At 41.1% G+C, this 140,986-nt stretch overlaps 10 protein-coding genes and 1 long non-coding RNA gene across 17 annotated transcripts in view; 5 read left to right on the top strand and 6 right to left on the bottom strand.

Annotated features, from left to right (window-relative positions):
- Positions 1 to 8,889: 8,889 nt before the first annotated feature.
- LOC115593323 (calsenilin-like) lies at positions 8,890 to 25,787 on the bottom strand. Of its 4 annotated transcripts, XM_030436833.1 has the most exons (12): positions 25,656 to 25,787; positions 25,451 to 25,539; positions 20,832 to 21,006; positions 15,167 to 15,169; positions 14,386 to 14,388; positions 14,064 to 14,188; positions 10,796 to 10,865; positions 10,582 to 10,652; positions 10,351 to 10,458; positions 9,703 to 9,807; positions 9,562 to 9,624; positions 8,890 to 9,477 (listed from the first exon to the last, which is right to left on the bottom strand). In XM_030436833.1, the coding sequence occupies exons 2-12, from the start codon at positions 25,454 to 25,456 to the stop codon at positions 9,430 to 9,432; spliced, it is 777 nt and encodes a 258-aa protein (XP_030292693.1). In that variant the 5' UTR covers positions 25,457 to 25,539; positions 25,656 to 25,787; the 3' UTR covers positions 8,890 to 9,429. The 4 variants fall into 4 exon arrangements, with proteins under 4 accessions (XP_030292693.1, XP_030292694.1, XP_030292695.1 ...); XM_030436834.1 differs by lacking the exons at positions 14,386 to 14,388; positions 15,167 to 15,169 and adding an exon at positions 19,369 to 19,371; XM_030436835.1 differs by lacking the exons at positions 14,386 to 14,388; positions 15,167 to 15,169.
- A 5,720-nt stretch (positions 25,788 to 31,507) lies between these two features.
- trim69 (tripartite motif containing 69) lies at positions 31,508 to 36,689 on the top strand. Its single transcript, XM_030436511.1, has 6 exons — positions 31,508 to 32,301; positions 32,793 to 32,888; positions 33,436 to 33,669; positions 34,320 to 34,342; positions 34,434 to 34,549; positions 34,690 to 36,689. The coding sequence occupies exons 1-6, from the start codon at positions 31,660 to 31,662 to the stop codon at positions 35,232 to 35,234; spliced, it is 1,656 nt and encodes a 551-aa protein (XP_030292371.1). The 5' UTR covers positions 31,508 to 31,659; the 3' UTR covers positions 35,235 to 36,689.
- On the bottom strand, positions 36,130 to 52,857 carry LOC115593131 (bone morphogenetic protein 1-like). 3 transcript variants are annotated; one of them, XM_030436508.1, is made up of 21 exons: positions 52,812 to 52,857; positions 51,203 to 51,639; positions 48,042 to 48,131; positions 47,801 to 47,950; positions 47,577 to 47,694; positions 45,630 to 45,808; positions 45,390 to 45,495; positions 44,171 to 44,295; positions 43,886 to 44,001; positions 43,058 to 43,160; positions 42,788 to 42,904; positions 42,548 to 42,693; positions 42,186 to 42,432; positions 41,972 to 42,097; positions 40,986 to 41,149; positions 40,703 to 40,883; positions 39,942 to 40,067; positions 39,473 to 39,600; positions 39,183 to 39,396; positions 38,746 to 38,996; positions 36,130 to 38,653 (listed from the first exon to the last, which is right to left on the bottom strand). In XM_030436508.1, exons 2-21 carry the CDS (start codon positions 51,336 to 51,338, stop codon positions 38,519 to 38,521), a joined length of 2,958 nt encoding a protein of 985 aa, XP_030292368.1. In that variant the 5' UTR covers positions 51,339 to 51,639; positions 52,812 to 52,857; the 3' UTR covers positions 36,130 to 38,518. The 3 variants fall into 3 exon arrangements, with proteins under 3 accessions (XP_030292368.1, XP_030292370.1, XP_030292369.1); XM_030436510.1 differs by having other exon boundaries at positions 40,986 to 41,146; positions 42,186 to 42,381; positions 52,812 to 52,854; XM_030436509.1 differs by having other exon boundaries at positions 42,186 to 42,381; positions 52,812 to 52,853.
- A 2,021-nt stretch (positions 52,858 to 54,878) lies between these two features.
- Positions 54,879 to 67,461, top strand: antxr1b (ANTXR cell adhesion molecule 1b). Its single transcript, XM_030434808.1, has 18 exons — positions 54,879 to 55,233; positions 57,179 to 57,250; positions 57,349 to 57,420; positions 57,520 to 57,601; positions 57,726 to 57,759; positions 57,997 to 58,076; positions 59,204 to 59,272; positions 59,364 to 59,444; positions 59,562 to 59,622; positions 59,730 to 59,828; positions 61,380 to 61,449; positions 61,816 to 61,894; positions 62,497 to 62,592; positions 62,695 to 62,736; positions 62,882 to 62,974; positions 64,653 to 64,811; positions 65,539 to 65,619; positions 66,507 to 67,461. The coding sequence occupies exons 1-18, from the start codon at positions 55,076 to 55,078 to the stop codon at positions 66,885 to 66,887; spliced, it is 1,809 nt and encodes a 602-aa protein (XP_030290668.1). The 5' UTR covers positions 54,879 to 55,075; the 3' UTR covers positions 66,888 to 67,461.
- Positions 67,425 to 71,119, bottom strand: LOC115592247 (uncharacterized). The gene is made up of 5 exons (XM_030434809.1): positions 71,045 to 71,119; positions 69,567 to 69,890; positions 69,212 to 69,451; positions 69,009 to 69,125; positions 67,425 to 68,849 (listed from the first exon to the last, which is right to left on the bottom strand). The coding sequence occupies exons 1-5, from the start codon at positions 71,091 to 71,093 to the stop codon at positions 68,662 to 68,664; spliced, it is 918 nt and encodes a 305-aa protein (XP_030290669.1). The 5' UTR covers positions 71,094 to 71,119; the 3' UTR covers positions 67,425 to 68,661.
- Positions 71,120 to 73,020: 1,901 nt separating this feature from the next.
- LOC115593193 (uncharacterized) lies at positions 73,021 to 73,914 on the top strand. Its single transcript, XR_003986266.1, has 2 exons — positions 73,021 to 73,233; positions 73,534 to 73,914. It is a non-coding gene; the product is annotated as an uncharacterized LOC115593193 (long non-coding RNA).
- Positions 73,915 to 75,018: 1,104 nt separating this feature from the next.
- Positions 75,019 to 97,869, bottom strand: LOC115593297 (AP2-associated protein kinase 1-like). Of its 2 annotated transcripts, none has more exons than XM_030436803.1 (20): positions 96,763 to 97,869; positions 95,513 to 95,631; positions 93,322 to 93,430; positions 93,041 to 93,183; positions 92,197 to 92,318; positions 91,811 to 91,892; positions 91,426 to 91,558; positions 91,217 to 91,320; positions 90,814 to 90,896; positions 90,490 to 90,650; positions 89,901 to 90,022; positions 89,420 to 89,767; positions 88,676 to 88,821; positions 88,369 to 88,577; positions 88,199 to 88,288; positions 86,702 to 86,785; positions 86,480 to 86,587; positions 86,127 to 86,297; positions 84,967 to 85,074; positions 75,019 to 77,248 (listed from the first exon to the last, which is right to left on the bottom strand). In XM_030436803.1, exons 1-20 carry the CDS (start codon positions 96,923 to 96,925, stop codon positions 76,542 to 76,544), a joined length of 3,312 nt encoding a protein of 1,103 aa, XP_030292663.1. In that variant the 5' UTR covers positions 96,926 to 97,869; the 3' UTR covers positions 75,019 to 76,541. The 2 variants fall into 2 exon arrangements, with proteins under 2 accessions (XP_030292663.1, XP_030292664.1); XM_030436804.1 differs by lacking the exon at positions 75,019 to 77,248 and adding an exon at positions 79,306 to 84,267.
- Positions 97,870 to 98,957: 1,088 nt separating this feature from the next.
- anxa4 (annexin A4) lies at positions 98,958 to 107,870 on the top strand. The gene is made up of 13 exons (XM_030436805.1): positions 98,958 to 99,099; positions 100,543 to 100,593; positions 101,418 to 101,505; positions 103,005 to 103,099; positions 103,954 to 104,067; positions 104,638 to 104,728; positions 105,489 to 105,568; positions 105,908 to 105,964; positions 106,055 to 106,148; positions 106,334 to 106,429; positions 107,071 to 107,129; positions 107,263 to 107,385; positions 107,621 to 107,870. Exons 2-13 carry the CDS (start codon positions 100,585 to 100,587, stop codon positions 107,675 to 107,677), a joined length of 963 nt encoding a protein of 320 aa, XP_030292665.1. The 5' UTR covers positions 98,958 to 99,099; positions 100,543 to 100,584; the 3' UTR covers positions 107,678 to 107,870.
- Positions 107,871 to 122,794: 14,924 nt separating this feature from the next.
- On the top strand, positions 122,795 to 130,580 carry LOC115592375 (prolactin-releasing peptide receptor-like). The gene is made up of 3 exons (XM_030435016.1): positions 122,795 to 122,901; positions 125,855 to 126,301; positions 127,763 to 130,580. The coding sequence occupies exons 2-3, from the start codon at positions 125,874 to 125,876 to the stop codon at positions 128,394 to 128,396; spliced, it is 1,062 nt and encodes a 353-aa protein (XP_030290876.1). The 5' UTR covers positions 122,795 to 122,901; positions 125,855 to 125,873; the 3' UTR covers positions 128,397 to 130,580.
- Positions 130,581 to 131,653: 1,073 nt separating this feature from the next.
- On the bottom strand, positions 131,654 to 136,168 carry brf2 (BRF2 general transcription factor IIIB subunit). Its single transcript, XM_030434744.1, has 4 exons — positions 135,861 to 136,168; positions 134,253 to 134,312; positions 133,822 to 134,143; positions 131,654 to 132,840 (listed from the first exon to the last, which is right to left on the bottom strand). The coding sequence occupies exons 1-4, from the start codon at positions 136,006 to 136,008 to the stop codon at positions 132,021 to 132,023; spliced, it is 1,350 nt and encodes a 449-aa protein (XP_030290604.1). The 5' UTR covers positions 136,009 to 136,168; the 3' UTR covers positions 131,654 to 132,020.
- Positions 136,169 to 137,115: 947 nt separating this feature from the next.
- The window catches only part of rab11fip1b (RAB11 family interacting protein 1 (class I) b), a 15,745-nt gene continuing 11,874 nt past the window's right edge, over positions 137,116 to 140,986 (bottom strand). Inside the window, exons 4-6 of the mRNA XM_030436493.1 lie at positions 139,042 to 139,800; positions 138,523 to 138,637; positions 137,116 to 137,947 (exon numbers count right to left, since the gene is read on the bottom strand). Of these exons, the coding sequence (XP_030292353.1) occupies positions 137,741 to 137,947; positions 138,523 to 138,637; positions 139,042 to 139,800 (1,081 nt within the window). The 3' untranslated portion in view covers positions 137,116 to 137,740. The remainder of the gene's footprint in view (positions 137,948 to 138,522; positions 138,638 to 139,041; positions 139,801 to 140,986) is intronic.

The raw sequence follows: 140,986 nt of genomic DNA on the forward strand, positions 1-140,986 counted from the left end.
GCATATGCATTCTATGAGACACAAATTCTTAAATATTGCTCATAAGAAATAGGGTCCAGCATCCCGGGAAAAACTGCTAACTGTAGCTACCATTAGCTAGCTAGCGCAGTTAGCCATGTATGGTCTATAAAATGATAATATATATATATTGATTAGTGCTCCACAAGGCGCAAATTGTTGTTTTATTGTAGAATCTATTCTCCTCTGAGGTTGATAAATTACCCTGAAGTCCCAGAAAAAATTACAGAGGATGTGACCTCCTGTTGTCACATGTAAGTGGTAATATGACCATTTTAAAGAGAAATAATAAACAATAAAGGACATGAGGATGATTTGTTCAAAGGAGGTTTTATTTCATTTGTTTTGATGATCTTTTCCCCAGTGATCAGATATCAAATGTCTCTTATCCAGACTGCTATGAGGAAAGACACCACATGTCCCAGTGTGAGAAAGATGTTAGTCAGGGGTGCAGGGGCAGCTGCCTTAACAAAGGCTCTCCATTGAGACTGGTTGCGAAACTCTTGACGTTCATTGTAGTAAAGCCGCTGCTCTTGCTCATGGGAGGATGTCTTATGGCTGTGATGACCCCCAGATCTGTGCTTTTGCTTACCAAGGAACCCTAGCCCGTACCCGGTGCCTGTGCCTCCCAGCATCCCTGCTGCCGCTGCTCCAGCCCACTTCAGGCCCTGCTTGGAGAGGCCTCGGTTCTGCGAAGGAGGCCCTTTGTCTCCATCACCTTTTCCTCGACCCTTAAAGATGCCTCCGCGCTTAGCGTATGCGTACTGTGCACCTGGGCATAGAGCTGCCATGAGCAACAGCCAAACCCACAGTGAGAGAAGCTTCTGCTGGCCAGTCATTACTGCAGATCTGAACCCTGCAAAAACACACCTACATGTGTAAACAAGAGTGACAGGTGAAGACTGAGTTGAATAAATAACTGATGATATTAGAATGATATCACGCTGTCTATGTATTTTGGTATGGTATATTTTAGAGACAAAGAGAGAGGAGTCTGTAAAGTCTGTTGGCTGCTGTTCAAACAGGAATTAAAGCTTTTGATTTTGCTCACTGAACATCTGAAGTCACATGCTCACCAGCACAAACACAACAGACATCCAGAATGATCCACATGCTCTGTCAACACTGGGATTAGCTGGTCATTATGTGTCTGATGCATATTTCAACCTTTCAGGATTGCATTTGTTTTCATCGGCTCTGATAAGCAGCAGATGTCCCCCCATATATTCACATAGTTTGTCAGAGTTTGGAGATAATGAACAAAACTTCAAATCAAACAGGTCAAACATGTTGATACCAGGGATGCACAATATTGGATTTGTTGCTGATATCTGAAATGCTGATGTTTCTAAACTCAGTTTGGCTGATGCCGATATGTGCACATATTTTTTCCGCTTAATTGCAGAGAACATCAACTTTCTCCTATAGTGGAATGACAATGTTATTACGCCCACTTTATTGCTGGATGCAGACATGAATTCATTTTCAAAATGTACAAATTCACAGAAATCAGCAAAACCTCTATCAATCATTACAAAACCAATATTATCGTGCATCCCTGGTTGATACCATCTATTTTGCAATGAACAACATAAAGATGTAATGAATATTAGTTAACAGTTGTCTTTACCTTTCTGATCGGTCACACTGAGAGGTCGTGATCCTGGAGCAGCTGTCCTTTCCCAAACCGCAACACATTCAGCAGAGCAGCATTTTGGTACCTGCATCATTTCTACACCAACATCCACTCAACAGCAAGCAAACACAGCTCCTCCCCAAAACAAACCCTGCTCTGCCATTGGTTGAAGGTCAATAATACAGTACAGGTTGAATGAGTTTAGCTGATGGTGGCATTTCACATACAGTTTCCTCTCATTATTCACTAACTGCAAAGGCTAGAGCAGCTGCCATCTGTATGTTTGTACTTACTTTTGTTCATTAAAAGCTTACATGTTGGTGCCTGCAGTGTTGGGAAAGTTCACTTTCTACATGAACTAGTTCAAAGTTCAGTTCACAAACTTTAAAATGAACTAGTTCAGTTCATAGTTCATAATTCAACATTTTGAACTAAGTTCACAGGTCCAGATATGAACTAGTTCATAGTTTTTTTTTTTCAATATGTTGATGCAAGCTATTATTTTTAAAAATTATTGCCACAGCCCACATAGAACCACAGACAGCTATTATTTTATCAGTTTTAACACTGAAACTGCAGCTCTCCCACAATATTCTGCAAAACCAGGTTGTCCAGCTGCGGCTGGGAGATGAAGACAGTGGAGCCGCTACTGTTAGCCGTTAATGTGATTTGGGTGGTAGAGGATCTGTTTTGGCTCGCCGTTGCCGTGTCTTTTGATTTTTTATTCACTTGCACATACCTTGAAAGGCTCGCCGGGTGCTTTAGTTCAATGTGCCGTTTCAGGTTTGTGGTACAGGATAGAGTACAAATAAAAAAATAGAAAATTAAATAAGTAAATAAATAATTTTAAAAAAAGAAGAAAAAAGGGAAAAATAAAATAATAAATAAATAGATAGTTCAGACAGTGGCTTCAGGGAAAAACTTTTTATAATGACTCAGTAAGGTATTACTTTTTTGTTATTTAACAAAATCAGAGATTTAAGCAAAGAGCTCAGTTCCAGCAGAAAAGGAGCAAATTATCTTCTGGGATAACAGCAAATAACATGTTTAAGGGTAAGAGAATGGACAGAGTTAGCAGCATCAAAAAAATGAGATTCGACAACATCACTCCAAAACTTTTTAGATATATCACAATAAAAAAACAGATGCAAAGCCTTCATTTGTTTTTGCCTCCATGCTTAGCACATTGATGACGCATGCGGCGGTGCGACTCTGTGGTGGCTGGTGTTGCCAGTGTTCTGTCCGTTCAGGACGAATTAATCTGTGTTCGTTTGGTATGCAGCTGTTTCTGTCTGAAATAATTAAGTTTCATTTTGATCGAAAGTAAAGCGAGTTGCACAAACCTCTCGTCCAGCGTCCTTCATATACACAACAGCCAGATTGGGTGTTTTTCTGCTGCACGGCCTGTTCACGGGGTGTTTTAGCCGGTTTTCGCCTGGAAGGCTCGATGGAAATCTGGCACTGTCTTGAATGAAGTTAAACTGTGACAACGCGCCGTTCACAAACGCCAGAATGAACACGCGCTCCCAATAACGTTCATCAGGCAGAATACAGTACGTTTAGTTCACGTTCGCCCAAAATATGAACGAGTTCATGAACGATCGTTTATTGAACGAGTTCAGGCACAACACTGGGTGCCTGTATGATTCTAATGTTAAGCAGTGTTTAGGGAAAACTTTAAACTGGGACCTTTTTTTTTTATTACTTAATATGTAATATGTAAGATTTTTGGTTGAAAACAATAAAAACTTACATTATCAACAGAATGTGAACAAGGAACAGTTTTGACATTAATCACCTTCCTATATTGTGCTGCAGAGCAACATGCTTTTTGTATGCTAACCAGCTAGCCCGGCCTAAAGCTCTGGTTCTGGCAGTGCTCCTAGATCCCAGTCTCCAAGCTGCACCGCTAACTGAGTCAACTAAACTACCTAGCTAATGAATTTAACAGGTGGGTAATTCTTACACATTACACCTTTAATTTGCATGGTTGCTTTTTTTTATGCCTAAATTAAGCATAATATGTCAAATTAGGCTCTGCTGTTTTCTGGTCTTAAAAACTACCACCCAAATCCCCCTAAACAACCCATCCCTCTAGCTGGCGAGTAACCGCCAACTGCTGTTAGCTGTAGCTCCAGTTAGCCAGCTAGTTCAGAAATGCAGCTAGCAGTCTGGACTTGGAGCACAGGGAACTAAGGTGTTTAAACCGCCAGCACAGGAGCTTTGGATCAGGATGGGCCGGGGCTAGCTGGTTAGCTTGCTAAACATGCTTTGCAACAGATTATAGATTATAGCGTCAAAACTGGTATAGCTACACATTCTGTTGATAATGTTATATTACTGTAAATTTTTGAATGTTTTCAACCAAAATTCTTATATATAGCACCTTTAATCAGTAGATGAATAACATAGCAGCATATGAGCTAAGGTGTTGTACCTCTGCATTCCAATAACATTTTAATTTATTGTACCTGAAATCCAGAACATAAAACCAACTATGAATTTTAGATGTTTTTTCTTTTTTACTCTCTAAGAGGGACTATTAGAGATGTTTGAGACCATCTCATCATGAAGAACCCAATTTTGCTTATGAATGGTTGCAGTCATCTTGCAGAGCAAGAATGGAGTCAACTGTATCAAGCTGGCTTTGTGAATTTGACCCTGACCGTCTGAAATATTAAGATCAAAAGTCAAGAGGATGTTGAACAAGACAGACGATTGTTCATAAAGACTGGTGAGGCTGGTAAAAATTCCAAAAATACAAATGATTGGGGAGGATTTCTTTGGGCCAAATCATAGTTCTTTGATTTGTGTCATGGGTACAGAAGCTCCCCTTGTTCACTATCACTTTAACAATGGCTGAATTTTCTGTGTAGCTGGAAGCATGCAAGTTGCACAGAACTCAAACTTCTGGTCAGGGGAGGCGACACAATGCAGAAACTTAGCCAGAGGGAAGCTTTTTGGATTCAAAGACTGGATGTGTTAAAGATTTGGCATGTTTTGAGACTGCCACAGACATAGAGGCATGCTGTTGCACTTGGAAGAATAAAGAATCCTATCTTCCAGCAAAAATCAAAGTTTATGTTGACCTTGACTGACAACTAACTGTGCATCGTTACTCTGCATACAACCTACATTGTTATATTACTCAGAAAAATAAAGCTTGACAATATTTATAGTTATTGCTTGTTTTTGATAAGCATATTTGCTTTTGAGACATGCATACCTAGACCCAGACATAGTGATTCTAATTTCTTATACTAAAGGTTAGTTTTTTAAACTAGTCCGAAGGGTATTTCAAGAAAATAATGTAAAGTGCTATGTCTGTTTTTATTCAGAATTCTTTATTAATCCCCAGGGGGAAATTATTTAAATACATTTAAGCAATTAGAAACAAATCACTTTAGAAAGAAACTTTATTAGATAAATAATGAAATCACATATATTTTGATATGTACATTTTAAACAATACAAAAAAAGAAAAATCTATGTACAGTATTGCACAACACTCAAAAATGCAAACGCACATCTCAGGCTGTTGGTCGCAGCATTTCTTCTCCACAACCGTGGGCATTTCCCCTGCATCTCTGGGCTGGAGTTGGACAGGAGGTGCTGTTGGAGGAGCAGCAGGGGCTGAGTGGCTGAGGACATCACAGATGAGGCTGGGGTCCCATGCCTCCAATATCTTGCGTGCCTGATGTACATCCAAGCGTTGAATTTGCACCTAGTAATTACAAGATAACATATATACTAGTAAAAATGTTTAGTGAGGCTCATAACATCCACAGCTAAACAGCTAACAACTATTACCTTAGATACAATGATAATAGATAATTGTTTGTGTTAAGAAACAGACTATTACTACTGACACTACTTACACATTCAAATGCAATCCTCTGCAATCTCAAATGTTCGACTCGAGCAATGTCATCTGCACGGAGGTCATCGGTAAGGTAAAGCCATGTGAAAGTCACTGTAAAGCGTTTTATATCTAGCTGTGTGGAGTGTAGCTCACGTTATTACCGATTCACGTGCATGTCGTTTACCTGGGCTCTTTAATCGCGTGCAGGTCGTGTGCGTCGCGTGCACTCATGATAACCATTTACCTAATCGAAAAACAATTCCGACACCAAGCAACAAAATGAGCTTTCCACATCGGTTTTTAACTATTTAGATATAGGTTTTTTTTTCTTGTGTTTTCTTGCCATTTTCTCCCACACACCGCCACAAGAAATAATGGCAGACAGAATTAACAACAAGTACGCAATTTCGGAGACACTGGACATTTTCCATAATGACATATCTCCATTGATGAAAGGATGGTGGCATCCAAGGCCCGCATCAGCATGAAACAGTATATGAAAGACAAGCCAACAAAGTGGGGGTACAAACTGTTTGTGCTTGCAGGCTCCGAAACAGCCTATACCCGGAACTTTTTTGTGTTCTCTGGTAAGAGTGCGTTCACAACAGGCCAGGGTCTGAGCTACTCATCAGTGATGGACCCTCTGACATTTCCTCTGCTTGGTGGGGGCTACACACTGTATGTGGACAATTTCTACACTAGCCCTGCCCTCTTGCGGGATTTGTCCAAAAAAAACATTGGCTGTTGTGGGACCATAAGGAAGAATTATGTTGGTTTTCCACAGATTGAGGATAATGACTTACCCAAAAAGGCTGAGAGGGGAGATCTGTGGTGGATTAGGAACGACAAACTCCTGTTTGTGAAGTGGATGGACACCCGGGAAATGAGCATGTGCTCTACAGTGCATGAAGCCTTCAGTGGACGGACGGTGAAACGGAAAGTGAAAGAGGCTGGTGTGTGGCAGACCAAGGCCATACCTGTTCCAGACGCTGTAGTTGATTACAATGAAAACATGGGCGGTGTGGATTTGTCCGATGCTTTGATTGGATACTACAGTGTCCACCACAAAACCATGAAGTGGTACAAAACTTTCTTTTACCATTTTGTGGACATTGCCGTGGTGAACAGTTTCCTTCTCCACAAGGAGCTGTTCAAGATCAGGAATGAGCCCACCATGATTAAGCCACACACCCAGAAGACTTTCAGGGAGCAGCTTGCTGCAGAGATGGTGGAGTTTGCTGAAGGCTCAGCACCACCACCACCACCAAAACTCACCTGCATGCCTATGTACTATGGGAGCAATGCCACACAGTCCAGGAGGTACTGCAGGTTGTGCCAGGATGCTGGCTTGCCAAGGGTGATGACACCTGTTTACTGCAGTCAATGCCAGGTCCCTCTGTGCTTCACATAAAGGAGAACTGTTTCTAGTAGTGGCATGACGCACATTAGTGTCAATATATTTGATGTTCGAAGTTCTTGCCAGTGTGTTTTTCTAGAAGTGATTCCTATTTTATTAGTGTAAATATAGTTGATGTTCAAAATTCTTGCCAGTGTGTTTTTCTAGAAGTGATTCTTGTTTTTACTTGTGTTTTTACAGTTTGGTTTCATTGTTCTTTATTGTTCTATATATCTATATCTATATCTATATCTATCTATATCTCTCTATATATATATATTAGGGCTGTCAAAGTTAGCGCGTTAATCGCACGTTAACGCAACATCCTCTTAACGCCGTTTTTTTAATTTTTTTAACGCGCGATTAACGCTCGGTATTAAAAAAAAAAAAAGGAACGCGCATTGTTTGATTTACGGCCGTCAATGGCACCTGTAGTCTTGATCCAGAGGGTGGCAGAAGAATAAGAAAGGGAATCAGAAGGGGAAGAAGCAGGGTTGGCGTTCGGGAAAAACACGGTGGACTGAAAAGCGAAAGTGAAAGTAAATGGAGAAAGGACTTATGATCGGCAAATTCACTTTCAAAACACTGCCAGATGGTTCGGTCCATAGGACAAACGTTATCTGCACGTACTGTCGACATGAAATGAGTTACCATTGAAGTACGTCGTCCAGTCTCAGATATCATTTGCAAGTCAAAAACACTGCAGATGCAGAGAGCCCCCCCCCCCAAAAAGCAGACATCACCATGTTTTGATCCCATTTAGGGTGACGGGATGTTTTTTGAGCCTTTTATTTTCCTGAATGATTTGAAGTGTTGAATAAACATTTTCATAAAGCAAGCATATTTGCCCTTTCTTATGTTGTTAAAAGTATTAAGAACATGAACAAAATACATTAAGGTACATTTAGAACAGAAAAAATGTGCCAAAAAATTGTGATTAATTTGCGATTAATCGCGAGTTAACTATGGACAAAATAGGATCAATCGCGATTAAAAAAATTAATCGTTTGACAGCCCTAATATATATATATATATATATATATATATATATATATATATATATATATAATATTATATTATTAAATCTGCTCCAGTTGGAGTCAAACCTCAGTTCCTTTGTATGGTTTTCTCTGAATGGGAAAATGTTTTGGGCTGCAACTGCATGATTCAAAGGGGATATTCACTCTAAAAGTGTACGGTTTTGTTGGGTGGAAATGAAATCATTCATTCATTTATGCTGTGTTCCATCTTCATTTACTCTGATCCAGTTACATCTATACAAATGCTTACACCTTTTCAGAAATCTCACAAGTGTTACCTTTATTATGATACAAGATTATTCATGTAGACCATGTAGTTGCAGAGATATACCCTATTCATTATGGGCATGTCATTTTTGAGCAGAGGCCTGAGCCAGAGGCCTAGGGCCTAACAGGTTAATGATGTAGCCTCTTTAATAAAGGCTTTGGAGTTGCCTTGGTTGCCTCTGGTTTTTGCATAGAACCATGTTTCATTGCTCTTTTGCAGCTTTGCAGTTACATGACCCAAAATATAATGAAACACATTTGATGTTATCCTTTGCTACGTGTTAAAATTTGTAATTGGGCATCCAGTTACCGTCACAGATCCCTGCTTCATGTTTTGGTCGTGTGAAAACTGGTACAAGATACAAACAAGATAAAAACTGGATGAGGAAAGGATTTAGATCATCTGTAGGCCGATAACACAGATAGAAAAACTTCATAGTTCCTTGATTTCGCCTGGAGAAATGTTCCCATGTTTACTATTTTGACCAGTCTCTACGGAACAAGATGGCTCTTGTTCTATATCCTCTGGACTCATCACATCACAGTCTTGGTATTTCATGTGAAAGGCTTCTGGTTGCTGTCATTAACTCTATTCTTGTTCTGTATGAGGAATACATCCACTACCACTTTTAGGGAAGACACTCTATAAAAAAGAAGCCATTCAGTAGAGTTATCATTATGTGAAGGTAAATGTTTATTCCAGCAGGTTTTGGGACAACATGACAACATACACGACTGGGTATCACGTTTACACAAAACTCTGAAGAACTTAGAAACATAATTATTCTCTTTACATTATAATACAGTAACAAAGTATTGTCATTCTTTCCAAAGTGTTCAGTGATAAACCCCTCTTGTCTGTGCTCAATGTGCTTTGCACCACATGCTGTTAAATGTTGGTCAAGCACTCATGCTCATCCGACAAAGGTATTTCTTCACATTTTCCTTCATGTGCAAAAATTAAAACTCATGCAGAGAAACGTTTCTTCTTCAAGTGATTTGGTGAATTTTCTGCACATTTATATTTTTCTGCATAGAACAGCTCGACACGAAAAATAAAAGTGTTCGCCACTCTGTATTAAAATGTGCCAAATGTGTTGCATGACCCAGTTTTTTCCTTTTTCCAGCGATGACTGAAGTTGTTTCAGGCCCAGAAGCTTGCAGCTGGAAGCACTGTGCAGCATTCCTGATCTGAGCCCGTCTACGGAATCTAGATGACGTTCTCAAAGAGCTGCATGGAAGCCATTATATTTTCATCCTGTTGAGAAAGGAAAACACAAGGCTGCATTAACTCTGACCTCTCACCATGTGGTAGAACTTGTCGGTGTGATGATGCCTTTACCTTTTGGCAGGTTTCTATGAATTCATCGATTGTCACCACTCCATCTCTGTTCCGATCCATTTTCTAGAAAATGTCAGAAATGCAATAATATATATTCAGATGCCAAAGGATTAGTCTTTGTGCTTTGCAGAGATAGCATACCTGGAAGAATCTCTCCACATGCTCGTAGGGGGATTCATCTCGCACACTGGGTAAGGTGTACCGGCCCATCATGTCATAAATGGAGGTCATTATTGCCATCATCTCCTGCAGGAAACCAGAAACACATACAGCACTTGCACATCTCAGTGTCCAGAATATAATGATAGCACTTATATGTATATGTTATATGATATGTCCAAGTTTGTAAGTGTCATACGCCATGTGCCGTATTGACACGTCAGGTTCAAATCATGTGTTTATTACCTGACTTTCACATGGGGAGTTATGTAAAGAACACAAATTTTAAAGCCTGTCACCACTGGATATTTTTAAGGAAACTGTGGGACATTTCCAGCCGTGTTTGTGGTGACCAAAACCTTTTATTTTTCACGGAAGTTGGGTCATCTACATACACGTTTGTGGTGACAGAATCAGGTGTTTTTAGGAACACCTCCAGAGATTACCAACTGTTTGTGGCCACCAAAACAAATACTTTGGGCCTAAACCTAACCAGAGAATAATCTCAGCGTTATGACAAGACAGGAATAGAAAACTAAAGCGAAACATAACACTTTAACCTGTCTGTGGTTTTGCAGAAATGTACTGAGCTTACATTTTTTTCCAGTGCGACTGGGTCGCGTCACGTACCTCTTTAGTGATGTAGCCGTCTTTGTTGATGTCATACAGGTTGAATGCCCATCGCAGTTTCTCTGGAACAGAGCCTCTGAGCAGCACAGACAATCCAATCACAAAGTCCTGTAACAGCAGGAGGAGGTTTAATAATTAGCTTCGTTTAAGCACAAATCATTGTGGTTAAAACTAAAACCCAGCCACCCATGTTACGTAACGACACAAACACGCAGTCTCCGGTGGACTCACTTCAAACCGAATGGAGCCACTTCGGTCCATGTCAAATGCGTTGAACAAGAAATGTGCGTACATGGTTGCGTCTGGGAACATACAGGGAAAATCCAGGGCATATCAACAGAAATCAACTTGTCAAATTAAGCATGCTGTTCCAAACGTCAGTGAGATTTACTGAGTCAGTGAAGGCAGCCTTGTACAGTCTTGTATAATAACAGTTTTCCTGTACCTCCTTGTGGGAAGAACTGTGAGTAAATGCTCTTAAAGGTTTCCTCATCGACGAGCCCACTGGGACACTCCTGTTGGAAGAAAAAACATCAACATCTTTTCAGTTACCTAGATATATACTGCCAGTCAGGGTATTTGTACCAGCAACCTCCTTGTCTCTAACTTTTAGGCCACCACTGCCCTTTGTTTAAAATTGTGTCCAGGATTAAATTGGTTGAAATCAGCTTCACGTTCTACTCAGCCAGCATGCTGCCATCAGCATATACAGTAAATGTTTACATCTTATTCCAAAGAGAGAAGTTTGTATAAGCATAGAAGGATCTTGTGTCTAAATGGGCATGTAATACCTAATAAACATATTACAGGGTCTGTAAATCAATCAGTCACAAATGGCCAAAACAACAGCACAACAAAGTGTTTGAAAAGAAAGAAAGAAAGAAAGAAAGAAAGAAAGAAAGAAAGAAAGAAAGCTTCATAGAGGTTTATTTTTTTTCTGTTAAACTATAACTCATCACATTCTCTGCTTAATAACAGAATTCCAGAGTTCATCAGCCATTGACAATATCATGCTGTGTTGATACAGTCCCTGCATGCAGTGCGGAATGTGGCCACTAGAGGATATCCAAAGCTTCATTACAATAGGATCCTACAGTAAGTGAAGCCTTCTGTGCTTTTTATTAATTTTAATAAATGTTTTACTAATCCTCATAATGCAGCGGCCTCAGATAACTACACTAATGGAAACCTTGATGGCACACGTGTACAAGCTAGTGTGAAAAGTTCTAACAACTTGTTGAGATGGGGATCGAGGAAAATACAAGTGATGCGAAGATAATTAGACAGTTCAGTAACAGCGCACAACAAGAACAGATAGAATAAGCAAGGAAGGGGAAAATTTGATTTTGAGGACTGAAATCAATTAAAATGGCATGTTTTTCAACAAATGTCACCTAGCAGAGGAGTCTGCCACCAGTGGGCAGAGCAGTGGGAACATTTCTAATATCACAGGCCAAACAGGTGAGTCACATGTAATAATGTCATCTTTCAGGCTTTAGGTGTTGCCAGCTCATTGTAAACATAAATTTTTATTACATAAAAAAACCACTTAGAACTAAAACAAGCTGCTAAATAAACCTTTTTCATCACAGACATTTTGACTTGTGATGGCAGGAACGCGTAGGTCAGAGTCATGATATTAGTGGTTAAGATATGTTCTATTATAAAACACACCGCATACAGAGTTCATTACAGTTTTGCTTACACTGAACACTTGTCCCCACAACTCATCATGGGAATCATTAAGGCCTGCAGGAACCTCATAAAACATTTGTAGGCCTTTAAAAGCTGACTTTGTTTACATCAGCTTACTCCTGTTCTTCTTCCATCCTCCTCTTTAATGACTCTTTGCTACTATTAAAGGCACATTACACTCACTATCTGTCGATATGCATGCACCTCTGCAGAACAATTAATCACGTCACTCCCATGCCCGGGGTTATGCATACTTGTGCATGTTTTGGTACCACTGTGGTGTGATAGGCAAGTACTTGCGTGTTTGTGACTTATTTGTGCTGTGAGTGCATGTTTAGATGGCGGTTGGGAGTAGCTCAGGGACAAAGCTGTGTTGGATGATGGGTCCAACTAATAATTCCCAAAGAAAACCAGGCTTTATATTCTAACTGAAGTCAATGATCAATATGAACATTTAGACAAAGCTGACCTATTTTCCTCAGAATCGTCTTTTACACTTTATAGACACTTACACTTACACTTATGGTTTAGGGCAACAACTTTTCTTGCTACATCTGGTAATATTAAAACATTACTTTACAGCACCACCGATGGTCAAAACCTTCACAAAGTACCTTCAATCGCAGCATGTCAAACTAAAATGTTCATGTTGTACACATATTTACACATCTTTTTGGTTCTATTCTCCTGACAACCAGTAGTTCAAATTTGTCCTCTGTGGAGTACATTTTTAAACCTGAACATCTCCCACCCACTGCATACTACTAAATTAACTCCCTTTGCTATCTACAGAGGACAATTAGGGCTTTTCAATGATACCAATGTGGAGGGGTTTGGCTTTGGTACCTTTCTCTTCCTCATTTAGGAAAATGGCGTCGATCAGTGCAAGCACATTTTATGGGAAGACTGCATTATACTTTTTATTGAGCAAATTTTGGCTTGAAATGTTGTTGGCATATTTTATAAAAGTCTCTTAACAACACATTGAAACACTGTCTGAATTATTTTAACTGTACTTTAGCATAGTATTTAAGTGTTCATCCGTAGTGGACATTTGTAGTTATTTCCTCCATTTCGTTCTGTTTTTTTCAAATGAAAAGAAAGGGAGTCATTCTCAGAAGCACCTTGGTTGCCATCAAGGTTCAGTTTCACATGTATGGTGATCCGATGTCCACTGTAGTGGACTGTTACAAGAGGGACGTAACATGATCAGATGATATCTTAAAACCAAAAACTTAAAAAAAAAAAAATAAATACAATTCAGTAATCTAATTACCTTACAAAGATTGGGGAATTGAAAAAAAAATGTGATTGGACAATATTTTTTTCCCTGTTAGTCAGGAGGCTATTGAACACCTCATGCAATAAAACTAGTTTTCTGGCTTTATAAATGTGGATAATTAATGCCAAATTGTGTGTTATTCATTGTTTTGTCTAGAACCCCTGGTTCTGAATAATGTCACTCATAAAGTGGCTCTATGTAACAATCTGTAGTAATTTATAGCTATAAATCACTTCTTACCAACCATATGTGAGCGGGTTGTCATGTGACATGAAAAGTGAGACCTTCCTCATCTCTTAGGTTTCCTATACAAGCCTGCGGGCTATTTGTTTAAGCTGTTTAATGCAGCTGGAATATGGATTTTTTTGTGTAGGATGTGACTTTAAGCTCTGTCTCTGCGACACAAACAGCGAGCAATGATAGCTTACGTTACTTTAGAAATGGAGTCCGCCGACAGAAAGTAACCAACTGCTTCCAACACGACAGAAGCTCCACTTTAATTTTACAACATTAATTGAAATTTTGGACCAACACTTTCTAACCTTTGTGTTGAGACTGCCCATGGGCTAACAACCACCACTGATAGTATCAAAACCGCAACAAGTTGTTGTGCAGTCATGTCAAAGGATATGTGCAAACATGCAAGCTCATCTTTTCAAATTAGAACCCCTTGACAATTTATTCAGACGATCAACCACTCCTGACTGTGCAGGGTGAGGGCTAGGGGTTTTCATACATTTTTGAAGCCCCTGTAAAGCGACTGAAGCTCCTTCCTGGTGAACTTTGTCTGGGCTTGGAGCTGGTCGAGGCCCTCAGGTTGGTGACGCACCATGGAGAGTTCAAGGTCGCCGTCACAGCTGTCTGTCAGCAGAAAAAAACAGGGGGGTGGGGGAGCAGTGGGAAAGAAGGGGAGGGAGAAAGGAGGGAGGAAAGAGCGGTAAGACATAAAGAAAGAAAAAAGGAAGGGGAGGGAGGGCAGGAGGTGAAAATATTGGAAAATCAAAATAGATGGGAGACGGGAAACTTAAAAACGACTGCACATAACTCAAAATGCTCACCATCTTTACACACACACACACAAAGAAATTAAGTTTGAAAACAGAGATTGGAGAGGTTTAAGAAGGAAAGGTGAGAAGAGGAAGGAAATGGGCAGGAGATAAAATGGGTTAAAAGTACAGCACTGAATCAAAATGATGAGACAGAGAAAGATGGAGGGCATTCTTTTTGACAGAGAAGTTTAAATAAACATGAGGATTAAGCAACTTGGAGCTTGGAGAAATAACTTTGGGAAGAAATGAGACTGATTAGAGGAAATATACAGTTCAGGATAACAAGCGGGTAAGTTAGAGCAGTTTTTTAAGTAAAAAAAAACCTTGTGGACAATTTGACTGTGTCCGAAACAACTCCCTCGTCCCCTGTCCTCTACGTAATATATACACAATGGAAGATGAGATTTCTGACACTCGAATAGAACGAGGATGAGAAAATAAGGATAGCAGTTAGGGAGATGTTAGAGACACAGCCGTCAACTTGCCGTAAAATCACAGCTGTCACTAAATCAAATGAACAAAGTTTCCATTCACATGTGCCGGTGAGCCGCCATGCACAACAGCACACCTCCAGCAGCTATAATGAATTTTATTACTAACACCTGTGTTTGACAAGTCTACATGTCCACTGTCAGAAAGGGGTTATTACTATTAAATCAGCCAAAAGGGACAAAACTGACACGTTCAGCTTGAGAAAAAAACTAAAGGGGTTGTTGTTTTTTTTTTAGATGGCAGGGATGAAACTAAACTCAATAATAATGTGCAGAGGAACACCACCTGAGTTACTCACCGTCTGTACAAGAACGAAACACACAGTGGGAAGGTGGAAAGGGATGGAGGTGAGGTGATGGAGAAATGAGAGGGGAGGAAAAGTTGAAGAACCGTTAAAATACTTGACCCGTTTTCTGCGGGTCAGCAACATTTACCAACATACTGTAGACGGCACACTATTACAGGATGGATTCACTTTTTGGGGGGGCCTTTTCATTTCTTTATCTGATGGGAAAGGTGAAAAGAGAGAGGGGAGGACATAGAGCAAAGGACCACAGGTTGGAGCATCTGTACATGGGACACAAGATCCAGATCCACATTTTTGTATTTAATATCCTTTATGTTTTTATATATTTCATTTATCTTTTATATATTGTTTTACATATTTATATATTGTTTATTGGATTTGTCTGTTCACTGCCGGTATGAACAGGAGGAAAGGTAACAGTGACCACAGACTCTTTCTATGTACGTGAGGGTTATTTTCTAAATCATTCGGAGAAGAATTGTGGAAAAAATGTGCACCTGTCTTTAAAATATTTTACAGCTGGCTCTTGGGACTGCCATTCCTCATCATGTTAACAGTACTATTACAGTCAGAATAAATGAAATAAACTTGGAGCAAGATCATTGCTCTAATGCTATGCAACACAAAGTTTTAACATGCAAACATCCCGATTTAACTTCTTCAAACTGGCCCTCTTACCTTCCAGTGACAGGGGCTCCCAAATGCCAAATTGTTTGAGCACGACAACAAACAGTCCAATGACAACAAGGATGGCAATTACTTCCATGCCATCTATTTCCATTGTTGCCTTGCATTAGATATCGCCCGTGAAAAAAGCCCTTTTGAAAAACTTAATGAACACGTTTGGAATACTTATTCTGAACCCGATCAGCTCGTATCCAGAAACCTTATCTGCTGCCAATCATCTCCTTTCCCTTGGCCACATCCTTTTTTTTCACCAGTGTTTTTGTGCGAGCATCAGCTATTGCATTCACTTAAAAGCAACCCCCAACTTAAACCACTGACCAGTGCAAAAAAAAGCTAATAGGTGGACTGCTGCACATCCTCCTTTAAGTGGGCAAGTCCATCACGTGATCTTCACAAAGAAATATCGAATTCATAGAGCGTTGAATCCCCCAAAAATATCCACTTGCAAACGTCCAATATCCGTCATGACCTGCCGGCATTTCACGTCCCCATCAACTCCGGGGCTCCACCCCCCGCTCACTCCATCTGCTCTCGCTCCGTCCTGTGCTGTGTGTGGTGAGGCTGAGGGAGGGGTGTTTTTGCTGAAGGAATTTCTTTACTAATAGTCCCTGATTGACAGTCCACGCTGTCTTTATTTGCTCAGTCATTACAGGGATGTATAGCTGTAAAAACCAAGCATTGATCCACATTCGCTGATGGCTGGGATATGAACAGCACTTAGAATAAAGAAGCCTGCCCTGCCCTGTGTGGCGCTGCTTGTGTCTACTAGGTCGTTTAGCCATACGCACGGTCAATAATGAGGATTCACTCAAAGCTGAAAAACACTGAGACTGTAAAAACATTGTAGTTAAGAATAGTGAAGTTGAAGTGAATTGCCTGTGCTGCAAAGGCCGTCCCTCACACCTCCAAAATCAATTCAATTCTCCACGCGCTGTGAGTGTATTGGTGGTCCAAAAGTCTTGTTGTTGTAAAAACGTGAGTGAGTCTTTGTCTGTTTGATTGTGCTGTGATGAGAGTAAAGAAGAATCTGAGTTCACGAGTGATGACTCTGCACAACATAATGGACTCGGTGTAAGGAGGGTGGAAAGAAAATCAATTGTTAAGGGGTAAACAGGTAGGGAAATAGGAAGGCCAGAAGTGCATTTGGGTCGCCCTGGAGAGTAAATGGACTTTATGTCTGAGTTAAACAGCTTCTATTGAACTGGAATAGTGTCACTACCAGAACATCGCCGTGGCAAAAGATACAGAAGTATCCACTGTCGTACCACCAGACAGGGACACACTTGAAATCAAAAGTGAATTTTTATGGTCAACATTTGACGTAATTAACATTTTTGTAATTAGTATTAAGGGACTATAACTATCACCTTGTTGTACAATTGTGATTTTATGATGATAAATAAAATAATTCCTAAATTTTGAATGATGCTATTGATGAGCAGCATGATGGCTTCATGTCCACATTTGACATTTACACAGAATTTGTTCTATGAGATGTTGTGGTTTCAGAGGGAGATTGGATGACATATTATTTGTTTGTATTCTTGTGATTATAACATGTAAAGATACTTATTCTCTATAAAAAAGAAGAAGAATGCCAATCTTGCACAGCTTTGAGGAAAGGCTTGTTTCCCAAAATGTGTCAGAATATGAAACTAATATTACATTTTCTGTTTTGTTTTGTTTTTTTTGGGGGGGGGGGGGGGGCGTAACATGGTTGTGTTATGAGTCTGCAGTGTGTAAACTGTGAGATCAGAGGTGATGAGTCGTCCAATAGAATGATGTCACTATAGTTACCCTCTGCATGTGAGTGTGTATTTGTGCGGTGTTCTTAATCTGTGACCTAATCCTGCCTCACCAGACAGACACACTCCATTACAACAACATGCAAGATGTATGAGCTCATGTGGAAACTCGTCCACCATAAAAATAATACAGCATTATACTGTTTAATGCACTCTAAGTGCTGAGCTATCCCCGTTCTTCTATTAAATACAGACAAGAGTGAGGTGGCTTAAGCATGCTGAGCTGCAGACAGTGCAGCCATCAGCCTCACCGTCAGGTTTTAATGACTGCAGAGAGAGCAGCATTACAGCTCAGAGCCTCGGGCCATCAATCAGAAAACCGTCACACAAGTTCTCCTCATCACACAATTAAACACCCTTAACTCTGCTCCCTCTCAGCCCCTCTTCTAAGTGCATCCTTAAAGCGCTTTCATTGGTTTAAGGCCTTTTATTTTGATGGCATGAAGTTGCCTCTGTGAAGAACTCTTTTTGAATATCCACAGATCTTCTTTTACAGCTGACATGTTGATGAAGGTTCTCAGTCATCCAGGTCAGGGTAATTCTAATGCTATATCGTAGACAACTGGACTTGTTGAAACAACTGATATGATTGGACAAAAAAACCTGGGTAACACTTTATAATTAAGTCCTTGTAATAAGCATCAGTTATTGTCTAAGGCCCTAAGATTCTTATTGACAATATTAGGAATATAGATTTGTTAATAGAAGCAAGATAAACATATTTATTTTCAGATTATAGGACATTTATAAGGAACTTGTTAACACTTTGTAGCTGCTTGAGAATGTTAAAAGAAAATAATTCATAAATAATAATAGAATAAAAGTCCCCCACACTTATTACCTTATTACAAGACCGGTTACAAGAGGACATTCATACAGAGCCTTTGGTCCTGATGACTTTAATTTACAAGAACATATGTGTCACTTCTATTACTGTGGTGTGGGAGCCGATCATGACTGTACTGTAACAGAGCACCAGTGGGTTTGCCAGTGTTTAGTTTTGAGTAAACTCAGCGTTCTCTGCTGGTAACAAACTTGGATTTTATTTACAGTATGAGGTGGAAGAACTCCCAGGCAGAGTGACATTTTATAGTAAGTGGCACCTGTAGTTAAACCAGTACATTGTTGTTACAGCCAGAGAGACATTTAAAAACATTTCCAGATTTTTACACAAAATAAAATCGCAAGTGTGTTATTCTCACCTTCATAACGTCTAAACAAAGCAGCAATTCCACCTCTTCTGGCATGATTTTTTTTAAAAAAAATAGTTTTTTAGGCTGTTTTGCATGATATACACCTGTAGGGGAGTGAGTTAAGATCACCCTCTATTGTAAAGACCAGACCTAAACCAGATTAAGTCATGACCAAGACCAAGACAAATGTGAGTCCCACAATGCATGACATACAAACCATGCAAACCATAAGAACTCCTAAAGTTGATCTGATCCACATTTGCATTAAACCCCACAGAATGCAAATGAGAGCTCCTCTGCATTCACCTCTTTTACTGCCATATCTATCTATCTATCTATCTATCTATCTATCTATCTATCTATCTATCTATCTATCTATCTATCTATCTATCTATCTGTGTGTATATATACATATATATATATATATTTAAACATTTAACATGTGTTAATTTTATGTGTTCACTTACTACAACAGATAAAAACAGGAAAGAGCAGAAATCACTGTAACCATCTTTAGTCAACACTGCTTTTCTATGTTTTACCCTCCAACAAACCCAATACAGTTGGAAATGGTGATATATTGATATAGTTGCGGTCATGGCTGGTCTTGAGAATCCAGAGTCCTCGTTGAAGCTGAGAAATGACGGAGTAGTACTGCGGTTGACTCTGAGAGGAGAGCTTTAAAAAGTGGTGTTGAGACCAAGATCGAACTCGAGTACCACAACACTAATAGAGATGGTGGTGCAGGAGACATTCAGGTGCTATAATGTCTACAGACCACTAGATGGTGATCAGGTTGAGGAAATATGCTTAAACCCTGACAAATATGTCCATTTTAATGCCCAAGCAGCAGTAAGTGAGAGTAATGATGATGTATCTGAGCTTGTGGAGTGCAGTGCTGACAAAATAGTGATTCATTTCCAAATTGTTTCTAAATTAGGGATGCAGTGCATTTCATTCTATAATGTACGTGCTTTACATACAAAATACATCAGAGCACTTGTTCCTATTTATGTGACTGTTTTCATCTTTGTGATGTCTGAGTCACATGGCCATCTGTCTGCTGGCAGAGAGAGAAGTCGAGCAGTTGATTTGTGGAAACCGCAGAGAGATTTTTGTCTGTTCACCACTGCGCATGTTACCCAGACTGATCAGTGGGCAAGATAATCTAACACATCAGAGGCACAGACAGATCGTTTACACATTTGTTGAAATGAGGGAATTATGTGGCGATGCTTTGACAGATTGAAGACTGGTCGGTCCTGCTTGTGAGGCGCATACGCACACAGCTGATGATCTGTGCTGTCTGCAAGCACAGAAGGACAATGTCAATAATTTAGGCAAACCAAAAGGAAACGGGGGCGCGTGGGGGCAGTCAGCGGAAGACACTGCGCTCTTCATCTTAAAGATGTACCACTTTTGTGACACATGAATATGATGAAAAGATGTCCAAAGCTGTGAATTTTTCCATGTTCCTTAGGAAATTGAAAGTAGACTTTAAGATTAAATCCGTCCTCATAATTTCTCAAAAAAGAGCAGCTCTATGTGTGTGTGGGTGACAGAGAGAGAGAGGAGGGAGGGAGGGAGAGCACTAACAGCGGAGGGAGATGTGCACTGGATCAAACTTAATTCTGTGAAGGAGAATCAGAGGTGAAGGCGAAAGCGGCAGCGGCCCATTCACTGACTGATTACACGACGGAATGAAGTGGCGTTTGGTGAAGAGAGAGCTCTTTGCTGTAAACGCTCAAAACAGGGAAAAGACGGGCGAGAATGTATATACTATTGATGGGGCAGGTGCTTTAAAATTCATGTATTCTGTAGTGCTGGAGACTGAAGGCCTGCCCTCCTGCTGTACCTCCCTGCTGCTTTGCTCTGCTTCCCCTGCTGTCACACACAATCATGCAGATATTCACTATGCTGTATTGTTGTTACGGGGTGTTGGCCTGCCGGTGCATCTCTATGTGCCTGTACCTGGCCCCTGTTGCGTGGTACTGGCGATGATCCACTTGACGAGACAGCACTTCATCAGAGATTTACGGGTAAGCCGTGGTTTCTGCCACTTGGAGCCCTCCGTCTGTCCGCCGGGGTTTGGGTCTTTCCCGTTGGCGTCAGGCAGCAGACCGCCATCCACTGCCTTCTCGTTCGCCTGAGGGAGACAGGAAAAGAAAGCGTCCTCTGAGAAGAGAAAAGACACAAGACATCCGCAGGAAGGGAGAAGAAAGCAGGAGCCCCTCCTGTAACTTCTTCCATGTTTTAGCAGAGGATTCGCTCACCAGATGGCCAATAGCCTCCAACAGTTCATCAGAAGTGTGTTAATTCTTGGCAACAAATGATTAAATGGATTAAAATAACATTCGGTACAGATAATGAATCATCACAACTTTAGCGATCCACTGACTTTTCCTCAAGCGGCACTGTTAGGTTCTCATCTATGGTTTTCAGGGAACAGTCTCAAGAAAAACCTGGTACAGTAATTCAGGCCTCCATCCGGATGAAGTGTGACAACTTCAAGGATCCCTTCACTTTTCATTGAGCTCCATTTTCTGGTCAAAATTTCTGTACAACTCTTTGGTTTGCTGAATTCATGCAAAACTAATGACAATCCCCACAAGCATCAGCTGTACTTTTATATTTATTTAGTGCTCCCACACTTAGAATGTGAACATATTCCTGATGAGTGTAAGCATGCCAGCTAGCAAGCATTTGCACTGCCATGTGAGCATCTTAGGCCGGAGTGAACTGAGTGTGCACAACTGATGCTTCAAACGGATGCAGGATACAAGAGGTAGCCATCATGCGTACGTGAAATTGTTCTTAAAAGCAGGTTTATCTTCAGTCTTGGCTGTCGTCTGTGGACTCTTTTTGTTGGTATGTTTCATTTAAAAAACAGTGACCACACATGCAGGTATTCCAAGAAAAAACGTTTTGTGGTGCTCTGATGACCGAGGGGTTTATGATACTGATCTGAGTTTGGTTGGGGCCATTTAGTGTTACACATCCCCCCCTCTGCCTCTCAGCTCATGTCCACTCAGCTCTCTGCTGCATGCTGTCTGGAAATGCCCCTTAAGTACTTTAAGAAAGAAAATGTCTCTGCATTGCATCCTGGTTTCCTGCCTCACAAGGCTCATGGGTCTCTCAAGCCAAAAAAACTAGAAAAGTTACAGAGAGCAGAAAGTTTTTACAGACATATTGGATGTCTCACACAGAACCCAATTTAAGCACATTTTCCTTCTAACTTCCTGTAACCTTTCTTTAAGGAAAGACAAGTTATGTATTGATAAAGGTTTTTATGACATGACAGTTGCTCTGGCACTGGCGGTCTAGCTCTGCTTTCATAGCTTTATATAGCAGCTGGACCGGCAGCAGGAGTTACACTCAGACATCCAGACAGCTGGTGAGTACAAATGAACAGATCAATACCTCAGTAATCAATACTTCAATACTCAAAACGCTGCTCATTTGACATTAAAAAGTCTTTTTTACCAAGATATTTATATCCTTATGAGGCTGCACGGCTTTTGGAGACACTATCAAGTTCTTTGAAACCACATGTAACACTGCAGCTCGGAGGGGATGTATTTTTTTGTTTTTTTACATATTACACAGATTAACACATATTAAGACGTTTTTATGCTGTTATTTCCAGGAAAAAGACAGAGAAAATCTAATACTCTGTTAACTAGGCACTTATGAGAATAGGGACCTGCATGCGCTCTCGTTTCCAGTTATTTGCACCATCACATAGCATCTTCTCATCTCACACCGGATGAACACGGATTTCCACATTCGGATGAATATTTCAGCGATAATAAAGCTCTACATATCTGAGTTGCTGGATTTACATAGCACGGTCCATCTAGCATGATAACTGCGATGCATTGGGATGCTTTTTTTGTATGATTCTCATCCCGGTGTGAATATTTAGTTGCGGGAGTCTCCTGCAGGCCCCTTCAGTGTTATTGTAAAGTATCCTGTTTTAACTGCACCGCTACATGCTCTTCTTCCCTCTCTCGATTTTTTTCTTTTTCGCTTCTTTTGTTTTCTGGATCTTCACAGGCAGTTTTCTTCTCAATGCTCTTGTCTCCTTTTGCTTTGTCTCCGCAAAGTCTTTCCTCTCGCTTTATAAATAAAACAGCTTTCTTTAAGAGGTTGGTGCGAAAGCAACGTAAAGAGTTTGCAGAGAAAAAAATAGCCGGAGCTTCTATCTGGGGAGCTCCTCTGTGTCCCCCTGGTCCTCTATTTGAATACGAAGGGATGCCAGAGCACACACAGCTTCGAGAACGTCGCTCAATAATTCACACTCCTTAAAACCGCATCAATAAAAGATCAGAGCTGGCTGCCATGTTGAGGTGAATGATGACTATGAGTAACACACAAGGACTGATACTTAATGGATCATCCAAGAGCCACATACTCTACACATACATTCATGCACACTCATACACAATCGCACAATAAAAACAAAACAAAAAAAAGTCAAGCCTACAACCTTATGGAGCATACGAAGGGTTAACAAGATAATAAATCAATTAAATTACACGATATATAAAGTGTAATAAATCACCCGTGAGCCATTTTCCAATTTCTGTGACTTCACGCTGAGAAACTCTAAGATCTGAGGAGGAGCTGATTTGGGAGTTTTAACATTCACAGCGCTGCATTATTAAAAGCCCCGAAGCCATGTGTGCTGAGCAGCGAGACGCTCCCTCTGATCATCTGTGTCGTCGTGAACACCGTGGGCGACCGCCCTCCGCTGATCATCACATATGTTACCTTTGCAAGCGCACACACACATGCACACACACACACACGCTGCTTAAACAAAGAGACATCACAATATCTGCCAGGATTGTTTCTTTCTTCCAGCCCACTTGAAAAAGGACACAGCTGCTGTCGGTGGAGATTTCAGCAAGACGACAGACCCTGTGCTCGCATGTTTCGTGTCTTTACAAAGCCTGCACAGCCCAACACGACTCTCTACCACATGTGAAGCTCCCGACTGCCTTTTATATCCTGTTTCCCATGCATTTAAGATGTGTTGGCCTGAACTCATTACACACAAACAATCTCATGTTGTATTTGTATCCACACTGAGATTAACATAACATAAATGTGCCTTATGATTCTCTCTCTCTATATCTCTCTTTGCAATCATGATTAAAGAAAATGTATTAATAGTCATGTCACTTTGATCATGAAGGAGACACTACTAAGTAAATAGGCTACAACACAGAATAGAAATGAGTATAGTAGTTTTGAGAATGTTATAGATCCATGACGAGACTGACAAAAAGGGCAGAGCTGAAACGTAAGATTCAATTACAAATCTGTTTTCTACTTCAGCATTGCAGACAGCACCGTGGATTTATCAACACTTCAACGACAGATATGTCAGAGCCGTGATCAGGGCCATACATTCTTGCTTTGACCAGCCTCAGTCAGATGAAGTGATCAATGAGTCAGACGGATTAGACTAAGACTGAGACACCTCTGCCCCCCACGCTCTGTCTGCTACCAGAGGATGGGGAGAGGGGCTGCCAGGTTAAAGTGCCAGGTAGTGATTCTGCTTACGACGGATGCCCCCCCCCCCCCCAATCGCCTGTGAAAATCCATTTGTATTTGATTGAGTACTTCAATTTTATGCTATATTATACTTCCATAATATTACATTTCAGAGGGAAATAGTGTACTTCATAGTAGTAATAGTGTATTTCAATTTGCCTCATTCTTTGATAGCAGTGCTGTTGTGTTTTTTTCTGGTAATGACAATAACTGTGATATAAAATAATGACATTGTGTTGGGTTAGGGTTAGGCATCTGGTTGCCTTTTCACAATGTGTAATGGCTCTTTTTGCACCTTTTTCTTTTTTAATTTTTTTTTTTTTAACATTTATGGTTACAGTCTATTGTTACAACAGTGTACTTCATTTGCCAAAAACACACAAACAGCAGACAAAGATAAAGACACATTCGACTAATTTTTTATGGACATTGTGAATTCCTTTGCCCACAATAATAATGTGAGTTTGCAGGTCCAGACTTTAGATTCAACACATATGATCAATGAATAAACTATAATGCTTTCTGAGAGATTAAACTTCCCAACAGTATAATGATATAAAGTAGCCAAACCTAGTTCTACATCTAACAAGCTATGGCATTAAAATGCTTCTCACGTGTTAATGCAAGGACGACAACAACAACAACAACAACAACAACAACAACAATAATAATAATAATAATAATAACATCCAAATGAAATACTGCATGCTCCATAAAACACTCCTTGATGCCTTAAATATATTTTGCTGATACTTGTAACGGAGTTTTTACATTCAAGTTACTATACATGCCAATAATCCAAGTACTTCTTCCACCACTGGAAATCACAATGCACGCCTCACTAAAACGTTGCTTTTACTTAGTTTCCAGACTTTTTGCTGGAGATGAATTATGTATTTTGGTCACATGAAGTTCGGAACACGGAACCACAGGTAGGCTGATGAAGGGATATCAACACAACTGATCGCTTTGCGTGCCAGTCCACTCAATCAATAACCCAATTAACGCATAATAAATGTATCTCGTACCTGCATTGCGTCTAGATTTGAGTCGCTGTCTGTGCAGAAAATATCGCAGCAATCCTCCTCTGGCTCTCCTCCCGCGACCCTTCAGTGATCTGCAGCAGAGACAAGACAGAGGAGAGCTGTGAGGAGGAGGAGGAGGAGGAGGAGGAGCAGAGCTGCCCACAGTCCTCAACTGGAATCATCACAGCCACAGATGAACAGATCAGACCTGAGGAGTCAGGAGTCAGCAGCAGGGGAGTCGTGATCCTCAGCGGACGGCAGTCAGAGCACCAGCCCTGCTATAAAGCTGGTCTCAACAAGTGAGGAGGAGGCAAACAATTTATAGAGCGAGGTGTGGATGAGGCGCTCACATCGTGACAAACAGTATTATTAGAAGTGCCAGACACAATATAACCAGCAGAGACGCGTCCGAACTCAGACAGAAGTGCGATTCTCTGAGGAAATTAACTCCGCATCCTTCCTCTGTGCTTTGCTTTTTCCTTTATAATCCTGCTCGGATATAATAAAAACAAGAAGTTTATTATATTATTAGATTTACAGCTCTCTCTCTCCATCAGTCCTGCAGGCTGCTTGTGAAGGTGTCTCACTTTGGCTCAGCCACAAACTTTGATGTGTCACTTTTAAAAAAACATTTTGCAGAATCAAAATGAAAACATCAGCATGCAAAACTGTCATTTGATGTGTTTGTTATGGAGGGGGAAACAATCATAATGTGTCATGTAGGTTTTTCTTTTATTTATATTGCATTGCTTAAAGGTGCAATGTGTAAGAATTAACTTCAAAACATTTAAAAATTAATGAAGATTAGAGAGTGAATTTTCTTGTTTTGAAATCGTTGACGTGTCTGTATGGTGTTGCAGAGACAACTGAGGTTAGCGTGCTAACCAGCTAGCTCCATAAGACCAAGGCTGCTGTGCCAGTGGAGTTAACACCAACACTTCCCCATTGCTCAAGCCAGCTAATACGACCACTATCTACACCGCTAACTGAGCTAACAGAGGCTACAGTTAGCGGTTACAGCTGGCCAATTATTACATACTGCACCTTTAAAAGATAGTACATCTATTCATTGTGTGGTGGTTCCCTCATACATGAGGGTGAATTTAGGGTGGTTTGTGGTTCAATCTGATCTTGCCAAACCAGAGAAAACTATAAAAAACATTTAATAGGCAGGCTGCACGTCGGTCTATAATGTGCTGTAACCGCAGTGTCAAAATTCGACTTTGAATTTGACATTACGAGGCAGTGTTCACTCTGTACTGTGCACCTGTTCTATTCACGGTTTCACATTAACTTGAAAGGTAAATTAATATGAGCGCAGGAAGCTGCCTCCTATGCCCAAAATATGCTCTGACATTGCATCAGTGCCTCTTCTCAAATTCTATGAAAGTCATGAGGAGGACTTCTTTTATTATTGCCTAGAGGAATCTGGAAAAAACAACAACAAAAAGAACATGGATGGAGACCAGCTGTGATGGAGGGAAAGGAAGAGGGGTTTTAAGCGACACATGGAGAGAAGTAAATGTATATTTTACTTGTGTGCATACTAATAGACTATGAATCAGCTTAAGAAATTGTGCCAACTAGTATTTTTCTTATAAAGAAAATACAAACTAATGGTGGCTGGTTGTTCCTAAAGTATTCGATGAACCGTAATAATATCATTGGCATCATGAAAACTGAAGAAATCCAATATTCCTGCACTGTGCGTCCTTGTGGCTCTTATCTTCCTACAGGTCTGTCTCACTCCTGCAGACACCGAGGTTATTTTTAGCTTCACAAGTTCCAGAGAGCCTCCAGTTTCCCTGGTGCCTTACACATCAGCTACGGGTTTAATTGAGGGTGTGTGTCCGGTGCAGATGTGCCTTTTGAGCGTGTGTTAGTGTGTGTCTGTGTGAAATGGAGTTTCTTTTATTTTCCCTCCCTTCTCATAAATGTTGCATTTTTTTTCAGAATTTGCCACAAACACTCACACGCATGGCTGCACGCATTTGAGCGCATATTCAGACTTTGTCTCCAGCTGCGCCACAAATATCCACCACTTCTCATCCTTATGTACGATGGCTGACATTAAAATAACCTTCTGTTATAATGTAAAACCTCCATATGAGTTACTGACATGTTTGTGTAATGGGTGGAGATGAAGATAAACAGCTTCATAGCATACTTGTACTATACTCTGTGTTTGTAACTCTTTACCCAAAGGTTCAAACACCAAACACAAGGCAGAAATATAGCAACCAAAATTTAAATCTCCAAAACTTTCCCAATAAACAAGACAATACAATAAACACTGTGTTTCTATCTGACCTTGGTGAAAGATATTTCTAAGAAACAATGCACAAATAAGAGTCCACAGCCACGCTAGCCATGCCTTGCCTTGAGCTTAATGCTAATGTTAGCATGCCAACACGCTCATATGAGGGGTTACCATGCTGATGATAAGCAGGCATAATGTTAACCATGTTCACCATCTTCGTTTAGCATATGATGCTAACATTTGCAAAGAAGCACTAAGTGGAAAGTAGTTTTGCAGGTCTTAAACCAAAGTTTCGGTCAAATTTGACCTGATGATAGAATAGATGCAATGTTGGAGGATCATTAAACTTTATACACTCTATCCAGAAGGGACCGTAAATTAATTCATCAAGTAGTTGTTAAGATGTCAGTCCAGGACTTTGGTCCAGACTGGAATATCTCAACAACTACTTGATGAATTATTCAAAAAGAAATGTTTTCCTTAGTGGAGAATTTTTTCGGATGATTCGAGGTACATGTTTAAGACAGAAGAGCATTTTAGTAATATTCACCCATCTACTTGCTCCACCTCTCTGCACTGCTGCTATGAATCTCTCTCCACCAATTTGACTTAAAGCCGAGTGAAACCTGGAGACTGCAGTATGTACTTTTGGGGGAAAATTAGAAAGACTTTTAGGCTCCCAGTTTAGTTTTTTCTGTTGAAGATATGGTGGAATATAACCACTTCATTTACCCCCTGCTGCACCATGCTCAATCTTTTCCCGACCCACCAGGCCCATAGGAATCATAATGCTAAAGAATTTCAACAGTTTAATTAACTCACCAATCCTAATCTGCCCCGTGTGTTAATTATGTGTGCGCAGCTCTGAAGATATGGGGAGGGTCGTTTTTATTATGACCCACTGAAGGTTACAAGTTAATTACACGATGTGCCGCCACTTAATTTCCACGTAGACCTCTGTTAATGTGGAATAAAGCAGATAAAAATGTCATATTACCTTTCTTCTTGCTTATATTTTCAGGTAGCTGCACTTCACAAGTAACGCACCACATACACTACATTATATACTAATGGAAAGCTGATTGGATTGAATGACACTATATAGAGCAGGTGTGACATGTCTTTATGCACTAATATGTTCACCTCATGTAAGATTTCACATGCTAGTATGTACTGACAATAAAGAAGTGACATTTTCCTTTTTTTCACATATTGTTGTTATGTTATTGTCCAACTTTGTTGACGCTATATTTTTTTTGGACTTTGGACTTCATTTGCTAGTTAAAAGTTGACATCTTTGAAGACACATTCTTGAGTAGCTATTTATTTAATTGTTCAATTGCACATTAAAATAATAACCATTATTATAAGAATAGCCATTATTATTTCAGATACACATAAAACGAGTGCAGGAGAAGTAAGAGGCTGTGAGGTCTCTATGAAATAATCAGTGACAGATAAACAGAATTAAATTAAATAGAAATAGTAATGGTGGAGGACTTTGTCTTGGTTTTGTAAAACTATGAACCTTTAAAACATTTTCTGATTGTGTGACACTTCAGTCGCTTCCAAACTTTTCTTGTTTACTTCCTCTAGTGTCTTAAAGTCAGGGGGCAAGTGTGGGTAACTTACCTTTTTATAATTTCTGAATTTCTCCAGTTAAATGTTGTTCAAATAGATGGGTTTGTTTAAAAAGTGTGTCTAAAGTAATTCTTAGTCAACAGCTTGATTAATATATAACAAAAAATCAGAGGAATAGCTATTTCTGCACCTAGCACCTAGCTAGCTTGGTAGCTAGTTCCCTTTAACTTAACCTAGCTAGCCTAACTCAGTTATTAGCTCTGCCTATGAGCAACTTTCAAGAATGACTGCCACCCCACCAGGTCCCGTCTGACACGCTGGTTAGTTTATTTAGCAAATAGTTTAACTCTAATATTGCTGTTGAAGGATGACATTAAGTATCTAAAACAGTTGTGATCATTTATGACGTCTGAAAGTTAACATTCACAGTTTGGGGAAACAAGCAAAAAGTCACAACATGGCTGCTTGTCATCACCTCCACAGACATGTCCAGCACTGCAGACAGCTCCACTAGCAGATCCACAGCACCACGGAGAGCAACTGAGTTCAGAGTTCATGTGATTACACTTCTTCTGCACCTGAGGCACATCTGCACATAGCATCTGCAGACCACCTGCAATCATCCTCTTGGTTCAGTCCAGCCCACAGGTGGAGGGGGGCAGAGGTGAGCTCGACTACTGGAGCCATTATAGCCGTCTCTACCGCTCTTCTTACCTACCTGCTTCCTCACACTCTCCTGCTTTTATCAGCTTCTCATCCCTCTGTCTCTCGGCTCACACTCTGTGCCCTCACCTGTAGGTCTGTGTGAGGGTTTGGGGACGGTCACACTGATGGAGGATGACAGTGAAGTGCTTTCTGAGCCCCAGGGCTTGTGTGCTACATTTTGACTAATAGATATATCCATGAAACATCCCCTGTTGATGACTTACATTAAGACCATAACTATTTTACAAGTTTTCTGATATTTTATATCCATTTGAATGTCCTAAACAGCCATTTAAACTAGAATAAACACCTAAATGTGTGTATTTTCTTTCCAGTAGTAAAGCAAAATAACCCCCAAACTCTGAATTGACTGGCGCATGAAAAGAAAAGAAATGGTTCTTTCCTTTTTCTTGAATGTATTTGCACCTTTGACTTAAACTTCACTGCATTTCCAAAATGGCTTCCTTTAACCATCTAAACACCAGTTACTTGTAGACTCTCTTCTCACTCTCAAATGTATTATTCTGCACCATCAGTCATCTTAATATCATTTTCAGTTCGGACACCAGATGTCACTACTGTTCTGTCAAGCGTACCAATTCTCTCTGCAACAAGGAACTCAAACCAAAGCTGTAAGCCCCAGAGTTACCAGTGGCTTAGTTTGATTTCTAGAACTTTTAATTGGGTTTTAGTCACTCGGCAATGTCTGAATACACTCCACACACCAGACAGGATGTTAAATGTGCTCTCTCTCTCTCTGTGTATCTCTCTCACACACACACATTCATTTTTAAATCAACATAATCCTGGTTGTACTCTCCTGACCTGTGATTATGTTCCAGTGCATAATCACAGGGTATCTGTGTTGAGTTTACTGCGATACAGTGTGATTAGCCTGATGTAACACCCTGTAATATTTATATTAGACTCCACAGTTATAGGGGATTTCCTCGGTAGTAATCCACATGAAACCTCTCGACTACTGTGATGAAAGAAGCTCTAGTTAGCTGGACAGATGTTTCAGCCCTCGGGGAAATGAGCTGTAAATATCTGTTATAATAACCGGAGGGGGAGAAAGAAACTTCACAGGATGCCTGCGGAGTGTGTATTTGCCCATAGAGCTTTCTTCCTGCAGGACGTTTTCTTTCTTTGTGTAAATCTCTTAATGGTTTTGTTTACTCTTCAGCCATAATGATTACTTACTGGGCAGTGAGCCTTTGCCATAAAAAGAAGCAGGAAATATGTTACTGATCACAGGCATCTTGTCAAACACACTGCACTCCAAGTCACATAAAATGGATTTACATTTTTCTGTAGTTACTCTCCAGAAGATTAGGATTAAGTTTAGTGGAGCAGGACTTTTCTTGCAGTTACCAGCCAGACTTCACTAAACAAACATGCTAAGGATAAAATATCCACGGTCCGCCTCCGTTTCCTGACTAAGATGTGACGTCAGTCTAGAGGGAAAAGGGGGGCCCACTGAGATCCCCTCACTATCTGCTGAGGATGTGAGAGGCTGTGGCTGCTTCTGCACCACCCACTTTATTTCCCCACAATCAACAGGAAGACTGGAGGCCAAAGAGAGCGGCCACACTCTGCAGGAGAGGAAGGACGTAGACGTCCAGCTGTACAGTCCGAACAAAGGGAAAACAATCAAGGCAAAGGAATGAGCAAGAATCAGAAAGAAGTGAAGAAAATCAGTTCAGTTTATCTGCAGAACTTGGAGAGACTAAACCAGGGGATAAAGCCAGACAAGAAAGGTTGGAAACCAAAGGAAGGAGAGTTTGCTGTGCAAACAGTGATGGAAAAGCTGCGGCAGCCGCCCATAGCTGGAAAAGTGACCAAAAGCTCAGCACACACACACAGAATCAGCAGAGATCTCACCTGCTCCATCTGCTTGGATCTTTTCAAGCAGCCGGTGTCTTTGCCCTGCGATCACACCTTCTGCCAGGCGTGCATTGAGGGTTACTGGAGCGGTCCCCGGGGCCCCGGGCAGGGAGGCACAGGCTCTTGCCCTCAGTGCCGGAAGGTTTACCCCGGACAAAGCTACAGGCCCAACCGCATCGTCGCCAACATAGTGGAGAGCTACTGTCAGGGTCTGGAGGAGAGTGGGACTGCACCCTGCCCGCCAGATGTTGGGGCGACAGAGAGGGCGCCTGCTCCGGTGCCACGCTGCAGCAGACACAGAGAGGAGCTGAAGCTTTACTGCGAGGAGGACCAGGAGCTGGTGTGTCTGGTGTGTGGTCTGTCCCAGGAGCACAGAAATCACACCATGGTGTGTGTCCAGGAGGCTGAGCAGAAGTACAGGGTGAGTTAAGCTTTAAGTTATGTCTCTGTCTGTGTAGTGCAAAAGAATCTGCAGAATGTTAAGATCTTACAGTTTATCTGTTGATAAATCAAGTTTTCAGGATTTCTGGTTATTCTCCAAAATTCTGCATATAAGGATGCATCTCAGGAAGAATGCATATTCTACCTTTGCATAGTAGTCTGTACTGCCTGTAATAGTAACAATTTACTTTTATTACATCCTTTTTAAGATGTTAGTGAGATTTTTTTTTCTTCTCTTAAGATAGTCTTTAATACATTTATATAAAAACCCCTTTATGTGGATGCATCATCCATTCTATGTTAATCACTGCTGCGTGCAGTTAAGTTAAAGGAAATGTCAGCGATAATTACCGCGTCTATTTTTCATGTATAAGGAGTTTTCCATGTGTCTTTTTAATGTTTTTGCTTCAGACCAGCCAATAAAAGTACATGTGACATTGTGTTTGACGTGTTGTGTCTCTCTCCGTTCAGGCGTCTCTGAACAGCTCCATGGATTCCCTGAAAGCTGAGCTCAACACAGCGCTGCAGTACGACAGGGAGGCAGAGGACGAGGTTAAAAAGCTGAAGGTGAGAGGAAACGCTTTCACGACGAGGTTTTAAGATACATGTCACGGTGCACACATCACACCCAGTAACTCTGCAGTTTGACCCGTTTAATGTCTTCAAATCAGATAAGACGAGAAAAAAATGTATACATTTGAAAAAAAAAAAGAAATTTGTTATAAACATTTCTTTCTATGAAAAAAAGAAAGAGTAAAACATCACATGCATTTTATGCATCCATCTTGTTGTCATGTTGTCATGTCACTTAGAGCGGGGAGGGGTGGCCTTAAAATAGCAGTGCAATATTTTTAGGCTTTATCGTGGCACAGTTGTCCAGACACCTCACAAAACTACATAAATTACCTGTAATGCAGCCTAAAATCAGGAAAAGGCATCATGATATAATGATCTCCAAAATCTAAGACGATATATAGCCCCATATCACAATAAAGATATAATATTGATATATTGCCCAGCCCTGATGCGACTCCTGCAATTCTTGAAATGAGTGGTTGCATGAATGAATGTTGCGTGATTCTTCTCAGTTGACGTCAGCTTCCATTTCACTCAGGAGCACACTGCTGACCTCAAGCAGCGCATCGAGGCCCAGTTCAGCGACCTGCACCAGTTCCTGTACCAGGAGGAGAAGCTGCTGCAGGTGAAGCTGAAGACGGAGGAGCGCAGAGAGCTGATCCGCCTGGACGAGCATAAGGCCCTGCTGTGCGTGGAGATCTCCCGTCTGCAGAGAGCCGTCCACGAGATAGAGGACAAGCTGAAGGAGCAGGACCCGTTCACTCTGCTGCGGGTGAGTTAGGTTCATATGAACTTCGCACACGATGATCTGGGTCCATCTGGAAGTTATTAAGAGCATGATGAGTCAGCTCTGGGGATGATTAAGTCGAGAAATGTTGAGCTTGTGATTTTTAAAGCTATTGGTTTCCTAAAAGTATTTATATCACATTGAAGCATGGAGTGAAAAAGTAAAACTTGGAATGAGGGATAGCTTTTTCTGTGCCAAAATGGTAAACAGGCTCCAGTATCAACATCCAAGGTCCAACTGAGCAGGGTGTGGCCCAGTTTGTACCCTGTTCTTAAAAGCCATAAACATGTTGATCATGTCGGTTTGCGTGCATTTCGAAGAGCAAACTCCGACATACTGGCAAAAATGTTGCTGCTTTTCTAATAACAAAAGCCTTGAGTGGAGACAGGATGTAGGCCAGTGATCTCACCCGCTGATCTGGGGGATAAGGAGTTTAGCTCAGGCACAGGGCCATACTCAGGCCACGGCTGCGGGACTTTCCCCCAGCCACAGGGAGATCCCACAGGGTGGGATAGCGTGAGCTCAGACATTGATGTAATGTGGAAAAAAGCATTCTCTCCTTTCAGATACGACAAATACTAATCATCACTCTCCATCTCTCTTTTCCTGTGTTTATTCTTGCGCCTCGTTTACAGAGCATCAAAGTCCTCCTCCAGAGGTGAGTGTGGGAAAGTCTTTTTGTCATTCGATCGTGCTGAGGTTATTGTTTTTAGCCCCAATCCTTGTTCTGACTTTGCTTCTGTTGGCAGGCCTTCGCTGAAGTTTGAGAAACCCGCGTTCACACCGCCCAGTCTGTGCGAGGGTCGGTTTGCGGGGCCCCTGCAGTACAGAGTGTGGAAATCCATGAAAGGAAGCATTTATCCAGGTACTTGAGGTGACACTTTGCCCAAACAACTGACAAGCATTGAATTACACCTAGCACCGACATTTTTCATCTAAGCATTAAGATGTGTTTTCAAAGAATCTCTCAAATCTATTGTTGCTTTACCTTTTCCTTGTTTGTAGTTCCAGCAGCCATCACGTTTAACTCCAGCACTGCCAACCCATGGCTCAGCCTGACCTCCTCCCTCACCTGTGTTCGCTACCAGACCTTTAACCACACCGTGCAGGACAACCCTTACAGGTTCAACGCTGCCCTGTCACTGCTGGGGAGCCAGGGCTTCACTCATGGACGCCACTACTGGGAGATTGAAGTCTACAGCAGCACAGTGTGGACTGTGGGAGTGGCGCGAGAGTCGGTGCCCAGAAAGGGAGTCATCAAAGCCCTCCCAGCCAACGGCTTCTGGACTCTCTCCCTCTCTTATGGGATACAGTATATGGCTGGCACGTCACCCCCAAAGGTCCTGTCCCTGGAGGAGCCGCTGGCTCGGATCGGTGTGTACCTGGACTACAAGAGGGGCCTGGTGTCCTTTTACAATGCAGAGAGCATGACACACCTCTACACCTTCAGGGAGACCTTCAGGGAGACACTGTACCCTTACTTTAACTTGGGCTTTCTAGATAAAGTGCATGAGAATGAGCCTCTCAAAGTTTTCTTACCTAAGATTTAAAAACTGTGACAACAAAAGAAAAAGGGAACAAAAGAAACACGTTTTTTGGTAAATAGTCACCGGAAAACATGAAACTACTTTCTATAGTACACAAATAGATTCAACAGTGGATTTGTAATTGTGAAACATTAAATATTGAGATTATCTGTCCATAAGAAACAGATGTATCTTGAAGGGGCCCTGTGGAGTTCTCTTGTAAACAAACAAAAGTTGTGTTTATATTCAGTGTGAGTCATCAAAACACATCGCGTGCAGCTCGCAGTCTTCGTCTTCTCTGCCTTTGCTGTCATTGCAGCATATCTTGGCATGTAACCACCATCCAGAACCATAATAATGCACGTTCCCCCCCAAATATTCAAATATGCTGCAAATTTCCCTTTAGTATATTGATATATAAAATATATTTAAAACACTGCCATGCTGTGGGTCGACACAATCAATGTCAAACACTGTCCCTTTGTTTCATTACTCATTTCTAATTATTGAAAAGTAGAAAACAGAAAGTATTATCGTTAAGTAGACTATGTCACTCAGTATGATAGAGAGCCTAGGAAACCAAAGGGTGAGTGGAGAGGAGATTTGGGGAGGAGATGAGAGAACGGCAGAGGAAACAAAAGAGAAAAAAAAATGGCTGGACATGGCAGCCGAGCACGGGACAACATAGGACCAGAAGAGAGGAGAAAATGACCAGAAAGGAGAGCAGAGCTTGTTTCCTTGTAAATATCTGAACTTATCTTCATATGACAATGCATAGATTTCTGTACAGCCTCGCCACTCCCTGTTGATCAGTGGAATAGTGCCAGACCATATTTAGGACTGTGTATTCACCCAAAACAGGGACCCACTCATACAACAACAGCTCCGTTGCACAGTTAGAAATCAAAACTTCACGGGGAACCTTTAAGTAATATTTTTATTCAACACATAATTCAGTTTGTAGACTGGATCTACTGCCACACATTTCACTTCAGAGAAGCTGAGCTTCAGTGAAGAATGTGAAACTGTCTGGTCACCTGACTGCAATGTGCTTTATGTACTTTGTTTTTTTTAAATCAATTATCTTTCTTGTGCATGATACACTTGATACATTCAATATCTTCATCGCTATATACTGTAATGTTTTAGACATGTTGAAAATTACGCAAAAATGTGCTGTTAAGAATTTAACAAGTTGATTTCATGGTGCCGTATCATACTAATCATGTATTTGGTGCATTCAAGGATCTTGGGAGATGTCGGCTCTTTGATTTGAGCTGGTGACAGAACAGTTATACGACAACTTTGGTTTAATAGTCTCTTTTATGTGAACAGACGGTTATAATTTTGGACTTGCGGTGCTACATGACAGTACCAACTGTCTACCCTGGTTGATCTAAGGGCTGATGCATGTTAAGTGGCACCCAGTGTCACACAGAATTATACGATCGACATTTTAATAAATGCAATTTTTTGAAACTGTTTTTCCCGAAAGTGTGCTTATTCCAACATTAAGAATAAACAGAAACGTCCTCGCCATCAAGCAAGATGTTAAAACACTATTTTTCGTCGTTTAAGAATATCGGCCAGACAGTGTCTTCAAAGAGTCACATGATCACACCTGAGGCAGGTCGAACAACGCGAGCACTCCTCTTCAGGTGCAATCACTTCACCTTGACGAGAGTCTTTTAAATGATGCCTTCCTCCCTCTCTTTTGTCTTTGACCCCGGTCATGCTGTGTGTGTGCTGTAAGGGAATTTTCTCATTTAACACCAGGCTGAAAAGTCATGTTTGACTGCACCTGTGACCCCGCCCCCTGGTGATGTCACAGTGCACTGGCAACCTCCAGAGTACTCTTCTACATGTGAGCAGGTAAAGAAAGAAAATAAGTTGACAGGTGAGCAAAATCAAGATATTCGGCTGGTGTTTAGTCACTCTTTAAAGGGACAGTTCACCCCAAAATTGAAGAGACATATATCTTTTTTGACTGAACTACACCCACCAACTGTGTGTAAGCGTCCATCTACTCATGAACAAGAGCAGGGTTGTGTTAAATTAATAGATTACACTAGGCAGACTATTGTTTGGGGCCCACACATGCCCATTTTAGAAATTCAAAAAACAAACAAAATGACATAAATGCTTAACTGTGCTTTACTTATATTTTAGTTTCCGGGTATATATTTCAGTATTAATATGCAATTATAAGAAAAGCAAAGCTAATGTTATGTTTGTTTATACTCAGCATTATTTGTTGTAGGCAATTGATGTTCTTTTCCCCTCTATCTGGCCCTCAGACTGTGCCAAGAATGCCTGCCAAGACGGGAAGTGCGTGCTCATGACAGAACAGGATGTTAACATTAATGGTGTCCTCTTTAGCTGAGTTGAAGCTGGCCTAGCCACCGCCATCAAAGGTCCATTAGTATATGCAAGGTTCCTTCTGCATGGTGATAAGGTTGGCGAGTGTAGTATGGCAGAAAGAACTGCTCCCAAAAAGGTCCTTCACCTCAAGCCAAGTGCTAATCAAGTTGGATTGTAATCAAGAGAAGGCTGATATCTATATAAAACTCGGCAACTTGCACTAAAAACAATCTAAATGGAAGAATAGCACTACAGATATTTTGGGGTGAACTACCCCTTTAATTCCATCCATTATCCTGCTGTCATTTTGTATGTTCATAGAGAGCACACATAAACACCAGTCAGAGGTCAAAACTGTCACAAGGGAACTCAAATGTACTGTGATTGTTAATGTAAGGAAACTCAAAAATTGAAGTAAATCAAAGAAAAGGGCCGAATAAAAATGTCAACAGATCTGGTCTGAACAATTGAGCTTTCAGCGTTTTGTTCATCCTTCTCACTCATTTTGTCCATTTCTCCAGAAACGTAACACAACAAAGTGCATCACATTCATTCAATGTGATCAAACTTCAGCCTCAGACAGTAAAATGTGCCATAGTTGATATTATGATTAAAAAATAAACAAGTCAAACCATAGCACAATATGTACACTTTATATCTCAACACAGTGCTACGACGTAATCAGCTCATTACAAGCGGCGCGACCGAATTTACTCGAAATAATCACTGCAAACTAGTCCTTGTTTTTATCATCCTACACAGCTACAGTATATGATGAGGAAGAGTAAAGCGTGGCTTCGCCCTCGCTAACAGATGTAAAGTATGTGGGCCGGTGTTTGTGGTGTCAAGTCCATGCATTCACTCCTCGTCTGGAAACGGGTGTGTCCCACCAAATGTTAGGGGTGAAGTCTCCATTTGGGTTTTTGGGGGGAGGTTTTTCAAGAGAGTCACTTGCTTGCGTGTAACGTGTCCTGGAACTTTGTGCTCGTGTAGCGTACATGAAAGCCCTTTTTATTGATGCTGTCATCCGAGTGAAACTTTAAAAGTATGGAGTCTCCAGCCGAGAAGACCTCCTCTGGGGCCTGAGGGAGAGAGAAGAAAGTGCAGACGAGAGAAGAAGTTTTACGAAGATTCATTTAGTTTACCATCACAAGGGCGATATTTTTAGCCTTACCCCAGATCCGCAATATCGTCCCAGCCTCGGAGACTTGATGTCAGCGCCGTCGTACAGCTCCACGTAATCATACCCGCAGTCTGCCTCCTCCTCGATCTCAAACACTTGGAAGATGATCTCCACTCCGTAACCCTTCTCAGCAGAGACCACCCACAGACAGTCGGAGCCTCCGGGGTAGTTGTTATCTCCGAACTGGGCATGAGAGTAGAGATCTTTTGTCTTGACCTCGGCTTTCAGGCTCCCTCCACATTCTGGGAATCGGCGACCACAAAATTAGAGGGGTCAAAAAAGAGGAACTCGTAAAAGTGTGGAAAGAATGCAGCCTTCTAAACACGGCAGAAAACAAACCCACGGTCGAAATGACACATTTTTGGGTGTTCTATTCTCATTTTACTCATTTTCCAGGGGTTAAAAAAAGCGACTTTACTGTTGCCCACCTGCTCCATAAGTGGCCTCGAAGCCTCTCTTCTGCACTGAGTTGTCTGAGAAAAAACGCAGGAACATCTTGTTGCCGCTGGAGACGACCGGAGAGGGTTTTTTGGTGCCACAGAAGCGTCCGAGAGTTGGGACGCGCACGTCTCGCCCGTCGTAGATCTCCAGATGGTCGTAAGCACACTCCAGATGGGCCTCCATGTCGATCTCGTTGAAAACCTGAGAGAAATTTGAATGAACCCCTGACAGTTATATCATGAAATAATGTTTCACTGGGGGGAAAAGAAGGACATACGAGTTTGATACGATGGCCCGGTGTGGTGGACAGAATCCAGGTGCAGGCCTTCTTGCTGGGGTATCTATCAGGCCAGTTGGGGCTGCTTATTGTCCCTGAGACGCTGTTGACAACGTGATCACAGCCCGCTGAAAAACACAACAGCAGAGCAGAACAATGACGGCTGCATCACTGAGGGGTCACATCATTTCCTCTTCCTCACAATGCAAGTGCCCTCTGGGGAAATTTCCTTTAAATAGGCATCCATCAAGAGTGAATAGAACGACAGCAAAACAAATCGCTCCATTTCTTCAACACACTGGAGATATCTGAACACTAAGGCTTCCTGTCCCCTCATGGCTTCATGCACAGCCCTAAATGACTCCCAGCAAGTGATCAACTCATAAAGAACTAGAGAATTTCATCCAGACTTTTTCTTTTGTAATTTGGGTGGACTGACCCTTTAAATCCGGTAGAGAGCAGACCGTACCTTCCTTGCAGTCGTGCTTGTTATCGTGCAGCATGAAGCCGCTGCGGCACTGACAGCTGTAGCTTCCGAAGGTGTTCACACACTCGTGCTGGCAGCCTCCGTTTTCTTTGGAGCACTCGTCTATGTCTGTGGCAATGTTGGAACAACTTTAATTAAAAATCTTTTCACAGTACGCTGCAGAAACAAATGAAAACTTACTGAGTTAAGCTTTTTAGGCCCAAAAGTGTGTGTGACTGCAGGTGCAAAGGTTATTTGTTTGGCTTTTTCACATGTGAATTTAATAGAATAAATGTAACTTGATTTTTTTTGTCACATTTACAATTTCCACCTGTGGAATCAAAACACGGCACATGAGGGCGGCTGTGGCTCAGGGGCAGAGCCGGCGTCTTGTTATTGTAAGGTCGCTGGTTTCGAGTGTCCTTGGGTAAGATGCTGAACCCTAAACTGCTCTGGACAAAAGCATCTGATAAATGCCCTAAATGGAAACGTGAAGTCACATGAGATTTGCTTCTTGCCTGTAAATTCCACATTTTCACACATGTGATTGGCTTTTTCCCCCATGTAGATCCATTTTCCAGCTTTTAATGGTAGAAAAAAACATGAATGTTCATATGTACATTTTTGGATGGGCTGTAAACATTGTTGTTGTTATCTATCTGTGATTTGACTGAGCAGAACACATGTTGAATCTATTTAAGCCTGCATGGTATTAAAAACTCTTCATATATGTATAGTTTGATTGATCACCCTTCCCGACTTACCAGAGAAGAAGTGAGCCTTGAAGCCCCTCTTGGCGACTGTGTTGTCAGACTTGAACTCAATCCTCATGTTGTTGTGCTGGGAGGTGATGACCTCGGGCTTCTCGGCGCCACAGAACTTCCCGTGAAGCTTTGAGTCCGAGCTCAACCCGCTGCGCACCTCCACATAATCATATTTACACACCTGATGGTAAACACTGGACAATTTTACTTACTACAAAGACGACGGCGAAAGACGATGCTGTGTTACCTACGGACAGATAAAACATCTCCTTCGCCAACTCACATCGTTTCCTTCGGTCTCGAACACGTCGAACACCAGAGTGATGCGGTATTGGATGGGCGCCACCAGCTGCCACACGCAGTTCTTGTTGGGAGGGTATTCTTTGGGCCAGCCGGGGGTGGTGAGGGAGCCATTCAGCTTGGTGATGAACCCGCCACAGGCAGCTGCTGGTGGAAGAGAGCACTGATGTTAGTGGTGGAAGTTTGAGAGAAAACACTTGCATTACATAAATTAAATATTCCATTTGTAGGAATTTGTGCGTCTCTTATTCTTTACTTTAATTCTTTAACTGAAGGTGATGATGGCCTCTTAATGCACAGGCTGCTGATGACAAAGAAATTAAGTGATTTCCAAGTACATTTAGTATCTAGGATCAGGAATTAAGGGTACTAGAACAAATCTGCAATCAGAATATAATTCTTCATCTAATGCTATGACCAATGTAGTGGAGTAAAAGGTGAAATATTTGTCCCTGAGATGTAGTGGAGTAGAAGAAGAAAGTTCCATAAAATGTAAGAGTGAAACACAAGCAAATTAGTCAATCAGTGCTGTTGTGGACTGTCAAGGCTCAAAAATAAGCTGAAGCAAGGACGCACTGCCCTCTTGTGGTTGAATAGAAAACCACCAGGCCAAATAACAGAATGGAATAACACAACGGCTGGAAACAAGTGCTGATAGGTGGATTTTAATACACCAGGACATAGCCATGCTAGCTGTTTCCCTCTTGTTCTAGTCTTTAAGCTAAGCTACGCTAACTGGTCGCAGGCTGTAGACTTACGTTAATGGAAATATATGAGAAAGTGGTATTGATCTTATGATACAGTCTTCCCCACAAAGCAGCATACTACTAGCTTCACCACGAGCTTTCCTGCGTCATTGGGGTCAGTATTGTGTGTGTGTGTGTGTGTGTGTGTGTGTGTGTGTGTGTGTGTGTGTGTGTGTGTGTGTGTGTGTGTGTGTGTGTGTGTGTTTCAGTGCTCTACACTCACTCTCACAGCTGCGTCTGTCAGCTGCCAGCTCATATCCAGGATCACAGGCACATCTGTAGCTGCCCAGCGTGTTCATGCAGCGCTGCTCGCACTGACCGTTGTCAGGTCGGGAGCACTCGTCCATCTCTGCCAAGTGTAAAAATGGGCAGAATTAGTTCCAAACTAAATGCTCTTTTTATTGCAAGGCAGTTTGTACCTGAATGGACTCTCTGACCTTTAAAGAAGTTGGCTGCGAACCCGGCTTTGTTGACCGATCCATCGGATACGAACTTGAGCCAGAGCCGGTTGGAGCTGCTTTTGATGTCGTCTGGTTTGTCGTAGCCGCAGAACCTGCCGAGCAGCGGGCTGCTCTCCGAACCGCCATCCCTCACCTCCACGTAGTCGTAGGTACAGCTGTCATGTCTCTCAATCTGCAGTAGGAGCAAGGACAGTTGAGTTTGCCAAGAGATGCTTTTCGTGGTCTGCATAAAATAAAACGAAAGGTTCAAAGTGCCGAAGGGAATATGAATGTTTTTCCTGGAGATTTTTTCTTGTTTTTTCTTAATATGTAACCAATAGCAATACAAGTGCTTTTACCTCAAATGACTGGAAGGAGAGGCCAACATTAAAACCCTCTGCGACTGTGATTTTCCACACACACACTTTGTTGGATTGGTAGTCGTCGGGGTAATTGGGGGACTGGATCTGTCCGCTGTCTCGCTTCACCTCTCCTCCACAGATGGCTGCACAGGAGGTGAGAAAAGAGATTCTGCTTTCCGTTTTCTACACAGCGCAGTGAAAAGAAACGCATATTAAAACATATCGTCAGTATTATACCTTCGTAGACTGCTGAAAAGCCTTTGCCCACCCAGCTGCTGCTGCTTCTGAACTCAATCCACAGCTGGCTGTCAGTTGAGATCATTGGATCTGGAAGTGTGTCTCCGCAGAAACGGCCTGCCAAAGCACGTGAAAAACAAAAACCAAACTATCTGTCAGTAACAACCCCGCAGTGCTCAGCGCTGAGAACACAACACAGCAGGTATGACAGGTTTCTGGATGACACTCAGAGGAGAGAGAGGAGGTGTGCTGTGAATCACAGCTGAAGACCTTTCAGAGGAGCTTTTCTCCAGAACCCGTCTCGGACCTCCACGTGGTCGTACCAGCACAGGTGACTCCTGAAGAGGTCCATCGAGGTGAAGTTCAGAACAATCTAAGAGACAGAAGACAAAGATGGAGGGCAGATCGTTATGAGAAAAAAAGCTCTATTCGGATTTAAAACATCTAGATTAATGAGTCTCAGACTTTTTACAGGAGACTGAAAATGTGCAAACACAAATGACACCAACACAGTGTTGTATGACATTTTACAAACTGATACTGAACTACAATAATAACCCTTTATTGTCTAGGGAAAGAAAAATCAGTTTTAGTCGGCTGCAAGTTATTTATGATAACATATTAAGATAGATTATCATTATTGTCATGGAGGACTAAAACAAGGTTGGGTCAGAGTGTTTTGACTTTAAATCACTCAATTGTTGACTTAAAAAGTTTGTGATAGTCGCAACAAATCAAATGAATTGACTTTCTCGTTCTTGCTCTACTTTGATTAAACTGTTTTAATATAACACCATAGATGTGGTATACAAAACGGATTCATTCACCTGCAGATTGACTTGACGTGACTAAAATCTTCAGTTTATTGTGATACTTACGATGTATCTTTTTGTAATTCAGCTCACTGCTGATATGTTTGCGATAAATGAATGCAGAACTTGTTGTGGGCTGACTGGTTGGTTGTTTGGACTGGGACGCTTCAGTGAATAAAAACTGTGGTCGTAGTAAACACTGACATTGATTAAGTCAGTAACTTTGATCATTTTGACTCAACTGTCGGATTGAACTAATGCCTTCACTCATTTAGTCATCACTCGCCTTCTCTCCAGGGGTGACAGAAATCTTCCAGACACAGTGAGCGTACGCTGAGTAGCCGTTGGGAAAACCAGGAGAGGAGAAGTTTCCAGCACTCTCCTGCAGGCTGTCCCCACATCCTGTAACAACCACACACCACGACAACACATGTTACACTACAACAGACCAGAGGGACAACATTGTGAAGAACAGAGGACATTCTAAACTCTCATCTATCTTTACTTCTCATTAGCTTCAGTTAGTGCACGCACTTATTTTCTCTACATATTTTAGTACAATGCATCTTACTTGCACACTTGTAGAGTTTGCGGGCTTGTGCAATGTCCCCTTTGCTGAGCCTGGTCCTCTGTCCGATAGGTGGCCTGACTCCGTTGACATCGTAACGGGGCAAGATGGTGTCTAAGAAGACGCCTCTGTTTCAGGCGGACCACAACATGAGCCATTTATTCTCAAAGAGGGTCGAAGCATGTAATGATGACAAGATAATTACAGCACAAGAAGCCTGATGAGGAAATATCTAACCTCCTAACTGACGTGCAGGATAATGTCATTTATCACGGAAAGATTAGATTGCAGGATTTTTTTCTCAATAGATCCGACTCCTGACCAACAACTTGATACTTTATTGATTCTGATAATCTCTCACTGGGTTTGGAGCTCACTCTCGCACAGTTCCCATGGTGATGCGCCCATGAATGACAGGCATGTGCAAACAGAGTGCTCTGAATGGGGCCTTTCGACGGTGCCAGCCGGCTCAGTGGAGCCCGCTCCTGAATGCCAGAGAAAAAGGCCACTCCAGCCCAAATTGTTCAACAAAGCCTGAACTGCCAGGCCTTTATTTAGCTTGGCTTGCCTCCATGACCCAGACCAGCAAAGCGGCGATGGAGGTAAAAAACCAGAGCACAGAGAAAAGCAACGGGGCAACAACATGCACGAGACAGAAATGAAAAGGAGACCGGTGTGAAACCATTTCTGTCACAATACGGGATCAAATCCCCTGAGGTTTCCTGTGGAGCCTGTTTAGCAGAGCGGAACAAAGGGACAAACAGCAGGTCGGCTGATAATGCAGCATGATATTAGCGGCAGTGAGGGAGGTTTTGATCAAACAGAAACTCTCAACAGCTCAATATTTGGTCATTTAAAACCCCAATTTTCAGATATTTGAAGGAGTTTAGTCACCGATTGAGGTCAGAAGTGAGGTGGTGGTGATGATGGCTTGGTTAGAAAATCCGGCTGGTGCGCTGAATGTTGCCAAATTAAATATACAGGCAGGGTGGACAGAGTGAATAACCAAATGCTCAACAAGTCAGCTCTTAAGCAGGACATTGAACCAGTAACTGTCCCAGTGGAGCTGTGTAATGGCCTGTTAATGTGAACCAGGGTAGAGCTGAAAACAAAGTCAGCACGCTCAGGAACACTGAAGGGATGAAATCCTTGCAAACCCTTTAACGCAAAACTAACTCTAGGAAAGAAAAGCAAGAAGCAAAAAGAGTCATCGCACGCCAACCTGGAGAACGTGTTCCTGGCGTAATGCATGATGCTGCCAAAGTCGTACACTTCCCCGAGCGAGTCGACCTCGCCTGGCTCCATCTTCAGGAAGTTATACTCCTGTCCTAGTCATACACAGATGGTCTAAACGCAGGGAGAAACATCTGGAGCACACACACACACACGCTTTCCTTCTTTCTTTCTTTTTTCTTTTTTCTTCTACACTTATTCATGTCGGAACAGCTGAAGTTAACAGTACCTGGTTGGATGTTGTCTCTGATGATGCTTACATGCTCATCGCGGTCTGGACGCGTGTGTTCATGCCAGAAGCCGATCACGTGGCCCAGCTCGTGGACCACAATGCCAAACTTATCGCAGTTCTTTCCTATGGAGATAGCCTGAGGGCCGCTGCCTCTCCTCCCCACGTAGGAGCAACACCTGCAGGGGGGGTTGACACTGGTTAGATCCTGGAGCGCCTGCAGAACAAACACTGAGTCTGCTTTTGAACATTGAAGGAGCATGCCAGTGTCTGCAACTAATCTATACTTTTCAGTCTTGACCTTTTTAGAGTGCAGGTTTGACAGTTTATAGTTTCCTGGATGCCATTTTCCTTGATTTCATAAAGATGAATACCACTTTTTTCCTACAAGGCGTGTGCTGCCGTCACTTTCAGCGCATGTCCAAGGGTGTGGAAAATGTGGAAGAAAATCAAAATGGGTTCTGGAGCTGTGGATAATGAGGAAAGAAGTCCAATAATTCATAAAGATTTCTCTGTTGCATTAGTGGAAGTCGTGGAAGAAACTCCTCTGTTCAGGACTCAACTTATATACACGGGTTAAACATCTGGAATACACCGACGTTTGACCCCAAACACGAAGAAAGGGTAGAAAACTCCTCAACATAAACGTAAACTAATGATACATCGAACCCAACTTCGATAACTTTGTGAGTCAAAAAACACAACAGCGTCGGCAAGTCTCAGACCCATGTTCATCATTTTTGAAGAGCACCGAGCTCCTGGGGGCCACCGTAATGGGCTTCCATTTATGTCTGTACGAGGTGATAGTTAATTAGCCGACTCTTGGATCTTGCTGGAGTTCTGTAATCTGTCACATTGAATATAAAATATGCACTAACGTGAGAAAACAGCTGCTTATTTAAACATCAAACAGACACAAGCAACATCATGGTTTTGGTTTTTGGTTAGTTTTATTTCTCGTGTCTTGTTTCTACTTCCTGCTCACCTGTGTTCCCGGTGTTCTGTTTGCCTCCTGTGTTCCTCCCCGGTCTGATTCTGCGCCACACCTGTCTCACATCAGCATTGTCCGTGTCTCTCCACTTGCGCCTCACCCCCTGGTTAATTTAGTTTGATATTTTAAGACTGTGTTGTTTCCTCACTCTCTGTTGGTTTGTCTGTTTTCATCCTGTGTCTGCTGTGTCTGCTGTGCCTGTTCCTTTGTCCTTGTGTGCTCCCTGCGTTCCTGATTAGTTACCTTTTGGTTTTCTGGTTTGTCCTCAGTTTTGTATTTCTCTTGATTTTTCTTTCCCTTGGACTTTCCATTGCCTGTCTTTTGTTGCTTCCTTTTGGTTTTTTGGGACTTTGGAAATTCACATTGGACAACAGCTCATTAAAGCTTGGTTTTTGTTTTCAGCCTGCCTGCCTCAACGTGTCTGCATTTTGTGTAACTGTGACAATCGGTATTCATTCAGATTCGTGTTTCTGGCAACCCGATGAATGTGGGTCCAATATTCTCTCTCTTTGAACTCTGACTTTGTCTCTACTAACCCCTGAGGAAAACATCTGACTTCCACTATGTTCACCAGCTAGTTGCACAGCATATATTGGGTTTTTAGAGCGCTTTAAAAAACAGTTGCCAGCTGTGGCTGTAAATAACGATGAAGAGTACACTGAGAGTGAACCAAAACAATGAACTGCAAGGAGATAAAATGCTCCGCGAAGCTCTGTGGGTTCATCATCAAGCAAGCTTATATACGGAGTCCGCCAGTTGACTTTCACATCATATGAAAATGAATGGAAGTCAATGGACCGGTGAATCGAAGAAATTTTAAAAATACTAAAGCAGGACATTGGTTGGTTGTGATGTGCCAGACAATCTTTATAGGATGAGGCATTATCTATGCGCAAATCCGTTCATCAATCGATAAATAATGGTAATTAAAAGTAGTTAGTGTGCACCCAACTCACCCACAGGGTCGGTATGTGAAAACAATGTAGCTTTCTTCAGTCGTCCTCTCTGTGAACGTTACGCAAGTGTGTTTCTCCCAGTGACGCATCGCCTGACGGAAAATGGCTCGCTGACTGCCTGAAAGGAATTAAAGTAAACCACACATGGCAAGGAGCTCATTGTGGCAGTATGAAGCACACTGTAGGAACAGTCGAAAGACTCATTGTTTTCATTCAGAACTCACCAGTGAAATTCCCACTGATCACATACGGGATGATGCCGTCCGGCCACACTCGCTCGGGTCTGGAGGTGGCAGCTCTCCTCCAGCGACGGAGCGTCTGTCTGTCTGCTGCTCTCGTCCTCCTGACACTCTCGGTGGAAGAGGAGCCATTAACTGCGATAAGTATATTAAAAAAAACATTTATTTATCTGAACTCACAGTCAGAGTTATTCATAGATTGGTACATTAATGCCTTCTTTGCTACCTGAGTCTGTGTAGTTGACAGGGCTGCTGTGGACATTTTTGAACATGCGGAGGTCGTCTTCATCGAGGGCAATGTCTCCCAAGAAGGCAGCTGGGGAGAACAGATGAACACACTGATCAATAAAACATACATAAAGCTGAAACTGAGTTTAAAAATAAACTAAAGAAAATCTATAATGAGAGTACACGCAGTTATATTCTGCTATTGACACATTTATATTTGGCTGAAACGCTTCTAGTATGAGCGATCTCAAAGTGTTTCATGAAAAAAAGAAGCTTAAAAAGGCATTTAGGATCTTTCTTCTCATAGATAAGTAGATGACCACACTCAAAACTGTTTCTGAACTATGTATGAAGCTGCTTCCTTTGCTTCCAGTCTTCTTGCTAAGCTAACCAAGCTAAAACCAACTGCCTGCTTTACTCTACTGTAGGTGCACATCTCTGTCCTGAAGAGAGGCCTCCATGTGTCTGTTTGATTAGCAAACACACCTCCTGAAGACAGTCCGCACTGCACACACACTGAAACATATTGGAGAGCTGTCAGGCTGCCGCGTCACTTTAAAGAATAAAGATGTGAACTGAATACGTTACAGGATTGCGGTCTTACTGCGCTGGACTCTGCAACAATAGTCTTTTTTTTAAAAATGTTTATACCAAACAAGTATTACAGGAGATGTATATGTAAGACATTTAGATATCGTCTGCACATTTGGGATTATACCAAATTCACAAACACATCTATTTTAGTAAAGTGGTCTTGATCATCCATCTAGATTGTGGGAATGCATTTTTTTTTTTCAGTAATCTTTCAGGATCTTCATCGGTATCATTAACACCACAGCGTAGAACAAAAGCAGCATTAAAGGACTACGGATGGAGCGATTATCTGGGTGATATAACTGGTGATATTTTAAATGAGCCTTATCAATTGGTGAAGAAAAACCTTTCTTTTTTTCTCCGTCATCTAAAATGCAGAGTAATTACTTTGGTTCATAGGGGGCCTCCAGCTGGTTGGGGTCCCTTTCTAACTTGTGACTTCTGAAAACTTCCAAAACACACCGTTCCTCTTCTCCGGGGCAGTTGCCTGGAGACATTTGAGGTCATTGAGGCCGTGCCAGCGCCGCCCTCCGCTGGACGCCGGTGAAATCCCTCTGGCTTCGGGGCATGGGGTGCACGCCGCAGGGGTGACAGTCATTTACAGTCACCCTTTGCATGAGTGAATTCACTTCAAAGGCTGACTCAGGGCCCGCGATGTCTTTTCATTTGGACTTTCAAAGGTTGTTACATCACACGGCTAAATGAGCTATTTAATGGGAAAGACTGTAGTGAGCTGTTCTGCTTGACTAGTTGATTTATACAGGAGGTACGCTCATAATAAAGTGTTAATTGCATTGGGAAGGGAAACATGGAGGAAAAGTGATGTGTGATGTCAAATACAACTTTCAGAGAGGATGTTGTGAAGCCTGGATTAGGGATACCACTCAGTGTCATCCGACTAGAGAGAGAAATTCCTGATTTGGGCATCAGGATGAAGCCGGGGCGTCATTCATGCGGACACAGTTCATGATATAGAATAGGTGTTTCAAGGAAGTGTTTCCACTCAGTCTGTTGAAGCCAACAACCCAACTGCAGTCCAGTTTTCTCTCACAGCCGATCCTGTTATGGTTTCCGATGGTTGTCCTAATTTTTCTTGAAATCTTCAGCTGCTTAAAAACAGTTTCTGTGTTGACTATGTAAGATGATGCGTTGCTGTAGATGAAACTTCCTGATAACAGAAATGATCTCCACCTCAGCTAAATCATTAGAAAGACAGAATGCACCTTTAATACATTATGAATGATGATCTAATGACATAATTTCATAAAAGAGGCCATTCATTTTTCTACTCTCGATTCTTGAGCTGCATTGTTGCTATTCCTTCTGTACTTCTGCTCACATAAAATGATAAATGAAGCACTTTTACTTGTTTTTATCTATTTTTATGATGTAGTCTTGTCCACAATGGGAACATTACACGAGAGCTGTTGAAAAAAAGGGGGATTTTTCCAAACCATCACTATAATATGCTCGTTTCACTGCGCTCGCAAACCAAGATTCCTCACACGGAAAGAAAAGACCACGTTAGTATATCTATATATATAAAGTTAAATAGTCAGCTTTATTTACTACCCTTTTTTAAGTTACTTTTGTACAAAACAAAAACAACCATCATTTCAACAATATACAGTCAAACAACAAAGTGCTTCACATTATGACCAACAAAAAATATGGTGTAACCCTGTGTCTCTGTCCTGATGGCAACAACTCATACTCACATGGCTGTGATGCCTTACCTGCAACTCAGGTATCACAAAGCAGTGAGTTACTGTGTTGCTGCTTAACACACTGACAATCTTAGTTTGTTATTTGTTAGCTACAGACAGTCAGTCCTCACTCAAATCCAAGGACAGGGGATGTTGTTCACTGTACAGATTGTAAAGCCCACTGAGGCGATGTGATTGTGATTTTGGGCTGTATAAATGAAGCTGGTTTGTTTTGATTTGAAGAACACCAGGCTGTTAAAAGAAGTCTGGATGAAAGTTAAAATGCTTTCTTTACCAATGAATGATAACAGATATTTGTGAAGAAACTATAGACCACTTGTGCATTGCTGAGGTCTTTCCATTGTGTTTATTTACATTTTTAGTTAACAGCTTCTTTGAAGATCTGATTTTCCAGACAAAAAACATGATGTGCTATAAAATATGATGTGTTACTTTGTATTAATAAACCTATTAATACAGGACCTGCACTGGAGTGTTTTTTCACAGTGTTGTAAAAGATCTCAACAGGCCTACTTCTTGCTCTCTACATTAGCAAGCAGATTTAAATGAATTTACTTTTACTTTCTTTTCTTTTTTTAAAGTTGATTGTTGCTTTATTTATCAATTAGATAAAAATATGGAGATTTGTTTTCCTTTGCATTTGTTTTGCGTGTAAGCATTGTCATTCACCCACATCTGCTGCCTTTACATCCTCAGCTACATTAAGTTCTCAGACTAGCTCACAGTGATCAGGGCCTGTGGGCACTGGCCAAAACACATTAGCCTATATATAAACCAACGGGAAGAGCAAAAAGATCAATACAACTGGTTGGAGGAGATAGAAAAAAATGCACTGTACCAGCTTTACAGGGATCCTTGTAGTCGATTACATCATCGAGGTAGGTGAAATTAGTGTCCACAAACTCCCAATCAGCCGCCAGAGAGCCGAGCAGACAGACGCACAGCAGGGACAAACATGCAGGAGCGACTTCCATGACTTCTAATCAAATATCCACCGGAGCTGCGGCTAATGAGCCGCCGAGGGGACCGTGGTCGGTGTGTGAAGGCAGGTAGAAGAAAAAAAAAAAATTCAAGCGTGGAGAAAAGTTGCTTAGGATCGTCGGTGTGATTTTCTGACACACAGCGCTGTTTTCTCACGTCTCCATTCTGCTGCAGTGATCTGCTGACGGACAGGAGCGGAGCGGCGCGCACAGCTCGCAGCCACACACAGACATGACGGGCATCTGAAGCAGAGAGGTGCCTCACCTGCACACACCGTCACAACACGGAGCAGCGCTGTGAGTCACAGGAAGGGTACCGTGTCAGAGAACCACTTTGGTAAAAGCAAAGGAATGGCGCTTGAGTAAATGTCCTAAAATATCTGATATAACTGAACTTAGATATCAAAAGTACAAGTAAAAGTAAACCATAAACATACATACATGTAGTGGAGTAAAAGCACTATGTTTGCTTCCAAATTGTAGTGGAGTTGCAGTATAAAGTAGTGGACAATGGAGATACTTCAGGAAAGTAGCTCAAAATTGTGCTGAAGTGCAGGACTTGAGTAAATCTACTTAGTTACATTTCATTACTGAAAGTGCCCAAAAAGTCTTACTTGAGTAAGAGTAAAGAAAACATGTTAAAATATTACTTTGATAAAAGTGAAAGTCACCCATATAAATTGTGCTTGAGTAAAAGTCTTACATTATCTGATATTAAATGTACTTAAATATCAAAAGTACAAGTAAAATCAAACCATAAATATATTAACGAGTATATAACTAGCTGACTGATTATTGAGTCGGAATCTTTTAAAATTAAATTGCTGATAGAATAAATAAATTTTTTAAAAATGCACTTCATTGGCTCTGATATAGGTCGTAGTCTGAGAAGGTGTTAGTAACTAAAGTAATCAAATACATGTAGTGGAGTAAAAGTACAATATTTGTCTCCAGACACAGTGGGGTTACCTCAGAATTGCACAGTACTTGAGTAAATGTACTCACTTACTTTCCATCACTGTGTGTTTACAGTTACACAGGGCATTTAGTAGAAGCTTTTGTCCAAAACGACTTACAGTAATTAATACACATTCATACACTGATGGCTGTGGCTTGCATGCAAGGTCCCAACCAGCACATCAGGAGCAGTTTGGGGTTCAGTTTCTTGCACCTCGACATGCAGACCAGGGGAATCAAACCAACAACCTTCCAATAACAAGAAGCTGGCTCTACCCTTGAGCCACATTCCAGTATTTCTCTCTGATATAACTTGAGTTGTGATGGACCACAGAGGAGAATTTCAGAGCTCAAACATCAATAGCGCTTTACACAGTGAAACAATTTAAGTAGTACAATTTAAGAAGTAACTCAAACCAGTGCTCTCTGTTGAAAATCCTGCCTCAGACACATTCTCATTGCAGAACAGAGCTAAAGAGCAGTTTGAGAGAGGAACTAGGATTCACTTACTGAGTGCGATGAGTTTATTGTCCTCAGCTTTCCCGAGTTTATCCATGGGTGCCACGTTTAATTTGAAGTGTTCCTAAATATAAAGTGTTGCATTTTAAACCTAAACTGAGCAAAAGCGTCACCTTTTACAGGAGATAAATCCCATTTTCTGCTCCTCATCTGAGCTTCTTTACTGTTACACAGCTGCCATTCAATGATGGTATGAGAAGCTTCGGTGTCCTCTATGAACTGTTGTTTTATGCTGGCACAGACAGAAACACTGCGACCATGATTATTTCTTTCTTTTCTTTTTTGTGTGAAAGGCCCAAACACTGTCACTTCAGTTTAGATGGTTTGGTATCAGAGGATGTCTCTATTGAAGCAGTCCCTGTTGCTTTGAGGTTATCAAAAGACCTTAAAGACTTTGGTGCTGGATCCTTAAAGGAAAAGTTCACCCACAAATGGAAATTCAGTCAACAAGTCTCCATCTACTTCAGTTATTTAGGAACATGCTGCAAAACTGTTTTGCTGTGAAGCTCCAGAAATGTTTTGTGGACTTCGAAACTTCAACTTGAGTAGATCATGACAGAATCTTTCATTTTTGGGCTAACCTTTCCTTTAATGTAGCTAATGTGAAAAAAGAAAGATCACTCCAATTTTTAATTCTTAAAATTGCTACAGGGTATTTCGGGCAAGTTGCCCTTCTTCAATGTGTGTTCCGGCAATTTCACAGTCAGTACACATCAACCAGCACATGTACATCCCAACAGGGGGCGCCAAAACATTTTCCAAGATGCTCATGATGGAGAGAGATGAGCTTCACATCAGCAGAAGCCAATGAAATCTCCTCGTTCATCCGATTGGGGAGAGGAAGGGTAAGCAATATGATGGGATTTTAACTGTGGTATGTGCTTAATGTAAACGGCCAATTGAATATGAGTTAGTGACGCTGACAGATCAGTCAGTCTCTTGTGTAAACAGGATGAACACCACACGGCAGCTTGGCAACATGTAACTATAAATCTGGCAAATTGAAACACAAAGTCTTCATGCACGCTGAAAGTGGTCGTGGACGAGGAGCAGCTGCAGGACAGTCTGTCGGGGATGAGAGCTGATGAGCCACAGGTGTGAAGATCAAGTTAATTAAATAAAGAAAGTCTCTCAATTAATTTGGATTCATTCTCAATATACAATATGACCCGGCTATTGTCCTTCTCCTATTTACCTGAAAGGTTAAATATGCATTCCTAATTCTTTTTTTTTCTTTTCTCTGATGCTTAACCAACCCTGAAATTCAACATAAATAAATAAGTAATTATTTTGTAATACTAAGTCATTATTGTAATATACCAAGTCATTATTTTAGGTTATAAACTAATTATCTTTTAACACTAAGTCATTATTTGACATATAAAGTCATTATTTAGGGATTATTTGTCATTATTATGAGAAAGTAAGTCATTATTTTCAACTAAAAGTCATTATTTTTTAATTAAAAGTCATTATTTTAAGATTCAAAGTCATTATTTTTGGACGGCTTCTCATTGTATTGATTAACAGGATCTTTTTTTATTCCATCAAAGTGACAGAAATGGGCTTCCTTAATAATAAACTGTCAGGCATTTCCTTTCTTTTGCGAATCGCTCAAGACGTGACCTGTGTTTGATATTAGAAGGTAAACTTGTACCAGCTGTCCCAACAGGTGTGCTGCGTTACTTTAGAAGAGAAAAGTCACTATTCCAGTCCTCACTGTGGTTAAGTTTTTAGTTTCAAATGCAGAGAATCTGAATGACCACTTCATGTTCACAGTGAGTCCCAGTGAGCTGCATGGTGCATGTGTTTACCACTGAGTGGCACTGATGGGCAGGCTGTGGAACTGAGTAAACCTCAAAGAAAAGTGAAAGAACAAAAACAAACAAGTTAAAACAAGAACAAATGTCTGATGAAAGCCGCAGGGTCATACAGACTGCACACTAAATCAACCTCTAGGACTTTTTAAAAATGATTTTACTGATGTGACTTCATGGTACTGTGTATTAAAGTGGCTCACCGTGGAGAGAGAGGGGGGAGAAAGACCATCAACTTCACTCCTCCTCTGCCAGCACACATCTGCTGCTGAGGAGATGGGACTCTGATCCAGAGAGGAGCGCTCAAAGCCTTGGAGATCGCTCTGCGCAGCATGGCTGACCGCATGCTCAGTGTGCTGTGAGAGGGGACAGGAGAGTTCTTATGTTGACCTTCTCTCTGATTGATTGAGCCGGTGCTTTTTTCTTTAACCTGGGGTGATGACCCAGTGCTGGTGCGGCAGGCAGGTCCTGCTTGGTGTGGAGCTGGGCATGCTGGTGGCGGTCCTGGTGGCCGGCGGTGCCGGACAGATACATGACAGAAGGGAGGCAGGGTCGTCCTGCTACGGAGGATTTGACCTATATTTTGTTTTGGACAAGTGAGTGCTACTACTTTCACACTTTCACAGAGGAAGGCATTTATTTTTCAGTGCATGAGTCATCTCAAGACACAGGTGCAAACGTTCAAGTTGATCTCTAGAGATATCAAAGGGCTATTTGCATGAAAAATATGTGCTACTGTGTAAAAACCAGCAGCTTTGAGCCTGTTGATGGATGAATCTAACGAGGACAGATTTCTGGCTTTGTAAAGACAAAAACAATCATGTGAGTTCTTAGAGTCATAACTGCCAAACAAAAGCACATGTGTGTTTATTTTGAAATGTCACCTGTCCAGTTCTTTCTGTATTCATGTGGCATGTTTGACTTGTTTGCTGAAGGTTAACTTGGGGAAAAAAAACAAAAAAAATCAGAGCTGAGGATTTTTTGTGGTGTGTGTCTCCCACAACATTTTACAACTCCATTGTTTTCCAATTGCTGCAACAGAGCTGTAAACCAACAACCTGCATTGCAAATCAATGTAATTCTGCCTTGCATCAAAACAGGGCTGAAACTGATGATTGTATTCCTCATCGATTGTCATGCTGGTTATTTTGAATCGATCAGTGGTTACCTACGGAAGAGGATTAGGATCATTGGGGATTTTTTTCATCAAACAATTCTTAGTTTAAAGTAAGTTGTATCAGTTTAGATTTAGAATTCTGAGTCTAAAGTCATAATTCTGAGTTTGATGACAGAATTTGGGGAAAACAACAAAACATTCTGTGAACAAAAAAGTCACAACTAATTTTTGCATTTTTTTGTTGTTGTTGCAGTGGCATTGATTGTCTTCCTTAGGTGTTTCAATCTATAGAAAGAAAAGGAAAGAAAAAAAAGTTTTGTCTCAAAAGCGACAAATCTTCACATGGGAGAACAGAAAAAATAGTTAGAAAATGACTTAAATGATTGATCGTCTTCCACTTTAGTAAACCAGGCAAAAGCAGCAGATTTTATGGGGACTTGAATGTCCTGTGTGAGCGCAGCCATAAGGCTTAAATTAGACTGTCCATTAACCTGTCATGAAGCTGATGTGTTCTCCTGAGCAGGTCATGTCAAGTCATGCGCTGTTGTTTTCTAGGCCAGGACTCAGTAAACATCCAGGAAGAATAACTTATAAGACAGACGGAAAGTGTGTTTACACTGTGGTGAATCATTTGCACAGCGCTTATTCAGTCACATCAGTGAGAAGGTGCACTGCGGGGACTCCTGTTGTCAGGCTGCGGCCACATTTCACTGACAGGAGCCCACGTCGAGTCGCAGCCTCAGCTCCCTCCGCTTCAGTCGACAGAACCCTTTCTCCATTAGAGCCAGATGTTCCAGAGAAGTTTCTTGGCTGTCCATGCACTGGGACTCACATCACAGGATAAATGAAAACATAAGGGAGCGAGGGAAGAGAAGCGGTGCAGCTTGAGGAGGGGCTGCAGAGATTTTGCATACTTTTCCTCACAATTCAGCTTAATTGCTGACTTTTTTTTTGCTCCGAAACCTGCATTCTTCTTTTGATTGCTTTGTTGAGCCGGCACCTGTTTTCAAGATCAGGGCCCACGACACAAAGCACGAGTTCATAAGAGAAGAAACTGACGTGGCACTCCGTTTTTTTTGTTTGGCATTTAAGAATGAGCCGTGAAGCCACATGAGAAACAGTGGAAAGATTAAGCATCAGCATTCAAAAGGAAATACAAAGGCTGCAGCTCGCTGGCCTCTTTTATGAAGTTGCACAGTGTTGAATGCACAGACACTCATTTAGTATGTATAAACAATCATGGTGCAAAACCAACTTTGAAGCACTTTTGTGCCTTATCACCACATGAGTCACGAAACTTACTCTACCAATATTAGTGCATGGCAGAAAGATAGAAACTGGAGGGCTTTTCTGGGACTGCCACATTCATCTTGTTGTCATGAAACAGGAAAATCATTCATCTGCCTTGAATTCTTCCTCTTCAGGTCTGGCAGTGTGCAGCACTACTGGAACGAGATCTATTACTTTGTTGACCATCTGGCTCACAAGTTTATCAGGTAAGTCCGCACAGAAACATCAGATTCAGAGAGAATAAAGAGTGAAAAAAGTGTTTTGCTTCACGTTTTGTGTGACAGTCGTCTCTTCTTGTTTTCAGTCCTCAGCTGCGGATGTCTTTTATTGTGTTTTCAACAGAAGGAAGGACTCTCATGGCACTAACAGAAGACAGGTACAAATATACACAACTCACTCAAACGTCTTGCTTTGAATATTCTTACATTTATTTAAAAATAGTTAATATACATTTTTATTCTCTGTAATTGATCAGAGAGCAGATCCGGGCCGGGCTGGAGGAGCTGAGCATGGTGCAGCCAGGCGGAGACACCTTCATGCACAGAGGTTTCCAAAGAGTAAGCCATCTGTTAATTCAATGGGAATCCAATCCTGCTTACCCACCAGTATGGCATTTACCTTTTTTTAAAGTGAGGGCCATTTCAATTTATGGCCACTGACGCCTCAAAACTTCTCCCTCAGGCAAGCGAGCAAATCTACTACGGAACTGGAGATGGTGAGTAGACGTTTTCCTTTTTAACACTTAATCATTTTCTTCTACTCGTGGAGTCGTTATCCCTTCACCAGAGCTCAGTTCCATCAGATGGAGGAGTCATCATATGAAGAAAGACATAACAACAAAAAAACCCTCCTGCCCTTTCACATGATGATTGTGTTCCAAATGTGTTTTTCCCAATAGGCCGATTGTTTTTGTAAACAGCTCATTTTCCTCCAATCTGGGTCTGACTTTCAGGTTACCGGACAGCCAGTGTGATCATCGCCCTGACGGACGGTGAACTGAGAGAGAATCAGTTTGATCTGGCACAGAGAGAGGTGATAATGAAATGAAGGGTGCTAGCATACAATGAACACACCATGAATGCACTTTTAATTAAACAGTCTTCGATAGCAACCCAATCGGCAGAATAAATGTCTGGGATGTGTGCTTCTGCAAACCACGGATGTGTTGCAACTTTACATTTAATGTACAGAAACCTTACATCGAGTTGTTGAAACTTGACGTCTCTTTAGGCTCAATTTTCAGTGTTATGTTTAGACTGCACTGTGCTCATGGCCTGGTGAGGTTTAGGCACAAAAACCTTGAGGCTTAAGATTGGAAAAGATCATGTTTCGGTTCACTTGGCCCAGTCGCCACGGGCACATCTGGAAATTCTCCAGATCTATTGTTAAGGACACATGACTTTCGGCTGCAAAGTTTCTTGATTTATTGTCAGAAATATCCACTTTTGTAGACCTCTCATTAACAATATCCAGAAGTTAAGCACTTACAAATGTTGAAACCTAATTTCAAACAGTGGCCTCTCGCACTGCTGGACTCCATGGAGTACCCTCATGTTCAAAAGAAGGACTGTAAAGTGCCCTCTTGGATGCTCTTATGGTAGATAAAACATGATAAAGTGCCCTTCCAGTGGATAAAACTTGTCCCCTCTGTTAACTATGAATATAACTCCACTTTCCTCACATACACGTGATGCCTTTTTTTTAATTCTCTGAGCCCCTGCCCCTCAAATATTCTCAGTCTCTCGTTTGGCAGCGGTTTCAGCGGTCTGAAACAGATAACGTTTGTATAATACTAATGAAACATTCAAATGTAACTTATCGCTGGTTTGCAGAAATGTACAACACCAACATTTTATTTTGGCAACTCAGCTGTTTATATCTTCATGTACCTACTCTTTACCTGAAGGTAAAATGTTGTAATAATAATGCATAATTTAACTTTACCATGATCACCTACTATGTTGAGGATGTTGTTGTGTTGCCCTCTTCAGGTGAAAAGCTTCCTTGCTTGTTGTTCTTGTGGCCACGCCCCTCTCAGACAGATGTGTCCAGCAGCTGTCAATAGCAAAACATGTGTGGAGAAGTTTTGGCCCATGAAGCCCCCCCATCATTTTACTGCAGCTCATTTGTTGTTTGTTTGTTTGTTTTTCTCACATCAGGCAGGCAGAGCGCGCCAGTTGGGCGCCACAGTGTACTGTGTGGGAGTCAAAGACTTTAATGAGACGCAGGTACATCAATCTGTGCAACCAATACACAAGCAAACCTGCAGAGGAATTCATTAATCATCTGAACAATAAAACATGTCAAATATCTTGACAGCTTTCGACGATAGCTGACAGTAAGGACCACGTCTTCCCCGTCAATGATGGATTTCAGGCGCTACAAGGGGTCATTGACTCGGTACGAAAGCACATGACACTACAATATTACTGAAATATTAACATTAGTGATTATATACCTGATCACTAATTTAATCCACTTTATTCAGCTTTGTATATTTTTATTTTCCCTTTTCAGATCCTGAAGAGGTCCTGCATTGAGATCCTGGCTGTAGAGCCCTCCAGCATCTGTGAAGGAGGTAAAGATGCACAGACACAGAAGAGCACGACATTTATAACATTATCAGATTACATGACTCTGCCCAAGTTTCTTCAAAAATACTTATTGCATAACCTGCTACCTCAGAATCTTTCCAGGTGGTAGTCAAAGGAAACGGTTTCCTTCACGCCCGAGACGTGCAGAAAGTTCTCTGCAGCTTTCGAATCAATGACACCGTCACTTTGAGTAAGTATGAGCTCCGAGGTTGTCGTTCACAAACTGAAAGAAAAGTAAGAACAGTCGATTGTTGAGTCGCATCCCCAACTTTTCAAATTCAGACACTGGGATTGTCGAAGTGTCAGTATGTGGCAAATTGGGAATTGTAGCGCCTGTTTCGGTTTCACAGCTTGCAGTGCTACTTGCCCAGCGCCAACCATCAGATAGTCAAGGTTAGCAACCGTCTGGGAAACAAAGTGGAGCATTTGGCAGCTAAAAAGCCAGATTCTTTTCTCAGGAGCTCCTGGGGACCAAAACAGAGCTAATAGGGAAGCGAATGTTAGACCAAAGATTCAGCAGGCCATCAATTCTGAACGCGAGGACTCGTTGTTGACATTAAACCCCACAGCAACATTTCTTTATTGCGATTCACTTTATAATCACTCTAAGCCAAATAGCAGTAAACTCCTGTAGACTTTGATAAATAACGAAATTTGTTCTAAAGGCTTATGAGTTGTTGATACAGTAAAAACTTCAAAATTCATGGAACTGACGGGTGTAAATGTACTTAAAGGAACAGTCAGTCTTTTTGTGAAGTGAATATATAGCTTTCTTGCCAACTGATGAGAAAATACACTCCTGTCTGTGCTAATTAATATATATATACACAGACAGCAGTGAGTTAGCTGAGTCAGCATAAAAAACTGCAAACAGAGGGGAAACAGCCCATCTGGCTCTGTCCAGAGGTAACATATGGTTTATTTGAAGACGATAGGGCTATTTTGATGGTGAGCAAAAGACAAAAGAACAGTCAGAGGAAGAACCTGTTGAAGTCATCCATAGTAAATATTACGCAATTCTGAAGGCAAGACATCGTAGATACAGAGAGGTACAGTCAGAAACATGTAATTATGTGCGTAAATGAGTTCAGAAAAATCCTCGTCCTCTGCTGTTCGCATTACATTGTGAAGTGATCGACAGGGGAGGACAGCATCGTAGGTGTGTGAACTCAAACGTCGCGTTGAAAGGTCCAAATCCAACTATTAATAGGCAGAATAGAAAAGCAGCAGTTTTTGGTATTCCACTCAGCAGCCATTTACATGACTGCGCCACGTTTGTTTTGGCCAGCGCAGACGGGGGATGGGTGGGGGCGAGCAGCACTTTGCGGCTCACAATGATTTAAGTCCCCGTCCCCCACAAAAACCATCAGCCCCATCTCTCTCTCCGCTCCGACTCGGCCGGTTTAACGCTCAACGCTTCTCAGATGTCTGAGAGGGAATGTGGATCTCATCAGCGACGAGCACTGTCTTAACACACACTAGACACTCACTCAGCCAGGGTAAATACACCGCAAGCCTCCCTCATTTGCTTCGTTTTCCATAAGGACAGGAAGTCCAGGAATTTAATAACAAAAAGAATATTTTCAGGCTTGAATTGACTGAAGTTTTGAGGACTGCTAGAGCAAAGTCAAGCAAACCTTTTCCCTTCTTATTTTTCACCAAAGACCCTGACTTGTCTCGGTATTTACTTTTATTACAGGATATCTTGGTACAAAGTCTCATGTTTATTCTATTTCCTCAGTGAAAAGGCCTTTGGTGGTGAGAGATATTTACCTTTTGTGCCCAGCTCCTGTTCTGGAGAAAGAGGGAACGTAAGTGATCACTGTGAATGACCACACACAAGCACTGATGGAATGTAACCAAGTACGTTTACTCGAAAACTGTACTGATGTAGAATTTTGAGGTACTCGTACTTCACTTGAGCATTTCCATTTTCTGCTACTTTATACTTCTACTCCATTACAATTTGGAGGCAAATAGTGTCCTTTTGACTGTATACATTTCAATATATCGTTAATTTGTTTACTTGTACTTTTGTACATTGATTGCCAATAAACTACTTTTGATAGTTTGTTCCACATACTTAAAGGTTGTCACTAAATAGTATTCATATGGGTGACCAACAAAATAAAGCAAATTATCATCATCTTTCATTCACTTTCCTACCTTTCCTCCAGGTCTGCCACTCTCCACGTCAGCATGAATAATGGCCTGAGCTTCATATCGAGCTCTGTCACTATTACTGCAGTCACCTGTGTAAGTACAATGCAGAACAAACACCAAACTAACTCATCAGCTGAAGTCTTTAGGTACTCTATGAGCTTCAGCATACACTTTGACTTTGTCTAAAGGACGCTGAATGTTTCCTATTTCCAGCGCAGCAGGTTTACATATTATTGTGTTGCTGGTCATTATGAATTATGGAATCAAAAAAAACAATTTTGTTCCTGTTTGCATCAGCTGCTTCTTCCACTTTGTCTTTAAAAAAACATCCAAGTCTCCCTCTGTCACGCACATGTCTGCAGCCTCGGTTTTATTAGCCTTAGTGCTCACAAGATGCAGTCATAACGTCCTCTAAACATCAGTGAAAAGACTGCAAGGGGGCAATTTATGTCTGCATCTCATTTTACTTAGAAGTGAAAGTTGTTGTATCAATAAGATTCACATATAAAACATCATAAAGAGTGAAATTTCTATATGTTTTGCTACAACGAGCTGTATGCAGGTTTGATGGGGTACTGCATGTGTTGCATTTACCGCTAGGATTTCTGTTTCACGTGGTGCCATTTTATCCAGCAATCACACGTCCTATAGGAATCTTACCCTGTTCGTGTCCTTGTATCTGTGTTCCCCTGCAGTCTGATGGGACCTTTGTGGCCATAGCTCTGCTCATCCTGATGTTCCTGCTCACCATCGCTCTGCTGTGGTGGTTCTGGCCTCTCTGCTGCACCGTGGTACGACTTGGATCCTCTCCGACGGAAGAATATGCAAAATGTGTTTACGACACACCAGCCGTCCTTAGAGGCTTATAATACGCATTCCATTTTTTTTTGCAGGTCATTCATGAGCCGCCTCCTCCAGTAATCGAAGACATCTCTGTGAGTTTTTATTATTTCTTCACCTCGTAATAAGGAAAAAAATTGGTACCCATTTTAATTATTTACAACACATCTGCTCTTCAGCTATGGTCCCATCAGTTTGATTTACTCTTGTAAACATGAAGACTGTTTGCTTTCTTTTCAGGATGACGAGGATGGTTTCCCCAAGAAGAGGTGGCCCACAGTGGATGCCTCGTACTACGGAGGGCGCGGAGTCGGAGGCATCAAGAGAATGGAGGTAAAAACAGATTTGAAACAAATAAATATGTAATAACTATGGTAAGGACACACTAAAATGGAAATCAGATCTAATCTCAGATATTTGTAGCATGTATCTTCAAAATATAGGGTAAGTTTGAAACTACTGTACATCTGTATCCATCAGCCGGCTTCAGGTTCCTAGACGAAACACGTGGCAGTCTTAAATCTCGCAGTCAGATTGGAACTGTTGGAAGACGGGAGTGAGATCAAACACAAATACAAAGCAGGAATACAAAAGGAAACAGGAAGCGACTCATTCCTTAAAAGAGATGACTGTGCAACTCCATACTGGAATAGACTGAGTCAGTTTGTTGTTGTGGCTAGTTTGGAGCGCTACCGAAACTTGAGATGATGCCATCTGGCCGGTAAACTGCAAGTACAACACATCTAGGCAAAGATTTAGACAGTTTTTATGGTCTGGGGGCGAGGATGTGCTGTATATTAATCATGCAAGCCGGCATGATTCGTTTGTGGTTGTGTTTGGTCTTTGGCAGCCTGCTCAGGACAGATGAAGGTGCCTGTCAGTGAGATATTTTTGCAAATGCTAGAGAAAATAATAAAAAAAATGTCAGTTTCTGTGAGGAAAAGAAGGAAAAGGTATAAGCAGTGGAAAGAAAAGTTCAGAGTCATGACGTCAAGTGATTTCTGATTCGGTTCGACATCTGAGCCAAGATACCCGAGAGCAGCCGTCAGTCGAGTATGAGGTAACATCCACAGGTCAGGAGGGACCAGATGTGTCTGTGGTCTAAGAGGAAGAATGTCGAGGAGACAGAAGTCTACGTCTTAGTGTGAAGTGCTTTACAGACTGGCAGTGCAGTTTGAGGTGTCTGTGATGTGAACTTGAAGCGGCACCGCTTCCAAACAAAGCAGCGGAAAATATGCACGACTCCATTTAAGTGCCACGGTTAAAGACTTCACGGCTTCTCTGTGGCAGCAGCAGGGGAGTTAATCTGAGTAATGAACTTCCAGGGTTGCTTTGACGGTTGCTTTGACGGTAGTTTTCACTCGTGATCTGATGCATTTTTGAGCTGCCAGGTAAAAAAAAACCATCTTGAAACAAAGCTTTCAGTGAAATGGTCCTTTACCTGTGGCAGTGGGTGACTTGTTTAATTTGAGGTTTTTAAAAACAGGCTCAGAAATATTTGACAAAATCCCCAAAACTCTGGAAAATAAACTGATGAAGAAAAACTTTGAGGCAAGGGAGCCAACGTGTTTTCTTGTGGATTTTAGAGGACTGACTTTAATCAAATTCAGCACAGACATGTTTATGACATACAAGCATCTGCCAGCATGAGTGAGGAAAAGTAAATTTGTAACAATAATCCAGCGAGTTGTTGCAGAGATTGACATAATTTACGTCAGTTTCAGTTGTTGCATTCACACAAAGAGGCCTTGGTAGAATATTACCAGGTCAAATCAGATCACAGCATCATGCTGTCAAGATAAGATTGTCTTCTTATCCCAAAAAAAACCAAAACATTTAGGATCCTTTATATTTAATCAGCAGTTTTAGCTCACAGTGAAACAACCAAAATAGTCTGAAGGGCCAAATCGAACCCTGTGTCGGGCCGCCTTCGGACGGCCTTGTGCTGAATGAAAGTCTAATTTCTGTGACTGATTGCAGCGCTGTGCTGATAGCTTCTGCTTCTGTTCAGGTCCGATGGGGAGACAAAGGCTCGACCGAAGAAGGAGCCAAACTGGAAAAAGCTAAAAACGCTCGAGTTGTGATGCCCCCGGAAGAGTTCGACCCACCGCAGTCTTACTACACTGTGCACAAAACCATCCGCCCCCAGAAGTGGTACTCTCCCATCAAGGTGCTCTGGTCATTTACTTTTATCATAAGTCATTCATCAATTCACTATTCTGATTTAAGAAAAAAAAATCTAAGTTCTGGGTTTACTTAGCAGCCTTTAACAGAGCTTTCAATCACATCTCATGGCGCTCCTCAGTTTGCTCAGCTGTCACAGAGATGCGGAACTGTTACCAAATGTATTGCTAACATATGTAATACACAGATTGGTGCCTATTCCAGATGTTGCAACACTAGGCTTGACATTAAAAACCTCTTCCTTATGATGGCATCCATCCCCCATAACCTAAAAATATTTCATTTTTAATGTTTCTGGGACTGATGTGTTCGCAGGAAATAGTTAATAGAATTAGTTTCCTGACATATTAGTCAGCTGGAAGGAGGGTAATAAGAACCAGACATGAACTCAGCTCACCCCTGAATATGGAATCTGTTGAGCTGGTGTTATTCCTGACAGAATGCATTCTTTGTTTATATGTCTCTATGGCATAAAATAACCATCCTAAGAATCAAAGAGAGACATCTGGAGCAGATACTGTCCATCAGAGTCATAAATAAACACTTTAGCTCTGCTGCTTGTCTGTTAACTCTGACTTTTAAATTGTTGTTTTTGCCGCACTGCTGCCCAAAGCACACAAACTGTGTTAAAATTCTGGTTGCTATCAGAGATTATTTGGTGTAACATACGATTTTTTTTATTTCCCCCGACGTCTGCGATCCTCTTTCTGCAGGGCAAACTGGATGCTCTGTGCGTATTCCTGAGAAGAGGCTACGACAGAGTGTCTGTGATGAGACCTCATCCTGGAGACAAGGTGAGACGAGCCAGAGGTAACAGAATAATAGAAAGTTGCGCAATGATTTTCCTCTGATGAAAAAACAGCATTGGCTCTTTGCAGCTGTGAGATATGCACACATTCATTCAAAACAAAGCAATTAATAGGATTGTGAACCCACTACGTTGACTTTTGGCAGGCAGATGCTTAGGAATTTGCCAAAGCTTAAATTCTCGACTTTTTGGAAATGATGGATAAGGAGGGTTTGGATTTGAAATCTGTCTAAGTTGAAATCATATCTGCCTGATATAAACCACAGTTATTCCATGCAGTAGATGTTTTTTTTTATAAAAGGCAGAATAGTGACTTCATGGAGACCCTCACGTAGCATAGTGAGTATACAAAGGTGTTATTTGCTGCAGCATTGTCTGCAGGAATTCTCCAGTCTGCAGAAGAGATCAGGAGTACAGGCAGCCGGGCTCCTTCAGCTCCCAGCGTCAGCGCGGCTTGGCTGGCAGGAATGCTGTTTTCTTCAATGGCACTCGCTCACGGAAGAATTTCCTCTTTCCATCTGTCGAAAGCTGCTGCAAACCTGCCGATCGCTGTGCCACAGTAGATTTCTGATTACACTTAACGTGAGACACAATCACAGTAACATCTCAGGGAGAGACAGGGACTTGTTGCATTGGCATTTTCATTCACAAGCTGTACGGAACCTCTTTTTATGTTTTGTTCAAGAGGATAATGCGATGTTGTTTTGCTGCAATAATCCAGAAATGTTTTTAGGACTTTGTACTGAGTACATAAAGACTGCATTTACAGTTTTAGGTGAACTGTTCCTTAAAGTACATGACCAAAACAAACCTCTAAAACAACCTGCCATTACTTTATGTGCTTACCGAACCCACTTGCTTTCTGTTTTAAAGGGCAAGTGCATAAACTTCACCCGAAGCAAATCCTACCCTACTCCTCGCTATCCCATCTACAACCACCCCTCCACGCCTGTCTACACGTTGCCTCACAGTTACCGCTGCCGTCCGTCAGACGACGACAACCTCTCCAATTTGCCCCCGTCGCCAACTTCAACTCTCCCCCCTCTCCCGACCACTCCTCCCCCGTCCTCCACCACCCCTCCCATGTACTACACACCGCCTCCAAACAGAGCCCTGCCCCCGACCAACATGAGCCCGGTCTCAGCACCGCCGTCACCAACTGTCTCCCTGCCGCCTCCACCTCAGGGTCCACCTCCGTGTAGAGCGCCTCCTCCGTCACGCCCTCCTCCACGCCCCAATCATGAGAACCACTGATGATGATGATGATGATGATGATAATGATGAAGAACCAAAGAGATGAAGAGGAGGATTCAAGCTCAGGATGGAAACATGAAAAGACCTTCTCACTGTGCCTCTGTTTAATTACAGAGTGAGAATGTGACTGTATAATGCAATTCAGCACCTGCACAGTAAAAACTTTGGACACCTACGTCTGTTTTCCTCAACAAGTGGCTCATGCATGATGTGCCATGAACTAAGTTTTCTTGTCTTTTTTTAAGTCTAGAAGATGCTATTTAGTGTAGCAAGCACAGCTTCGGAGCTTAGCTTACTCATTTCTTCCGAACATTTCTTCCTAATAGCAAATCAGACAAATTGGTGAAGTATTGCACTGTGCTTAGGACTGGTATAAACTTGCATTTTAGCCTTCGCCTGGTCTAAATCTTTTGACCTTAAACTAATCTTTCACTGCTTTGCACAGTGAAAAAGTCATGAGTTTAAGCAGCAGAAAATCCAGCGGCTCAGCAACAGCGTCATGTGTTTTATACATGCAGGTCTGTATATTTTGTGAATGAATATTCAATAAATCACAGAAATATATGTGTATACATTTTATAGCATTTGATTAATTTTTAAAAATTTTTTATTTTTGTGTGTGTTAAAAGTAGGACTTATTCGCTTTCTTGGCAACAGTGAAATAAGAAGATGAGTACAACTGTCATGTCTTAATGGTCTCTTTGTAGTCCTCATCAGAGAGACAAGAAAGGAGGACGAGCCAAATAAATGCCAGGAAAGACTTGACAATAAGGGTCGTAATATTGTGTGTAGTTACCAAGAAACAAGTGAGGAACGAATTAACAACTACTGGCTAGTTATTTAGTTAGTAACTCCTAATACAGTTTTATTAAATAGCTAATGATTAGTTAACAATTAGTTAATCGGCAAACAACTAAGGAACGACTTGATCAGTGATGACTCATCAATAAGTACTTCACTAATAATTCCTAACGGAGGACAAGGCCTACATGAGGAGTCACTAGAGACCAGACTGGGAGATCCTGTATTAATGAATGATAAGGTAGATTACTTCATGTGTATCTGTGAATCCATCACATGGCACAATCATGCTTTAATAATTACTGAAACATTAGGTCCACTTTTTGTGCACCCCAAGTACTGTCACAGAGTACTGAGTAGTTATTAAGTAGATTCTCATTACCTATTATCATTATCCTGTGATTACTTACAGCAAAGGGCCACACCCCCATACATTTTACTTTTATACTAATAAAAATGAAAACGGGTAACGAAATGCAAAAAGAATAACAAAAAACAAGTACAACATTTATGGAAAAAAACATACTTAAAGGGAACTTCTAGTGACTTGAAAATCATATCTGAAGCCAGAAACAGAGCTAGCGAGGTTTCACTGAGGTGTTGGCTCAGAAATTTAAAGGAGCAGTATGTAGAAAAATTTGAAAGAAATTGTAATCAGAAGAGAAAGATCTTCATTGACTGATTTTTTTTCATGCCTAAACAAACCAAATAAACAAATTCTCTTTTGTTTTCATGACTGATGAACTGACCTTAAAGGACAACATAACTTCACACTGTTTTACTTACATGGTGACGGACCCGGCCACCTTTCTAGCATCAGACAGCGTTCTGGGGACCTTATTTTCCTCTGAGAACATCTTGGTTATTCAATTATGGAAAAAATAAATATATCTGAGTTTGTGTTACCTCATTGATATTGTAAATGTTAAAATTCTGAGTTTGAATTTCTTTTTTAAAACAGCATAGGGCTCCTTTAAAGTTCAGATGCAGAGCTTCTCATTTCCACCATCACAACAGAGTTCTCTTGGTCCATCCCTCCGGGGGCGGCAGAGCCTTCAGCTGTCTCGTATTTCTTCTTCCTCCAGACATAACAGGCGGCAATCCCAGTTAATATCAGAGTCACCACTGCTGCTCGCAAACCACATATGAGCAGGGAGTGATCTGTTTAGATAAAGAGACACAAAAATCACATATCAAGTTATCGCTGTGGCAGCAGAATTAGTCGTCACTTACTTGAGTAGCATTGGATAATTTCTGCTGGATTAGTGTGCGTGATGTGAGTGGAGAGTTTAATGGGCACTTTGCTGCTACTCTCCTTACCCACAGAGGACGCCACTGTGTCCGCTGTTGGCTTAGTACACCAGGATTCACTGGATACAAGCAATCTCTGTGATAAGTGCGTCCCGTTGAATAAGCTGCAGTCCGTCAATCTGAAGCCTATGGAAAAGAAACAGATCGATAAGTGATGTCAGCTAATCTTCAGCGTCGTATCTATCAAACTGTGCTCCACTCTTCTCACTCACCGCAGGTGGACATCCTACTGATGTGATTGCTGACTGAGCAGTCCAGCTGTCCTGAGACGTCTTGTCTCAGAGTGATGTTGTTGCTGTCTTTATTTCCGGAGAGGAGCTGAGCTTCTGTCAGTGTGTGTCCATCCAAAGTCCAGCTGTACTGAGGACCGTCTGCTCCCTCAGAGGAGCAGGACACCCGCATCCCCCCCTGGGACAGACACTCAGAGACCAGCAGGACAGAGGACACAGGAGCTGTAAGAAACACACTCACATGACTGTTGATATATCACAATCTTGGTCAATTTCTAATACAGAACAGACATAGATACAGAAATAGGTAGAATATGAGATCTATGTAGCTGTGTACCTTGAATGGTCAGCTGTAGACTTCGAAGCTCTAATTTCTGTCCTCTTAAATCAAAGCTATGAAGAGTGTATTCACCAGCATCAGTCCTGCTCAGGTTATCGATCCTGAATATTCCATCACTGGGACTAAACGAGGAGCTGTTTTCCATCAGGTTAGACATGACGTGATTCTTTCTCCCATTTAGTATAATTGTATGGTTTTTGAACCACTGGTATCTGCTTAATTTTGAGGCGTCGTCCATCAGCCGGAGAGCCACAGATTCTCCCAGAGGTCTGAAACACTGAGCTCCGTCCTGTCGGCCATCACAGAATGAGGTTTCCACACCTGGACGTTTTGAAACAGAAGTTGAAATAAAGTTAACAATTTTGATCCTTCAGTTTTAACAAAATAAATGCCAATGAAACGTGCAGTAGACAAACCAGCAGAAACAGTGTGTTAGATGCAGCTGTGTCTCCGGCACAGACCTGTCACCAGTGGTGGGATGGCACTGAAGTACCCTAATAGAGTAGTTTTGAGGTACTTGTACTCTGCTTGAATATTTCATTTTAATGCCACTTTATATTTCTCTTCTGCGACATTCATTTTACAGCTATACTAAGAAGACATTTGTTCAGATGATTCTTCATTACTCTTCACTGAAAAGACAATTAAATCAGCTCAAACTTGCCAGCATTGAAATTCTCCACACGACATTGCATCAGTAATAAATAACTATCAAATAACTATATTATACAATACAAATATTTATTATATATGATAGTATGTAGCAGCCTATGTAACAGCCATCAGACTGTTTAACTCAAGCACTACCTGATTAATCTCTTTACACTCACTTGTTTGTTTTTGTAAATATTGTGTGTTTTCTATGTATTTATGCAAGTTCTTCTTATTCTTTTTCCTGTACTGTTGCATCTCAAGCTGTTGCAACAAGTGAATTTCCTCATTGTGGGATAACCCAGCTGATCTTGGTTGTCCCTAGGTCAAAGCTGAAGCACAGGGGAAACCATGCTTTTGCAACTGTGGCCCCCAAACTCTGGAATGAGCTGCCTCTAGATGTTAGGCTGGCCCCCACACTGCCTGTTTTTTTCTGTCTTAACTGGTCTTTACCGTCCTAGACATTTTCAGTTTTAATTTTCATTGTACAGCACAGGAAAACAATCGTGCAAACTCCACTTGGAATGACTTTCATACATTATGTAAATAGTAGTTGTACACAGGCCTTCTTTTAGAATTACACACAGGAAGCTCCTGTGCTGTTTCAGTATTGCAGCTCTACGGAAGCCAATCAAAGATCAAAGCTGATAAAAACATATCAAGTTATATTTAATTCATCAATGTGTAACATGGGTCAATGTCTGAGCTGAAAATGATATCTGTAACTATATCTGGTCGTAATTTCTGCAGATTTTAACTGTGATTTTTGAATATATCTGATACCTGCATTAAATGTGTTGGATTGAAATAGTTCACCAGCTCACCGTGAGAGACTCCAAGCAACATCAGCAACAGTCCAAACACAGCTTCCATGTCTCCTCAGCGGTCAGCCTCTGTTTTATCCAGACAGCGGCTTTTAGGCAGACCTCTCTACTTTATTAATAGCAAACGTGCAACAACATGCTTAAACTGGGCCCCCTGCAATGTCCTCTCATATTGATGAAGAGGCGATAAAATGTGTGAAAACTGTTGTTAGAATAGCATAGCTGAGAAAAAAACAGGAAGCAGGGTAAATGTGATCAGTACGTCTCAACGTGAGAAGTCTGAGAAGAAACACGTCATCTGCTTGACAAGTTGATATCTTATCATGTGAGGATCAGGACTGAGAAACAGTACCCTAGCAGCAATAAACTCAATTTCTTTTAATAAGATATCTTTCAAAAAAATCTTTAATGAAAGTACATCTGTCTGATCTAGAGCTTTTCTCTTGACAATGATCAACAATAAATCCCAAAGCTAGATAACTGTGAGACTTTAACCTGTAAAACTGTCTGCATGAAGCTCTTAAAACACAAGAGTTACATCTTTGGCGGCGTGCGAGGCAGACTGTCAGGAGCTACTGAAGTAATGCAGCACCGACCAAACAGACCTCTGGAAGATTACCATGAGACTGACTTGGCCGCCAGAATGGCAGACTGAAGGCTTGTGAAAGGATGTGTTCCTGCCATAGGTGAGTGATAGAAGCTGATTTTATATTGTTTGCTCCACTCGTTGCCATGAATTCTCACTGGCAGAGGCTTTATCTGCATTCTGATGGATGTACTGACCATGGCACAAAGGATGTTTCCCAACACTGAGCTCAATCACAGATGCTGGTTAGTGATGAGTTTATGACTTTAACTTGAAGGTTAAAAATGGTGTATGTATTTCATTCCTACATTACAAACACAACAGGAGGGTTAATGTGTGTGAACAGTGTATCGAACTGCTGAATGCAGCAACATAGTAACTTTGGAATTTAGGACCCTGGGAACATAACGCTATGGGAGCAGAGGACCTTTGGATTTTAGGACCTTGGGAACTTAGTCCTATAGTCTTATTAGAGCTATAGGAACCTAGGCCATTGGGGACCTAGGACCTTTAAAATATAGGGCCTTGAGAACATACTGACAAGGGCACACAGGACTTTGGGAACATATGATATTGGGAACTTAAAACCTTAGCAACATTGAACCACGGAAACATAGAAACGTGAACATGTGACCCGGGAAACAAGAGCTATGGGAACAAAGGACATTTGGAACATAAGATTTGTGGAAATTAGAACAGTGGGGAACATAGATACAAACCTAAAGTAACACTGTCAGTTAAGCTGTCACAGTTTGAAAACAGTACCACAAGTGTTTTCTAGATCACAGATCACAAAACTGACACCACTGCTGGTGTTTTCACTTTGGCTGATTACGCTGGGCCTTGTTTCAGGGCTCCCTGGGTGTGTGCAAATTGTGACATCACCCTGACTTCCCTCTTAATTTTGTGGGCTTATTAGTGCTTTAGGACAACCTAAAGTAGAATCATGTATTTGTCCCAAACCACTCCCTCATTCACTCATTCGTAAAAAGCAAAATGAATAATCATTTAGCTGTCAAAGCCTCCGCGGCCCTGGCACTGCTCTACTGTCACACTGTCATGAATAACAGCAACACGCAATTCAAATGTTGCTATCGTTAAGTGAAAATGTCTGCTGCAAGAATTTGTGAGGGCGCTATATAGTGCATGCATTTTACACTCAGAAGTCAGACACTCATATAAATGCAGGGTGGTGGTTACAGAGCGCTGTATGGTAAAAAGGGAGGGATTTCAGACGGAGCCCAGGGACTTTTATTGCTGCATAAAGTTTGTTGACATCATGTAAATCTCGGTGTAGCTCCGCCCATTTTGAGCCTGAGTAGAGGTCAAATCAACAAGAACTGGAAACACCTGTGTGTGTGTGTGTGTGTGTGTGTGTGTGTGTGTGTGTGCAGGGCCTCTCAAAAATAACTTATGGGCCTTGTCCTAACGTTGGAGGCAGGGATGGTACAGTGTGTAAAGGCCTGGTTATAAATCAGCCTCCTGATTATGACCACACATGTTAATGGTCATTTAAATACAGCTGGATGTATGGATTCACTTATTGTTGAGAGGAGTTGAGGTGGTTGCTCTACCTGATGAAGACGGCCCCACGTGTCTCCATGTGAGTATACTTTGGGCACCACTACAAACATATGGAAAAGCTGGAGGAATTGGCACGAGAAGCACATCTGGGATGCTTTGCTTTCCTGGCTGGCACTGCAGGAAATGAGCATACAGCTAGAATGTGAATGCATTAACGGGGGGACAAATAAAGATATGTAACCCATAGACTCCATCTACATACAAACTGTAACTTGATATCTGGGATTATGCAACAAGCCAAGGAGCAGCCAGTCAGCTGACTCTTACTCAGATCTACAAAAATAAACCACATTATATCTTTTCCATGTGTATTCCTCAGTTGCAGAAGTGCTTTCACAGGCGCGTTCAGTCGGACTTGCAGTCCTGTGGGAAGTGAGCTAATGGAGGCGTGTCTGAGAAAAACTGCCAGACGCAGAGGCAGACAATAAAATCAAAATCCAACTATGATGCCATGGAGATCTGGAAGAGGAATTTACACAGCTCAACACTTGACCGAGTTCATCAGAGAGCAGCGAAAAGACGGTTTACAAAATGCTTCTTAAATCTTCCTGTTGAAAAGCAACTGAGGATTTAAGACTGGCTTTGGGGACCATTTATAAAAGTCTATTTCTGACCCTGTTTGTTTCCAGCTTTCTGTTGGCAGAGAGTTTATTTTCCGTTTTCCATAATGAACATGTAACACAATAAATGTAATTAAATTCTGTTATTTTCCAAATTGACCACTCTGCAAAAATCCCTTAGCACAAGAGCGAGCATTGTTCGTGCAATGTGCATGAGACAACCAGTGTGTTTCATTTGTCGGTTCCCTTTTCTGGAAAAAAAAATAAAAAATGCATTAGAAAATAACCAAATAATGACAAATATGTTTAACTCAAAGGGGCAGGCTGTATATGTGCTCATCAGTGGCCTCAACTTGACCAGTGCTCAGTCTACCTTGGCTGCACAAACAATGGCAATCACTGACGTCACACCGCTCATCAGCCGCACTGTCGCAGAGATTTGTCTACTTTGCACACAGCCTTGAACTAATTCCTAGGAATGCCTCAGCCCTATCTCTTTCCATTCATCCTGACATGTTTACTGTGATGGAATCAGCTCACGACCCGGCTCCCTCCCCTCTTTTTTCCATGCGGTCTTCTTGTCCTAAGTTGATCGACCTCTTACCGAATCTGAGATCAGGTTACATTTTACATTTCTGAATAAAAAGTGTCTCATTTTCCACGTAAACTTAACATACCCCCGTTTCTTCCTGGACTGGGAGTTTCAAACTGTAACTCACATGTTTTCATGCTTGTTTATTGGAGTTTCAGCCCGCCATGAAATAGCAAGCACTTGTGTTTATAGAGTTTTCTGGATCAATCAATTTTTTTTTTTTTTTTTCAATTCTTCTCTGCATTCTTTTATTGACATGATCTGGTATGACTAACAACATCTGCTGCGGCCAAGATACAGACGAATAGGGACTCATAATCCTCATTAAATACCTATTAGAAAGCCTCCTCAAGTCCCTGTTGTCTTTAAAACATCTTTTGAACTGGCTCAGATTTTAACATTTGTTGTCATGAACCATGATAGGCACGGCATGAAAGCCTGGACCCTGATTTGTCAGATGACACCACAGTGTAAGTCAACATCCGCATATTGTCGGTCAGAAAAAGGCCTGAAATGATAGCTCTATTATCATTCTAATCTATTAATCTACTGATCATTGCAGCTAATCATTGCAACGGGTGTCACCTGGACCAGTATCAGCCTGAAGCATATTGATGTGGTGTGCCCCTTAGAGGAAATAAAAAGGAATCCATTATGTTTACAAACCTTTAATAAAATACAGTTCAATGTTTTATCTTCACTGACAACCCTTCCTAATGTCCAGTATTAATAGCCAGATGATATAGAAACATACGAATACTGTTAGCAAAGGCAGCATGGTTTACAATAAGTCCTTATCTGTGCCAAAGCAAAATTAGAAGCATTATTTAAAATCTTATCACTTTTCTTTCAACACATTTTCTTGAGAATGCATTCGGACTGATTCCGATACACACACACATGATATGCATCATTTCAAACACCAAGGCCAAAGACAAACATTATCAGGTCATAAAAAATCCTTTCAAGAGAACTACAATGGTGCAGTTTGTGGGAAAGTTGCAGCAGCAACCTGCAAACAGTTATTAAGCATCTTGAGCTTGAAATCTTGTGATACGGGTTCCAGTATAAAGGTCTGTAGTGACCTGCCCTTTAGGATTCTGGGTCACTCGCATCTCTTTTCTGAAAGTATTTCGAAAAACATTTTAATGTGAAAGTAAAGTTCTGTCCTGTCCTTCAAACTGTTTGGGAACATGTTTCACACCATTACACTTCATTTCCACTGGTTTCTTTGGCTTGCAGCAAAATGTTTGGTATCTTCTGCAGCACTGACGCTGAGGCCTGCAATGACACCAAGGCACAATCCGTAATCTACAGTAAATGTGTACGAAAAAAGTGAAGGGCTTCAGAGATTTAAAGGTGTGCGGTGCAGGATTTTTCCGGTTGCTGTTTGTAAACACACCATACAAAGTTGGTTGCTCCAGGCTGGCGAGCCATCAACCAAAATCGTCTGTTATTTGAAGAACCTGAAATGAGACTCAACACCAACCATCTTTCTACAGGATTTCGGACACCCAGAAACATCCCGGGCGCAGCTAAATAATAATGAAAAAAACAAACAAAATACAGCCAGAGGGCGGGGTCTCTAAAGAAACAGACTGGCCGCACACACTAGTCGATCATAAGTGCTGATGTGGGAGCATTTTTGCGCTCTTTTATGAAAGTTCTGCCTAATATACCTTTAAAACAGAACCTGCAACCACTGCTCAACTGACTTGATGACTATGAAAACTATCTCTAGTTATAGTGTTAAATATTTGGATACAAAACTAATGTTTGTAAAGGTCTGAGTCAAAAAGACACACTTTCGATTATGATAAATTGAGAGACACTAATACTTTTATCATGATTTGAATAAAACTGTTATTCATACATAAAAACGAACTACAGATTGGGCTCTTCAGAACCCTTTATGATATCTTCAATTGAGTCGAGGATCGATCCTTCAGGTCCATTTTAAGAACTCAGTCTTAGTTCAGACTAAAGTGCTGAAATGATGCACTCACATGACTGAGGTAGAACTTAAACAAGTATATAGTTGGTTAAAGGATAATTTACTTGTCTTAATACTGCAGCAATAATGACAAGAGTATAACTACACAAGGAATTTGCATAATACTGCGACTCAACTGTACTTTGGCTGAAAGACCTCTGACTTTTTTTTTTTTTTTTAAATCAAGGTTTCCCCTGAGAGCATCTAGGATGAAAAGGTGCGGCAGTGAACGGGTCTTCCAGCGCCCGTCCCCCGATGGTCCAGGCGTGCAGAGGCCCCACAGCGACCGAACCTATGGCGGCTTGCTGACCGATCCTGGAGACGACACGGTGCACCGCCACTGGCTGCTGGAGCAGAGGCGCCTCTGTGTGCACATGAGGGGCCCGAGCACTGAGAGACTGAGGAGCAGGAGGAGATGATACTGGGACCAGGTGACACTGTTTGACGGGCCGGATCTGCTGTGCAGCAGACTTAAGTATGTGAGTGTTACCAGAAACAGCTTTGGTGGTTTCCTGCCTCTTTCCAAACGGTGCCTGGAGGAAAACATCAGACACCTCAGCAGGTCTGTGAGACGCAGAAACGGAGGAGCTGCTGAGTGCCATCCGACTTTCTTTTGCTGGCGTTTTAAAAGGGGCCAGCTGGAAGACATCAGAGGTGACTGGGCTGTCTGGGGACTGGAACTGGGATACTTGGTTGCCAGGTATGCAACGCAGGCTGGTGGACGTAACTGGTATCGTAGTGTGTGGTACGCTTCTCTCGTCTGATGCCAACATGTGTTTATTTTGGACACATGCAGCAGTGCGCTGCTGGATCCTCTGCCTCTTATTCTCCTCAGAAGCTGCAGTGTGACTGGCTGGCAGCACATTACTGCTGAGCTCCCTCTGCAGGTCTGTATGCGAGAAAAAATGAGGAAGGTAAGACACCTCTGAAGCTTTTACACTATTTTGTTATTTTGTTCAGAATCAGTATCAGTATTTTAGCCAAATTTGACCCTTTTTTTCATTGCTCTTAATGAACTTAAACAGGAACAGACATACAGAAACACTGAAGAACAAGGACAACAAAGCTGGATAAATAAAGACAAAGAACAGACAGGATGGTTATGTCCACAGGTATGTGAAAAAAAATAAGTAAAACTACAAATATCTGACCTATACTCAAGCTCATTCTCCACTCTGGTGAACATTTTTCTTGCACTCTGGAGTTGAGTAAGACTAAATGATTCGAACATATTCCTGCGTTCTTAAAATGGAACATCCTACACATGATGTGCATCAGTAAGCTCAATTGTGAGATATGAAAAATCGCCCAACAAGATTTCTGAGGCCAACAGATATTTTAGAGTTTTATAAAAATCCAATACTGACCTAATATGTGTATGTAGTACAAGACAAGCACCTTTGATATCGTTGTTGTGTTGAGTTGTGGCGGTTGAAAATTAAAGTAGTCCAAGTATATACGATTCAATATTAAGGTTAATTTATTGGCTGGAGAAATGATCCTAACCCACTCAGCAGCAGGTGAACTCCTGACTCTAGGGTTGCATGGGCTGCATTATCAATTTTTAATAATCAGTCTATTCATTTTTGGATTAATTGATAATTTGTCAGTCTATAAAATGTCCGAAAATGGTGACAAATGATGATCAGTGTTCCCCAAAGCCCAAAATGACATCCTCAAATATCTTTTTTCATCCACAACTCAGAGATAATCAGTTTGTTCTCATAGAGGATTAAAAAATGAGAAACTATTCACACTTAAGAGGCTGGAATCAGAGATTTTGGCTTTTTTTACCTTAAGAATTACTCAGACAGATTCAACAATTATCAAAATATCTGGGGATTAGTCTCATAGTTGACACTCGACTCTTGACTGCATTTAGGAAAGTGAAAAATGAAAGAGCCACAGTCAAAAAAATACAAAGAACAAAAAAAAGGACGGACATGTTCATGGGGCATGAAGTTGATGATGTTTGGTCTTACCTGAGTAGAGTTAACCTGCTATTTGAGCACAATAAGAATTTGATTAGTGCATTCAACATTGAACCTGCCCGACTGTATTATGTTACACATTAACACACCATTCACCAGATAATCTTAACTCTTACTCTCTCAGCCAGAGGACTCAACACAGACACATTTGCATGCAAAATCTAATAAGAAGCAATTAAAACAGCACTCCGCTGATTTAGCATTGCACTTACCATAATAAATAAATAAATAAATGGCTCAACAAATACATTAATATGCCACTAAATGCACCAAAAATAATATTAACAACAATGTAGGCATTCATTAATTTATAAAATATGACACAGATTTATACTTCTGTATTTATTTGACTTTTGAGTTTGAATGTATTCATTTTAGTTCTCTTTTGCAATCGTTCCCCCGTAGATCCACAAAATCAAATGTGAATTAAAACAAAGAGGCAAATTAAAAATACCTTTTTATATATATTTTATATATGAGTGTCTACATTTACTTTAAATCTTATTTTTGGTGCAATTAATTGGGTGTTTTTTTTTCTTTTTCTATTGAGTCATCAATTACTTATTCATCTATTTCTGATTTTTGGCAGTTTCAGTCCTTCATATGGTAAACTCACTCCAACAAAACAAGAGTTTTTAAATTATTACACTTGTAGTCTTCATCTCAACTTAATGTATCAAACTTTGAAAATGCCTTTAACTTTTTCACACAGTAGACCTTAAAACAAAATTTGTGTACAAAAATTGGAGTCTCAGTTTATCGACCATGTGTGTTTTTTAAAAAAAATATAAAAAGTATTTATTAACGCTGACAATGTTCCTTTTTCTGAAGAAAAAACATTATGAACCAAGTTGTTTTATGTATTATCTATCATGTACTTTTGTTGAGGTGTCTAGTTTCATCTAATATTTTGAGATATAACGACGTAAAAACCTTTAAATCAATACTCAACACGTTGACATTCACATTTGTATTTTATTTGCCATCCCTTTATAATTCTTTAATTATCTCACAAAAATAGAAGGAGCACACGATACCACAGCTCTGACGCAGGTTTGGGCCATAAAGACAAGAGGTGTCTCAGTACACTCAGATAATCAGGTAAATCGACAGCTTTCAATTTTTGGCAAAACAACAGAGAAATAACGAGGGGCTTCTGTTTCACATCGAGGACTAATCTCACTACCTGCTTGGCTTTTTACCGATTACAACAGCACACAGGCGGCTACAGGGAGAAGAAGCTCGGGAGTTGCATAGGTTCAAACAGTAACTGCAAATGATTGAGTTGTTCAGTGGAAGGATCAGAAAGAGGATGGAAAAAAAACATGAGCCTTCAGTTACACATGCAGTACCTACAGTAAATACATCTGGGGATCAATTTTTTCCAAAGATAAAATGATCATTTAAAATTTAAATCGAGACATGTGCATATATCCCTAAGTGGCCCTTTTCCACCAAATTAGCTCCGGTTCTGTTTCTTGCGACCTTGGTGAACCACATCCACACTGAGGACACAATGTGATCAAGGACACATGATCAATGGAGGGTGTTGCATAACGCACTACAACTTGTAGGATATGACACACCCACTCGGGTTCGCTCTTGATGGACATCTTTTTGGTTCCAGCTGGGAACCAATGTTCGTGATTTTAACCAATTTATTCTTGGTTGAAATGCTCTGAACAGTTCAGACTTAGGCTTGCAAACCGGGACGGAACTGGTGCCATGTTGGTGGAAAAGGGGCATAACTGAGCTTCATGCTTTTGGCCCTTGACTGGCTTTTGAGATTCAGTTTTGAGGAGATTCATTTTATACTGCTTGTTCAACAGCCAACTACATTTTATTTCATATAACATGTTATAAAAGGTGCAATATGTCAGAATTTGCTACCTGTCTAATTGACACTCAAAACAAATAGAGGGCAGCAGATCACCAGAGTAACTGTTAACTGCTGCTAATCGTAGCTAATGTTAGCTAGTAAGCTTGTTTAACTATGGAGCTAGCGGCCTTATGAGCTGACTGGGGGCTCAGAGGAGTGTTGGTGTTGTTTCATATCAGGCTATCACCTCTTGAGATACAAACTGGCTAGGTGCTAGGTGGTTAGCATGCTAACTTTTATAGATATCTTTGTAACACAATACACAGTTGTCTTTAAAATATCATCAACACCGCTGTTTTTTCACTCTCTGTTTGTAAATTGTAGGTCATTTTGGAATGTTTTAGATCGAAATTCTTACATATTGCACCTTTAAAGTGAAATATATCTAACTAGCATGTGAAAAACCACAAAGGTTTGTGCACTTTGTCAACACTATGACTGATTTGTTTATCATTCAAAAAAATAACCTTGTTAGTGTAAAAAAAAATACTTAAAAGGTGCACGATGTAACTTTTTTAGATACCATTGTTATATATTCCTCTGTACAAGCCTCTTTAGCTCTAATGTTCACAAATAAAAATGTAAACATTGGCTTAAGTTTATCTAAAACTCATTTTAGCTTGTGCCGTCTTGTTTTGTTTATAGCCCTGAAAAAAGGTTGCGTAGTGCACCTTCAAACATATCTCTGAATCTCTTACTGAATTACTAGATTTAACAAGAAAAACACACTGTTTCTTTTAATATTATTTGAAATCACCTCCTCACATGACACGATGAAATTAAAAAGGTTAATGCAGTCTTCTCATTGTGTTCATGCATGAGAAGCAAAATAACTTTGTTTGATCCTACAGAAACATTTATATTGCTGATTGGAGCTGATTTTTCAAACCCTGGACAGCTGATTTCATGCTGCCTGATAAACAAAGCACGGCTACAGCAGCTTCACTGCAGGTTTAAACCTTTTCACACTTCACAGAGCCCCTCACACGTGACCTATCAGACAAGCTCTCTTAACTGTAATATGGAGCGCAGACTTCCAGCGGACAGTGAGACTGGGGAGCAGTAAGCCAATATGTATCCAGCTCTCAGAGAGAGTGATGTAGCTCTGACTTCCTGAGAGAATTCAGGGATGGGGAGGATGGGGTTTGGGTAGGGCGAGGGGGGGTGCTGTGCTTTTAGAGTAGATTTTAATGGCAACGTGTCCGTCGCCATATTTGCAGCAAACAACAAACACAATAGGCTACTGGAAAACACACCCAACAATTCGGACTCCACGCACACACACGCACACTTATCATTAACACTGTATACCAACACACATGAACGTAACATTCAACAACACTGCCATGCTTTTTGATATGAAGTCTGTGATCACTAATACCTGGTAAAGCAAAAACAAAGCTTTACGAAGCACAAGTTCAGAAAAAGTTTCTAGTTTAGCAATGAAATGAAACAAGAGGTTACGCTCCAACTTTCCAGATAACTGTTTTGAATAAAAATATAATCCTTCGTCAGTCCATGTAAACAAACAAAACACAGGCTCACATTCTTTTCACAGAGGAGGAAGAAGAGGGGGTTGGAGTAAGACATGGGATTCAGCCTAATCTCCAGGTTTGAACAAAGACTAGGATTATCATCTATACATTTGAATGTACGGACAATAATAGAGTAGATATAACCAAGAAAAAAAAACTTTCTCAACACAGAATTCCACAAAGAGGAATGAAATATTTATATAGTATTCTTCAATATTATTCAGTGATTATGGTGTTAAGAATCATAGATATTTTTTTCAATTATAGACTAATATTTATTTCTTACATTCATTCTCTAACACTCTATTCATATTAACATTTATTAACAGGAAAACAATGTCATTTTTCAATCATTTATACATCCATATCTTTAGATATGGATGTATATATGAGATCACACAAGTAAAGCATTATGTTTTCCACAAGTAAAGCTTTATGACAATGACTTCATATATACATGGGAAGAATAACCGATCCTATGGTCTGGATAAGAGCCCGCAGGGGTTGCAGATACCTATTTACATAAATGAGGAGTAAACAAATGACAGGAATGTAGGAAGGCTTGCACAATGCGGGATGAATGTTTGTGTTAATTTCAAAATAAAAGTGTCAGCGAGTGAAAATTATTTTTTCAAATGCCATATTAGACTGTTTGTTAGTGCCAAAAAAATGACCTGACTGGTCATGAATAGTCTCTCTCTCTCTCTAGATATATATATATGTATATATATATATATAATAGCTACTGTTTTTCTACGATTTCCCATTATTGTTGATTATTGAAATTATTTTCATGATTTCATGCATTTTCTATTGATATGGCACACTGCTATAAACAAATGTTAAATGACCCTGATTTGTCATTTAATTCAAAAACAACCTATTGCTTGCCTCACGGATAAAATGAGAGATAAGCTCAAAAAAAAAGTAGTTCCTCTTTTAAAAGTACAGTGCCTCTGGAAAACAAGTTAACCTTGAATAGTCAGACAGATAATTTGTGAGTTTAGCTGATACACTTTTAGAGCTCAAACAGTCAGTGGTTTTTATGCACAGATTATTTTATGGCACTTTGCTGTTAAATCTGATCAGTAAGGTTGTTCTGATACCAGTATCATAAATATTGCCAATACATCCTAAAATGCTGGATCGAGTGTCAGTATGGGTCTGTTTTTTGGGGGGGTTTTTTGTCAGCACTATGCCGACGACACTTAACTCTACTTATCTGGTCCTCTAATCAAGGCTTCTTAGTTAGACCTCAAGACTGAAATCACAAGGGGACTATCCTGGGTCCCAGGAGGCGGAACAGTTGAAGTCCTGTCGCTTTTCTGTGTGCGGGAAGTGTTATTGTGCTAGAGTCTTGTCAACCATTCTGCTTCTAATTGTCCTTCTCATTGTTTGTAGTTGTAACGTTTGTGTCCCATTCATCTCTTGCCCTATATCCTCTTGTGAAGCACTGGTATATGATCAAGCACTGTATCTGATCAGTTCTCGGTAATGGCTGACACACAAAGTATCAGTATCAGCATTGGGAAGGAAAAAAGGTATTGGAACATCTCTACTGATCACGGAAACTTTAAGCATCCTGCTCTTCCCTTCATCACAATTACTAAGTGTGATGTTTGCAGGACGTTTGTTATGGCTGTTCTGTTTCCAGATTGATGTAATTTTCAGTCTAATCTATAGCAGCTTTAAATTGTTAAAGATATACCATCTAACAACCCTGACAAAGGTAACATTAATGCTACTGTGCAAATCAGGCTACATGACTAAATTTCTCTTTAATTAGAAGAAATACACCAAACTAATTTCAACAAAAGCTCATTCAACTTTTAGATGATTTTACTTTAAAATGTGCAAATAAATGTGGGGAGGAGAATTTAAAAAGGGAAACGACGACAAATTCACTTGTGCACCATAATAACTACGACCACTTATAACTATGCCTATTGTACATTACAACAATGATCTTCTATTGTTTGCTATTAGACATAATGCAATATTGTTCAAACAAAAGGGATAGCAATATTATATCCTGAAAGATGTAATGGTTTGTCTTTAGAGAGGATGATGTTAGCTGGCCACTCTTAAACTGATGGACGGTAACAATGGTGATGTGTGGAGACTACAACAAAGAGAAAACGTGAGCGAGAGGGTGAGAGATGAGAGGTGAAGAGAAGCCAGAGAATGCAATCGATTTGGCAGAGAGGGCAGGAATGAAGAAGCACTGAATGGCGAAGGCTGTTTCTACTGTAAGAACTAGAATTGAGATGACAGCCGAGGGCGGGGTGCAGGAAGCTAACTATGACAACAGTGTTGATTGCCGTTATGCTATGCCAGTCTCTAATCCAGTGTTACAGCATCTAATGGAGGGGGGAGGTTGTAGGGGTTGGGGGGGGGGGTGCCTACAAGTCGATGAGCTGGTCCACCAGCAGCAGGGAGCGCGCCAAGCTGGGCAGGCTGGATTCAGAGCCACCACTGTTACTGCGCGAGTGGCCTCCTGAAACTGGCCGGAGAAACAAGGGGGGAATTGGGATGAGGCAAACAGAGGGCAGAGGGAAGGGGGGGGGGCAGTGGAGCGGGGGTCACAACAAGCAAACAGAGCGGTTAAGGAAGGGGAGAGAGAGAGAGACAGAGAGAGAGAGAGAGAGAGAGAGAGGGCAGAGTTTACCCATTTACTTCTACTGGTTTGAAAACATTCTTAACTCTGAGTTATTAGTAGGTTTGACCATTTCATTAATTAATTAGCAAATCAGCATGCAACTGATGGGAACCCAATAAACAGCCAGTCCCTGTTTTGGTTTGTCTGGTATTGCAAGTTTGGTGTTGTTCCTACAATTCAAATTCATATTGGTCCAAGAAAGCAACAAAGTCCACAGAGGAAGCAGACTGTGGTGGGTGAATGGGTCAAGCTCAGGACTTTCAACCAGCAGACCAGACCTTTTATTTTTAGTTCTCTGTCATAGTTCAGATAGGGTAAGGCAACAAAACTACTTGGGCATGTTTTCCCTGAGTCACAAAGTTACCACATCACAAAAACGTGATGGTCATTTGTAATGACAGCACTGGAGCAACATTATCGATGGTGTAATAGGACCAACATCAACACGGTGTCACCAGATCGGGCTACCTGTCTTTAATCTTAAAGACATACCTGACAGAACCACCTGTGCTTCCTTGTGGAGAATGAATGAGAAAGACTCACCTTGGGAGTTCTTTCGGCCTGTGACCGGAATTGGATCGAACTCGTCCTCTTCGCCGGCCTCTGCACTGGCTTGTTGGGGCTCAAAGTCTGAGATCAGGAGAGATGAGTCTGCAGGGTATAAAAGAAGGCAGGCTGATCATGGAGTATGAAAGCTCAGTAGTCCGAGAAAAAGTTTGATATGAAAGGTGAAAAGATTTCTTCCGATTACCCAAATATATAAAAAAAACTGAAACTACTGCCAAAAAAAAAGATAGCACTGTGGAAGCTCTCCAAAGCCTGTCTGATAAGACATGATGAGGAGAGATCGGTGGTAATTAGGATCATGCAGCTGGTTAACAGGCAGCGTTTCAGAATTGGCACCTTCAATACAGCTTGCTTCCTTTCACCAGCCAAAAACCAACAACTGAACCACAGCTGCGGAGCTCTCAATTAGGGACTCACAATATGGTTTTACAAATTATCACACTTAGAAGAAGCATCTTTTTTTAAATTTACAAACAAAAGGAAAACTGAAAACTTAAATTGCTTTTAAATTAACCTATTTATTTTCTATGCTTAATGAAGTTGTGAGCATAAAAACATTACACAGATGATGTCAAGATCAATTTGGATTAGATTAATTTGTTAAGAACTAATAGAAATGCTTTTGCTGCCGCCCAGTGGTTGAAAACTTGTTAACAATGTTAACATTGGCATCTCAAGACGTTGGTATGTCGATGTAGTTTATCAAGGCTCCATGTTACGAGTCAGCTACGTCCAACTTACATTGATTAAATTAAATTAATTCTTTTACAGCAGATTTATCAGCTCTATACACTACATGTTATGTGATTTCTGATAAATAAAACATCTTAATTATCAAATCAAATTAGCCTGCCCATGTACTGTACAGTACTGGGGCTCAGGCTGCAAGTTGCTCCCAAGGAAACTAAGACAAACAAAATGTTTCCAAAGAAGTTTGGTGATGTTTTCCTTAATAATTAAAAACTATTAATATAACACAGAAAAAAGTAATAAAGGATCACTGAAGGTAATATCTAATTGAAGTTTAAGTAAGTAAGTAAGAGAAAGAATTTGGTATGGAAATAGTTTTCTCACTAATCAAAAAGAATTGGAGTTCAATACCAATGTGAATAAGTCTTTAGGTTCTTCTACCTTACCTGCTTTAGGCTGTGCGGAGTCTCCAGACAACAGGCTGAAATCATCCAAAGCGGAGGCAGCAGAGTTGGGAGCAGATGAGACCGAGGAGGCGGCACTGCCTGCTGCTGGAGGGGCGGACGGACCGGAGATAAGAGAGCAGCCCAGGAGAGAATCGTCTGCAGTGAGAGGGTCTGGAACGGGTCAGAAGGAGCCAAAGGTAGACAGAAACGAGAGCAAAGTTTAGTTATGGCTCAAATAGAAAGATACAACCTCTTGTATTTTAATAAGTCGATGAACGTGTTATTTCTTCACCATTAGTTGTGTACTCTTAGGTTAAAAAATACATTGACTGAATACATTTTGAAACACACACCTTTTGCAGACTCTTCCACAGAGCCACCAAAGGGATCAGACAATGACAAGAGATCAGGAAGCATGAGCGAAGACGTGTCTGGAGATTTGAGTCCTTCAATCAGCTTCTCTAAAGGTCAACAAAGAATTGGACACAATAAAGGAGACACGCTTGAGCAATGTGCAATGAGAACAGCAGCTGAAGCATACATAACTAAAACAAAGAACAGAGGGATATATTTACCCGGTGCATCGATACCGAAAGGATCAGGGACAACCAACAGTGAGGCTCCTGAATCCACGTCAACGATGGCTGATGGTCTTTCAACTAGGAAACAGAAGCAGTGCTTTATATTAAAGATATAGAATCCATTAAAATGCCTAGCTTATTAGGCTAAAATGCATTTTGGGAGGATGCAGACTTTTATAGCTGGTGAGCCTCAATTGAAATGCTTGTTTCAGCCATTTACATCAATTTATACCAAGAAAAGTGTGACTATTTCGCTGGTATTTAAATGTGCCCATGGATACTTTAAATCCAGTTTTTCAAAAAGTATTAAATGTATTCAGCTGTCCACATAAACACAGCAATTCCTTGAGTGCATTTTAATTAACCCAACAGGAAATTCAAAAAATGTTATGAGCTCTCTTGCACATGTTTTCACAGAGTGTGTGAGACTCTAAGCAACCCTATCATCTGATACAGAATATGAGCAAATCAATACTTAAACTTCTCTATCTTATTAAAGGAAACTGGGCAGAGCAGCAGAGCAACTCTTTACATCAAGATCATTAGTGTGATACTGTTTGTTTTATTCAGACAAACCCTTTATTTTATTAATGTGATGCACAGAGGTAGGCCTTGCTTTCAAAAGCTTCCTAAAGATATCAGATTAATGGATGAAGTGCATTAAGACTGTTATCTCTCTGTTTGGTGTTACATAAATCAAACTCATACAGTACAATGCATTAAGTGACATCAGTACAGTAAAGTCGGGAAACAACTTATCAGGATATTTTAACCATAAATCTCACCTGCCTCGCCAAGTAAGAGAATGAGTGTTTATATCAGCTTTAACCACTTGAGCCAAGTGCACAATCGCTGTGGAGTTTGGACAGGTCATGTCCCGCCAAATACATGCAGTATTAGTATATAATATGTATACAAATCAAGTGCAACTGAAAGCTAAAAGAAAGCAACATTTCTTTCTTTAGTAATCAGTTTAAAAAGGACTATAAAACAAACTGGATGCTGGATGTGTCTGCTTCGTGTTTTCTAAAGTTTTGGTCTTTCTGTATCCTCCCTCATCATGTATACATCCGATACACAAGTTGATCTCTCTTGTCTACTCCACAGGTAAATGTGTTGTTTGCAGCAGCATCAGTGTGTTACTGCTCCTGTTGGTTGACACATCTGGTCGACTGTTTTTAACAGGCTGGACAATGATTTTGCTTTCACTCTTTTATTAGCCTCCTGATAACTGGGTCTGTAGTTGATCTGTCAATAACCGATGTCATTTAGTGATGGACTGATTATCGCCCCTGATTTTGCTACTAACACTGCTGTCTAATTTCCCTTCTAATGTGTTTAAAGTTAATAAAGTATTTCCGACAATTTTACAAGATTCAACCCCTGTTGTGTATTTGATTGTTACAGCCCGTTGCTGGCTGCTTTCATGACATGTTGAAGCTTTATTACACGTATTGAGTTTCATGTGTCTTCATGTATGTGAAGACATACCAGTTTCTTGGGGTGGAATATCCACAGTTGAGTCCAGCAGGCCTGGTATCAACTCCTCAGAGGATGTTGGCTCGAGTTCTGAAGGTGCGTCTGGGAAAAGAAACACCCAGTTATCAACAATTTGTTGCTTACTAGAAATACTTCTCATATACGCTTGCATCAAACTTTACCAGCAGGTTTTTTCTCCTCAGCTTTGAATTCCTCAGCGCCGAGGTTAGAGAAGTTGTCGTCGTCAAAAGGATTCCATGCCGGCTGTGTGGGGGTGTTGGAGGCACTGCCAGACACAGGAACAGCGGCTCCAGCTTTGCTTTGGTCCTGCCCTGCATCACCAGCACTTGGCTGAACAGGCTGGGCGGTGCTTGCTTGAGATGGAAGTGATCTACAGGTAAAAAGAAAATACACAAAATATCATAGATAAAACAAACAGGAGAGGACTTGAATCTAAAACAGTTTTATTCCAGTACACATGCCACTTACTGGTTGAGAGCAGCATCTCCATTAGCTCCTTGTGGCTGCTGTGAAGCGTCACTCAATGGGACTCCAGCAACAGTGCTCGCTGCGGCGTCGCTCGGTGTGCGTTGGTGGCCTCGCTCTTCAGTTGTCTTTGGAGAAGCAGGTGGAGTCTGTTCAAAAGGGGCATGGAGTGAACATAAAACAAGATGGAAGATCATGATATATTTCATGAAAGATCTTATGAGTCACAGCCAAATATGTTTAAAGGTTAGGCGCACATTTTTTGACAAGTCATGTTATTCAGGTTTAATTTCACTCACAGTCGAGGAAAAGGAGCAATATGATTGACAGATTAAGTACCTAGTAAATATTTGTACAATATTTCTTTCTTTTTTTTTTTTAAGTATTTTTTTGGCCTTTTATGGCTTTATTGATAGTGCAGCTGAAGATATGACAGGAAACAGGGTGAGAGAGAGGGGGAGTGACACGCAGCAAAGGGCCCGGGTTGGGAGTCGAACCCAGGTCCGCTGCAGAGCCCCGGCACATGGGACGCGCGCTCTACCAACTGAGCTAAACGCGCCTCAATATTACTTTTGCTAAATCCCATTTGTGAAGAAAGTGGAAACATTTGATGACTAGATAGACAAAAAGAACACCAGACTAAAGCACTTTAAAGATTAAGGAGAAGAAAAGTGACCTGACACTTCTGCAGGGATGATGACTTTTAGACACTTTTTGAAGCTGGTTGGTGAGAACAAGGCCACTCACCGTCTCAACTGCTTTTTGGCTGATCTCGCTGGAGGTGGGCTGAGCTTGGGCAGCTGATGGCTGAGTTATCTGCTGCTGACTAGCGGTCGCTTTGCTGGGTGAAGACTGAGCCGCCGGCTGCTGGGCCTGGCTGGCCTGCCTGCGTCGAGCTGGACGTTGAGGAGGGGCCGGACTCGAAGGAGTCTGGGCTGCCGGTTGGGAAGCTGTGGCGACCGCGGTAGAAGGCGTGGTCTGTTGCTGAACTATTGGCTGTGCTTGTGCTTGGACGTCAGCCTTCGTCACTGGTGACACGATTGCAGCTGCTGCTGCCGCTGTCTCTGCTCCGGCAGCTGTGGCTGGCTGCACCGGCTGTCACACAAAGAAAAGATTTCATTTGCATCTTAAATACCTTCATGCTGCGGATCCAAAAAACAACTGTGAATGTTTTGTTACATCTGTGTGATGCAGACACAAGATTTCATTGTAATCCAGCAGTATGTACCTGCTTCTGTTGAGCTGCAGCCTGACTTGAATTGTTTTGTGACTGGATGAGTGGCAGGACTGAAGTCTGTGCCTTCTGTGACTGCAGAGCTGCAGCTGGCTGAGAGAGGTCCAGGCTGACTCCTGTGGGATGTTAAAAGAGCACAGACAACACATTAGTCAACAGCATGGAAAGAAATTACATCTTTATACTTAATACAAATGTGAAACAATGTAAATATCAAGGAACATAAAAATCGTAGGAGTCCAGATAATATTCATCTTAAATTTAAAGAGGATTATATAATCTGTTCCATTGTGATTAATACATACAAGTCATTAGTAACAGGTACAAAGATTGATATCAACAGAGGCGCCGTTTCAGAGTGTGGAGAAAATCATTACATAATCCATTTGGGCCTGTAGTTAGATTGCTTTAATTTGCACAAGTCTTAACCTGCATACTTGATCTGTTCCTGCTGAGAATTGCAGCGTTTACTGTGTGCACAAAGGATTAGAGGGATTCCTGTACTTATGCACATCTTTATTCAAAACCTCAGCTTCTTTTCTCTGCGACGGAGAGGAGAATAAGGATGGAGTGCTGTACATACCCACAGGCTGAGCTGCACCACCAGGGAGATTAGCTCGCTTGCGAGGGGTGAGAGCAGCAGGCTGGATGGGTAAGATGCCAGCCGCAGGCTGGGTATGGGCTGCTTTGGGCCTCTGGCGAGGGGTGATGGAGGTTTCAGTGGTGGGAATTGGATCTGTCAGTCTGGCAACAAAGGGAGCACGTTGGCCTTCTTGTTAATCATGGCACATAGTGTTAACATAATTATTTAATGAGTATCAGAACACTGACTGTACCTAATTACTTCCACAAAATGTAGTGTCACTACAGCTCTCATGCTAATACAATGTAAGCAGGTCGTGCTTGCCTGGGCTTAGTCTGGCTCTTCTTTGCTGCAGCAGCCTCACTCGCTTTGACTGGTTCAGGAAGTTTAGTAGGAATTGGAGAATTCTGGTTTATGGAAAAAATGCAAAGTCATCAGAGATAGCTTGAAGACTTACAAGACAACAGTATGAATGAAAATAGTACACTGGTAAAACTTCATGGGGCTGGCAGTAATAATGAAGAATATCATCAGTGCTTACAAGCATTTTCTACTATATGCAACTAATGAATTAGTGCAGATTTTGCTGCAGAGCCTGACAGCTGATTGCTTGGACAAAAAACCTATAGCAGATTCCACTGAATAAGACATGAAAATCAATTCCTGATGAGAGAAAGACGAGCAAATCCAAATATTTCAGCTGACTCTGGTGCTGAGAGAGACTGACCTTCACATTCTGAACAGGGCAGGTCCGCTGAGCTAGTTTAAAAGCAAAGTAGGACACCTGGTAGATATCTGGTCTTTTGTCTGGGTCTGGCTCCAGCATGTACCCTGAAAAATTAAATGAAAAGAGTGAGACTCAATATGTATTCAAGCTTCAAGTGCAGATTGAATTTGATGTTGTTGAAAAGTAATTAACGTTTAAGGAGGACTAACGAATGAGGCAGTGAAGATCATAAGAGTAGCGGGAGTTATCTGGAATGGTGAAACTGCCATCACAGATGGCCACCTGGCTTTCACCAAAGGGCAGAGTGAAGAAGCACAACTTGTACAGCAAACAGCCCAGTGCCTGGAGAAGACAATCACATGCACACACCCCATCACACCAAACAGGAGGAGAGGAGAGGAGAGGAGAGGAGAGAAGAGGAGAGGAGAGGAGAGGAGAGGAGAGGAGAGGAGAGGAGAGGAGAGGAGAGATTAACCAAGATTAACGATAATAAACAGTAAGTCACACAATGGCATTTCTTTACATTAGTTTTCAATATATACAGTATGTTTTGCATTTATATGAATCCCTGTCGTTATTATCCTCCTCACTCACCCAGACATCTGCTTTTGTGGTGATAATCTTGTTGTTGTAGAGGTTCACCATCTCAGGGGCACGATATGATAAAGTTGTGTACCTTAAAGATAACAGGTACAAATTATTTAGTCTAAAATGGACACATTTAATTGGAAACTATATGTTTTTAATTTGGCAGTGAACACATTAAATTTTCCATCAAGCTAAACCTGTTTTGCACACACATCAAAATATTAACAGCGCTGTGCACAATTCCACAGTCCACATGAGGATGAGGTGAATAAAAACAACAAAACTGCCGATGAATGACAAACTGCTGACACATTTCTGTGCAGCCAACCTGAAGAGAGAGCTATGAATGAAATTTGCAAATGTGGCTTAAGCAGGTGAAAAGAGGCACACACTTTTTGATCTCTTCCTCCACGGTGGCCACTCCCTCAGTCTGGGGGCTCTGGAACTTGTTGGTAGCGCTGCCAAAGTCACACAGCACATAATGACCCTTGTCATGCAGGAGGATGTTCTCCACCTGCACGAGTAGAAACAATCACAATGTTTGTTTACAATATCTTCCAGGTAGAAAATCTCTGCACTAGCTTACATACGTTTTATGTTCTATTTAATCTCCATTTATAACAACACTCTGAATAGAGTCCAACTGATACACGATTTTTGGGGTCGATGACAATACTATGGGAAAAAAACATTACGATTTCGATATATTGGCTGATATACATGCATTTTTTTTTTGCCGCAACCCCTCAAACATTTGTGACAGAGATATGTAAAGTTAAGAAGTTAATTGTATTGTCTGAAATGACTTCAGTGCAGTAGACAGTAGGCTCATATTGGACATCATATACACTAATACGATATATTTGAGAGTATCGGCAGATTTCAGCCTATTACAAAGTTAGTTTCCAAACCTAATTTACCTGTTGGGGGACCAAAGAAAATCACAGCTTGAGTTAAACCCAGAACTCTCATTTAAGTTTGAGATAAGCTAGCAAAGCACACAACCACACCACATTGACTGGGGTCTGCAGAAATGGACGTATTCAAAGTATTTTGACAGCTGACATTCATCCCCTCCCTCCCCTTTTCTTAGAGCTTTCCATGATTAAACACAGTTTCAACTCACAGAAACATGTCAATCAAGACATCACACAGCACGGTGATCTACAGAAGGTGTTTTTCCCTGCCTTAACATAGAATGGCAGCCCGTCGCATCCAGTACGCAAAATGTGTCACCTTAAGGTCTCTGTGGATGATGGGTGATTTGCGCTGGTGCAGGCGAGAAACGGCATCACAGGTGTCACAGAAGATCTGCAGCACCTCAGCCTCGGTGAAGCCGGTCTGCAGCCTCTGGTTCATCAAGTTGACCACCTGCCCCCCTGAAAAATAAGATCCACATGACTGAATCTTAGCTTTTTATTTCCTAACACTTTCACACAAATCCATTCTGAAACCGAAAGTGCTACTTATACTCTAATTCTTTCACCACTCACAGCCCATTTCCTTTCTGCACTCACCCTTGCAGTAGTCCATAAGTATGAGAACCTCCCATACATCCCTTGATCCCATAGCTGTAATACTGGAGTCCAGATAACCAACAATATTCTTGTGACCGACAAGGTCTTTCTGCAGGAACACAAACACACATTCAAGGGCATTAACAAACCACTGTGCATAAAAAAAACAAAACAAAAATGGTTGCAAAGTGAGCACAAATACTACTGATTAAGTCAACGGATAGAATTTTATTTTCAATAAGTTAAAGAAACAGGAAGGAAACATTTTCATATTTTTCTGTAATTAATTTTAATGCCGCAATAACCCTTTTACTCAATCTGGTCTGGCTAGTGTTTTGTGATGCAGTGTGATGCCATCGCCTGCAGAGGGCGCTGCAAAGGAGAGCTGAAATCAGGAACCTATTAGGTAATGAAAAAATGTCAAGCACTGCAGCTGAGGTGAAGCACTGTCTGTCTATGAATATGTGTGTGCGTGTATGTGTGTGTGTGTGTTAGACAGAGAGAGCAAGAGAGAGAGAATGAATGAGACAGACTGAGAGGTAAATAAAACATGATAAAATGATGTAGAAGAATGACACTAGACATTGTCTTTGAACCAAATTTAAGACTCTGTTAGTGTTTGTTTCAAAGGCAAAACTAGGCCCAAGTTGTAAGAACGTGCTGTCTGCAATTCTGTCGAATGTTTATACGATCAGCCCCTTTTTTGTAATTTGACCATCCACTGCTTCCTTCCTTCCTTCCTTCCTTCGTGTTCCTTCAGACATAAAAGACTCAAATCTGTGTGTGAACGCCATGAGTGAAAGGGTACAGCTACAAAAATGCTTCAAAACAAACTAAGATAACTGAGACTGCTGGTGGGATGCTTACATTTTGTGGCCTGTTATACACTAAATAAATCCCAGTTCTGCTCTGATTTTCACCAAATCAAGACATTGGACGATGCTGGGATAGTCCAGAATGTGATCCTTATACATTAAGGCCCTTACACACCAGGCTGACAGTCAGCTGTCGGCCATTGTCGGAGAGCATCGGACAGAAAGAGAAAGGGAAAGCCCTCTGAAAGCGCTGCAGTAGTATCCATGATTTCTGCCATTTAGTGCAGCTTCTCCTTATTTTTCTCCTTCGCCTCTTCATCAGTGCCACTTGCAACTGCTTATCAGACATATTTCCGGCTATAAGCAGCTATAATAGCTTGAGTGGTGTTGAAAAAAAGCTTCTTAATCACAAAAAATGGTAGACATTTCCTTTCATGCAGGCGCAGAACGTACAAGGCTTGTTGGCCGTTGGCTGTGGTCTTTGCGTTGTGTTCAAGTGCAGCTTTTTGGCTGAGACACGGGAGGCATGAAGCAATTCAACAGTCAGCCTTTGTCGCAGCTAGTTTTTGTATCAGTACATTTACATGAGAGAGACATGTAGCTTTGATGGTCAGTAATGTGTGCAATAAGTTGATGATTATCATTATTATTACTTTATTACTGTACACATTTAAACGCACACAATATGTAATTTCTAAGGTCCATCTGAATGCAGAAATGTTACATATTAATTATTTGATCTACATGTTGTCATAATTACCACTTAACAGTCTGTCTATTCAAATGTTGCTTTCGAAAACATGAGATTTAAAGACCTAGATAAACTGTTGCGTCTAAATATCCTTTTCAGTCAATGTTTAACTTTATAGATTAAAGTGCACTAAACTTGAGAGAACGTCTCTAGCAGTGACTGTTTGTGACAAATTTGTAAAGAGACCCCATATGCATTATATGGATGCATTAAGCCATTTTTCTTAACAAGTTCAACAATGAACACTCCATAAAAAACATTGCATCAAGAACAAGATGGTCCTTTAAGAATTCATTGCAAACAAATAATCCCTACAACTCATTCTTCAAGACGTCTCAGGAGGTGAGCAGGACATGGAAGACAATACTATGAAAACAAAAACAAAGCACACCAAGAACCAGATGAATAAATACAGTACGCCCATCCAAACAAGCCCACTGCAGGCTTTGTGTACCGAAATCTGCACTTCAGTCCTGCAGACCAGAAAACTTTTGCTGAAACAATTAGACTTTCACGAGTCATTCGTTTTGCAGTTGCCTTCAAATTGTGGATTTAATCCCCGGGAGAAAATCACATGAGCTCAGTGTGAGAAGGAGCGAGAGAAAATGTAATGTCAGCGACTCACCATTATTTGAATCTCGCATTTGCACACCTGCAGATCATGCTCGTTGTTGACATACATCCTCTTCAGGGCGCAGCGCACCCCTTGATTTGTTTTCACGAGGAACACGATTGCGAAACCACCTGCAGGATTGGAGAACGAGATGAATTCCAATTTTCAGTCCTCAAAGACATGATTACCAAAAACCTGGATGCATAAAAGATTAATGACAGATTCAACTACAATCAAACCAAAATGTATAAGACTTATATGGATGTGTTAAGCCATTAGCACTTGTGTTTTTAGGGCAAGATGTGCGCATTTTTACACAAAATTACTTCAACAACTGTTGAAATGTGTATTAATGCAGCCTTACATCAATACAGACAATCAGGACCAAATGGTGCAGCCTTATAGCGTAATGTATTAGTCATGCCATTGCTGCAGGGTTTACGTAGAGGCCTACATTGAGGCCCAACCATCTGGTACAGCTCAGGCCACAAATTCACTTTGCCGAGTTTAGTTGTGACAGAGTCATCAATTTCAGGCAGGCTTTGTGGCTTTCGCTGCATCCTCAACTTGGCGTTTGTGTGGTTATTGCATGGCACTCTCACTGCAAGAAATACCTATGGATGTGGGTGCAAGTTGAGGCTGGGGGTTAACACCGTCTTCCTTTATTATTCTCATTCATATTCCCCTGTTCATCTCTTACACTGTACTTGCATTAGCACAGATGCAGTCTGTAAAAAAAACGGCCAGTGACTTTTAGCTCACATGATGTGCAAAGAAAATAACTAACCAATTCAATAGAAATATATTTTGGTTAAGTACAGACCTCTCCTTCAGCATCAGTAATTTGGTGCTGATGCCAAACAGTCTCAGAAAATAGAATAAAATATAAAGAAATTCATCTTGTGATCCACACTCAGCCTATATGCAATCACTTTAAACCAAACACACCAACTGTGCTGCACCAGGTGAATTTCCATCTTCTTGAATCACACTTCTGAATCATAAAAACAGCCAAAAGGAGGAGAGTGTTGTGTTAGTCAGAGCCCAGCTGAGCGAGAGGAGTAGGCCTCTAGTTTGCATCTATGTATCCAAGATACAGGGATGCAAAGCTGCATCCGTCTTGTGGGAATGGCATAGGGTTACATCCCTGCTCTGTCACGTGACTCACGCATTTGGTTTGAGCAAGATGCATGGAAATAAAAAAAAAAAGAGGTGAAAACAAAAACAAATGGCATCATCTGGTCTGTGCAGTCCCTTCTCACCTTCAGCGATGATCTCCTCAACAGTGACTTGGTGCCGCCCGACAGTGAAGGCTCTGCCAATGAAATTTCCGCCTGCATGACTGGACCCGGAGCTGCCACCTCCTCCTCCAGAACCAGGCCCGGAGCTCACCAACTCCCGACGAGAATCAAAGAACTTCCTCATGTTGTCGAGGCGTCAAGAGGAGGGTTATAATTTTGTGTGTGTGTGTGTGTCTTCAGTCACAGACGAGCTGCCTGCCTTTCCTGCAGGCTGAATTATTGCACAAGTAGATAACGCAGGTCGAGATTTGTAAACCAAAACGACCGCCTCGAGCCTTCGAGTCTATTTGTAGCCTCAAGACGAGCAGTGATGGTTCTGTCACTCACGATGCTGATGTGGAGTCAACCCAGATTCCTGGTAGCAAATTTCCCATTTGCTTACCAACACAAGCCAGTTGGTGATAGCTAGAGCGGTTGCGACTAGCCGTTATGTAAGTGAATTACACCACCCAGGAGGCTAAAGCATCTCCGGAGAAAGTCTTTCTTTAGCTATCCATCCAGCTGTTCATGGTCGGCTGCTGCGGCTGCTGCTGCTGCTGATAACATTAGGTCCTTCTCCATCTCGTCCAGCCATTACCAAGCTAGCTAAGTGCTAGCCACTTACGCGCTATGACATTTCGTGTAAGGTTATCCAGGTTATCCTCTGAAGATAATGTCTCCGCGTGCGATGTATCCGACGTGTAACTTGTGCGATAGCGTTGCCCGAAAAAATGTTTCCATCCTCAGTCAAGCGAGGCGAGCCGTTTGGTGGCACATAGCTGCCCGTCTAGCTGTGTAATTGCTTCCAATAACGGTAAAACTATGATTTTTTTTAGTAAGCTAACGCATTAGCGCGGTGAAGCCTCTCGTCAACACAAACATGCGCAGGGTCGACAGCGGACCAGAGCCTCCGTCTGTCGCAACTGTGGCACAAAATGACAAAACCCACGATTTGACATCTATCAAAACATGAGACAGAGGTCTCAACCCAGCAGCCTAATCTCTGCAACCACAGCAGTCTTTGGCTGCCAGCGATATCGCAACATCCTAGCTGTTGCTGTTGACGCGCGGACGGAATTGTGGGTAATGTAGTTCAGCGCGCCGCTGCAGCCTCCCCTCCCCCTCGTCGATGTGGTCATGTGCTGCGTTCACGTCAGATCACGGAGTGGAGAAAACTCTTCACACCAGGCTGGTTTCACTTCTGATATGTGAGGATTTGTGACCTCTATAATGCAAAATAGCCGCAAAGCCACCAGATACGGCCAATTAACAAGAAACTACATACACAAGTTGTTTGTATCTGGTTTACAACGGTGGGAAATAATTAAGTGCATTTACTAACATTTATTTAATTACTTAAGTTTGAGACACTTCCAATGTACTTGAGTAATTCCACCTTGTGCTACTTTATACTTGCAAATACTAGTTTCTACTTTGCAGATTTATTATATTTACATTTCATCTATATTTTCACGTTATTGAAACAACGTGAAATCAACAAATAAATCCTAATGTATTGCGTTTTTCTCCCGGGGCCTCATCTTTTCTGGCAACAACATAAAGTAAACTTTATACATGAAAGCATCAATAGGTATACTACAATAATATATATCTTTGACTGTTTGACTTACTTAAAGAGTAATATTTCTATGCTTCTATGCTATTTTCTATGTTTTACTTAAAATTGCGAATATTAATTTCATCACTGCTGTTTTAATTTAATCTCTACACATGTGTAACATGATACAAAATAGCTAATATAGCCTATTATATGGTGTTGATGATAGTGCTGGAACTAGAATTTAGATCCTTTAATTGAAATCACTTATACCAAGATAATGAAACTACATTTCTGCAAAGAAATGTTATAAAGGGAACACTTCCTTACATTTGTAAGCTGGAGCAACGAAATGTTATCTTATGAAAAATAATTGAAACAAATGCCAATCAATTTTCTAAATGGACTAATTGATTAGTCGACTAATTGCTACAGCTTGTGGCCACTATGCTGTAAAACATCATATTTTCTGGGCTCATATTTGGGGTGGAAAAATCATCATGTATAACGATAATAGTGGCTCAAATTGCCAAATGACTGTAAAGCAAAAACTACTGTAGACTTTGACATGTTCTGGTTTTCCCGACATTCAGTGAATGCGCACTCTTAACGTGCACGCGAAGGGAGGACCCTGTTCTTAATATTTGCATCCCGGTGGGTGGGACGTAAGGGCAGCGGCTGTTATAAGGTCTAGTTTCCTGGTCCTGTGACGCTTCACCCTGTTTTCTTGCTCCTCACGGACTCACCAGTCTTCAGCACAGGTAAGGTGAACTCCACACGTCGCTCCGTCATGTTCTCGAGCTGTTCACCTTGTTTCATTTGACGGAGGAGAGCTCAGTTCTGAGGCGGCGGCTCCTCCGTCTGTCTGTCTGTCTGTCTGCAGGGTGTGCCCATTAACTTAATGCCAAGTTAACTGTTACCCAGCTCTGCTTCCTCAATCACTTTTGTTTTACACTTTGCATTTTATCAACGTGATAGTGCGGATTTCTTCGGCTTTTTGAACGTGCAATAACAACTCGAGAAACATAAAACTTGTTCAAGTTTTTCCAGTTCAAAGGAATACCCCCTTTTTCTACTATTGCTCAATTCTGCTGACGCTATAAGTTGATTATCCAATCACATGCTTTAGAGGAAAAAAAAAAGCTGCGTATACTACATAATGCAACTGAGAATGAAAAGTCAGGTAACAGGAAAAAACAGTTGAGTGCATCCAGACTGCTGGACAAAAGTTTGACAGCTTAATGTGAATGACCTTCAAGCCCTCACATCACAATTATTAATTAAGATGTTGGCACTGCTGTGGCTTAAAACTGGAGGTGTTTACCAGAGGGATAACAAGGTAATTTTTTGTGTTTTAAGGTGAGGTTTTCAATGCAAGCTACATCTGCACCGCTTGCGCTGGAGCAACATGATCCTCTTTGTCTTTATTTACAGCCTGTGGTTCATACACATGGTGTGAAGTGTCTGCAGGAGCCACCTGCTCTGTATTTACATCACACAGCACTCAGGTGTGGCCGCGTACCTACAAACAAAGTTCAGGTCCCTCCGTTTGATTAGTAAATGCCTCAGCTGTGAAACTCATGTTTTTGTCTGATAAGTAGTAAAAGCTTAAATTGGGCTTGAGTGTAAATGCAGAGAAGAGTTTTCAATTTATTAACATCCGTGAACAGACTTAACTGGCTTATAACCTAAATTAAGATAAAGATAAAGATGTTCCGTTATTGATCCCCCTTGGGAGAAATTCACAGGTCACACAGGAGTACAGAGGGAGATAACTAGCACCGCAAGAGTAAATCTAAACCAATAGAGACAGTAATAAAGAGATATTGGAAATAATCTTTTAACTAATCAATAATCTTTTAACAAAATAGATTTTGACAAATGTGTGACGACTGTGTTAGTGTCTAAATTGATCTATAGTTGAAGGAAAAAAGAACCTCCCAGTACCTTTGCTCCCAGTCGAGTAATTACAGGTGTGTCCAAACAAACTCTAGCTTAATGAGATTAGCTCCCGGGACGCCAGCGCAGCGGTGGGACACAAGAGAGCTCGAGACCAAATGTGTGTGACAGAAAGCCTCCCAGGAGATTATGAATTGCATACAATATTGATCAGAGGTTAATGAGGGTCGTGCTCAAAGCTCACACCATTTACCACCCCTAAACCTGACACTGCAGTTACCATTCCCTGTTTTTCTCTCTTGCAGCTTTCTGCATTTCCAGTTGGGAAATCTCTCACTCTTCGCACAATGGCAGCGGTAAGTGATACCCATGCACAGTGAAAAGAGTCAACAGCCGTGCAATAAACAACATTTACAATTATTTGCATACCCGGTGGAGGCACTGCTGTTTTGTTGCGCCTGGATTTGAATGATATTGGCCATTTGAATATTATTTTGATGATGTAGTCGGCCATGGTTGGGATTCTCAACGGCCCCTGCAATTAGTCATAAAAGTTATATTGTTATGTCATAAACATACATTATAATCAATATTACCTTTTACGGTTGCATTTTGTCTTGATGAAGAATAATAATCTTCTTCATTACGATTCTAACTCCTCCTGTTTGTAGGAGGGTTGCAACAGTACGAGATTTTCACAGCACAATAACCATGAACTCAGAAAATATCAAAGCGTCAAGATGTACAATATTCAACAACTTATATTTATTAGAATGATCCTTATAAAGAATTTGTATTTTTGGTTAAACAAACACTTATACACACAAACACAACTAGATATGCATATTTTAATAACAATGGTATAACTTAAACTGACATACTGCTGCCACCCTCATCAGCAGTTTAGCTTTTTAAGTTCACGCAAAAGGTCATAATTTCAAATTTCTACATTAAACATTAGTAAAATCTTGATCGCCTTGAACTGAGATTGAAGGTGAGCGCACATAAGCTTTTTTTAACCTTCAGCAGAGAAATGTGAAAACAGCCTTCTAGCATCAAACTCAGCACAAATATCATTCTGCACAGTGAAGGCCAAACATCCAAGTGCAGTAAACAATAAGCAAAACCAATTTTTGAGCAGACTTTAAACCTTATGTCTGTTTTTTTCTTTCATGACCAGATTGGAAACCGTGGTACAGTTACCGAGGCAGCTGGTTTCGACCCAGAGGCCGATGCCCAGAAGCTCAGAGATGCCATGAAGGGAGCTGGTGAGTGATCCAGCCACTGTCATCCAGAAACCATCATTAGCTGACTATACATTGAACCGTGTCATTAAGACACGGGGGAAAAAATGTAATTAGTATTTTCCTCGGTCTCTCTCCTCATCTCCAGGAAAGTTTGAAACCTAAATTCAATGTTGCTCAGCGCCTGTGTTGTCATGGCAGCTTTTTTCTGTTTTCATTGTCCGGTCATCCTGCTGAGAGCCTCCCTCGACACACCGTGTTGAAAAGCTTCCCCTCCACTCCTGATATGGGAGAACATGAATCTTGACTTTGCTGATCACGCAGGAAAATAATAATAAACTAATCTCATTATGGGTTGCTCCGTCCTGAAACCATGTTGGCAGGTGTGTACCACTCCGAGAGGTACATCCTGACAAACATTCAAGCGTGTGTGACGGTCACACTCCTTTCTCATTCAGCACATTCATGGTGAGGAATGTTGATGCTGTTAAGGTTTGCTCACATAATCATCTTCCCCTGACTCCAGTTTGAGCTCTGCTGCAAACAGATGGTTTCTATGACGATGCTAACAAAACATCCGTGTGTTCGGATCATCTCCAGGGTTGCAGTTCTGATGCTTGTTTTATTGTCCAACACTCCAAGGATAGGAATACATGACATTTACAATTAGGGCTGGACAATATATCGATATTATAACATTATCGTCATTATATGCACATTACTTGTGATTATTTATCGAACTTATTGTGTTATTATTTTGTGAAAGCACTGATAGTCACCCCTTCAATATAACTGCAAATATTCTTACCGAGGTATTTGAGGAAAAAATATTGCAATCTTTGATGTTGTTGCCTAGTCCTGGCGTTATGAAATGCTTTTGAGAAATATAAAAACTCTTTTAAATGATTTATAGCTTCTATCGCCATGAAACCTTAAAACATCGCAGTATTACTGTAAGGCCTTATGGCCCAGCTCTACTTATGATTAAAGATGTTTCAGCACCATTTTTTCCTTCCTTTAAAATAAAAATAAAAATTTAAAAATATATATATATATATTATTTTATTCTATTTTCACACATATAATATTACAAAAAACCTTATGATTAAAAGATAAGAGATGTGCCAGGAGAGGTCAAGAAGCCATCAGGCATATAGGATAAACCTTCCCCCTAATATTCCATTCTATCCTGTTGAAACCACTTAAATGTTTGTTTGTTTTATTTTTGGCACATTCCACCTTCCATATGTCCCCTGTCGCCTGACAAATGTAGGCATTCAAACGTGCGTTTAAAGTTACACAAGTCACTTGCCTTATATAGATATTTGCTTCTTGTGCTGTAAGTTGCAATCATGTGTATGGGACACTGCTAGGAAGTATCAGATCGGTGCATAGACTTTCGTACACACCGATACTCAGTTCAGCACTTTAATAGGGGCATTTGCGATAATGGTATTCGTATCATAATGACCCAAGTTACAATTTTAAATTAACAAAATTCTACATCGTGTTTTTTCTTGCAGGCACCAACGAGGCAACCATCACTGAGGTCCTCGCACACCGTACTATTGCCCAGAGGCAGCGCATCAAAGAAGCCTTCAAACAATCAGTGGGGAAGGTGAGAGTTCTGTGTTTTTCATCCTAAATCCACTCACATGAAGCAGAAGAAGCCTTGATGGAGAGTTCTGGCAGCAGCAGTGGAGTTGTCATCTCTTAGCATTTTTCCATTGTGTACTCATCACTTTTTTACTCAAGGTGGGGTTTTGCTGTGTTTACGTGGAGCTGATAGTGTGCAAGTTAACTATTAACTGTAAAGCAGAATTTAATACCACCTGTAAACAAACACCAGGACAGAGAGGGCCTTGTAGTCTGTAGGGAAGGAGAACATTCACCTCCATAAAAAAAACGTACATTGAACCCACAGTGGCATTCTTCTCACTGACTGTTTCTTTGTTTTCCCCATTATATGGATCAATATATTAACTGAAAGGGAAGTGTGGTCTGTGAGTTGTGTTGACATAATGAGGTAATAACCAGCCCACCTCGCTGTGCCTGTTAAGATGTCGATAAAGTTATCTGGAAGTTCCTGTGAGGGAGCTGCAGACAGAAAGCAGAGCTTGTGAGTGGAAATCCTCGCAGGCAGAAAGGGTGAGTCATGTTGCACTCCGGAGACGCCCACATGCGGTCGCACAGGCGAGCTGTGAGGAACAGCTCCTCTGTTCACACAACTGCGGGTCCAGAAACCACACCCTCTAGTGGAGACACCAGTGAGGAAGAGTGGAATGTATGAGGTCATGTAAGGTCCACGCTGGCAGCGCAGATCCCAGAAATAAAGCCAGTACTTACTCATTTTAATGCCAAATATAATCAGCTTTCATTACAGATTCCCCTTCTTGATGAAACATGTAAAGTACTGGGAATGACTGATGGGCGATTCCCCCTGTTAATCCATCTGTCCCAATCCTCCTGCAGGACCTGGCTGATGAACTATCCTCAGAGCTGAGTGGGAACTTCAGGAGTGTCATCCTAGGTCTGCTGATGCTGGCACCTGTGTATGATGCCTACGAGCTAAAGACAGCAATGAAGGTCAGAGTTTCTCATATGCATCTGTCTTTATGGGATAAGTGTAGTGATTGTCAACAAATCGCTTTAAAAATGTCCAGGGAAAAAAAATAATGACATCAAAATTCTCTCCAAATCCTTCTCCTATTCTCCTGTGCCATTGTTTTCTCAGAACACATCAATCAGACACATAGATTCCCTGTGTGATATGTTCCTGTGTTACAGTGAACCTGGGCACTGTGGTTTATTTGAGTCAATCCCAGATACGCCTTTTTTCTGCCTTGAAGTCAGTAAGGCATCAAATGCGTATTAATCTACAGCTGAAAATAATCCCTGACAACCACACAATTTCATCTTTTTGAGTTACTTTTGCTAAAAACTACAGTGCCCAGGTTTTTCAGGATATTATTCAACCTTTAAAAATGATATTAATGCCTCAGTTCATATAGGAACAAATTGGACTGGGGCTTAGAGCCACAGACTGACACATTGCCACGTTTATCCTTTCAAGCCATGTTTCCTTTGGTTCATAAACTTATCCTGTGTATTCACTGTCTTTATATCTTATTTTAATCACATATCCATTTATCACAGGGGGCTGGAACAGAGGAGGCTTGTCTCATCGACATTCTGGCCTCAAGGTCGAACGCTGAAATAAGAACCATCAATGCTTTCTACAAGAAAGGTAATTGTGCCCCCGTCTATCAATAGAATATCTCACATCAGGTCACAGAGTATCTCGGTGTCTGTCGGTCCCATATGAGTTGTGTATGATATCCGATATTGTCTATCAGTGACCAAACCTGACAGATAGACTGTTCTTTGTTTGCAGATGCAGTGACCTCCATTATTAGAAAACAGTGGACGGCGTAAATTATTCATACAAGCCACCACTGCTGGCTGTGTAGCAGTTTATTGTTTGCTCATTTGTTCTTCCATGGTTTAAAATGACAGAGGATGGAAAGTATGTTCAAAGTATTTTCCTATATGGATTTGGTCTCTGTAAATAAATAGTTCTGTTGTAGTGCTTTGTGTTGTCACTTACATGGTCAACATGTTTTGTACAAATTACCCCGGCACAGTTTGATTTAAATGACAACGCAATGAGTGTTAATGAAAATGGATTCAGTTGTAAGTATTTTTTCTCCAAACATTTTTTTTCTTAATCTAATAACTCCTTGTTCCTTTTTCCTTGTGATTCTAACATTAAATCACATGCTCGTGGTTTTTTATCCGATTTGAGTTTAATTTTTGGTATTTAAAGCAAATGTATTGGGCTGCACTTCTACTAAGCAACACTTTAGAAGCAGGTAACTGTCACTTTGTGGTGGCTGTATATCTGTCAGTTTGTGTTGATTATCTGCTCCATAGTGGCCAAAATTCAAGTTATTAGATTGCATGTGTTATATTTTCATTTCTTATTTTTTTCTTTTTTTTTATGGCAGAATATGAGAAATCCTTGGAAGATGCTGTGAGCGGAGACACATCTGGGATGTTTAAGAGAGTTTTGGTGTCTTTACTCACGGTGAGCAAACATGGGAACGTGACCTCTTGCAACTTGGATTAATGTTTAGTAAAAAGTGTATTCACTTCCTTACCTAAGATCGATTCCCTTTTCACATGGAGTTCATTCGTCAGAATTTAAGTATTTTGAACCTCCTTTCTACGCATGGGTTGACTTTGAAAATGTCAGGAGGAACTTGGGGTAAAAAAAAAAATACAGTTTTCAAACACTGTTTAAGGAAGGGGAAGCAAAAGTCACTTCTGCATCATAAAAAAGACATTTTCTCTGTATTTTTTCTGTCTTCAATGCTGTGCAATCCTGTGGGTTTTCTCTCACACTGCTGTGTCTTCTGCATTCCAGGCTGGCCGGGATGAAAGCGACAAAGTGGACGAGGCCCAGGCTGTTGTAGATGCCAAGGCAAGAAGTGTTGAGGTTATTTTACATGAAAGTGTTTGTTTCGATCGTGAAAATCATTTTTTATTTTTTTTTAAATGTCTGTGATGCTAGGAAATCTATGAGGCTGGTGAGGCTCGATGGGGCACGGACGAGGTGAAGTTCCTCACAGTGCTCTGTGTGAGGAACCGAAACCATCTGCTGCGAGGTATTCTTACTGCGCAGACACAGACTGAATCCCTTGAGGTTTATTAGTGTAGTCTGTCATTTGAATATACTTTGACCTTTGACTTGGGGTTAGAGTAGAATGTGTGAATTTTACATTTTACATTTGTAACACTGGATTTGTTTTTTAAATAAGGCCATTAATCGTATGTTGTTTTTTTCCTTCAGTCTTCGAGGAGTATCAGAAGATTTCTGGAAAAGACATCGAGGAAAGCATAAAGAGGGAGATGTCCGGCTGTCTGGAGGACGTCTTCCTGGCCATAGGTCCGTCTGTGCTGAAAAACATTCCTTGTTTCCCACAGAATGTACTGAGTATTCATCCATGTTAATGCAGACACACTGGCTTGTATCACATTTTTGTTTCTCTCTACCAGCAACGTTATGTTTTCTTCGTCAGCAGAACATGTTTTATGAAGTTGTACAAAAAACACAGTTGCAGTTAAAGCGAGGGCACATTGTCCACTATTTAATTGATCTCGTATACAGCAGGTCTCACCAAACTTTTCCCCCTGGTGGGCAAAAACTGAAGGCTAATAGTGCCTATCAACTCCTTTTGTATTGCCTACAGATTCAAAATGGTACTCGGATCCCAAGTTCCCTCTATTGACTGACTTCTTTCGCAAAGTCTCATTCTGACCGCCATATTCAAATGACGAAACTTATGAATAATTAGGGATACAATCAGTGCAATCTAATACAGTTACTCTGTAAGAAATTAAATATTGTGAAGCATCACAGAGATGAAGTTGTTGGAGCTGTATTCCCTTTTTTTTGTGTCTGTGTCTCATGATAGAAGCTTTTACCTTTTAAATCATAAGGCTTATGAACATTTATATCACTGAAGTTAATGCATTTACGTTGTGACAGCATTACACCTCATGTGTCATTTGTTTTTCTCTTTCCAGTGAAATGCTTGAGGAACAAGCAAGCATTCTTCGCCGAGCGATTATACAAATCCATGAAGGTAAATATTTCATGCTTTTAATGGAATAAGCCAGCAGGCTGATGTTATCATACTGTATGTTGTGAAAAGAAGCAGCCGTGGCAAAGTCTAGTTCTGTATAAACAGCCCTCTCTCCCTCTCTCTCTCTCATCAGGGGCTGGGCACCACAGACAGTGTCCTCATTAGAATAATGGTTGCTAGGGCTGAGATTGACATGTTGGACATTAAGGCGGAGTTCCTGAAGATGTACGGCAAGACTCTGTACTCCTTCATCAAGGTGAGCCAGGGCGGGGAAATACTGCAGTCAGCAAAAGCTTTCCAATGCATCAGCTGTGATATCACATTAATCACAATGATAACAGGGATTCCTGCGTTGATCTTAACAATCTTGGAATCTGTGTAAGGATATCTCGCTGCACAGTTTGTTATCAGTTTGGCCTCATGAGACTGATCACACATATTCCCCACACTGGTCCTTTTGAAGTCTCACTGATCTTTCTCTCCCTGCGCAGGGAGACACATCTGGTGACTACCGCAAAATCCTGCTGGAGCTGTGCGGAGGCGAGTAAAAGAAACGTCAGAACAACATCTGGCTCTGTCTTCACTCTGCAGACCACATTATGAGCTTTTTTTCCGTTGATGACTTCCTTGTTCTTACCTTTTCCTTCTTCCATGGCTTTCACATTTCACCGATTGACCACAGTGCCTTGTTTTACTGTTTGTGTTGTAATACCAATTAAACCAAAGAGCGGTGACCTTTTACACATGTCTCTGTTTTTGTTATTGATCCTGCATTAAGGGTTAATTAATGGTATTAGTTAGAGAGAGATATATGCTTCCTACATCTTTAAGTGCCTAAAAGATAAATGTTATTGGCTTCCCCTCTGGGTCCTGGTACAGCACAACATTTTCATCAATGTCCATTCAGTGAAGTCCATTTGTTTAATTGGTACCGGTTCCTGATTTGTTGAGTCAGCCCTTTGTTATTTGACTCAATCACATTAACGGGCTGCTAGCTTGATTTGGGAGGCAGTAAAGTGTGCTCTAATCAAGTTAAAGAGGGTGTTCCATAGCTCATACAAACTTAGAGCACCATCCCAGAGCAATAAGCCTTGATAATAATTTGCAGCGGTTGTACTCAAGGTGACCACCAGGTGGAGCCAAAATAGCTCTCCATAGGGTTTGTTTTGAAGCAGCTGGGAGCTCAGCAGTGTAGAACAATCTCTCAGCATCAACTTTTTTTTATTGAGCTGCAAAATAAGACTCATTTGCAATGTTTCTCTCAGTAAAAGTTTAATGTTGAATATTTAGCATGTTCTTCCACTGACTCTTCTCTTTTGTGCTGGTTGCCACCCCCGGGCTCGCAAAAGCCTCACAGGGGGTCGTGTAACCCATTTGGTTTTCAAGGGGATTAAGTAAGAAAACTTGGATACGGTAGGCTCTGTCTCTGAGAATCTAATTCATACCTGTGAAGAAGTGTAGATAATAAATGACAATAGAAAAAAAATCTCATAGGATGCGGCCACATTGAAGACCTGAACAACAGCCTCGCCCTGAATTACAAAAGTACACAATTAAAACAATGAAAAAGCTAAGAGAACAATAGCAAAGTGTCAGGAAAAATAAAACACTGACCTTGTCCAAAAGAAGCCTGTTAGGTATGTATGATTGTAAAAAAAAAAAAAAAAATGTAAAGGAAAACCAACGTACAATATAGACAGAAATTAGTATAAAAAGTTCCTTAAAGTATCAGGAAGACTCTTGTTCTGCTGATATTGTATTGAACTTTCTGGATAATTGTGCCGTTTATCAGTCGTGCTGCACAGTTATTGTTATATATTGAATATGATATAAAATATCCATAAAATATGTCACTCAGTCGGGTTTGTCAATAACTTAATGATAGAAACAGGGCTCCCTGAAGGGATATAGGATGGAAGCCTCTGTTTGAACAACATGTGCTGTATACAGACTTTAAAATAGAACCAGTTTAGATCTAAAAGCAAAACACTCACCACTGCTGGCTGTCCTCTTTGTGTGGTGCCAACAGGAAAAAGAAACAACATTGTTGAGCCCCCATCAGGCTGATCGTTAACCAGTCAGATGAGCTAATACAGCCATTTATGTCTGTCTGGGAGGGGCTGCCACCCTCTGTGGCCATCTGGAGAAAGCTTCATGTAGTCACTTCAGAGTATTCAGAGGTTTTCCCAGTAAATGTGAAGTCGTTCCAGGCACCAGAAATGATTAAGAAAGAAGAAACACTTTATTAATCCCCAAGGGGAAATCAATTATTTCACTTCATTATACAGTTCACACACACACACACACACACACACACACACACACACACACACACACACACTCCATAGACCAATCAACTGAGGGGAGAGAAATTAGAGTGATCTAACAACAGGTGTCTCAACATCTGCCAAGATTTCATACTCAAGTTATGACAACTTGACAAAAAGATCTTTTTTATATCCAAAAGGTCAAAGGATGACTTCACTGTGACATCATGTTCTGCAACACTTCTTGCCCTGGTTCAACATCATAACTCAGGAACAGAACAGGAGATTGTGGCAATATTTCACATTTGGTCCGATGCTGATCGGTGATTGTGATTATAGAGATCTTCTGTGCTTGAGGTGGATGGGATGGAGGAGGGTCTCAACGATTTTGCACTCAAACGACAGCTGACAACAGCAGAGAGGAGGACAGCATTAAACTTTGATGGCCACGACATGATTGGCCGGATGTTTTAGTTGTGGAAAAATCCGGTTGGTTTAACTGAAAGAGCCGTACGCCCATCGACGGTTGATTAATTAGTTGGGAGGAGAGAGAGATGGCGAGAGATGTGAACGAATGAAGGTTAAGATGGTCTTCCTGATTGAACTTCACTTGTCCCTTCGTCCTTACGAGCAACAACTACAGCCGCCATTAGACGACATTATTATAGAAGAATAGAATTTGTTTATGATTCAAATAAATTCTTTTAAACGGTTAAAGAAAGAGCCCTCTGCTTTACTGGGTCCAATATAAAACCTTTTTAGGAGCACCTTCGTTTCTTTGAATTCTTGGCATGAAGAAGGTTCATTAGACAAAAAGGGCATTCGTGCTTCATTGTGTTCAATAAACGTGGTCTAATGAAAGGAAACATTTTAAAAAAAGGAGAATGTTTCAGCAGGGCCCCCAGAGAAATCACTTTCTCTATCAAGTATTCTTGATGATAATGAACAGAAAGATTCTAAGCTATTTATTTAATATGTCTCTACACTCACTCTTGTAATAAAAAAAAATATGTTGTTCTCCGATGTATGAGATGCGCAGGAAGTCCTTGATGAACACGGGAAAGCCACAGGGAATAAAGTAGTGAGACAGAGGAGGTACAGCAAACAAGTACCACAGCATAAGGTTACACAGGAAGACACTGTGTTCCTAACTACTTTCACGGCTTAATGGTTATCCCCTAATAACCCTGAATAACAGGAAGAACATAATATCGCAAACATTACCATAGCAACAGACATAAAGTGCACGGCAGAGCAGAGAACACACCTGCTTATTGTGTGCGTGCTTATTGTGCGCTCAACTCTGTGGCTGGTGACATTTGTAGGTGGTAAGCTCTGACACGGCGGCTCATTAACATCAGGAACACAAAGTATGTCTAAAGGCTGAAGCTATTGTTCACTGTCAAGTCAAAGGAATGCCCTGGCGTAGCTTCATTATGTGGACGTGGATGTATGGAAATACGACGCAGGAATAACAATGCATGTGTTTTAAAGTTAAACTAAGTTAGCTCCCACGTGTGCATCACAGCACGATGTGGTGGCAACTTAAATGTAAAAAACTAAGAATTGGCCACCTGTGACCGCTAACTGCTTCTGACTATAGCTGCTTTTAGCCATTTAGCTCAATTAGCCTTGCAGTTTTGGTGTGTACACTGCTAGCACACTAACGTTCTGTTGAAGGTAATTTTGATAGTTCTTTTTTACATATGGCCCCTTTATATGATAAAGGTTAACCGAATATGTAACAAATTATGTTATTAACATTTTAGCAGTAGCTCTAGTGATCAAATGTACCTGTTCCTGCTAACTGGCTGATGTTAGCCAAACTCAAACTAAGATGTCGCTGATCTGATTTCACATGATAAAGTAAAATAAAAAAGTCAATTCCTTTTCTTAAAGAACTGAGACGAAATGGTGATCACCTCTTGTGAAACGTATATCAACAAATAAGTAAAATCACGGCAGATTCTCTTTTAAAAATTTAAAACTGTATCAACTAGTCAAGCAGAGAGGAAAGTGACAGTGTCTTCTTTTAATTGCTCTCACAAACCAGCAACACACATTTCCTCCTTACCTTATCATCGAGACGTCAACATCTGAATACAGTCTGGGGTTGCTGGGTCTGAAATGTGATGTGAAAACTCAGGTGGCAAAATGGTCCAAAGGACAAAAACCATCAAGGTGCCATGGAGGAGAGTAGAGCACATGGAGGACAGAGAAAGGCTGTGAAGATAACATCAAACAGAGGACAGGCAGTTGTTCTGATCACAGGCGACAGCAGAGAGCGAGGGAAGGTGGTGAGAGACCGCTGAAGGTTGCAGCGTTGACCCTGCAGTCCACAAGACGATGTAAAGAAGAGGTGTACAGAAGATGGGGAGAGGAAGCCAACTGTAAGGCCTTCAACCACTGCAAAAACCTGCAGCTATTAAAGCGATTATTATCAAAAGAGGAAACTGTTTTCTATCGTTTCAATTATGAATCAAGGCCAAAATCCTGACTCTGTTGATACATTACTTTTTGTAATACAACACTGACTGCCAACAGTGGAAATGAAAGCCTTTGAAAAGCAGGCGTCAAACTTCACCACGGGCAGCAGCTGCAGCGATGACGGTGAAACTGACAACGGGTGAAAACCAAGGGCGAGCTGTGAAAAACATGCAGAGGGGAATAAGCAACATCAACAACGGAGCCAAGAGAATTTGCTATTTTTTCTCTGCTGGATGATGGTCAAGGTGCACTGTGTAGACAAATGCACGCCCAGCTCAGACTTGACGTTCTCAGAAACGTTTTTTCAGAAGAAATTACACCCGGAGAAGTGAGAGGGGAAGATGTAAAACTAAACTGAGATGAAATGGCATGAAATGAGCAGATCGGGTGAATAATGACAGAATGAAGAGGAACCGGGAGGATTAACAAGCTGCTACTGACCTTCGGAGGTTTCCTGAGAGCGTGTGCCTTTTTTCTCAGCAGACGTTATGAGTTTTTTCACTGCAGGAAAAGTACAAATGTTAATAATGACATTAACAACTATTAGATCAATGTCACTGCACAATGCCAGGAGGGAAATTATGTTTCTCACTTTGTCAGAATGTGGCCACACTGCTGATTTCACTAATTAAAAGAGCGGGGAGGACAGAAGTGTTTTCCGCATGACAACTATGTTTAGGACATTTAAATGATGTGAGAATTTACGGCTCTCCTTGGGCATTTCAGAGCGCTCGGTGCTTGCCAACAATGACGAGCGCTGTTTCTGTTCATCACATTTGAATATCTGATCAGAAATACAGAGTAGACTGCTGCAGAACCCTGGGTGAGTTTGAGTATTTTAATTTTGGGGCTTAGCTGCTTGTATCAGCGTCTGTGCTCTACAGGGACACCGCATTCAGTAACATTAGATCACAACCTAGTGTTCAATAAACGGGGTCTGATGTGAATCCAGCAATGCAGAGTTGCTCTTTTACTTCAAAGAACTTGACAGTTATGTCATGTAAAATGTTATGAAAGGAGGGTTTACTTGGAAAAACTTCTACATGGCAAAGGCCATGGTTTTTTTTTATCATTAAGTATCATTTTGAAATAAATGTAAATCTTTGGAGTAATGGCTGTAGAATAACGACACCATTAGCGTTTAGATTGGTTTCCTATAAACCTCACTTTCTCTCTGCAATGACGAAATCTCCCAGGAAAATGAGGCTGATTGTCGTTCAAGTCAGGCTGGCAGCCAGGCACCATTTCTATCTGCTTTCATGACTCCATTACAGACTGACTGAATGAATAAACTCGCACCTTTTTTTTTTTTGCTGTGTTGTTGGAAGCTAATACTCTGAGGAAAATTGAAAATGATCCAGTGGTCTTTGCGGCAGCGGCGCCGACAATAATAGCACTTGGAAACGCAAGCGGAGAGAGTTATCTGTTTCTACTTTATAGTGCAATCAGTCGCACATAATATTCAGACTGTGAGGCTGGCATTTTCACTGAATTCATAAACTTGCAGTGATACCCTGTAAACATTGGGTTTGTCATAGTAAGAAAAGCACAGGTGTAACTGATGCGGTTAACGTTAATGATGGCTCTGTTCTATTCGAGCCAGCATGCACCGTACCAGGACCCTGAGGCAGCTTAATGGAATCAATCCATTATTAACTTTGTTATTTTAACCAGTGCATAAAGCTCACAGCTGAGTAAAAAGTATGGAGAATTGTTTTTGCACTTTTCCGAGCATTTCAAACCTGCAGTATCCGATTTTTCACCTAGCTTTTTAGCTGCTAAATGCTAAATGCTCACAAACTACTGCCTCACCTTGTTAGCCTGTCTTTGTTTCTGGGCAGGAAGCTGATGTGCCAACGATATTAGAACTTTTTCACTGACAACAGCTGCTTGTTGCTGCTAAAAACTGTGCTGGAGCAGAGAGAGTGATGCAGAACAGTAAAGTTGTGGACCATGAAACAGAAACAAGGAGCTGAAAGACTATGGATGTGCTGTAGAGCTGAGCGGAACTGCAGGTTCGTGATTACATACCACACATTTCACAAAGGCCAACAAGCGGTCAAATGAATCATTGTTGATATTGAAAACATAGCAGCTCGAAGGACTTGGCGACCATTTTGGCTCTCAACTTGCACTCCAAAGCTTGTTTTTTGACCCTGCTGGTTGGCAGAAATTCAATTAAACTAGCTTTTTTTCTTCTTTTGCTTGCCTTCAGGCGAGACATTAATTACTTTAAAGTAAATGAAAATCAAACATCTACTATTCCATTAAAATGCAAGCAAAGGAACTCTTTGAAAGTGATATTAATATTCTGACAGTCTTTTGTCGTCATTTGTGTGAAGACAGGCGTAAAAAACATAAGCAATGCCTTCATACGGTGATAGAGGAGAATTAGTTAGTTAGTTAGTTACTTCATCTGGAGTTTATTTTGACTGAATGATCAACTGTACGCCACGTGTCTCGCTGAGAGCATTATTACAGCATAATGACTCGACACACCTGGCCTCATCGTGGATCAAAGGGTCCAAGTTGAGCTCCTGAAAATGAGCATAATTATAATAAATTATACATTCTGTAAGTGGAGTATTATTGATGACCATTGTCTGTAGAATACATGGTTTTATTTAATCTGAAATGTGGCCATATGCAGCATCATGAGTCATGTCTTCCTCCTCCTTTCTGAGGGTAAATCCATTAGATATTCTTTTGGCAGCTAAAATTCTGCATGTGGTTTCACCCAAATAGACAATGAAAATGCTCATCATGTTTGACGACTGAGAGATTGAGCATACATTTGCATAGTGCAGTAACAGATCAGTGACAGGAGCAGGTGGAGGGGAGTTCCCTGTGCGAAGAACACTGAGGTGACAGACGGGCATTTAAATGCAGAGTGACTGGAGATCCTGGTGAATCTTTCGACAGCCATTATTGTTGCAACTGTCTTTCCTTTGAAATTTTGGCTCTCTCCCCTTCTTGGCTCAGATCCCATCCTCATTTGTGGAATAATGTTTCATTATTCATTGTCTTCAGCTTTTCTAAAGATGCCAGTTTAGGGACCTTGTTGTAATTCTCACATCAGTTCATGGAAAAAGAAAATAAATTCCATTTGCTTCCTGCTTTTTTATTTTTACGAATGAAGATCAATTTCAATGGCGAAACTTCAGGGTTAGATTACAGCCTGATTACATTACTGGAGAGCCGTTCAGTTCCCACCTGACTGGTGGACACAGAACTACTGATGACACACCCATTAATATGGAATAGGCTTTAGAAGAAAGTCACATGGGAAGCTCAGCTAATGCTGCTGTATTTGCAGTGTAATAACATGGAATACAAATATTGTACCAGCTAGGTGCAGACAACAGAAGGGATTTGATCAGAATCCCATGACAGCTGCTGGGATATACTCATATTGAAAGACAAAGTCTGACACTAGACAGGTGGAGTCCATCAGTGTGAAGCTAACACACACACACACACACACACACACACACGCACACGCACACACACACGCACACACACTACATACTGATCTGAAGTCAGTACATGCCTTCATCTTCATTCAGAATGCATGTGAAAGACTGAGGCATGACTCACAGATGACGGTTGCTTCATTGCAGAACGCATTTCCATATTCACTTTGACTGTTTCTCTCTTTAGAAACTACTTTCTATCAAAGAAATACTTGAATAGAGATTTTGCTGTTTAATTTTGTGGACTGCACAATTTAAATGAACACTACAGTCGTGTTGAGGAAGAAATCTCAGCCACGTATGTCTGAAAACGCCAGACGTTTGTGATGAAAAGTGTCGTTATAAAACACAACAATCATTGGGGAAAAAAACGATTTAGCACAGCGGCGTAGCCATCATTTCAGAAGTGAGGGGGACAAATTGTTCAGAGGTCTATTGAGTGATTTATCATCCTCTCGCATTCAATTGCACCTCTCCTTAGTGGCTAAAGAACCACTTAACCACAAATAGCACAGCACCAGGGGACCGACTTTAGTTCTTTAAAATTATATACTATCAAAATCTAAAGTCGAAATCTAAAATCTAAAGCTGCCAAACTCTGGTTGAGTTGACATAGAATGACCTTCGAGCATTTACAGAGTAAGTAGCTAGATAATTTCTTCTCACCTGCTGTGAAGACCCTCCATGTTCATTCCTGCTGTTGCTGGCTTCTGGTTCTCTTTCTCCTCCCTGACCCTGCTCTTTCTATTGTATAAAGATTTTAAAAATATGTGCAAAACAATAGTGAGCACAAGTTTTGAGCAGAAATTAAGGAGGAATGGGTTTATTCCTAGGTGGCAGAGTAGCCAAAAATTGTAGTCAAGTAAGAGTATTGTTACTTTAGAACAATATTACTCATGTAGAAGTAAAAAGCAATCATCCAACTAATTACTTGAGCGAGAGTAAAAAAGTATTTGGTGAAAAAACTACTCAAGTACTGAGTAACTTTTGAGTAGCCTAACGTCTGATTTATTCATCAAATAAGAACATTAATGTAATCATTCAATAAAAATAATTATCAGCAAACTTGTGTATTTTAAACTTTAACAACCACTAAAATCTAGTAAATCTTTACAAAAATAACATTGTCAAAGGAACACAAATACATTTATATTCTTACATATATTATTTTCTTCCCAGAAGTGGGTAAACGTTAGAGTAGCCAAAAATTTTAATGTTACTCAAGTGAGAGTATTGTAACTTTAGAATAATATTGCTCAAGTAAAAGTAAAAAGTATTTTGCAGTAAAACAACTCTTAAGAGTACAATTTATCCAAAAAGTTACTCAAGTAAATGTAATGGAGTAAATGTAACTAGTTACTACCACCTCTGCACCTAGCAAGTGATTTAGCATAGGTAACAGTTAACAATTGTTAACTACCCTTGATATATTGACATCTATTAATCTATTAGTGAATTAGCGAGGGGTGGGGGGGGTGGATTGCACCTTATTAGTCTGAGATTTAGTGGACCGAGTCTTTAAAACAGAATCGTTTCTTCTCTGTGATGATTGCAGTCCTCCCCACATAAGCTTTCTTGGGTCCAGCTCCTCCACATCAGCAGCCACACAATGTGCTTGTTGACGTCAGTGTCTGAGGCACAGATTGGACCTCGTAGACTTGAGGTGGTAGACTGAGTTATTCTCTACTCTTATCTAGTGACGGGGGGGAGGCTGCAACTCATTTGAGTCAGGTGAGGGTGCGATTCTACACTTCTGAGGGTACAAGGACACCTTTGTCCTGGAGTGGACTCACTCATCTTGAATGGAGCATCACTCTGATCCTCAAGACTGCACCTTGATGAGAGATTCCTGAGGGATCAAAGCCTCCTCAGTGCTCAAGTTACGGTGAGCTAACAGGCTGCTATCAGCTGGAGCAAAGTGCCAGTGATCATCATCGAGTACACAGAAAGATGAGTTGTGATTGCCCTTTCCCAAGATGAGGATGTGGTTGACTTTGATGTGAGATGGAAATAATGTTACAGCTGGATAATATGGTCGAGAGATGTGGACCTGAGTCACGGCTTTGATGACATGCAACTTGACTTTGCAGGAAATAAATGACTTGCGACTCTACTTTGACTTTGAAGTTAACGACGGTGTCGACCGAAACCGACTTATAATGTAAGTGTCAGTAAGTGGTCAGATTATCTTGCATTTGGACATTTTTGGCATTCTTGATCGTGCATCGTACTAAAGGCAAAATTATTGTACAAATGCTGTCAATGCAGGTCTCTATACTTTCACACTTTGCCCCCTTTTTGTTATCACAACCTGTTTCTGGTACTGTACACAGTGTAGTCTACTGTACTGTGTGGCCTCATCTGCCTCAGTAAGTGAGAGACAAACAGAGACTCGGAGCAGAGAAAGGAATAAGTAAATGTCAAGACATCCAGGGAAGTACAATCCCTGTTTCGTTTGGCACTGCTTTTTGTAAAATCTGCCACATCGATTGTTGATCGTGGGTGTCGCACAGACGTCAATCACCATCAACTGGCTGACACATGGGACAAAAATGAAAGTATTTACAATGAAAATGCATTTTTCTTTGTTATCTTATTTTTGTTTCAGCGGCTTTAATTCTCTGGGAGCAAAACCACAGAATCCTGCTTTGGTTTTGAAATCTTACCTGATTTTGAGGTCTCAGAGTTGGCAAACAAATCAGAACGTCATCATCATCACATCCGTGCCAGGAGGAGTATTCCATTTTAGATTCAAAAATTGCACATGAAAAGACAAACAGTATAGTGCTGAATGCAGGACCTGCTCGTCAAAGACTACTGACAGCCAGAGAACAAAATCAAACTTTGTTCTTTGTTCATGTGATGACTCATCCGGATCAGTGAGTGTCTGTGAGGGCTGATGTTAGCTAATGCTAGCCACATACAATCTGTTCTCTCACCGCCAGATTAAAACGTTGGCATTTTAATGTCACATTTCTGCAAACCACGTTGAATCTCAGTCTTTCCGTTGGCTCTCATGGTTGCTAATGTTTTTTTAAATTTTCTGTGTCATTTGATGCCACAGTAAAAGGCAGTTATCAGTTGAATTATGCTTTTGTGACAACGCTGTATTTAATGTCTGTTTAAATTTAAGCACAAAACACATTTGGCTATTAATAACATTGCATTCTGATGCCCTCTGCTCCTAATACTTACTGTATGGTAGATAAAGTGCTGAAATCGAATACATTGTATGTTGTTTTATGGTGTATATGTGACAATAAATGTGGCCATTATCCTTGAACTGTGCATGTCCATCCTATATGTCCTTCAAACTTTACAGTATGTTTTTATCTGCCAGCCTCCACAAGCTGACCGTGCTGCTCTGTGTCGGGCAGGCAAACATCCAAATTCTCTAAGAGCAAACAGATGGCTTAAAAGCCTTTGTAAAGTCTACATAAGTGCATCTGGCGATGTTCAGGTGACATCCAACATCACTCCCACTGCTAGATGCAGCTGATATTGGACTATTAAATTAAAAAGGTCATTTTGTTATTTTCCCTTCCATTAATGTGCTGTGGCCACTTACGCTCTGCAGCTTTAGCTGAGGTAAAAGTACACTGTCACATCAGGATTCTTCAGCAGAAAACCATTTACCTTAAAATTGGCCATATTTTTCATACACTCATTCACTCTGGCCTGCAGTACCTTTTATCAGCACTTCAAGTTCAGTGACGACACCTTCATTCCTTTACACATAACATTACAAGTCGAGGCTAAATCATTCCCCCCGGTGAGCACTTTAGTGTGAGCCATATTGCCCGAATCTGTGATGACCCTCATAATGATATCAGAGTCACCTCCCGTCAGAACCTGTGTGACTTGGGTGCTAAATTAACAACAACCCCCTTTCTGGCGGTCTCATCTTCCATCAAAATTCTCGGAAACCGCTGTAGGTGGAGGCCTCATGCATAGTGAGCAGGTCTGCTGCATGTTATCTTGATAATGTGAGGTCCTCTGGAAATTTGAAATTTATTATCAGTGAACTGATTTAATGGTCATGATTAGGCCATTTCCTGAAACTGCTTGTCATGCACTGAACGTCTTCTCACGTGATATTCTCTACACCTGTTAGAGGACACACACAATAGAAAGGGTTTATTAGCTGCAAGTACGTGTGAAATGTAATCTGCATCAGTATAGAGCGTCAAAAAGGTTGGCAACAAGTTCTGACTTAAAGGTTATCGAGTCTGAAAATAAAGTTAACCTGCCTGCCACCGGCCTGCATGATGTGTTGCATCGTTCTCTGTGTAGGTTATCTAGAGGCAGTTGATTTGACTGATGACACTGAACGCCTCTCGGTTGCAGCCCAACAGAGCACACATGCTGAAGGAGCAGGTGAGGGAGAAGGAATGGGGAAACAGGTAGGTAGAATACACCAGGAGGAAAAGCAAAAACAAAGCCCTGTGACACTAGGATTGAGCTTTTTGGCTCACAAGCTCCATATGAAAGAATAAAAGCCACTTTAATAAAAAAAAAAGATTGATTCTAGATTCTCTGCAGCTGTTTATCAGAAAAATACTCTTAACACATCTTAATAATCAGCCGTATATTATGTGAATGCAGCTTGTTGGAACATCTTCTGCCAACAGACCAAAGATAAACTTGAATGATCCGCAGGTTTTGGTATTTACACTCCCATGACATCTAATTACCTGCACGCTGTGCTGGGAAGTGCTCGTACAGTACTCGTTTTAATTCAAATTCAACATGCATTTAAATGTCAAAGGTTATGTAATTGCCTTCATAATTTGAATATTGATATTGGAGCAGCAGAGGGTCCATCTCCCCGGGGGCAGATCCCTCCACATTATCACTTTCACGTTCAAAAAATACATAAATAAAAAAGAATTCAAAAATACTCCCTCTTTGGCAGCTAACTCCATCTGGGTCTTATGCTATCATCTCTGCAGCCTCGGGCAGGCATTTCGGGATTAAAGCATTGCAAATAAACATGTTGATTCCTTCAACATCGTCATCCAGACCTGTGATTATTTTGTGACTGTGGATTGATCTTCCTCCGGCCTCTTGAGGGATACATTGATTCTCATTATTTTTCCCCATCCACCTTCGTTGATTTACAAGCTTGGCAACACAAAAGATGGCAATGTTATTATATATCTGTGTGTTATTGTCTGTACATGAAACAAGGGTATCTTTACAGTCTTGCTCATCATGAGCGGGCTGAGCAGATACAGTTCCCCTATACAGCAGCCCATATGGATGCGGATTATCACCTTGTTTGCATTCGATCGTCATCTTTTTCCTCACACATGCGACTGGGTTTGAACGCCTTGTTCAAGAGCCTCTTAACCTCTGAAAGCTGCCAGGGAGGGTGACACTGTCTCTGAGAAGGTCAATTGTTTTCAATTGTTGCTCCTTCTGACATTTTAGGCAAATTTCCAGCTCATGCACACCACTGAATAACACACTGACTTGTGTTTGGTGGGTTTTTTTTTACTTGCCAAATGAAAGAAAGTAGAAGGCAGAAGAGCCGAGGTATAACTGCTGTCTGACTTCCATTAATCGTTCTCCGTCTGCAATGAAAAGGCCATTCTGTTAGCATTTTTTTTGGCAAAAGACATAAAATGTTTCAGCCTTATTCTGTCATTTGGAACAAGAGAACATGTTAACTGTGAATCACAGCAGTGCACTTTAAAACATTTTAGTCCGGGGAATGTTCCTAGACAGTGAATGACTGTAAGCACTTACATGTCTAGGTGGGAGTTGAGGGGATGAAGGCCTAAATGGACACATTTTAAAAAAGCCTTTTTTTTTCTTAAACCAAATGGCTCCATATGCTTTCCACGTCACTTGCAATTATAGTTGTGTTGGGAACAAGCAGTGGAGGATTCAGGATATTGGAAGGACCGAGGGAAACGTCTGGGAAGGTCTTATTTTTCACATGACAGTCCGCTCACATATGGCCAATAAAATAAATATTAATAGGTGTAACCTGCCACAAGTTGTTATGAAGAGCCCATATAGTGGTAGTTTCCACCTACAATAAAACAGAGTGATTAATTGAAGGTGCAGTATCTAAGACTTTTAGGAGAAAATATTGAAAAATTAACTAACGTTAACAGCAGAATGTGGAGAAACGAGAGTTTGGATGTTATGATGCCTATTGTGTCGCAGAACACAATAGTAAGCATGCTAATGAGCTAGCCCTGGGCCATCCTGATCCAGAGCTTCTCTCCTATGTGTAAAGACCAACACCACCCGGGTGCCCCCAGTTTGGATCACTAGCTGCACAGCTCATTGAGCTAACTAGCTAACATAAGCTACAGTTAGCAGCCGTTCACAGTTACTCTGTTTGCAGCTGCCCCTTGTTTATTTTTATAAACATTATTATTTTTTGATTTCAGAAGGTGGTGGATTTTGACATACGGCACCAGTAAGTGTTTTTTTTTTTTTTATGTATGCTTTTGTTACTGACCCTCTCTCAGCCTTGTATTTTTTTGTGTGTAATTCTATTGCCAGAAAAGAGACAAAACACACAATAAACTAAGTTAAGGATAATTTAACTTAATTTTCATTTCAAAATTTCAATAAATAATGCTAGAATATTGTGAATTCTTCAGACCAACATAACTGCAGTGAAATTCTGACATCCTGACAGCCATACTCTTACTATCTTTCACTGAGTTTGAAGCTGGAGTATGGAACTTTTGTCTCCCCCCTGTGGCAGCTCGGTTTCTCTTCCATAAGCTCTCCATAGCTGCTGTGGCCTGCTCCCTTAACAACCGTTGCTTTAAAACATTTAAAAACTTGTCTACTGCAAAATACAGAGAGATTTATCTGAAGGGTATAGGCAATAGGTAATCAGCATTATGTGAACTTGTTTGACGATGGCTTGAACCTAAAAGACTTTCATTTGTATGTCAAAGTTCCATACTCCATAGCTTTAAAACATGACTAAATCTATGAATAGCAGGTAGAAATATCACAAGACAAACGGTGTGAGGTCACAAATTGTTGTTAGATTGTTTTCAGGTCATATTCTGTGTGGAAAAAAAGTCTCCATACAAGATAAACTGTCACCCAGAATGCGATGTTTCAATTCTCCATCTGCCAAAGCTTGTTTCAAAACACAGCAATTAAGATTTACTTTGATCAGCTCAATACATAATCAATACACTTGAAAACAGCTCACTGACGGCATTCAAATACGCTATTAAAACACGGGTAGACAGTCCTGCACATGTCTGTGAACAGATCAATAACTACCACAACTGTCACTATCTTGTGATCCATCGGTCCCAATTAATCACTTCAAGATCAAACATCACCGTCAAGTGCGACAAGGATGTGAATCTTGTTGGGGTCTCTGCGAATCCTATTGGTTTACTGTCATCGCCGCGGGCGCCTCTCTCCCTCTCTCTCCCTCTCCCTCTTTCTAAAACAGCAGCAGCTTCAGCTCGCTCACCACGGAGAAGAGCACAAGGAAAGTCTTCTCTTCAGTGCTCACTCAACTCATCTTTACACCGGCAAACACCAACACAGGTGAGTTACTGGCTGATTGTTTTATTCCTGTATGTATATATTTGTTTATTTACTCTTTGCATGCCCCAGGCCAGGCAGGAGTGACATCTCTTCTCCAAGACAGAACAAAATAGCTGCACAGATTGAAAAATAGAATGACTGGTGAATATATTCTTAGTAGTTGCAGTAACTCACACACTTTTCACACTATCCTCCTCCTTTAAATGTCAGTGTGTGAAATCACATGTCACTGTTGGGGCTCCTTTCATGTAAAGGAAAGATTTATGTGCATCCCCGCAGGATAAAAACTGTTTTAATTGATGTGTATTAAGAGATACATTAATAGATGCTAACAGCCTCATGTGCCAGAACCCCATTATGTGAGACTTCTTGACATTATAATCCAGATCTAATCCATATCTAGACTTTTTATAATACAAGTGCAGGAGATAAAAGCTTCAAATATGGTATTCATATGACTGAGGATGGTACAGAATCTGTGAATGTGACTAAATCTATCCCCATGGAATAAAAACAGAGAGAGGAACAGGGACATGTTTTTTAAACAGTTTTTATTGGCCTGTTATGTTTGTAACATCCAAGTTGATAACATACTGTTCCAATTGGTTTGAGCTCATGCTGACGTGCAGTCATATTCAAGGAGAGCAGTCGTGCACTCTACACTTTCTGCTTTAAAATGCAAGGACTGCTTTTGCTTCAGCTGAATATCTAAGCGTTCTTCTGCAGATGCGATCTTTTGAAAGAGATTTCAAAGAGAATTGACTGACTGATAAACAGCCGGGGTGAGTCTGTAAGATACGCGCCTCTAAGTCATCAGCCCTCTGTGCATTTAAAGATAACATTTTCATGTAAGTATGAGCACTCTCATACATATGTGATAATACATCATTCATTTACCTTTGAAGTTAAGTAAGAAGAAGAAGAAGAAGAAGAAGAAGCGGACAAATTGCAGAGTTTACTGCAGGATTCATCATTTTTATAGAAATCTGACAGCAGCATGAGAGCGAACCAAAGGCAGTGATGCTACAGTTCCAAATTTCGCAAATTATGATGAGGTGAAAAGGTACAAACATTGGAATGAAAATGTGTGCAAAACAAAGGAAAACCACATTAAGAGGAAGCGCGGTTGACCCTCACCAATGCTGGCTCAAGGACTCTGAATGGGGCATTAAAAAAACAGCACAAGCTGTGTCTCTACGACAAAATGACTATCAACATGAATAATTGCATAAATGATGGGCTTCAGTTCGTCACTGCAGGAGTATCATTCTGTAAGGTTTTACCGTACAACCCCTATGGTGAATAAAACATGACTGAGTGCCCTGTTGCGTACCTGTGGAGCCCTTTTTTTAATTTTATTTCACTTCTCACGTCTCTCTAAACATCCTGAGTCAGCCACTGCATATTTTATGCTCATCAAGATTTTCACTCTCCCTTTCCTTCCTTCTTCTCGCGCTTCCTTTACAATCGTCATGCTGGGTGTTTACTCTTTCAGTTTAACCACCTAGATGATGCCACAATCTTCTGTATCCAATCATATCATTGCTGCCTGACTGTACCTGTTCTCCTCTCTGCTGCTGTCAGTTGTAATTGCCGTACGCATCGCCGCAGACCCTCCCCGACACCGTTCACCTCCGGCAAACCTGAGCTCACCAGAAGCCCGTTCGTCCTCACATCCATCCAGATCTCAGCCGTCCTCTTCGTCCAGTCCTCACCACAGGTGTCTTGACTCCATCATATTTATACCACATGGCTTCATTGCCCCCTTAAATTACGATGACATCATGATGGGGTCTAATTGTCAAAGACGATTCACATTTCTCATCTTTGCTGCGCACATATCAATAAATACTTGTCTCCAGATTATATCTCTCTTCAAAGGGAATATAGTATTAGAATTGTACTTCCCTTTAAAGTTGCAATATGTAAGAATGTTAATCTAAAGCAATTAAACTATTTATGATCAACAGACTGTCAAGAAATATCAGTTTTCAGGTCATGTAATGGCGCCGTCCCCAACCAGTTTATTCCCAGTGGTTGTCCCAGTCCCAGTCCTGAAAACCACCTTCTCCCATTGCTCCAAAGCTCCCAGGACCCTAATTCTACACCGCTAATTAATTACCGCTAACTGCAGCTACAGCTAGCAGCAGTTAGCGGTTACTCTGTCAATATGCTGCCCCTATTTCTTTGGAGTATGACTCAACAGGTCTGGTGGTCTTGCATTTCTATAGCCACTGACCGCTTAAAGCACTTTATAATACTAGCGACATTCACCCATTCACACACACATTCATACACTGATGGCGGAGGCCACCATGCAAGGTGCCAACTGCTCATCAGGAGCAATTTGGGGTTCAGTATCTTACTCAAGGACACTTCGACATGCAGCTGGGGGGAGCCGGGATTCCAGTGACCATCCGATTACTAGACGACCCGCTCTACCTACAGCCGCCCAAGGTGGCCAGTTCTTACATACAGCACTTTTAATTTCCTCTGTAATTCATTATCCACTAAGTGACAATGACAATGATCATCAACAAGTAAACTGTGTTTACTCTTTCATAACACGCATCAAAATCCAGCTGCTCAGTCAAACAGCTGTCTGTGATCACGTTCAAAGAGATCTGTAGGTTCTCTGCAGACAGAACCCTGTGATTTGACATTTTCCATAAGGACATTTCAGAGGAGGTTGCACAATGCTGTGCCGCTCATCTATTCACATTCAAATGCCTTCAAGCCATTTAATAATATGCTTTTTGTCTCCTCCGAGAGAGAAAATGTGTCGGTAAAAGCGTTCACTAATGGCCCTCTGTTTTCTAAGTGTCACGACCTGTTTTCATCCGTATGTTGTGTCAGTTTGACATGCAGCCTTGAATGGCAGATTTGACCTTTAGAAAAGTTATTCATGTTTTGTTATAACAGCTGCAAACCTGTGTTGTTTTATTGTGGACAGTGCAGGTACATTTGCTGCCATGGAGGGCAATCACAGTGGCTTGGCTGGCGGCATGCAGACAGATGGACACATTTATGAGGTCGCGGTGCAGAATAACTCCGCCAACCGCAGCTCCCAGTTTGCAGATGTGGCTCTGCTGCAGACGTTCAAGCCTCTCATCATCCCCTTTTACGTGCTGGTCGTGGCGGTGGGTGTCTTTGGGAACTACCTGCTCCTCTACGTCATCTGCCGAACCCGCAAGATGCACAATGTCACCAACTTCTTCATTGGAAACCTGGCCTTCTCTGACATGCTCATGTGCGTGACCTGCGTGCCCTTTACCCTCGCCTACGCCTTCAACCCACGCGGTTGGGTGTTTGGCCGCTCCATGTGCTACCTGGTGTTCCTCATCCAGCCGGTCACAGTCTATGTGTCAGTGTTCACACTCACTGCTATCGCCGTGGACAGGTGGGTGGATCTCTCTGCGCCGCGAGAATCACGCCACTCAGAGCTGCAGTGACATTTCAAAAATATTTCCACTTTTTTTTTTTGTCCTCCTTCCTTTAATTCACTTCATTTTAGTGTCATTTTAGAAAGAAGCTCTTCAAAAACTGATTCAGGCCTTAATCAAGCTCCAGATCCTAATTGTATAGGTCAGAAAACCATAAAAGGAATTCTGTCTGTAGATAATTAATTTCATTCAGGTTTTTGATTAACAAGAAAGCAATTAGATAACTGGGAAATTGAATCATTACCTTTCATCATCATTTTGAATTGATACTCATTCAGATGTTATGGAGATGCAGCAGATGGATTGATTAATGAGGGCTTACTTACTCGGTGCCACTCAATCAGCGTTCATTACTGATGATTAATACTTTTCTTACTCATCGTGATTCGGTGCATAATACACGATAAAACAGACTTCATGTTCATCCATGACCAGAGTTTCATTCGCTCATGTATCACATCAATAAATCAGAGACTTCGGTTAACAGTGACGTCGTGAATAAATGAACAATACTTGGAGCTGCACGAGTCAAACTCATTTAATGTCCACGGACTGTAAATCCATATGTTAATTAAAAGAACAAATGCGCCTGCAAAATGTGCAAATGCGTGTACGTGACTGGACTAAGTTATCCAGCTTTATACGTTCCCTTCGAACGAACAGGAACAGGTCTGTCTTGCAGGGTCATGTGCAGCAGTAGACCTCAGACTCTCTGCTGCTCACTGTACCAACATTCATATGTCTACGACAAGGCTGCTAAATTTGATATTGTTTGTTGTATATGTCGGTAGTTAATCTGTAGGATCCCTAATTAATGTTTATTTTTATTAATCAGGTCAAGTCGGTCGGAGTGACGCTCGTGCAAGAACAGCTGATCAGGACAACCCAGGATTCTAGTACCCTTTCTCATTAGTGCCATCTCGGTGGGAGTTTGGTTTCGGCCAACCATTATTCCGTTTTGGCCCTCGGAGGCAAAAAAAAAAAAAAAAAGAGTCTGGGCACCCCTCGTCAAGAACAAAGATGTATTCAAATTCTCGATTTCTCATTCGGAGAACGGTACATTCAATTGTAACTGCTCCTGGATTTGCTTTGCTCCACTGTTTTGGTATTATGCAAACCTCTGCACAGACTCAATAGAAAGTGCTTTGTAAATGAATCACTATTCGCGTTATCAATATCATACAGTTTTGTATTTCAAAAAGGCAAATTAAATGGGATTCTGGGCAGTGACAAGTTTAGAGCAAATGTTATTCAACATTTATAGATTAAGTTATCACATACATCACTTAAATAAAACTGCGCTGCAGCTCGTCATGATAAATCATGCATTGATTTATACATTGGATTATGATAGGACATGCGTAAAATGAAACATGCATTTTGTACCCTTAATATGATTTTCTGCTCTGTCTTAATAGATACTATGCGACAGTTCATCCCCTGAAGAAGCGCACCACTGTGTCGACCTGCGCCTCCGTCCTCACTGGCATCTGGCTGCTGTCCTGTGGCCTGGTCGCTCCGGCAGTCACACACACCTACCACGTGGAGTTCAAAGATGAGGGCTTCACCATCTGTGAGGAATTCTGGTTGGGTCAGGAGAAAGAGAGACGTGCTTACGCATACAGCACCCTGCTAGTCACGTACGTCCTGCCGCTGTCAGCCGTCTTTGTGTCCTACCTCTGTATCACTGTCAAACTGAGGAAGTGTGTCGCACCTGGCCACAGGACACAAGACCAGGCAGGAGCGCACCAAGCTCGAAAGAGAAAGATCTTCCGCCTGGTGGCGCTCTTGGTGTCTGCCTTTGCAGTGTGCTGGCTTCCTATTCATGTGTTCAACGTGCTGCGAGACATAGACATCCACCTCATCAACAAGCGCTATTTTTTGCTTATCCAACTACTGTGCCACCTGTGTGCCATGAGCTCATCTTGCTGTAACCCCTTCCTGTACGCGTGGCTGCACGACCGCTTCCGCGCCGAGTTACGGAAGATGTTCAAGTGCCATCATCGCATTGGAGTGCCTGCAAATCACTGTGCCGCCAGTGTGGTCTTGTAATTACCTGGTGAAGAGAATCCTTTGACATTATTGCCGTGTACTTGGCTGGTTCATCTTGCGTAGGTGTGGAAATGTCGGCGTGTCACCAAACTAATGGAGTTGTTCCTCTGCCCACCAATGAAATCCACAGAAACATAAATGGCGATTAGTTATGTTGTGTAAAAAGTTCATCTGCTGACCAAAACTGCAGCATGGAGGCATCCAGTCGTTTCTATTGCATATTTGAGTTTGAGATATAAAATGAAAAAATTAGAAACTTTGCTCCTGATGGTAGCAATCAAACCAGGGCAAATCGGTTGTTCATCCTCGCTGGACCATGAATATCCACAAACCTTATCGCAATCCAGCCGTAAGGTCTTAAGTTAAAAGTTGGTCATTTGATTGGAGGGCATTGCAAAATCAAATCTCATGAAGGGTCCAAACAGGGGGTTCATCCTCTGGAAAGCATGACATACTGTGACTAGATAAAATATCATTGGGTCACTTATGACTAATCCTCTGGGGGCTATAAAAAAGGCCATTAGTTTGAACCACATTGTTGGTCAATGGAAACTACCACATCACAGTGGCATTAGGTGAAAGGTCAAGGTGTCTCTGAAATCTAAAGAGGGTCGAGAGACAAACAGAATGTCTTCGTAACCATCTTCTGAAAAGCATGAATAACTACACAGAAGTCAAACACAATCAGGCCACCAGCCAATATCTTTCTCTGGAACAGAAACACTGAAAGTACATTTTTCATCAGGAAACTCCCTGTGCCAAGTTCGCGTCAACTATAACAGAGGAAACGACTGAAAGCATTCTGAGCATTCGGGGGCACACCCTGGCATTGGATGTTCACAGCCGAGGACAGGAGAGCAAGCAAAACAGAAGTACCCACTGCCGCAACACTAGATTACAGAGCCCCTATCGTCCGGCTGTGAGACTCCTGAACTCGTCCACCGTACTCAAATACAAAACTAGTTTATTTCTAGGATTTATTTATGAATCCTTCTATATCATTTCTGTTTGTGTGAGTGGTGTACATGGACCTATTAAGAAAACATTAAATAATTTAATCGTGAACATTAATAAAAACAGAAAAAAAATGTATGAACAAACATGGGTATTGCAACAAAGACTACCAGCCATGCTGAAAGCTAAATGTTCACTGCATATTTCGCTCTTTGTAACTAATTCAGCCGTGATAAAATATGATAATTAACACATGAAATGGCCTTGAAAGAAGAATTTGGAGAGATACATTCTTGTGTGACTGGAATATTTGCCGCACACCTGCCACTGTATGAAATGATGAAAATCATCTTTGCAATGAGAAGATAATGACCCTGTGATATAAAAGAGATGAGATCTTCGGGGCGTAGGGTGTCTCTTTAATAAATTAAAGAGGCTTGACAGCTAAAATGAGCTAAAAAAAAAAAAAAAAAGGCTGGAAAGGAGTTGTGCGTGAACAAAGTGCAGCTGTATGAGCATCATCAGTTCAAACTACGTCACTGCAGATGTGTGCAGGTGTGTTTCCACCCGTTCGCTGATGTCAGAACTAATCCTCTATGAAGCCCCGTGGAATAAATTACATTTGTGAACTTGCTCCGCAGGGCTTTAATTTTCTTAAAGCCTGTGTAGGTGATGAATATGCACCTTAACATTTAATTAATTTAATTATTTCCCATGGCATCGCGCTGTATATTGGCTGTAAATTGTGGAGGTTGGTTCTCTGCTTTCTTTTGTTTCCATAATGCTTCTGACTGATCTACATGCATAATTTATTTGTTTATAGTCTGAATATCCACACTCTTAACAATGGGTCTGTCAGGAGCAGGCTGTCATTCCAGTTCCACTATTTCCTTTGCATTAAAGCTTTCATGTTCTGTATTCTCTGTATGCATACTTATCTCTATCCAGCAGGTAGACGGGACAGATTTATCTTTGCAGCAGTGACAACTCAACAAAGTCAACTAGTGCTACAGTCAGTCCTCCACATTGATGTGGATGTAAAACACTTGCGTTCCTCTATTTTGGTCTTTTTCCATCAAAATGTTCTTGCATCATAGGTACCACTGTCCTGTTATCATCACCAGACTGTAAATTGTGTATATGATTTGTGTTGAAAAAGATATCATTTTATCTGTAGCCTGTACTAACAACACGCTGTGGAAAATTATAAATAAAAATATAGAGATTGTATGGCCTCTGCTTCAGATCAGTGGAAACACATGGCAGGCAGGACATGGAAATAATTAATATACGACTGGATCAGAGGGTGGTCGCAACGCTAATTTTATTAATTAGATAGCAGGGAGGACAGAGATGCTTTCTGCATAACAACCCGACCTGTTGAGGACACTGAGGCAATATGAGAATTTATGTTTCAACATGCTTGGTGCTTGGGAAAACACTGACGTAAATCTCCTGCAGCTGAATGATGCCAACACTTAGGTGATTCACCACGTGAAATAAGCCCGATATGGCATCATGATGTCTCTGTTCAGTTTCAGATCAAAAAGTGAGCGCACTTCTGAAAAACCTTGGATGACCTCTGGTAATAGTTGCGTTTCCCTTTGAAGAACTTTTCAATTACATCATGTTCCATCAAACTAAAAGTGGGTTTTCACTCTGAAAAGCTGAAATTGTAGTAGTGCAATGAGGCACATGTAATATTCACACAGTCATGTTGGTGTTTGGGTTTGTAAATGAAAAGTACACCTTATAATTTCTTTCAGGAGTTCAGAAATTACTTAGGGGGGAGTAGATATTCAATCAGCACAATGAGGCCTTGACTGGAGACATTTTTCTCAGCAGACATTTTGATTTGTCACAGTCGAAGAAGCTCAGGTGTTACTGATGGAATTAAAAAATGTTATCAGTTCTATTCAAGTGTGAGCACTGAGCCGCGACAGTGTGACAGCAAGCCAGCACTAATGATACCATGAAACTGAGCCCAGGAACTCAGCCGTCATTAATTTCATTATCTAAACCTGTGACCTTTCAAAATTTCTTCCACAAAAAAAGAGCTTTTTAAAAATGCGTGTGCTTTTACTCACATAAAAGGGGCACTGTGTAGTTTGGGAGAAGAAGTTGAAACTCAGATTTTAATGATGTAAAAACACAAACTCAGAAATTCTTATTTATTCATTTATTTATTTATTTGGCATAATTGAATAAACAAGCTGTTCTCAGAGGTAAATAAAATGCCCGTAACACACTTGGAAGCGAGGAAGCTGGCAGAATCCACCAAATACAAACAGAGTACAACAGTATGAAATTGTGTTGTCCTTTAACAACTTTTTTTTATTCAGTCATAAAAAAAATAGACTTGCACCTTTAGTTTATTCTCATGTTTCCTTTAAAACATTTTTTAGATGTTCACCATTTCAACATAACTTTTTTTGCTAGTCCAAGTATAAGCAGCAAAGTAATACACAAATACAATCTGTTAGTGGACCAGAGCACATTAAAAAAAAGGTTGCAGCATCACTTAATGTAAACAAGTTATGTGGAAATAAAAAATATCTGCATCCTTATTAGAAGAGTCCTAAAGTAGAAAGTGCATTTAAGCTTAAAAATCTGTTTTACTCATACAACCAAGATAGAAAGACGTAAACACTGGTCTCTATAGTTAATTGATTATGACTTCTCACTCTCTGACAAGGACAGAATCTTCTGTGTCAGAGCAAACTCTCGAGCTTCCCGAGGAGTGCGGATGTATGAATCAATTTCACTGTCAGAGATTTCCTCATCGCCATTAACATCCTGGAGCCCAGGCAGCCCTGCTCTCCTTCTCTTAGGATGAGTCACACATGGAGGAGCAAACAGCATTCTCTTCCCCCAGTTTGGTGCCGACTCCTGGCTCTCCTGAGAGTCATTCTGCAGCTCAGGTGCTGTGCATGGACTTTCATTTCCATCTCCTGGTTGCTGGGTCCTTTCAGAGTTCAGTCCATACAGTTCCACAGCAGATGCATTTGGAGTGTGCTCTACAGGCTCAGAGGCTTGGGAGGAAGCGACCTCCTCAGTTACAGAGTCCTCTGCCTGCAGAGCGTCCTCGTGCGTTCTCAGAGCCCTCCTCAGCAGGGCGTACCTGTTCTTCAGAATATCATCCACCTGCCTAACCACATTATCCGGTGTCACTTCCTCCCTGACCCAGGGAATCTCCCTCCCCAGCTTACACAGCACCTCCTTCATCTCAGTGATTCTCTTCAAAGCAGTCCTGTGCTTATTCACTTTGGCAATCTGACAGAATCTGTCTAGTGTGAATTTCAGGCGCTGCTTGCTGGGCTTCAAGGACTGCCACGCCAAGTAGATGGCCGCCATCATGATGGGGATGGGCTTCCGGCCAGTCACAATCCAGGTGTCTGCTGCCAGCTCAACCAGGGCCACGGCACGCTTGGCCAGGTCCTTGGAGTTCTCAGCCAGCTGTTCAGGCACGTGAAGAAGGCTGATTTTGTACCTGACAGAAAGAAGAAGAATTCTCAGTAACTATAGATGCAATCTTGAAACCTTTTTAGAAAAGGGCTTACAAGAGCCTGGTCATTCATTCATTCATTCATTCATTCATTCATTCATTCATAGATAGATAGATTAATAAATAGATAGATAGCTTAATTAAAAAACAATACAATACTATTTAGAATAAAATGCTTAATTTGTTATAAAATAAAATAAAAATGAGGCAGATACAATAAAATACTGATGTATCAAAGAGAAAGGGTGAGTGAAACATTAGGTGAAAGACTATAAGTGCAGTATCTACGGTAATAATAATGTAATGAGCATTATTTGTGTGTTATGAGGGTGCGTTTTAAAGTCTGATGACAACAGGAAGGAATGATGATGTCACAGTGGAACAATCATAACCAACTGTAATGTCATAAAAAAGTCCAAATTGAATGAAAATTAAGATGTTATTGAATAAAAAATAAAACTATAAGAAAAAAAGTCAGTGTAAGAAATAGACGAGGTGTTAAAACTTGTAATAAACAGATGAGAGCTGTCTGTTGTCCAGCAGGGACCTGGTCGTCTCCACACAGCTGAGACCCGAGTTCAGTCATGGCAACAGAGAGTGATTAAAGCTTAGTGGGTTTATGTAAATGATGTAAAAGGCAGCCAGAACCTGCTTGTACGTTAGTCTGCTGTGTATTACGTTACTGTTCTGCACTCTGCTGATATGGTGGTGACCCGTTCAGACCAGCTGACAGACACATAACCCTGCATGGGACTGTCTCTGGATTAGGGAAGCAGATGTGATGTGCTAACCTGATGCGCCAGATATTTGTTTCACAAAACCATCTGGAAAGGCTCTGTTTGGAGAAGGGCAGGCACTTTTAAAGAATAAGTGGCATGTGAGTGGACGAAGCATCTGTCAATCACTTACCAGCAGAAACCAGCTGGTAAATCAAACCCTTGAATCAGACCAGTACTCTTCACTTACTCCTGACTGTGGGCCTCCACGACGTCAGTGACGTTGACGATCGGAGCTTCGATGCGGAGAACCTTGACCATCTCTTGATAAACCACTCCCACCACCATGGGGTCGGCGTCCAGCAGGCAGCTCATGGTTGCCATGGTGATGGGCCAATTTAGGAGTCTGCAGCTCACGAGCACGCAGCAGCCGGCGAGAACCTCTTTCTTCTGGAGACTCACTTTAATAAAAGTCTGATGCTGATAGGCCTGCTTGTAATATGTCTGCGACAGATCCTCGATCTCCTTGTTGACCCTGAGAATCCGACATATGGCTTTCACACGCTGCAGCCCTGTTAAGATGAAACACAGATACATGAGCATAAACAGCAGCATATTGTACAGGTACTATGTAATGATGTCTGTAATGAGCAGAAGCTCCCGTATGACGGAAAATCTCACCTTTTACCAGGTTGACACACGGCTTTCTGGTCACAGCTGTGGTCCAGCTGTAGCTGACGTCTGTAGGGGGGCACAAAGAGTCGAGGCAAAGACGAAATAGAGGAAATGTTAATACAATGAAAATGAGGCACATACTGTAAGTGTAGAGATGGAAATAAAGAAAATGACAACGCTTGACACTGTTTCATTATGTTACTCATTCTTTCCAATGATCAAGTGGTCATTCGATTAATTGCACATCATTTTGGAATGGCATTTTAAAACACACTGCATCGGCTAAAATAGAAAACGACCTCAAACTGGGTTTTATTCCCAAGTAAAGGTGTGTTCGACCAATTTGCTGCTGAGTTGGCAGCAAATGGTGAAGGGCACAGCTAGTCTTTTTCACATCACTAATCTCTAGTGGTGTCTAACTGTGCAGGTAGTTTCACGTGTATCTGCGCAGGATTTGAGCTATTCCTCTGTAAAGTGTCCGCCTCCACCTCAATAAAATAACGGTGAATGGGATTTGCTCACGGCGCTCACACTACTGTCAAGTGAAATGTTAAGAAATAAACGGCATCACGTCTCAGCAGGAGCGCCGTTTGTGTTTTTACTGCGGCTGTTATTGCTCGCAGCGTTGGTGCAGCCGGGCACGTCAGTATACTGAAGAATAATGGCAGTATGGCAAGATACAGAATATTAACAACCCACAAGAACACACAGTGAGCGACGGTAATAAAACTGACATCATAAGAACATGAACTCGGGGGGGGGGGGGGGCCCTAATGTAACCCCAACACACAGAGACATCCTCACAGAGCTGTCAGTGATAAGGACTTCTACAAGAAAAGCAATGAAGGGGAACACATGCTGTGAAAATGCTCTCTTAAGAGAAAACCAGTGCTGTACTGATGGCTGATGAGCTGTTTTCCAGTACTGTGATATATTTGTCTTTATCGCCCTAAAGCTAAAAGTAACACCAAACATAATAGTTTTTATAGCACTATCTACTATCACTATTTATTTATTTACTATCTATCCATTTGCATAAGCAGCTTTGATAGAAGCATAAAGGGACTACAACGCCTTGCACACCCCTGTCTTATAGAATGATAAATAAATTATTTTGTACCTTGAAAAGTGGTTTCTGCTAAAACAAATAAAAATTGGCTGTGGTTGCACTGAGGCACCTTATAGAGAAACACAGAAATAACATCTGATTTTGAGTTGACTTTTTGAAATAGCATAACCTGTGTAACATCTTTAACTGGACTGTTCCCAGTGTGAAAGGGAACGAGTCTGCCAATATTAACTCACTGCAGATATATCTGTATCAGTGTGAATGTAGGCTGGTAAGAAACAAGATACAGATTTAAAAACAGGGTCACCATTATGTGCCCTGTCCACCAGAGAGCACTGACACCTCGATGTTTTCGTCCTGTTAACAGTGCATCTTGGTGTTTTTCGTTTTGTTTTTTTGTATGCTCATGTGCTAAATGAAGTTGCTCCAGATGTTCCAACACGAGACCGAGTTTAAATGTTGAAGTTTGTCCTCCATATCTCCAAAAGCTAACGAGAAAACGTGTCCCGAGTATCACGAGATCTCCCGCTGTGAGGCCTTCGTACCTGAACCTCCGTTCGGGTCATGGGCCAGCACTCCCTCGGACACCACGGAGCCGCAGTCCACACACACCATCTGGGCCTGAGAGTACAGATCATCGTCCACGATGTTGGAGGAGCCGCAGCCCGGGCAGCTCACTCCCGCTCCGGACATTTTCCGGTGACCTGCCGGAGAGCACACGATCGATAAAATATACCGTCACATTAATTTGAACAGCTTCAACACACCGGGGAAGACAGCAACCGCGCTGCAAATGTAAACATCTTTTCGAACGTCCAATGAGCGTCGCTGTCGCCGGTGTGATGGGGGCGGCTGAAATATGTCCGGGCAGATACAACGTCTGAGTGTCGATGGTTCCGACAGTACCACATAGTGGGTGACACATGGGAATATGGCTGTTAATGAAAACTAAACAAGTATCCTAAACTAGTTAATACACAAGGATCTTCACTGATAATGATTTTTTATTTAGATGTCAGGAACTGTTAAAGGTGCACTATGCAGTTTTGGAAAAAGAAATTCAAAATCACTAAGGTCAAATTTAAAATATTAATAAGGTAATAATATAATCAGCGACTTTTTCATACACATATTTACATAACTGAATAAAAAAATAGGAAATAAGGTTCCCAGAACACTGTATAAAACTAGAATGGTGGCTACTTTAAAGAGTCCTACAAAATAGTACAGTTAAACAGTATGAAGCTGTGCAGGCTTTTGTTTAAAAAGTTTGGTGAGTCATTGTATTCAGTCATGATAAACAATAAACAAAGGTTTTTGTCCTCTTCTTAACCAAAATTACATAAAGCCCCTTTAAAATGTGAAATGACAGAATTTGTTGTTTATTTGGAGGGGAAAAGGAGAAAAAACAGGAAATAAAAAACCATCAAGTGCTAGAGCAGAGTCCCAACTTGTGCAAATAGTAACTTTAATATAACAATAATTAATAAATGTTACATTTATTAGGTATAATTCAAGGTTAGGTTTATAAACTTCATAAATGGCCATCTAAATAATGTTTTTAGAGGAGCTACAAAATATTTATTTACCATTTAAAAAGTATCATAAACATATTGCTTAATAAATGTTTACAAAGCATTTCAGTGTCTGTTAATGGTGAAATAACCATTAACTAAAGTTTGGTTATCCATAAATGTACCAGTTATATAAAATGTTGATAAATCTACTGTACATAATATCTCAACTTTATCTAAGATATTACTTCTGAAAATGCATGATAGAAAAGATGTGACATTGTCATACAAGAAAAAGACATTTATTTTATTTTGCATATTTTAATACCATAATGCAGTAACCTCAGTACAGTGCAGTGATTCAGTGGACATCATGTTAATAGTGGAAGCTGGATAAAGTGCCTTTGGGGTTAGAAGAATCATGTAAACGTTGACATTCAGTAGAGCGAGAAGCTTCTATCAACATGACTAGTGCATTATCATTAGTGCATAGTTTTAACAGTAAAATAAGGCTCTTCTTCATACCAGAGATATCTCCAGAGGACAGGAAGCTAACAGTAGGACATACAGCAATTTAGTCTGACATGTTGGCAACATTCAACACTGCTGGAAAGATTTATATGCTCGACAGGAAAACAGTCATAACAAATATACAAAAGAGGTTGTTTCAGCGTCGCACATGTACATACTGAGGCAAAATATTACTGAATAGGTAGAAAAATGTTTATCATTTAATATTTTTTTCATAATGTTTGATTGCAAGATAACATGACCCCTCAACTGAAAGGCTGAAACAGCAGCAGTTTTCCAAAATATATTTCAACTCTAATCATTTTTTGCCAGTATATTAAACTTGAACCTGGTAAACTTAACCTTCAACACTGGGAATAAAGTGTCAGCTGTTCATCCACCTAGACAGTTTTCTTCATAGAGTTCATGGACATGAGGATGGTCGGTGACTCTTCCATGACACGCACGAGCAGGTTGTCGATATACTGCTCCAGCTCACATATCTTTTTATCTCTCTCTGACAGCTGGTTGTCCTGCTTGAGCACCAGAGAGATGAGCTCCTCCCGCGTCAGCTGGGAGTACGGCCCTTTCAGCTCAGTGTCATTTGCCTGTGGGAAAACAGAAAACATGGAGAATATGTACGTCTATATCAAAAACAAGTAGGACACGAATTTATGTTGATTCCAAAAAAAAAAGCAGCAGAAGCTCCTCTCTCACACAGAAAACACTTCTCCTGAAACGCCCCCTCAGTAGCCCCGCCTTTAATTCCATTACATCACACTATGTCAATCTTGTCAGACATTTGTATAATTCATGCCTATATCCAGGGCTAGAAGCGAAGCTATCAAGAAGCTGAAACATGACAAAGCCAACCAGAGACACGGGGAGCAGAGTTGGTTCAGGCTTGTGAGAGCTGACCAATCAGAGCAGACTGTATGTAGGGGGTTGCCTTAAAGAGACAGGAGCTAAAACAGAGCGTTCCAGACAGAGGGGGGATACAGAGCTGCAGCACGGGGCAGTATGAGGTAACTGAAGTGTTTTTTGAGCATTTAAGCTTGTAAACTGATTCCAGGAGTGACCCAAACTAAAAGTATTACAAAATTAGTAAAAATTTGTAAATTAACATTATGTGTCCTCCTTTAAAAACCACAACATTTTTGAATAAAGAAGAAAGGAGATATACCTTTGTTTTGTCTTGAACTTCACTGTGGATTCCTGTGGATTTGTTATCTATTTCCCCTTGAGCAACAGAGACAGGCTGCTGTCCCAGAGGATTAAGGGGTTTTACAGGCTGAAGTCTGCAATGACAACAAAAAGACAGAAAGACTTAAGCACACTCCTGATGAGACTGAAATGAAATGGAGTATTGATTCAGTGAGAGATGTTCAGTGTATCATTTTATGAAAAAAGATCACAGAGGAACCTAGTTATTCATCGCTTTTCAAAGAGAATACAGTAGTTTGTGTTAACACTGTGAGCTCCTTCATCCACGTCAACCTTATCAGATACAACACAGTTAAAAGTACAAGTGTAGATGAAGGAGTTAAACGATGAAAGACAAATCATGATTAATCACAGAAGAATCTACATTAGCGCTTTGCAGCGCAATGGATATGAGGAACTAGTGGTGTTTGATCTAAAATGTATGAAGACATGGATTAGCGAAAAATGAATATTCTGTTGAGGAACTGATCTGTCTCACCTGCGTGAGGTCACAGGAGGCGCCTCCTGCGCAACAGTCATTGCAGGCTGGGACTCTTGTACTGGAGCCTCCTCAGGGTGCAGTGGGTGGGTTAGATTATCGTCCTGTGTGGTCACACCTGTATCATGGCCTCCTTCCGTGTTTTGACTGATCAAGGTGCTCGACGTGGCGGCTGTGGTTGCAGGAAGCAGGGGAGCACGCGCCTTCTTCGAGGACTTGATTTTTGCTTGAGAGGTGGCATCTCCGTCAGCAGCTTGTGACACAGCTGGAGGCCCTTGTATTGAACCAGCGGTATCTTGGGCTGTGGGCTCATTTTCATCCTCATCATCTTCAAATGGATTTAAGCTATAAGCAATCGGCTCAAGCTTGGCCTCGGAGCTACTTTTATTGGCAATCTTGCCATCAGAAGACAAGGCTTTCTTGGGTTCAGCTGGCGCAGATGGTGCAGGGCGTTTACCTTTACTTTGCGCCAAGCTCTGGGGGTTCTTTGCGTCCGTGGGAGACCGACTCAGAGGAGCGATCATGTGCACCGAGCGCTGAGGGGGGACGCTGATGGTTTTGTCGTCTTTGTCTTTGCTCTGCTTGTTAACTTGTACCAGATGTAGAGTAGATCCATCCTGCTCCCTCTGACTCTGTCTCTCTGCTTGATTTCTTCCTGGAGGCAGAGGAGCCGGTCGTTTCTCCCGTTGACTGCCCATAAGATCCTTTTCATCAGTGGAAGAAGTCTTGCTTCCCGCCAGTGACACAGCAGGTTGACTCCTGGAGGAGAGACACAGACTGCATGAAATTCAAGCAGATGGAAGCATTTAATTGAAAGGAGTCTCACAGGGAAGACAATAAACTCTAATGTGCTAGCAGATACAAGGAGACATTCACTAGCCTTGAATAATCATCTGAATCAAGTCATCAAGGATGTTGAAAAGACAATTAAAGACTAACATTTTGTTTTGCGATATAGAGGGAACACATTTTTCCTTTTCTCAAATTTGAAAAAGTCAAAACTGTCTAATTAGAATAAAAAGGAGAATCTTTTAATATGCCAAGAAACTCTCATCCTGAGATCACTGTGGAAAATAAAAATCCACCTTCACTGTCGCTCTGAGTGATTACCCATTCTACAGAGTCTGTTTATACGACACCTGATGTGATGACGTAAGACTGCACAATGAGCCCACAATCTCAGCTGACACACGAAACATATCCTTGCTCACAGATACGCATCATTCTGCACGCTCTGAACAACTCTAAACACGCGCGCACACACACACGCAATTTTCATGATGGTGTCAGCTTTAAGTTGCATTTAAAAAAATTGGAGTGCTGTGAAGTGCTACTGCCGTGACTGACTGGAAAATTGAAGATAAAATACGTTCAGATAACATTTTCTGCGCATGTAAATGAGTCTGATGAAGATGATATAATCTCAGACATTCAAATCTAGTTTCACGACTTTGCCTTTCTCTTCCTGGTCCTGTTAGCTACCAATAACAAAAGGCAGGTTAAGGAGTTGATCTGTTATAGCCAACTATTATACAGAGACTTTTTGAAGTCTGTTTTTTCATGCTGTAGTTCTCTTGGCTCTTTAGATTTGTTTCACCAAATCCTGACTGAAATGTCTCAAAGAATCTGGTGATGAATGGAAGTCTGACATTCATGGTGCCAGGAAGATACTTTGTGACCCTCTGACTGTTCTTGTCGTGCCAAACCAAGGTTCTCGTATGTGGTTTTGAGTAAAATATCAGGTAGATAGCCATGAAGACATTTTAATGGTTTAATTACTTTGCTGATCCCTTCATTGAATCAACTTGTTGGACAATTTTTTTTTTTTTTTACCAGATACCTGAAAATCCAACAATACTCCCTTTGTTGCCTAGTGCCAATTTGTTAATCTTAGTATGCCAACTTTTGTTTGCAATAAGATGGTGGACCTTATACCTGCAGCATT

The sequence above is a fragment of the Sparus aurata genome, chromosome 12, assembly GCF_900880675.1.
Source record: "Sparus aurata chromosome 12, fSpaAur1.1, whole genome shotgun sequence".
NCBI classification, from domain to species: domain Eukaryota; kingdom Metazoa; phylum Chordata; class Actinopteri; order Spariformes; family Sparidae; genus Sparus; species Sparus aurata.

What these genes read in the sequence shown, in the direction of transcription:
- LOC115593297 (XM_030436803.1), bottom strand. Translation starts at nt 96,925, where the DNA reads ATGAGGAAGTTCTTTGATTCTCGTCGGGAGTTGGTGAGCTCCGGGCCT. An exon ending in AATGCGAGATTCAAATAATG is followed by an intron (nt 93,431 to 95,512) that starts GTGAGTCGCTGA and finishes GTGTTCCTGCAG; the next exon opens with AAAGACCTTGTCGGTCACAA. An exon ending in GTGGAGGAAGAGATCAAAAA is followed by an intron (nt 91,893 to 92,196) that starts GTGTGTGCCTCT and finishes GTTATCTTTAAG; the next exon opens with GTACACAACTTTATCATATC.
- anxa4 (XM_030436805.1), top strand. An exon ending in AGGCTGTTGTAGATGCCAAG is followed by an intron (nt 105,965 to 106,054) that starts GCAAGAAGTGTT and finishes CTGTGATGCTAG; the next exon opens with GAAATCTATGAGGCTGGTGA. An exon ending in GATTATACAAATCCATGAAG is followed by an intron (nt 107,130 to 107,262) that starts GTAAATATTTCA and finishes CTCTCTCATCAG; the next exon opens with GGGCTGGGCACCACAGACAG.
- LOC115593131 (XM_030436508.1), bottom strand. Translation starts at nt 51,338, where the DNA reads ATGGAAGTCGCTCCTGCATGTTTGTCCCTGCTGTGCGTCTGTCTGCTC. An exon ending in CAAGGATCCCTGTAAAGCTG is followed by an intron (nt 48,132 to 51,202) that starts GTACAGTGCATT and finishes TGTTCTCCCCAG; the next exon opens with CTGCCTTCTTGGGAGACATT. An exon ending in CTTTTCAGCAGTCTACGAAG is followed by an intron (nt 42,694 to 42,787) that starts GTATAATACTGA and finishes CCTCCTGTGCAG; the next exon opens with CCATCTGTGGAGGAGAGGTG.
- antxr1b (XM_030434808.1), top strand. Translation starts at nt 55,076, where the DNA reads ATGACCCAGTGCTGGTGCGGCAGGCAGGTCCTGCTTGGTGTGGAGCTG. An exon ending in ATGGCACTAACAGAAGACAG is followed by an intron (nt 57,421 to 57,519) that starts GTACAAATATAC and finishes GTAATTGATCAG; the next exon opens with AGAGCAGATCCGGGCCGGGC. An exon ending in GAGGCATCAAGAGAATGGAG is followed by an intron (nt 62,975 to 64,652) that starts GTAAAAACAGAT and finishes GCTTCTGTTCAG; the next exon opens with GTCCGATGGGGAGACAAAGG.
- LOC115593323 (XM_030436833.1), bottom strand. An exon ending in GTGGCTCCATTCGGTTTGAA is followed by an intron (nt 10,459 to 10,581) that starts GTGAGTCCACCG and finishes CTGCTGTTACAG; the next exon opens with GACTTTGTGATTGGATTGTC. An exon ending in ACGGCTACATCACTAAAGAG is followed by an intron (nt 9,808 to 10,350) that starts GTACGTGACGCG and finishes GGTTTCCTGCAG; the next exon opens with GAGATGATGGCAATAATGAC.
- LOC115592247 (XM_030434809.1), bottom strand. Translation starts at nt 71,093, where the DNA reads ATGGAAGCTGTGTTTGGACTGTTGCTGATGTTGCTTGGAGTCTCTCAC. An exon ending in TCTACAGCTGACCATTCAAG is followed by an intron (nt 69,452 to 69,566) that starts GTACACAGCTAC and finishes TGTTTCTTACAG; the next exon opens with CTCCTGTGTCCTCTGTCCTG. An exon ending in CAGTAGGATGTCCACCTGCG is followed by an intron (nt 69,126 to 69,211) that starts GTGAGTGAGAAG and finishes TCTTTTCCATAG; the next exon opens with GCTTCAGATTGACGGACTGC.
- brf2 (XM_030434744.1), bottom strand. Translation starts at nt 136,008, where the DNA reads ATGTCCGGAGCGGGAGTGAGCTGCCCGGGCTGCGGCTCCTCCAACATC. An exon ending in GTGTGTCAACCTGGTAAAAG is followed by an intron (nt 134,144 to 134,252) that starts GTGAGATTTTCC and finishes TCATCTTAACAG; the next exon opens with GGCTGCAGCGTGTGAAAGCC. An exon ending in GTGGAGGCCCACAGTCAGGA is followed by an intron (nt 132,841 to 133,821) that starts GTAAGTGAAGAG and finishes TCTTTCTGTCAG; the next exon opens with GTACAAAATCAGCCTTCTTC.
- LOC115592375 (XM_030435016.1), top strand. Translation starts at nt 125,874, where the DNA reads ATGGAGGGCAATCACAGTGGCTTGGCTGGCGGCATGCAGACAGATGGA. An exon ending in ACTGCTATCGCCGTGGACAG is followed by an intron (nt 126,302 to 127,762) that starts GTGGGTGGATCT and finishes CTGTCTTAATAG; the next exon opens with ATACTATGCGACAGTTCATC.
- trim69 (XM_030436511.1), top strand. Translation starts at nt 31,660, where the DNA reads ATGAGCAAGAATCAGAAAGAAGTGAAGAAAATCAGTTCAGTTTATCTG. An exon ending in ACGAGGTTAAAAAGCTGAAG is followed by an intron (nt 32,889 to 33,435) that starts GTGAGAGGAAAC and finishes CATTTCACTCAG; the next exon opens with GAGCACACTGCTGACCTCAA. An exon ending in ATCAAAGTCCTCCTCCAGAG is followed by an intron (nt 34,343 to 34,433) that starts GTGAGTGTGGGA and finishes TTCTGTTGGCAG; the next exon opens with GCCTTCGCTGAAGTTTGAGA.